General features: G+C 41.0%; 2 protein-coding genes across 2 annotated transcripts; one reads left to right on the top strand and one right to left on the bottom strand.

The window, feature by feature from the left end:
- Window positions 1-27,798: 27,798 nt before the first annotated feature.
- On the top strand, window positions 27,799-32,227 carry LSM8 (LSM8 homolog, U6 small nuclear RNA associated). Its single transcript, XM_075276294.1, has 4 exons — window positions 27,799-27,915; window positions 29,005-29,045; window positions 29,722-29,849; window positions 32,014-32,227. Exons 1-4 carry the CDS (start codon window positions 27,885-27,887, stop codon window positions 32,102-32,104), a joined length of 291 nt encoding a protein of 96 aa, XP_075132395.1. The 5' UTR covers window positions 27,799-27,884; the 3' UTR covers window positions 32,105-32,227.
- A 4,332-nt stretch (window positions 32,228-36,559) lies between these two features.
- ANKRD26 (ankyrin repeat domain containing 26) lies at window positions 36,560-95,861 on the bottom strand. Its single transcript, XM_075274294.1, has 40 exons — window positions 95,536-95,861; window positions 91,005-91,119; window positions 90,751-90,924; window positions 88,762-88,868; window positions 88,292-88,429; window positions 87,274-87,431; window positions 84,788-84,824; window positions 83,879-83,945; window positions 83,163-83,211; window positions 82,840-83,072; window positions 80,870-80,981; window positions 79,760-79,821; window positions 77,549-77,642; window positions 76,014-76,094; window positions 75,773-75,819; window positions 75,527-75,599; window positions 75,396-75,440; window positions 74,655-74,924; window positions 72,772-72,818; window positions 68,964-69,875; window positions 68,394-68,527; window positions 67,841-67,984; window positions 66,928-66,958; window positions 66,465-66,588; window positions 64,134-64,347; window positions 62,962-63,145; window positions 61,064-61,204; window positions 58,620-59,588; window positions 57,363-57,515; window positions 57,055-57,230; window positions 56,379-56,472; window positions 54,314-54,391; window positions 52,284-52,418; window positions 49,701-49,813; window positions 44,150-44,279; window positions 41,833-42,123; window positions 40,098-40,333; window positions 39,776-40,019; window positions 38,848-38,893; window positions 36,560-38,141 (listed from the first exon to the last, which is right to left on the bottom strand). Exons 1-40 carry the CDS (start codon window positions 95,739-95,741, stop codon window positions 37,993-37,995), a joined length of 6,813 nt encoding a protein of 2,270 aa, XP_075130395.1. The 5' UTR covers window positions 95,742-95,861; the 3' UTR covers window positions 36,560-37,992.
- Between the last annotated feature and the right edge of the window lie 48,318 nt (window positions 95,862-144,179).

Raw genomic sequence — 144,179 nt, 5'->3', positions numbered from 1 at the left:
GCTGCCAGCAGCAGTGACGAGAATGGACTTTATAGGAACAGGGCAAGGTATTAGTTTTATTTTTATTTTTTTTCGTTTGTGCATTTTTTCTGTGCTCAATATATTGTGGTGGCCATAATGACCAGTGGGTGCCACAGTAAGGGGGGAATCATACTGTAGGGGCTACAAGGAGACACAATACTATGTGGGGACCACAGGGAGCATGATACTGTGTCTGGACCAAGAACTGGTACAAGTTATCTGAGCCCAAGGGACTACTTTGCTGCCAGTACTCAAGTACTTCCACAGAGTATTGTACTGTGTGGAAGCACAAAGGAATATGGTTGCAAATGGGTGTGGCCAAAATGGGCATGGGCAGAAATGGAGATGTGGCTTACAATACCTAAATTGGGACAATGCGTACGCCACATATTTTTTCTTCTTTATGATCCTTTGAAAGTTCACAATGATGATTTTCAGTCCAGTGATCTGACCCTATGACAGATCAGAGCAACATATTGAAATTAAGCTTATGTGAATTCAGCCTTACATGCTAGTGACAGTATGAGGCAAGTAGCTACAAAAATACTGACTTCTGGACTATTGAGGTAATCCTACACAGAGAGCTTGACGTGATTTCATACTTTACACTGAGTGATCCTGAGGACAGCTGCACCTCATTAATCTTATTTAGAGGTGGAATGAAGAAGTCATGGAAGATATTTCAATTTGCTATAATGACTAGTGTTAATTACACTTCCTCTTAAGACGCTTTTAATCATAATAGAGGACAGAGGTCATAATATATACAACTCCACGTAACTGCTAAATAATAGATAGATCTTCAAGAAACAGGCGGAACACCAAAGAGTATGCAGTAAAAAAGTGAAGGTTTATTGCCTTATGCTGCGACGTTTTGGCTAGTGGAAAAATGCTTCCTTCAGGTGGATTCCGCCTACAAAAACGCAGTCAATCGGAGGCGGAAAATTGTGGAATTGACAAAAAACGCTAATTCCTGAAGTGGATTTTTTCCTCACCAAAAACCTCTGTGTGAATGGACCCTTTTGTGACAGCTGCTACACACACGATTGCACCTGACATACTTAAAAATTGCCAACTTACAACATCCATATAGTGTTATATAGTGGTCTTATAATTGATTGTGATTAAAGTATCATATAAAAAAAAAATTTGCATTAGGCAAAAAAAACTTTTTCTCCCATCCATTTGAAAATAATCCTTTTACAAGCAACGTTACTTCTCTATGGCACACAGTGTTTCCTGTATGAACAAACAGACAAATTCTCAATGAAATTCTATGGGGAGTCAAATCAAATCTCTAATAGACTTACATTGTGAGTTTGACCCAAACATGATGTATCAGAAGAGTGCTGCAGAGGGAGCACATAACTACATAATAAAACTATCAAGAAAGTTATCTAGTAACAGTGTACTAAACACAGGCTCATGTTCAAACAGAGTGCTGCTTTAATATCCTACTAGTATGTACTAATCAAAGCTATAGTGTATACTATATATATATATATATACCTTCAAAGACTGTATTGGCTGCTGCAATGGGTGACAGTCCAACAGTACAGGCTATAGTCCCTTATCAGTATCCTATATAAACTAGCCAACATTCAAAAATAGTGAAAAGTCTGGATACTTTATTACCAAAAAAACAATACGACATTTCAGCTCATAAGTATGAGCTGAAACGTTGCATAGTTTTTTGTTTTGTTGTTAATAAAGTACCCACACTTTTTTCACTATTTTATACTGTATATATTCTACTCATAGTATACTGTATGTATAAGAAAATCAGCAGTACTGCATACATAATAAAGCCAGGTATAAAGCATACATAGTAGTGTAGTAATATGCATGGCGCATATATAAAGTAATAACTGTAGTACAAATATATCAACAATTATGCATTGATACAGTTCCCACATAATACAAGCTCCAGTGCCATAACAATAGTAGAAATCCAGCCTCCAAAGAAGACAAAATAGTTCGCTTTAATACCAGCTGTAATGACTCAAAACATTCCCAAAGCATCTGAAAATACCAACTAAAATATGCCCATATTTCCTTCCCCTCCACCCAAGGCCTGGACCCACAGGCGCCTGCAGAATGACTTCTTTTTTATACAAGTACATATGCTAGGTTCAGTAATGGTGCCTCTCCTTGTTCGGGTTCATCAGGGGATCTGAACAATGGAGAGGTGGTAACACATGGAGTCCGACAGACCCCATTGACTGTAGTGGAGTCCATTGGGTGTCCGTCCAACGGAGAATCCTCCGCAGATGTAAATGTAGCCTTACATCTCTATAAATATAAAACAAAACCAAGACAAAAACAAGGCACTAGTAACATTATTATTCTGGGCTTCCAATAAATACATTTTTTATATTAGCCCACAAAACAGGTTTGCTTTTTATAAACCGTAAAAGACAGGTGCTTGTTAAGTTATATACTGGATGCAGATAGATACATTGTAATGTACTAAAAGTCATTCTTAATGAAGATTGTAAAACCCTTTACCCCGAGCATTCACTTAAGGTCAAGTAGTCTGCTAAACGCATTTTCATTTGATGTGTATATCAGAGATTTTATTATGCTTCTTATGCAGTAATACTGTACAATACACCCTTAGAAGAATTGCAGAAAATCACAGAGGAGTTGAGAAAATCACTTTCATGTTGGATACTGCTTCTCATTATAAACCATGCGAGAAAATACTCATCAACAAAGCAAGGAAGGTCGTGGAAAGGACAGAAGAATTCTATTGTATTTATTAAACTAAATTAGATTGCCTTTTACACTACTATCCGTTACGCGTGTCGGCTCAGAAGAGATTACTTATATATACAATACAGCTATCAGCAAGCCTCTGTTCAGACTTGGACACTGACTTGTGTGTATACGAAATCCACGAAGATCCATTTGATGGGCATATATATGGTACATCTCTGCCACGTGGCCATTTCTAGGTGACATACATGCACCACAATGTTCCTTTTGTTCCTCATTTTTCATGATCTTGCATAAAAATTGGGATGTTTTACTAATAGATCCCATTCTAGAAAAAATTGTGTTTCAGCATCCCCTTCAGTAACAGCACAGAGATCAAATAACCTGGTGGATGTTTTGGTGCATAGCCATTACAGAACTCTCAAGCTCAGTAATAATCCCTTAGGGTCCATTCACACGGAGTAACGTGCCGCGTGACCTGGCACGTATACGGCGTGTGAGATTTTGAGCGCCGTAAAAGCTCCCATTGTTTTCAATGGGAGCCTGGATCGTATACGCCGCGTTATTTTGCGGCAGTGATATTTTGCAGAGAACGTGCGCCTTTATATTCTATGGGGTCCATGTGCTTTTACTGCCCAGCGCTTGCAAATGCGTTTGGTAGTCCGTTCGGGGGGTCTCCATGCGGAGTGCATGACATATGGTTATACAAGTGCATTTTTTGTAGTAAGCGTATTTATTATAGGATTGTTTTTTTTAAGGATTAATAAAGTGTTATTATTAAATTGACTGTGTCTTGCTCTACAATGTGGGGATTTAATTGTTTGATAGTAGACGGTCATGTTATTTATTACACAACTATTTGGAATATAAAGAGTTAATTTGTGTAATTTCTTGCCTTCATAATGTGTTTGCAGAGATGGGATTGGTATCAGACGCGTAACTTGAAGTTCTTGGGCCTGTTCCTGCATAGTGTAATTTAGAATATTGGTATGTGTTATGTAGCAAAGAGACCTTTGGCGACTGCTACCTGTACATTCCCTATAGATTTGCCCCAGAAATGAGAAAGGAAATGAAAAATTTAAGCTCCCTTAGTGTAGTGAGTGTAACCCAAAAGGGTCTCCTTGGCTTATTGGCCAGGTCTTTGCCTCGATCATATTTACCTAAATAGTAATGCCAATGCTTTTGGGCCCCTTAAGGTTCCTGGGCCTTGGTGCGACTGTACCATCTGCATCTTCTCAGGTTATGCCCATGATTGGTACACAATTCCATACAGTGGTTATCCAGATACTACTACTGTTCTAATCCACATTATGGCAAGAACTACCCAACAAAGTAAAGAGAAATTACAGTACATCATTACTTTAAGACATGAAGATCAGTCAGTCTTGGGAATTTCAAAAACTTTGAAGGTATCCTCAAGCACACTCATAAAAACCATCAAACTCTATCATGAAACTGCCTTTCATGAGGACTGCCCCAGCAAATGAAGGCCAAATATTAGAATTACCAACCTTGGAAACTGAAAATAAACAGCACCTTAGGTTAACCCACATAAATGCTTCACAGAGATCAAGTACCAGACATATCTCAACATCAACTGTTCAGTGGAAACTGCAGAAATCAGACCGTTATGGTTTATTTGCTGCAAAGAAGCCACTACTGAGAAACCAGAAGAAGAAAAAAAATTGCTTGGCCCAAGAAACATAAGGAGTGGACATTGGACCAGTGGAAATAACATACTTTGGTCTCTACATGTCTGATTTCCACTGTGATCCATGGAAGAGGAGGAGGTGTGCTACATAGTTACATAGTAGATGAGGTTGGATAAAGACATTAGTCTGTCCATCAAGTCCAACCTATAACCCTACAATCCCTACAGTGCTGATGTGGGGGTATTTTCCTAGTGACACTGTTGGTGTTTTACTAAAAATTCAAGTAACACTGAACCAGCATGACTACCCCAGCATTCTGCAGCAGCATGCCATCCCATCTGGCCTGTGCTTAGTGGGGCCATCATTTGTTTTTCAACTGGACAAGGACACACCTATAGGCTATGAAAAGCTATTTTCCCATACAAAAACAAGAAGAGTTTAATCCAGCCAGTGGTGATGTGAACACCCTTGAGCTGTTCAACTGTTCCTCTCCTCTTCCTTGACTCCACAGTTGTCTGTATTGTATGTTATAGTGTCTGCCATCTGCTGGTAAAAGTAAAATACATACACATGCAGTTATATTTATATATGTAATTACACACATTTACACACACGTACATAATGACTAGAGTTCAGCGAGTACTGTTCGGATCAGCCGATCCGAACAGCACGCACGCATTGAAATCAATGCACGCAGCCGGCACGTGGCGGATTAAGCGGCCGGCTGCCGTCAAACCGGAAGCACCAGGTGCTTCCATTCATTTCAATGCGTGCGTGCTGTTCGGATCGGCTGATCCGAACAGTACTCGCTCAACTCTAATAATGACACATGCATTTAGTTACTTATACAAATTTACTAATACACTCTTACTTACATCTACTGACACACTCAACTGCAGTGACATGCAGGGTTAATGAGTTACTAACACACAGTCTGACACATAGCTTTGTACTCTGCAGCTCAGCTCCCATTGATGTCAGTGGGAGATTTGATGCAGTAAGGCTACTTGGACACTATGCAATGTATGGAGCAATCTGCTTCTGGATTGGCGCACTGTACAAGAATCAGCCCTGAACAGCTGATTTGTGTGGTGGCCAGCTGGCAGCCTATCCTAAGAATTCAGCGCACTATCGGCTTTCTACCGGTGTACCGGTATCACAAGCTTCAGAATATCATTTATACAAAATAATTTTATATTTGGCAAAAATTGTTAAACAACAAACCAAATTAAAGCCATAACTAACTAATTCCATGGTTATACATCAAGGATAGGTGTTCTTTTAAATCACTAATTATAATAACAAAACAAAGCTTACACACACACACACACACCGTATATACTCGAGTATAAGCTGAATTTTTCAGCATAGTTTTTGTGCTGAAAAAGCCCCCCTTGGCTTATACTCAAATCAGGAAAAAAAAAATATATATATATTTTTTTTTTTTTAGGTGTGTGTGTGTGTGGTGGTGGTGTGTGTGTGTGGGGGTCTATGACTAGCCACAATATCAATGTATAGAATCTCCCATAAAATTGTGCAAAAAAAAAAAAAAAAAAAGAGATTTAAAAAAAATAAAAGTTCTCAATCCCTCCTTTCCCTAGAATACATACAAAAGTAGAAAATTACTGCGAAACACATACACATTAGGTATCCATGTGTCTGACAGTGCCCGGTCTACTGAATATAGGGTATCTGCAGTGCTCCTGTTCCGTCGGGAAGGGGTTAATAGGAGCACTACAGATATGTTATATTCAGCCAGACTGAATTCCAAGTGGGGGAAAAAAAAACAGTCCTCAAGCTCAGGGAAGGGGCAGACAGACAACCAAAACACCCCCTCCCCTTCCCCAGCACCCAGCAACTACTGCACCCAAAAACTCAGACCATTTTAATTTTTGAAATTTTCCAGGAGCTGCTGCATTTCCCCCCTGTAGTGTTGTAGTGAGGATGGAGGTCTTCTGGAATAAGTCCACTATGAGATGGTTACTCTTGTAGATCAGAACACTTTATTCCATGCTCCATCATGGCTCCCTGTCTAACAACTCCTCCCCCTAAGCTCAGCTCCTCCTCCATTACTACCTCACTGTTGCTAGGCAGACAAAGCAGAATAAGTAAGCAGAACAGAACATACAGAACTTACTTATAACAACATCACATCTCTCCCCTTCTTATAAAAAAAAAATTAAAATAAAATGCAAACATTATAAATGGACAATAAATAAAAGGTCCGAACTGAAAAGAAAATTTTACTGCAGAACATAGTCCCTGAGGTGCGTTGGTGGCCTTCGACTTATCCTTGTCGGGTAGCGTTGAGACATCTCGTTATTAGAAACAGTCTGTGAATTTTCGGAGGTGTCTCTTGTAGGTGTTGCTGAACCAGTTGTACCTGGTGAAACTTCCTCATCATCTGTCTCCTCTTCACTTGCTCCTGGGTTGTAGACACGAAGCTTTTTAAAATGGGAGACATTTCGTGTCACTTGATGACCCTGGCGTTGAGCAGTAACCATGGTACCTTTGACATGTGTGACTTGAAAGGGTTCTGGATGATAAGGGGATGATAACTTGTCACTGGGTCTCAGCCTTTTAACAAGGACCCAGTCTCCCACATCCAGCTGTTTGAAGCGACAACTTCTCTTATCTGCATATCTTTTCATCCTGCCTTTGGCAAGGGAATCATTGAGGACCAATGGAGTCTGGACGTGAACTACTGGGATGTTTGGAAGCTTAATGCGCAAAGGCCTGCCGAAAAGCGCAGTCGCTGGCGGAGTTCCTGTAGTAGAGTGCGGGGTGGCTCTGTACTGTCTAAGGAATCTGTATAATTCTTGCTGCAAATCCTTGTGTTCCATGGTAGCAATCCGAAGAGTTTTGTTGATTGATTGCATGAAGCGCTCCACTTCACCATTGGCTTGAGGCCAGTAAGGAGTTATTTTCCTGTGGTTAAAACCAAGATAAGTTGCAAAAGACTGAAAATCTGCACTATTGAAAGGTGGCCCATTGTCAGTCTTCACTGTTTCAGGTATGCCATATGCAGAAAAGATTTTGTCCAGTTTTGGTATGACAGCTCTTGCAGAGGTGGTGGAAACGGGTTCAATGACTGGAAACCTAGAAAAATCATCTATGACAACCAGTAAATAGGAATGATCCGGCAAAGTGCAGAAATCAACACTCACAGCAGTCCATGGATTGTCTGGTAGAGGTGTCATTTGTACTGGTGCTCGGCTATGGTCCACCGTAGTTGCTTGGCAAGGTATGCATGTGGCAATAAGTGCCTCCACTTGTTTATCTAGTCCAGGAAACCATACTTTCTCCCTAAGTAATTGCTTTGTTTTAACTATACCTTGATGGGCCTCATGGGCCAGATCGATCACTCTACTCTGAAGTTTCTGAGGAATGACCAGGCGGTTGTCACGTAGTAGTATGTTTGAGTCAGATACAGAAAGAGAGTGTCTTGCATTAAAGAAGGCCTGCAAATATGCTGTTTGGCCCTGCGGTTGAAGACGAGTCTCAGCTAGAAAAGAGTTCCAGTTCTTAGACCGAACAGTGTCAATTACCAACTGAAGTTGGGGATCAGAATCCACCGCATGTTTAATTTCTTCGAGGGTCATTGCTCTTGGCACAGAGTGTGTAACAATGAAATTTACATGCTCCTCAGCTAAGACAGTGGCAGGCAAGTCATCTTTGGTAGACTGTGGTGAAGGGTGTCTTGAAAAATAGTCTGCAGGGTTCCCAGCTCCTGCCTCATATCTCAAGTGAAAGCGATAGTTCTGCAGGCGGAGTAGCCAGCGTTCAAGTCGTGGGGGTGGCTTTGATGAATGTTTATTGAAGATTGGAATGAGTGGTTTATGATCACTGACCACTGTGAATGGACGACCAAAGAGGTAAAGATGAAAATGAAGGCATCCCCATACAACTGCGAGAGCTTCCCTCTCAGTTTGAGAATAGCGCTGTTCCGTTTCTGTTAAAGCCTTGCTTGCATAGGAGACTGTGGAGATACTGCCAGTTTTAGACACCTGAGTTAAAATTGCACCAAGGCCTACAGGACTGGCATCCACAATAAGCTCAGTAGACTTTAGTGGGTCAAAATAGGCCATGACTGTGTCACTAGAAAGACTGGACTTTAGTGTATCAAGTGCTGATTGATGTTCAACTGTCCATGACCAAGGAGTATCCTTTTTAGTGAGTTGTCGTAGGGGTTCAGAAACAGTAGCCAGATCAGGTATAAATCGTCCACAGTATGTGACCAGACCAAGAAAACTTCGAACATCTGAGACATTTTGTGGCTGGCTAGCAGAGGTTATGGCTGCTACTTTCTCAGGGTCTGCAGAAACACCATTTTCAGAAAAAATGTAGCCAAAAAAATTCAATGACGTCTTGTTGAACTCACATTTTGATGGATTAACAGTTAAATTGCAGGTTTGCAGTCTCTGAAAAACTTGTTCTAGGTGATTGTCATGTTCCTCTTGGGTTGTGCCAAAGATAAGGATGTCATCACTAACATTGAGGACTCCAGGTATTCCTGAAAGAACCTGCCTGATAACATTCTGAAAGATTTCTGCAGCCGATGAAATGCCAAAATTCAGCCTCTTGAACCTTCTTAGACCGACATGAGTGCTAAAAGTTGTGATATATCTGGAGTCTGGATGCAATTCAAGCTGATGATAACCAGATTTTAGATCAATTTTTGAGAATACTTTTGCACCATTTAGATCTGTGAGAATATCATCAATGGTAGGCGTAATGTGCCTTTCTCTTTGAATGGCTCGATTGGCATGTCGCATGTCCACACATAACCTGATTTTACCAGGCTGCTTAGGTTTAGGCGCAACAACAATTGGTGAGACCCAGGGAGTTGGGCCCTCGACACGTTCAATAACATCATCTGTCTCCAGGTCTTGTAGCTCTTTCTCCACTAGCTTGCGGACATGGAATGGGATGCGCCTGTGAGGTTGAACTGACGGCTGGACTGACTGGTCAATGTGTAATTTCACTTGAAAGTCTTTCAGCTTTCCTATGCCTTGAAAGAGTTGAGGATATTTCTGCATAATAGTTTGGACAGAAGAGTGTGTTACACTGTTTGCCAGTTTCACTAGGCCCAGAGATACCGCACTATTGCAGCTGAGAAGAGTGTCTGCAGAACACTCCACTACATAGAAAGTGTCCGTGATGGATTTCCCATCAGCCGTTAGTAATGCCTGAAATTTGCCACATAGGGGTAATGCAGTAGCTGAACCATAAGGATATATCTTCAGGTTAGTACATTGCAAAGCAGGTTTGTTCTTTAGCTGGCTATAAGTGGCATGACTAATAACATTGACAGACGCCCCTGTGTCTACCAGTGTCTCCACCGGATTGCCATGTATTAAGATGACTTGTTTGGGATTAGACATTGCATGCACATTGTGAGACCCCTCAGTCACTGAGAATAAGCAGGTGCTGCTGGGCTCATCCGCAGGGGACACCGACTGCACTGCTTGAACTTTCTGTGGCAAGGCTTGTTTAGCAGAGAGAGAAGATTGTGATTTTGATCTGCAGACTTTTGCAAAGTGATTTTGTTTCCCACAGTTATGACAAGTTACTCCCTTTGCTGGGCATGGTTTCTGATGAGGATAAGGACCTCCACAGTTGTAGCAGGCTGCAGCCTGTGTGTGAGGCACATGTGGCTTCTGAGTGAGCTTTGCTACAGAAGATGGCTGCTCTGGTATACAGTCTGTGTTCTCTATAAGTTTAGCTTGATTCTCTGCTGCATCATGAATACGTGCAATGTCCAGTAGCTTTGCTAAAGTCATGGTGGGATCTCTGAGTGCCTGTCTCCTTAACTTAGAGGACACACAACCTTGTATGATTTGCATCAGAATTTCCTTGTCTATATCTGCAAATTCACAGTAAGCTGCAAGTTGTCTTAAGCGGACATGATATTCATCAATGGTTTCTGTTGCTGACTGTTTTGACTGTCTAAACTTGAAAATTTCAAAAGCTGCATTTATGTATGGAGAGAAATGCTTAGTTAGTGCTGCTTTGCTTAGCTCATAGTCACTGTCCTCCCCTGTATTGGACAGAGTTGTGAAGATATCATAGACTTGCTCCCCTGCATAGTGCAATAACATGGCTTTCTTTCTTGCATTGTCAGTAATGTTTATTGCTTGCAGGAATATCTCAAAGCGTTTCAGCCATTTATTCCAGCATGCTGCCAAGTTTGCTTGGGGCTGGTGCACATCAAATGCAGCAAAGGAGGGTAAGCAGGCCATGGCTGGTGCTAGGATTGCAGTCTTGTAAACAGTTTTCTGTAGCAGTGAAATACCTTTAGCTGATTATTTTTAATCCTCGTCGCCAATTGTAGTGTTGTAGTGAGGATGGAGGTCTTCTGGAATAAGTCCACTATGAGATGGTTACTCTTGTAGATCAGAACACTTTATTCCATGCTCCATCATGGCTCCCTGTCTAACAACTCCTCCCCCTAAGCTCAGCTCCTCCTCCATTACTACCTCACTGTTGCTAGGCAGACAAAGCAGAATAAGTAAGCAGAACAGAACATACAGAACTTACTTATAACAACATCACACCCCCCAGGCTTATACTCGAGTCAATAAGTTTTCCCAGTTTTTTGTGGTAAAATTAGGAGCCTCAGCTTATATTTGGGTCGGCTTATACTCGAGTATATACGGTATATATATACACACACACAACCTACTATAATGTACCAATTACATTGTACAATATTATGCTTAGTATGGGGTCTCAGTATTCAGTATTGTGATTGTAACTGGTACTACAGCTTTTTTTTCACTTCAACATATTTTGGAGGCTATTTCTGACTTCAGATCATGTAACAGCTGAGTTTCTATAGTACTTCCATGCTAAGTACAGAAAGTGCAAGCCTGACATAGTTCCTAGACTGTCTCTTGCACGAGTTCCTAGACTGGCTCTAGCACGTCTTTAGTAGGTATCACTATACTGAAATTTAGATTTTTTTGTACAATGTATACAGTAAGGGTGCATGCACACTACGTAACGCCGGGCGTGTATGAGAGCCGTACACGCCGGCGTTACAGCAGGGCTGCCGAACACTTCCCATTCACTTCAATGGGAGCGCTCGTAAACGCCGCTGTTACGAGCGCTCCCATTGAAGTGAATGGGAAGTGTTCGGCAGTCTGCTGTAATGCCGGCGTGTACGGCTCTCATACACGCCCGGCGTTACTCAGTGTGCATGCACCCTTACTCTACCATGTTGCAATTGAGAATATGTTAAAACAGTAGATGGCTCAGTCACAGTTGTACTGTCAAGCATAGAAGTCCACCAGTGAATCACTGTAGAATTGTAGAAACCTCTCAGTCCTTTATATCTACCTTTGCAGCTTTCTATGCTTAGTGACTGTCAATCCTTGCAACATGATCAGTAGGTTTCACATTTTTTATAGGGAACTTGGCACTTGACTGTTGACTTGGGAACTTGACTGTTAGGGCATAAGTAAAGGAAATGTCTCATTTATTTAATTTTATCCTAATTAAGACTTGAAGAGAGATAATTTTTTTTTTTATATTGTAGCTAGAGATGAGCAAATCGAAGCTGACAAAGTGGAATTTGATCCGAATTTCAGCAAATATTCGATTCGCATCGAATCCAGATTTCCTTGCGCTTCGTAGTAACGAATTGAGTGGCATTGGGAGCAGGTGTCAGCTGTAACTGACATCTAGCACCCTGCTCCCTAACCCAGGTCAGAGCACACCTCCGACATGCTTTGGCGAGATAGGGGGGTGCCGACAGGGTCGGTGTTAGCACCCGACATACCCAGGCAAGTGCCGGGTCCCCAAGCTCCTGAGGGGGTCCACTATGCAGTGGCATAGGGTACGGGGCCTGTGACCAGCTGGAAATGGCCGGGGCCCCAAACCATCATGATAGCGGTTGGATAAAGCCTGGTTCCCCAACCACTATACATATTGCTAATTGAGAGGGGCCTGGCAATTTCCGGGTCCCTTTTCATTAGATGCCAGGCCATGGGAGGTGATTAAAAATTAAAAAGAATACTGATACTCACACTCAACATCCACTCCAGAGCTCTTCCAGCCGGTGACTACTCCCCAGACCTCACTGCTGGGGGCTGATGTCGGAAAGAGGTTAATGTGATTCACCACAAATTAATTTGAATTGTTACGGAAAATTCAGTGAATGGGCCGAATCAAATTTTTTAAAAAATTTGCTCATCTCTGAGAGATTTATTATACATGTCATGTTTCGCAGGAAATTATGAGGGCAATTCGTATTTATTTATTTTAACTTTTTAACTTATTATTTTTATTCACTTATGCATGTGAATATGCACTCAATGAATCACTTGCATACCATGGCCTGCAATAATTTAGTTATATTGCCATTTTTCTTCCTAATAAGCTAAAAAGTAAGTTTACAATGGCTTGCCTGTGACCTTGCATAAGACTCCTGGCTGTTATGGCAACTGATAGGCTCCCGCAATCTTGTTGTGGTCACAATTGACCTTGACTTTTGATAGATTAGACACCTATGATCAGAGTTGTCCGCTGATCACAGATCCACTGTCAGTTGATGTCTACAGTATAATACAGCACATACCCACAGGCCATGGTGCTGGCCCTGCTGCTGAGCCAGTAAGATATCCTGACATCAACCATACATGTACCGTGGATGTTGAGATGTGGACAATTATGCTTCATAATTTGCGGTCCTTTGATACGGCATGGACACACAACTACAAAAACTACGGCCATATATGTGAATGTGCAATAGCGAATAAAAACTACAGTTGTGTTCAGGAGGCCTTAGTCATACATTTTTTGAAGGAATACCATAGGAACTGAATAGTGTACAATTCTAAGAAAAGCTGCTCCGGAATAATTATTTTATGAGGAATACAAGTATTTTCTAAAAGAGCCATGTCACTGGAACTGACAGTTCCTCTTAAATTCTACTTTCTAAATTACACACTAATGTATTCACTTTGCACAGTTTAATAATGTCAAAAGACATTTTTTACGGATATGCAAAATAGTTCCCACTCAAAGCACGACTCAAAGTCAAAAAGAAAAGTCAAAGCACAGTGCTCCGGCTGTGATAACAGAGACAAATATTAAAAGATCAATACACCATTTCTCTTCATAGAAAACATATCACAGTTGGAGATAGGTACACTATCACACTGTGCACAATAGGCACATTTGTACTGCTGTACAGTTTTGTATTTATAGCTTGCAACTAGTTTATTGTTTGACATCAGCTACATAATACTTGAGAACTATTTATTGGGTTTCCTACTGAAAAGACTCTGACTGAACTACAGGCTTTTATGTGTGCATAGATATTCCCAAACAATTGAAAATGCCATTTATTAAACTATGTTGATATATTTGCATTAAATACATAATAAAAGAGTATCCATAATGCTATATTTACCTATAAAAATAAGCTGAATGTGGATAAAGTATAAGAATATGAGCAATTATGACACTCCGTACTCCTACTTACCAGCATTTTTATATTCTAAAAGAGGACTTTTCATGTCCTCGGGCACATGAGGTGTTATATACCGCTAGAAAGCTGACAGCGCGCTGAATTTAGCGTACTATTGGCTTTCCTGTTATGTGCCCTGGGGGAAGAGCTATCTTCAGCGTCAGAAGGATGTTTCTGACAGTCTGTGAGGAACGCCCCTCCTGACAGTGGAGTCTATAGCACTGTACAGTCAGAGGGGGCGTTCCTTACCGCCCAGCCATGACGCTGAGCGGTGGGGATGGCCCATCCCCCCCAGTGCTAGTCTATGGACGAGTACTGTCAGCAGGCGGCGTTCTTCACTGCTCAGTGTCATCGCTGTGTCGTAAGGATCACCCCCTCTGACAGTACAGTGCTATGGGCTCTACTGTCAGGAGGGGCATTCCCCATAGGCTTTCAGAAACGCCCTTCTGAAAGTGAAGAGCTATGGTAGTGACACCGATGTCTCTTCCTCTGGGGCACATAACGGGAAAGCCTATAGTGCGCTGAATTCAGTGCACTGTCGGCTTTCTAGTGGTATATAATATTGTGTTCAGCATCTGAAGCATGTACCACAGCCTAAAAAGCTTTTCAATGAATAAACCTACACACCAGTTTCTACGCTAGAAAAACAGGTTAATATAGAACAACTTTATACTTGATTTTGGGTTGTTTATTAGAAAAGCATTCCAATATTTTCACCTAAGATGAAAAAAAAAATCTTTACAAATAAGCATTTCAGGACATTCCAATTATAACAAGTAACCTCCTATCCAACACTTTCAGCTTTGCTGGCAGCATCCCCTATTATGGAGCTATTTGGTGCTGTTATTTTCAGTGACCAATATCACTGCACTGTCAGAGAGATTACTGTCTTAGTTCAGCGTCATTGCTACGTGGGGAGGAACGTCCCACCTTCACAGTCCAAGTCTAAAGAAGTGTATGATCAGGGGTATTCCTCACCGCCTAGTGAAATGATATTAGTAGCCAAAACCAACAGGACTGATATGTCTACAAAGGGGAAAGATAGCAGCAAAGCTGAAAGTGCACTGCCGGCTTTCCTATGTTATACACTGCTCCCTACCTTAGAAAATGTAAAAGGTTCTCTTTAACATAAAACTGCATAGCAGGCCGTAGCCAAAAAGCACAGCACGGTTTTTCCCACAGCGTTTTTCACAGAAAGTCCTCTGGGGACTTTTGCTTCAATCATACCTATACAGAAACCGCTGACATTTCTTTAGGTAAAATTGACATGCTGCAATTTCCAAAAACGTGATAGTGTGTAAGCGGCCACAGGAAAATGGCCGCGGGCATGGGCTGTCAACTCTGCTCTAGAAGTTTGAAGCCAGCGCCGGAAGAAGACGCGGAGAGAGGCTGTTCCAGGCAAAGATAGAGGCGGCGCTGGAGATTTCTCTTGCAGCATTGGGGATGACCAGTGCTACGAGAGAACTCATTTGCATACAGAAGAAAACTGAGATTTCTACCGAACCGAGAAGACATCTAAAGGTAGGAGAAGAGTAGCCTTTCTTAAGGCTATTCCTATGTGTTAGGGAGAAAAAAAGGGAATCCAATGATTGGATCCCTTTAATATCTGCATGTAGGTTAGCATTATTTAGCTTCTTTCTACAAGGCATTATTCCAACAGTTCCTCATGCCTTTACTGAAGCAGTTATTATTATTATTATTGGGTATGACTAGGAGTTATGTCTGTTTTGTAAAAGCTACATTTTGATCTTATAATGGTGCAATATCTAAAAGGGGACTGCTTACAAAAGAGAACGACATAATGGTAATTAAACAAACAAACACATAATTGTTGGTTTCACCCAGAAATTACCTGTAAAAATAAATACCAAAATAAACCTAATAATTAGAATCTTAGCAGTAGAAGAACAAGCCAAGGAAAGAAACCTGAAAAGAAAAATGTGGCATTGTAACATTTTACAAAACAGCAATGCCCTTAATTGAAATATAGTGCATAGATACTAAGGAACTCGTTTCCACAGCAACGGTAACTAGGGGAGGCACTTTGTAACAGAAACACTGTAAGACACAATTTTAGATATTTGACAACTGGGCTCTGAAAGAGCAGGGACAAAACATCAGCCATGAATTTAATGAAGCTTGGGAAAGCAGGTCAAATGATGGTCGCCATGTGGCAGCACGGGAAACATCAGGAAACTAATAGGGAAACTGGTTTTACAATAGCTTTGATGGTATCGGCCATTATGAAATAGACTGCAGCGCTCCTATGCTTCCAGTATAGAACATAGTATATTCCTGTTCATGTGGAGATGGATGGAGCTTTCATTATTAAGTAGCAACATCCACACATTAGAGACAATTTCATGGTATTCTAGCTAGCTTGAAGGAATGTTCTATTTCATTGCATTTGCTCCATAGTATAATATAATATTGTTAACATTTCATAATTATTAGAATGATCAATCCTACGGTTTTCTTTGTGGGTTCTGTCGGGTTTCACAGCAGTATCCAATGTTTGGATGGGGAATATTCTTTCATGCAGTGCTATTCTTCCTATCCAAACATGTCTAAGAACAGCGTTGGACTGGCATGTCTAGGGCCCACCAGTTTAAATCATTCTTGGGGTCCACTTTCTTACATAGAAATATTAGCTGACCCCCTTTCACACATTACTAATTCTGTCCTGAGGACCTGTCTACAGCCGACTGACAGGGTCTTACCTTGAATTAGTACCCTAGTGATCCAGGTATGTAAACTAGAGATGCCAGCAGGAAGCAAGACACTGCAAAAGGATTGTTGACTGAGATCCTCCCAGTGACATTGAGAAACTGGATAGTTTGTTGAGTAATCTACCTAATTTATTACAAGACCACATATTATGTGGCTCATTATAATGCTGAATGTTGCCTATGTGTAGTACAGTGAATGTGGGCTTGTTGGCTGGCTCAGAAATCCACAACGAGGATAAAGCTTCTCCCTTATGGGCCAGTGTAGGCATAGCTATGAAGTCTGCAAACAATTTGTATCAGATACACAAACGCGTAGGTTTGCCTGTCTACATAATACACATGCAATGAAATATTAGTGAAGATTAGGGTTGAGCGATCGGGATCGGAAATGTTCGGATTCCGATCGGCGATTGAGTAAATTTCACGATTGCGATCGGAATTCCGATCCTGATCTTTTCCGGCGGGATCGAGGTCGGAGATTATTTCCCTCAATGCTTGGCTACTGGCCAATCATTGTGGGAAAAGCTATAGTATCAGATGAGGGAGTGCTATTCGAAATTCCCGTTTCGAATAGCACGCACTCAGAGGAACTAATGGAAGCGGCTGGCACGCAGATTTTGCCGGTGTCCGGCCGCTTAACCCGGCTGCGTCCATTCATTCCTATGTATTTACTGCGGCCCACCACTCTTCTGCTTTGTCCCTGTTTTACCGTATACTCAGTTCTGCTACATCTGAGATGTAGCAGAGCCAAGTATACTGCACAGCAGGGAGGAATTGACAATTCAGGGAGGAAACAGAAGAGTAGATAGTATCTATCTACTCAACTTACCTGCATATAAGTGCCGCTGCTCTCCGTTCTTCTCGCTTCTCTCCTCTCTCATGTCTTCAGAGTGTCCTGTGCGCCCCCGCCTCCCTAGACTAGTGTTAGAGATGCTGGGAGAAGGCGGGGCTTGTGGCAAGTGAGTGGAGAGTGTTGGCAGGTACTGGGAGGGGAGACATGAGTGATGCACTTATGTCTCCCCACCCACACTCTCCTAAGCCACAACAAGCTCCGCCTACTCCCATCATCTCTAACACTAGTATAGGGAGGTGGGGGCATATACGGCGCTCTGAAGGCATGTCAATGAGAGAGGACTGGACCGAGACGAATGGGGAGTGGCAGCGGCAGCAAATCTGTGCAAGTAAGCAGACACCAGGGGGGCTAAGTAGCCGGGAGATTTTTCTTTAATCACTACATAGCGTGGAATCCAAAAATTGAAACAATTTTTGGACTCCACACTGTGTAGTGAATAGGATCGTTTTTAAAATCCGATCTTCGATTATTAAAAAAAATCCCATTGACTTGCATTGGGATCGGAAGTGGGATCGGGTTCGAATGGAAAATGATCGGAAATCGGATTTTAAAAACGATCCTGAAATTTCAAGATCGGCTCAACCCTAGTGAAGATGTTATAATAGAAACATGCAACAAATTAACAGGTATAGAGACATGGCACAGTTGGTAGGAATTTTTTTTTATGACTACTCAGCACTCTTAGCGTTGGTGAGGACAAAGCTTGGAAATATCTGATATTATATAGTTGTTTCACTTTTTTTGACTATTATGTATGGGGTATTTTGTAAACATTTTTGTAATATACTTTATTAAAGGGAGTCTGTCACCAGGACCCAGCATATCGGCCCAGCTCCTCAGATAGATATGCTAGAATTACCAGAATGAAACAGATTTCTCTTGTGATCGGTGCAGAGGTATTGCTGTAATTATGCAAATTAGCTCTTTGGGACACTGAGGGCGAGGCAGTTCTTCCCTCTACCCTTGTTGAGCTCATTTGCTTATTGACAAAAACATAAATATCTTTGCAATGGGGTACCGATACGCAAGGGGAAAACACAGTTTCATTCAATTAACCCCAACATATCAATCTGTGGGGTTGGGTTAATATCCTGAGCCCTGATGGCAGACCTATTTTACTTCTTTGAAGTAGAAAACAAGCTCTAAATTTCTTCCTAGCAACACTCTATCTAGCAATGCCAAGGAGGGTATATCTATCTGAGCCTCCACTTAATATGGAGACCTGAGAGTATAATGATAGATTGTTCTGTTTTTGATATGTTCAGACAAATGAAACCTGAGCGAACCTAGCTCAGCAAATACTCTCAGTGCCGCCCTATCAGGGACTCAGCAATCTGTCACCTGAGGCGAGATACTCATCTCACCTCATGGAAGATGCAGCCCTACATCTAAGGGAAGGCTGAGGTAGTCTGAAACATACCTCCTGTCACCAGCAGCTGCTCTAACCCCCCCGCTTTCCTTTGCAATGAATTTCTATATAAATATAAATATATAAATAAGGGTTCCCTATTCTCAATTGTTCCACTCTGTACATATTAGTATTGGACAAATAAATGAAACTTGGCAGGTTGTATCTGCAAATGTCATGTTGGTTTTCATTTTGTGTATGTTGCTGCTAATTCAACAACCTGCCAAACTGGTCAAAATATAATATGAATATTGCATGTTGCAGCGTGAAAAGAGCTATGAAACACAAATATATACTGTATTGGTTACAATCAGGATTGTCAATGTAATTCTCTGACATTCTTGACAGCCCTTAAAAAAAGAATCCCTAACAAAGCTATTCAGAAGATGCTGATGGAAATAGTAGTCATGTATGTTTCTTTAAGAAACAATAGCACCATTCATAATGTTGCTTTCACAGTCAGATATATAACACTGACACTTTAAGATAAATTGAAGACAAGTTTAGAATGAAAAGCAGCTATTCTACAGTAGAAGTATTTATGTATCTCTTTGTACCTGTAATCTATATTGTGCCCCAATTATTGAGGACAGCTGCAAACATGTCAGTTCCAGCTGACAGATAAAACTGTAAAACTGTCCTAAGATGCATAAAAAAATCTTCTACTGTAATCCAATTAACCATATTTTCATAAAAACTGCTTATTTGTTAACCTCTTCCCAGGGGTGAGCCTAGTCTTTCTGCTGCCTGAGACAACCTCTAGAAAGGCAACCCCTTAAAATTAAAATACCCAACACAGCAATCTGGTTTTGTGATGAGCCCCTCCTAATTAAAAAAATTACAGCACACACTCCATTTGTAGAGCAAAAGATCCCCTTATTTGGCCCACACATAGAATGTCACCCCCTTTTCTGATCCCCACAGTGTATTACCCCTTTTTTTGGTCTCGGCATAGTATAACAGGCCCTTTATTGACCCCTATACAGAATAACATACTCTTTGCTTACCCTCCCCCCCCACACACTGTATATTACCCACTTTACTAACCTCCACAGTATATTGCCCCCTTCCCTATTGAAGAAAGTGTGCTATACAGGAAGGAGTAGCATTTTTCAATGAATATTAGATTTATGCTGTGATATGCAGTCTCAAATATGTTGGGAGGTCTCACCAACCTATACGAGACCGCATGGGCATTTGATGGTATAGACTACATACGAGGAGTTGTATGTAAAGTAATCTTTGATCGGGATATTGTTGCCTGTTAAGTTATGGCTGATGTTGGGTCCTTTGATGATATTATGAAATTGGAGACAATTAAAGGGAGTCTATCATTGTCTATATCATTTTTTAAATAAGCATATCTTTACATAGCCTTTAGAAGGGCTATTCTAGGCATATCTTTCATTCCTTGATCCTCGCAGCCTTTTTTAACTAACTCGGTTTTCTTAATATGCAAATTACTCTTGAGGGAGCACAGGAAGCCTTGAAGCACCGAAGCGTCATCAGCCGCCTCCATTTCTCACTGCCCCTTCTTTACAGACGATCTTTCCTTCAACACCTCTTCACTCAAAGAAGTCATGATTTACCGAGTTACATCCTTATAAATATATCAGTTCTATTCAGAGATTCAGTACCTTATTGAATGTCTTTCCAAGCTTACAATATCCCAATAATAATCAAAGTAAGAAGGTTGCAGAGATTTCAGTGATGTCCCTCTGAGCTGCTGGAATGGAAATTTCACGGCTTTAGATGAAAGTGAACTGGTTTTGGGTTCTATGGATGGTTATTTGCATTTTAAAAAAGAATCAGAGATATGGAAATAGAACAGTCGGAGAATCTCCTTGGGGGAAAGAAGGCCTACATTCATAAATAGTCGTACCATATTAGGGAAGAATACTCAAATTATACTTAATTATAAAGTGGTTTTCTAAAGCTGCTGTTTCAAATGAAAATTACCTACAAATTAGTACTTCATGCTATATTTATCTGCAGTCATCTGTCAGCTAGGGGCATATCTAATAGGGCTATTGCTCAGTGTATTATCCTGTTCATTCTGATCTACCAGCTTATGTTTTAGGGACGAAGTAATACGTTAAATAGCAATACTGTATATAAAGTGTCTGTATATAATGCAGAAGAACTAATACAATTGTTTCCTGTATCTTGGTTGTAGTTCTAATATATATACAGATGTAGAGATCCATTTGTGAATCAAGACATCAAGTTATATTAACAACAATGCATTAAAACTAAAGGATTTTGAGAAAAATAGTACTACTGAAATCTAAAACGAAATGCTAAAGTAAAATATACCTCTCTATGCTCTATAATGGTTAAATAAAAACATATTGTTTAAATGGGTTATGTTGGGAGCACTGGATATATATCCTTACTCTATAGATTATTAAATTCGCAGAGCCATGGTAAAAGTCTTATTTCTCTACCTCCCCTGCTGACACACTCTCTTCATCAAATGAAAAACTCATACTGTACTTCATGTAAAAGCAGTAGGAATAGAGTAGAGTCAGTAATATCACAGAATATCAGAGCTGATACCTGTGGCCAGCAAGTCAAAAAGTGGTAAGGCAGGAGGCCTATGGCTTCCTGCTCTGCCAGAAATAGAATCAGGGTTGGGGCTTGTCTTCTCCATTGTTCTGCCATCTGTTTGTAATTTTAACAACTGGATTGGCAGAACCAGCTGCAATCCACCCCTGAGTAATATGTATATCCATTGAAGGTAATGCACTGTGAAAATGTTTCACTCCTTTAACTGGTTCATGACAAATCATATCTTTTGTAAATGTGTGTTCTAGTCCTGATAATAATGCTATATACTTCCAGCGGAAAACCCTTCTAAAAAATAATAGTTTTATCATTAATAATTTTTTGCATTTATATGCAAACAAAGAAAGATTATAGATGTCTGTGTCTAGCTAGTGTGAGAAGGTGACAGGCAGAGTGCTGGAGTCACGGTATATCTCCCCCACAAGCAGTGGTGAACCTATCCTCTCTGCTGTCTGAGGCGGACGATCAAAAGACGCGCCCCCCCCCCCCCCCCCGTATTGAGGGGATCATTGTTCATCTTGTGATCGTCCGTCAAATACAATGCAGTAATACTCACAAGGGACGTCCTCCCACATTTCCCATCTCTTCCCTTTGGACTGCCATGTCCACTTCTTCCAGCTGTGACTTGAAACTGTGAACTTTTGAAACACAGACATCTTTGACTCCTCACTTCTCCACGCACCCAACCCCTATATATCCCACAGCGGCCCTTGCAGCCTATATTATGTACCACAGTGGCACAATAGACTGTGGGGCATAATAGAGGTTTAGGGGGGGCTGCTGGGGGCATAATAGAGGTTACAGGGTCCACAGTGGACCCTTCAAGCTCTATTATGCCCCACAGTTGCACACCCATGAACTATTATTATACTCAGGGGTCTTTTCAGGCCCCGAGTATAATAATTGGAGCCCCAGGGGAGGTGAGGGAATATAATAAACAGTTTTACTCACCTTGCCGGGATCCGATATTAATCGTAGCAGGCTTCGGGCCTATACGGTAATGCCCAGATGTCACGTGGTCTGAGATATTACCATATAGGCCCAAAGTCTGTGGTAGCAGTAACAGCCTGTTGCCCTACAAGCCCAAAGCCTGTGCTAGCAGTAACAGGCTATTACTACTAGCACAGGCTTTGGGCCTGTATGGTACTGCTAGCACAGGCTTTGGCCTATATGGTAATATCCCAGACCATGTGACGTCTGGGACATTACTATACAGGTCCAAAGCCTCCTACGAGCAACATCGGATCCCGGAGAGGTAATTAACACTGTTTATTATGTTCCCTCACCTCCCCTGGGGCTCCAATTATTATACTCAGGGGGGTTTTCAGACCCCCGAGTATAATAATATCAGCAGTGGGATCGCGGCCTCATCCGGACCTATTCACTACCGCCTGCCGTGGCCTATGGTACAAGGGGAAGCGGGGGCCGCAGTGAACGGTTTGGGGAGGTCGGTAAATAGGCCGCTACCTGCTGGGGATACTCCAGCAGGTAGCAGCCTATTATAAAACAAACAAACATAAATTTCTCATACTTACCGACTCTCGATGCTGATGCTGCTCCCGCTGCCGCATCGTCTTCTCCTGTCAGACGTCTGCATATCAGCGTAGGCGGCCCAATAATCTTCAGAACAAAGTTTATGAGGGTCAGGTTACTGATCTCTATGAATTCTGGGTCGCCCTTCTGCTGTTTGACATCAACAATGTGAAGAGCTTCGGTAACTTTTAGAAATAACACGCCGATCTGCGACAGATCTTTTGCTTTAAACTTAGAGTAGCTCATATTGAGTTTTCGTGTGCTAGGGTCAAACCTTGGTAGGCGATGACGTGGACATGGGATACGTAGACGTCTGAAACTGCGCAAGGAGAGCGGCAGCTCTCCTGCGCTGGTTCAAAGAAAAAAAAGTAAAAAAAGAAAAAAAACGTCCGGGCTGCCGCCCCCCTCCAGTCCGCCGCCCGAGGTGAGCGCCTCACCTCGCCTCATTAGATTTGCGGCGCTGCCCAGATTCCTGACATATGGGTGGTCCAGGGCAGATCTTGAATAAGCTGCAGCCCAGGTGTGGGTCATAGGCTCTTTACTGAGCCATAGAAGGCTACAGAGCCTGCACTTCAGGGCAGATCCTGGGAGGAGAAGAAGTGACTGAGTCTGTCTTGAAACCCTGTGAGTCTAGTGAGACGATACTGTACTACTGTTTTGGTTGATTTGTATGGCTGGTAGTAAGCTACATGTACAGTTAGTATTTTCTGTTTAGTTAGCGCTCAGATGAGCAGGTTTTGTTTTGCCTCCTTTGCCTGAAGTTAAGAATGTATTCCATTTTGCTTATGCTGTGCCTGACTTAAAGGTTTATTTATTTTGCTATTTTTTAAGTAAACCGGTTTTTGCTGCAAGAATTGTGTCCCTGTCTCTGACTGGTTGGGTCCGCATCACTGCTTCTACCAAGCTACCTTCCCCATACTAGCTTAACTGGATAATCAACTCTTGGACAGCTATAAATCCACAGCATAGTCCATAAATGTCTGACAGATGCAGGTCCCACCTCTGGCTGTCTGTTTTTGTGATGCTCATAGCAGTGAATAGAAAAATCTGTCCGCATAAATCTCCTATCATTCTTTGCCTGGATAAGGTACTCATTGGCGTTCTGTGGAGATAGGTGCATGTTCCAGAGGAGGGATCCATATCTGCCAGACATCTATAGTGCATCCTGTGGATATGCCATGAATGTCTTGTGGTTCTTTAATTTTTTTTTTTTTTATTGTGATGACAACCAATTTTTTTATTTTATGTTCAAGTTTTCCCTTAATTTAAAAGAAAGCTGGATTCTGATCATCCACTACAGACAACAGTTTTTGTTCTGACTATTGTTATGTGCTTTGTCAAGATTTGTATTTCTTACCTTCCTCAACCCAGCTACATAAATTATTATTCATTATTAAAAAGCCATTCATTTGAGTGCTCTTAAATGGAAAAGACAATGGGAAAGTTCCTATCTTCTATATTTGTATACATACTCTTATTTCCAGAAGTAATGTTGAAAACTTCAGAACAAAGTAGAGCATGGACTGAATCATTACTTCACCATTTGAAATGTACATTCATATATTTCACATGAATAAATGATGCCCTACGGACTTACTGCAAGATATTTCCTGACATGTTGCTTCGGCAAGCATTAATTGACAGAGATGAATTTTGTATTGCTTTGGTTAAGTGGCTCAGAACATCATTATCCTCTCGTCAATGTTTGTCACGCAGTGAATACTTCAAGGGAGGGCTGACACTATATGAATTCTTCTATTAACCAATTTCCTTGTTATTCTCAGGATTGTCACAGTAGTTTACATCTGTCAGAACCCAACAGTGTGACCTTATCAGGGAAGTGCATAAACTAAATAATTGAGTGCATTTAGAGGCTCAGATTGCTATCTGATTGTCCTGCAATTTCTCACATGCCAGCAATGTTACAAACCACATGTGACAAGCAAGGCCATACAGTAACTATAATGTTAGCAGGTGCAGCATTTGTTATAGGAACCTCTAGCTGAGGGAGCCTGTCTTCATTACCCAATGGCTATAGGTAAACTAACCAGGCTCCCTTAGGCTGGGTTCACACAGAGTTTTTTGGACAGGATTTTGACGCGGAATCCGAGCTACTGAGATGCCGGAACAATCACAGGCACGGTGCGAGGAACAAGTTCAGCGGTAGTCCAGCTTGAGAGCTGCTGAAACATGCGGATCATTGAGGCCAACAACACACTCATAATAAGGCTTCCCAGCGAGCTGCTGAGACACCAGAACAATCACGGGCACAGCGAGAGGAGCGAGTTCAGTGGCAGGCCAGCTTGACAGCTGCTGAAATGCTGGCCGGCGCATATATGAAAATGAGCACATGGGCGTTGATTGAGCTCTCCGAGCACCCCGTGTCATCCATGTACAACGTGTACTGCGCAGTATGCTTGTGTAGTTGACCACACCAAAATGGCCGCTAAGACACGCGCAGTCGGTTCTTCCTGGCCCGGGATTGAGAGAGCCAATTTCTAGAACAGCGCAGCATCAGAGGGCAGTGCTCGGCCCAAGTTCAGGAAAAGAGGAGGAGGGACGGAGCACAAGCATCCAAGGGGCAGTGTACATGGATGAAGCAGGGGGTGCTTGGAGAGCTCAGTCAACGTCCACAGAAGCTCATTTACATAAGAGAAAAGTGGTTTTAGAAGAAATGGCAGGGAGAATCCGAGAAGGAAAGGTAGGAGTAGAATAGCCTTTTTAAAGACTATTCCAACGTGTGTTTACTGAAAAATGAGTTTTGACAATAATAGACTCCCTTTAACTGTTGTCATGATGTCCCTCTGATATACTAAAAAGAATGAAGAAAAAGAATGAACATTATTACCAATGGGGAAAGATGTAAAATAAAGATTTAATGAGCTTTCTAGGCTTAATAGACCTGGAATGAACAGGATATATCTGTAGTCTATAGTGGAATGAACATATATTCCACAGAAACAGATGTAAGAAATCCCAAAGAATCAATTCCAAAACCAAATTCCAATATCTTGAAGATGGCAAAAATATTAAAATGCCAAACTTTATTGGTATACATTAAAATATATAACCCAGGTGGAAAAAGATAAAATAGATAATGGTATCCTCCTCGTTTATTGTAAAGATAATTCCTCACTACTCCCTGCCGATGATAGGGGATACCTGTCCTAGTAGTTTCCCTTTCATGTAAATGATACCGCAAGGAAGATGTAGGTGTAATATATATTTGAAAAAAGAGGAGCTCCAATAATGCTACTCTCTAACATGATTTATACATATAAGAAGGATAATCTGTGCTGCATGGATCCACCATCACTTTGAATGACAGGGTAGTCAGCCTAATATATTCTGCCTTCACATGCATATACAAATTGCTGCAAATGCATATGCAAATTGTGGCTGTCTATAATGAGATGACCGCCTTTCCCCGAAATGTTCCGGAATTGAAAATATAACCTAAAGGAGAACTCAGGGCTGGGCATTTTTTACATCAGCTGTAGTGGTGTCCCACTTCTGCCAATGACTGGCTGAGCAGACCTGCTGCGTCACATGCCAGGACCCATCTCAGACCAGGAAACGGATGGAGACCAGAACGGTGGACTGTAGGTGTCAGCGCTGGAGCTGAGACGGTGAGTGGATGTTTTTGTTTTCCCCCCTGGGGTCTACCCAGCCATACTGAAAAAAAAGGCCCAGCCCAGAGTTCCCTTTTAATTCTATTCATTCCAGATGCATCAAAAACAGACAAAATAATGGGCACCTCCTTCTTTGTAAAATGTTTAAATTCCGCTATACGATTCAGATATATCCTGTTCATTCCAGGTCTATCAAGCAGAGGTAAAGTATTATACATTTGTTTCTATGGAATATAAACTCATTCCACTATAGACTACTGGTATATCCTATTCATTTCAGGTCCATCTAGCACAGGAAAAGTATTATACATCAGTTTCTATGGAATATATATTCATTCCATTATACACTACATATATATCCTGTTCATTCCCAGTCTATCTGGCACAGGAAATGTATTATACATGTGTTTCTATGGAATATACGCTCATTCCACTATAGACTACTGGTATATCCTATTCATTTCAGGTCCATCTAGCACAGGAAAAGTATTATACATCAGTTTCTATGGAATATATATTCATTCCATTATACACTACATATATATCCTGTCCATTCCCAGTCTATCTGGCACAGGAAATGTATTATACATCTGTTTCTATGGAATATACGCTCATTCCACTATAGACTACTGGTATCTCCTGTTCATTCTAGGTCTATGGCACTTATAGAATTCACGAAATCTTTATTTTAAACCTGTCCCCATTGGTAATAATGTTCATTCTTTTTAGTATGTCTTAACTGTCACGCCACCCAACGTCCCTGCCCCTTTTCTCATTAAAAGTAGTTTTGGTAATTTTTTTTTATAGTTTTTTTACTTGGGGTAGGCACTTTTTATACATCTGCCCTGTTGGCTAAATTCTGGTGAAGAAATGGCAGTGCGCTCTGCATTGTTATGGGTCTGGGAATATTCTCCCTATTAGGCTATCTTTCCTGTGAGGGATGAGACCATATCTATGCTGCCTTATCTATACTCCTGACGGCAGCTTTTAGCTGACTGGAAAACACTTTTAAACGTGGCCGTAATAACGTTTCTTTTCTACTAGAATATTACTATCACATGACTATTAAGAGATCTGTCCCGCTCTCGTCAGCCATTTTACTGTAGCCGCACAGCTAATTGCTATGAAATTTCACTAGGAACATGGCGACTACAACGTCGTTCTGCTTTGTCTGGGGAAGGCGGAGTTAGCCTCGGTCGCGGAATGATGACGTTATGAAAGGCGACTCTTCATCTGGCGGATTCCTTGTATTCCCCGGCCATAACGTGAGGTTTATATCCTGAGTGATCTGCAAGATGACGTCAGCGCTAGAAAATTATATCAACCGTATCCTTTGCTAGATTACAGCCAGGGCGGCCGTACCCATGGGCTGTGTATGGGTTGTTGGGTGAGCCCAGGTGGTGCAGTATACCTTGTGTACAGGAGCAGGGGTAACATGGCATCTGCAGCAGTTTGTGTGTCTGTTTAGCTAGACACTGGTCTGCAGTTTAATAAACTTAAAGGAGGTGACATGTCTGGTGTATCTGCATATGCATCATAGATGTGAACCCTACCTCTGGAGCCTGCAGCTATCTCTATGTAGACCCCTGCCCACCCGACTCCATGTCCTATTTCTTGTGTAGCCATGGTGTCATTGAATGCTGTCTGCTATGCATGTCAGATGTGCTACCCTGTTTCCACAACTCCCATAAAAGTGAATGGGAGGCACAGAAATCTATTGGCTTCCAGGTCTATGTGGTTTTCATAACTTGGCCTCACTTGTGAACCAGACCTTAGACAGCAGAGTTCAGTGATGCCAGTAAGTCCCTAGTAATGTAACTAAAGCAGGAGTGTATCGCATCGCTCTCTTACCCTAGAATGCATATAGAAATTAACAAGAAATATATTAGGTATTCCTGCATTCAAAAACAGGACCGTGTCTCACACAGGGTGTCTCTTTTGTGAGCAAGGATACCATTTTGGGTAAAGTCTATTGCTTTGGTCATTTTTATTTATATTTTTTACTTCAAATTTTTATCAGAGGTGAAACTGCAATAAAACAGAAGTTTGGAATGTTTTTTTTTATTTATTTTTTGTTCCCGCTACAGCATTCACTGTGCTGGAAAAATATTTGTATAAGTTTGTAGAGGGGAAGTTTTTGGATACAGAGATTCATAATGTGTATGTTTTTCACAGTATTATTATTATTTTTTTTTTGTTATATATGTATTCTAGGGAAAGGGGGTGATTTGAACTTTTTAGTTTTTATAGTTTTTTTTTTTTTAACTATTTTATTAACCCTCCAGTTGGCTTGAACCTCAAATGTTTTGATTGCCTGTCCCATAGACTGCAGTACCACCATGTGGGACCCCAGCCTAAATCAGGATTTTTATTATATACTGTTCGTGCTGTAGATTGCCTTAACGGATCTTGCAGGAACGGTTGCAGTTATTACCGCTGATGGGAGGATGATCGTGGTAAGAAATATTGGAATATCTTGTTGAAATATTATTCACTTGTATTGATTGTACCTTTGCTGTAGATGCTTTAAAGGAGATGCCCAGCCAAGAATAGTAACAAAAAAAAAAAAAAAAATTCTCTCTTCACCAAGCCAATCCTTTGCACAAGAAATGCTGCTTAGTCAAATGCAGTGAACCCGATGAAGGGCAATCTGCATGGAGTTTGTATGTTCTTTCCATGTTTGCATTGTGCTTACTCTGGTTTCTTCCGATATGCCAAAAGTATGATAGGTAAATTGTCTTTATGTAAAACAAGTGACTTGGTGATGGAAATGAGCGTGTGTACAGCAGCCACTAACTCCCCTACTCCATACCTTCCTGCATTTTCAGTCTCTTGTGTATGAAAAGTGCATTGCAAATCTTTGTCATTTGTGGCTAAGGCGAGTCATTGCTGTGGCCAGGGATTGGCTGAGCAGCATTTCTTGTCTCAGAAGAGTTCGGGAAGCAGGGACTGGCATTGTTTTCAGTAATGAATACTAATTTTCAACACTTATTTATATCAAGAGTAGCCTACAGCAATCTAAATTAGATGGCTAGTTAATATGGCTACTGATTCTCTGGCTGTAGACTGTTGTGTACCTTTTTTAATACTGGCATGTTTAATGTATTTGGTTTTTTTTGTGTTTTTTCTTAGGGAACACTTAAGGGTTTTGATCAGACTATTAACCTAATTTTAGATGAGAGTCATGAACGGGTATTTAGTTCCTCACAAGGAGTAGAACAAGTAGTGCTGGGACTGTACATTGTAAGAGGAGACAATGTGTAAGTATCACACATATGGTGCAAGTATGTGAATCCCCAAAAAGGCAATACAAGTGAACACAATGCTTTATATCAATAATCTTTCCAAGGAGTGTTTTTTATTAAAATGTTTAATGTATGCTTTTCAAATAAATATCAACTACTGTAGCATTACATGTGATAGAAATATCAGGGCAAACAGCACATTATATATAGGATGAGGAAATAAAGTGGAGAACCGTACAACAGAACATCCACAACTTCTCATTGGCCAAACATTTATATTGCCCCTCACAGTAATGCACTTTTTGGGCCAAAGCCAGATGTGGATACATTAAGATGGTTACGTATAATGTCTTCTTTAGATCTACCCCTTCTGAATCCACATAGAAACCAGATAACTCCTTTAAATACACAATTTGTATTGCATTTTTAAAGAGGACCTTTCACCACTTTTGGGCATAGGCAGTGTTATATACTGCTGGAAAGCTGACAGTGCGCTGAATTCAGCGCACTGTCGGCTTTCCCGATCCGTGCCCGGTGTAAAGAGCTTACGGTGCCGGTACCATAGTGCTCTATGGTCAGAAGGGCGTTTCTGACCATTAGCCAGGAACGTCCTTCTGCCTCGCGGCGCCTATCGCGCTGTGCTGTGGAGCGGGGAGGAACGCCCCCTCCCTCTGCTCACACAGCTCGTCCATAGACGAGTATTATCAGGAGAGGGAGGAGGCGTTCCTCCCCGCTCCACAGTACAGCGCAATTGGCGCCGCGAGGCAGAAGGACGTTCCTGGCTAATGGTCAGAAACGCCCTTCTGACCATAGAGCACTACGGTACCGGCACCGTAAGCTCTGTACACCGGGCACGGATCGGGAAAGCCGACAGTGCGCTGAATTCAGCGCACTGTCGGCTTTCTGGCAGTATATAACACTGCATGTGCCCAAAAGTGGTGAAAGGTCCTCTTTAAGATCTGGGGGGGAGGAGGTCAGACACCTGGGACCCAAATCAGTGGTACAGAGTTGTTTTGATGGCCTACCTGAATCTATTAGGTTAATCTTCAAGAATCAAGTGCATCTCATTTATAGTCATTGGGATAAGAAGGGTTATAGAGAAGAGAACAGCTGTCTTAAAATATGCATGCTTCATGCCGGAGCTAGCTGCTTACAGGTCTTACTAGCAAATTGCCTCAAAAATGTACTGTAGCTGCTGTATACATGGTGGGCAATACTGTTGGAATACTGTTGTGTACAGCTCCTGGTATCTTCTGCATTGGTTTACTTGGTTCATCTTCCTGCTATGTAACTTCCACAGTAGCACCCTCTCTCCTCACTCCCGCCTCTCTCCCATACACTCTCCCTCTCTAGCTCTCCCACCAACTACTAGCCCTTCTCTACCTACTCAGCCCAACCTCTAATCCCATTATATACTTGCCTCTCTTCCTTCAAGTCTTCCTCCTGCGGGACAGCCCATCTTTCTTTTGTGATTCTGCCAGCATGCACTACTGTCCCAGCCCTGCTCTAAAGCTCTGCAGATGACGATCCACCTCTGCTGCAGTGCGCAGAGTAGTGCTGGGACTATAGAGCGTGCCAGCAGTCAGAAAAGAGTGGAGGAGCTGTCCGTCAGGAGGAAGCCTGGAAGGAAGATAGGTAAGCATGATGGAGGTGTGTGGTGGTGGTGGGGAAGTAGTAGTGATGTTCCATTCCTGGAAACGGATAGTTACTGTATAACCAGCAAATGGCCCTGGAGCAGTCAAATGACCGCCCTAAGGATATGGGTAATTATACATTTTTGATAAATTGTTATTTAGAAAGTAGGCGGGGGAAGATGTTTAGGTTAGTGTGGGGATTAATTTTTAACCCGGTCAACCCCTTTGAGTCTTTGCAGTGAAGCAAAGTAAGTAACAAACATTATTAGGTTATGCTCAGACGTGGCAGAAATCTAGAAAATCTGCAGAATGCTTAGCACTATTTTTCCCCCTTTGTATAGTGTGGATATATATATATATATATATATATATATATATATATATATATATATATATATATATATATATAATTTTCCCCTCAGAAACTTATGCATTCTTTCATTGAAAAATACAAAACTTTGTTAATACAGCTGTCCATGAATAATTATCATAGGTTCAGTAGGTAGCACAAATGCATAAGGTTATGAAATCTTTTGTCTTTGCAGGGCTGTTATTGGAGAGATTGATGAAGAGACAGACTCTGCACTGGACTTGGGGAATATCAGAGCAGAACCTCTGAACTCTGTTGTAAATTGAACAGATGTGAAGAAGCTGTACATGGATTTTTATAATGAATACTTTTGAATGAATGTGATATTCCATTTCTTTTTGTTGTGAGTGTGTTCTACCTTATTTTGTAAATTAAAATGTTTATAAGTTTTTATGTTCTGTGATATTACTTTACGCTTTTGGTCAAAAACAGAACGCCTAGTTGATTCCCAGCAATTAATATGGTGGAAAGAAAACAAATATGGCATTACCTAGTACAGTATACCCAACATCATGTGGTGGAAGAGGCCAGATGTGTCACTGCAAAATTCATTGACATAACTCTAAGTTCAAGTATTGTCATGCTGAAATATACTGCTGCTTTCTCCTGAGCAGACAATAGCTGTACACTTCCACTGGATATGCACATAGTGAATGAAATTTGGAACCTTGTGCTGATAAGAATGGTATAGAGAGTGAAAGGTACACGGAAAGATTACCGTATATACTCGAGTATAAGCCGACCCCCCCTACCCTAATTTTACCACAAAAAACTGGGAAAACGTATTGACTCGAGCATAAGCCTAGGGGGGAAATGCAGCAGCTACTGGAAAATTTCAAAAGTCAAAATGGTCGGAGTTTTTGGGTGCAGTAGGTGCTGGGGAAGGGGAGGGGGTGTTTTGGTTGTCTGTCTGCCCCTTCCCTGAGCTTGAGGGCACTTTCAGACACATGGATACCTAATGTGTTTGTGTTTCACAGTCATTTTCTACTTTTGTATGTATTCTAGGGAAAGGAGTGATTTAGAACTTTTATTTTTTCATTTTTTTTAAAGCTTTTTTTTCCCCACTATTTTATGGGAGACTCTATACATTGATATTGCAGCTGGTCATAGACCCCCCCCCCCCCTTTAAAATTATTATTTTTTTTTTTGCTGACTCGAGCATGAGCCAAGGGGGGCTTTTTCAGTACAAAAAATGTGCTGAAAAATTTGGCTTATACTCGAATATATATAATTCATTTGGGTTATGTGTGATTGTCTAGGATAAATGAATATTTCAAGCATAAGCCCCCACCTTACTTTCTAAATTAGTTAATTTCAGTTTTACTATAATATATGTAGGTTATGTGACTTACATATATTCCTTTTTTTTTTTTTTTTGCCTTTCTGCTGATGTTCTGGGGTATTGGTCTAATGGATATCTGCACCCTGGAATTTCAGTGGAAAGAAGCCTTCCCCTCAGACCCATTATACTTACCTGTTCCTCCTGTGGATATCCAGATCCTGACATATTATCGCTGGAAGGCTGCCCCCTCATTGCATGCGCAAGCACCTCCTCTATGTGTAGCACCATATAACAGGACTGTGCATGCACAATCCAGATTGTACTCTGTGGGGGCTAATGTAGAGCATTATACTGTTTATGTATGCATGCAGAGTGAGAGTGAGTCAGCTCTGAGTGAAGGCATCATGGGAGCTGCAGGAAGATGCCAATGTAAACAAAAAATGTTTGTGAACAACATGCCAGATAATGCAGTAGCAGTGACTGATGAATACTAAATATACCTAAGAAATTACAGGCTTGTATCAGACTTCTGGGAAAGTTGAATAGCCTAGTATGTTGGGCTGCGTTAAGTGACTGCTATAAATAAATCCCACTCACTGCTACATAGCTGTGCCATATTATGTCCAAAGAGCTTTTCAATGCAATGTGGACTGCAGGATTAATAAGTATAGAATAGTAATAGTAATATACTATAAAATGAACTCCCCTTATTGCTTCAAAATCATGCCAGAGTTTGCTGGATTTGCCTTTCAGGCTTCTTGGAAAGCTAGTTAAGTAAAATAATGCTGTAATGGGGACTGCTGAGTATTAAATATAGTAAATTCCCCTCCCTGCTCTAATCATTTCTTAATTTGACAGATATGCTACTCGGCTTTCCTAGGATCTTGAAAGTCTTATCTGCTAGTGCTGTAATTTGGACTGCTGAAACAAAATTTCTGTATAAAACCCCTTTCTCAGTTATGGTACATCTAGCTTGTTGTTTGCACAAAGTAGATGTTCATGCTTCAGTAGCCTCAGAAAGACACTGCTTTCTAATTCAAGGATACCGTGAGTTGGGCTGTGTGCCGCAACTTTTTCTTTTTGACTTCTGTTCAGCAACCATCTTGAGGTATCTACATACATTTCACCACCACAGATGCAACACTGGTTGTGTCCTGGTTGTCTCCTGTGCCTACATTTCCCAGACTTTCCTGTGACATGTACAAACTGAGGCGAGGTCAGCACACTAATCTTCCCCGACACACTGTAGCCCCTATACATTCTGAGGTAGCGCTGAATATATTTGCACTTTTGGTTTAACCTGTGTGCAGAAGATGTGCTGACAGTGCAGGGAGAGGAAAACATGATTTTATTATGCTCCTGTCTGTTCAGATAACACCATGCAACATGGACTTGAGTTCATATCCTTCCCCCAATATTATCAGAAACAAACTTGAATACATCAATAACAAATTAAACCTCAGTGCTGACTGCAGCACCAATGTTGTTTAAAGGAGCCTTCACACGGAGTTACACTTTGTGCATTTTGTCCATTTTACACGTGTAAAATGTAGTAAGCCATTGAGCTCAATGGCTTACGCGCGTATTTTTGCGGGCTCAAAAATACGCACGTAAGCCATTGAACTCAATGGCTTACTACATTTTACACGTGTATTTTTAATATTACTATTTCAGCAGAAAATTCAAAATCTGCAACAAAAAAAACTAACAATTTTGGGAGGGTTGACGGAGAGCTTGTTTGCTTAAAAAAAAACTTACCTGAAGACACCCGCAGACCCCATAAACTGTAATGGAGTCAGTTTACGCCATGTAGGACCCCGGCCTTAGAAGATTAACGTGAATTCATTGGCAAATTTCTATAAAGGACTCAACAACGGCAAGAGATTTATATAAATATTTATTTATTTGGTGAGATGTTTACAGGAGTTTTCTTTTGTAGTAACTAAAAATAGAATAATTTGACATAAAACAGTCTTTTATAAAGAAAATACAGAAAGATTGCCCTAGTGAATATATACAGTAAGTAAACATCCTGCTACCAGAAGTAGCAGAGCTACACTAAAAGGGTTCATTGGATAGATCCTAAAGATTAAACATGCTTTCAAGAAAATAACAATTCACTGAAGAGTTATGACATTGACCTACATATTATAGTAGAAATGTGCATGTCCACCTCATGAGCTGAGTGCTGGGTAACAGACTTACTCAGACCCTTCCCTATACTCAAGTATATTTACTACTTCTGGTCTATGCAATGAATAATGGTGGGACAACCATTGCAAACCCTTATTAAGCAGAGAGAGCAAAGAAATAAGACTGCCCAGTGGATTTGTAGTGACACTAAACTGAGTGTTGTCAAAGAAATACAAAAAGCTCTTCAAAATGGACTCCTGTAACATTGTAGTCTGATAACACATCTAGCTCATCTTGGGCTGTTATTTTACTTCTTCACACTGTAAGATGCTAAAGGAATTTTATTGTAGAACTCCTTTAAGAAAAACAAAAGAGATTGTGTAAAATCTAAAAAAATAAATGTCCTGCATTTTTCTCCAAGAAACAACACCTCCTTTGCAACTTAGCCCCATTCATTTGTAAATCATAATCATTTTTATAATATAGATTATACCAACATTTTAACTCCACAGGATAGGTGATAATTGCCTGATTTGTAGGGGTCCTGTGACCCCTGTTATAATGGAGTGGCAGGTTGAGCATGGACCCTCACTGATCAGGCAGGTTACATGTGGGTAGGTGAAAAGTTGAAATCTTGGCACAATCCTTTAAATAAATGACTTATGACTATTCTAAAAATTAAAATAAGGACATTGTCTGGGAAAAAAAATTGTATTTTTTTTTTCTTTTTTAAAAAAACAAGCTAGTTGAGGTGGAAAAAAAAAAAAAAAGTGTCATGTGTCCCTGGTACTCTGGTGTCCTCTTAGTGTGGTCCGGTCTTCCTGCTCCAGTGTCTTTTATTTTATTATTATTATTATTATATATAGATAGATAGATAGATAGATAGATAGATAGATATAGATTGAGAGCCCCATAGGGCTTACAGTGTACACTTTTCCCTATCAGTATGTCTTTGGAGTATGGGAGGAAATCCATGCAAACACAGGGAGAACATACAAACTCCTTGCAGATGTTTTGTCCTTGGCAGGATTCAAACCCACGACTCCAGCGCTGCAAGGCTGCAGTTCTAACCACTGAGCCACGGTATTGCCTCTCCAGTGTCTTCTTGAAGTGAAATTCCTGGCTGGCTGTGATGCCCCAGATCCCTTTTGCTGAATGGCCTCAGTGGTCATATGACTGCTGAGAAGTTAAGCGTCTTTTGCTGAGGCAGCTGTTTGACCCCTCAGCAGTCACATGCAGTTGGCACTGGAGTACCGTGGAAAGTTATGATTTTTTTTTTTCACCTCCCTTGACCTATTTTTTTTTAAAAATAGCACTTTTGCTCAGATAACCCCTTCAAATATTATTATTGGTCATTTAAGGACCATCCATAACACGTTTGGCAGCTGATATATTCGCCATGTACCAGTAACCATTAGTAGTATCAGGATTCACATTAAGAGCATATTTGAGTAAACTAAAATAAATTGAGGCAGTCTAGAAATGTGTTCTGGTCAAGAGAGGTACTTAAAATGTCTCTTGTCCCATCTTACGGTAATATAGTGAGGAAATAGTTTGTACCTTATTATTTTCAGCAGCATTGTAAAAATCTTTAAAAAAATACATTCTGAAACTTTCTTGGCACTAACACTTTAAGTAAATACTGTCAACAAAGTGAATAAAAATAATATGAAAGGGAATGGCGTACCTGGAATTCATAATACATATAACAAATGTGGACGGCTGAATTATAAAATAAGCAACATACACAGCACTATGTTACATAAAAACAATCAAATGTAGTGGTCATAGACACAGGAATGATACAGAAAATAAATAAATTAAAAACAAAACAAAACAAAAAAAACCCCAGAATATTGTCTTATAATAAGTGCAAAATGCAAGACACCGGTGAAACCGGAAAACTGTTTCAAGAAAAGGATTACGTTAATTTCACAATGAATATCTTAAAGGGGTAATCCTATTTTATCTGATGTCTGGTTCAAAATGGCTCATAAACCAATGATAGTGCTACGTAGGGACCTTTACTAGGAACAGAAACGTACCGTACCTCTGTGGCCACAGGCCAATAAAGGAATGCAAAGATAGTAATCTGTTTATGGATAATCAAATCAACTTGGAAGTGCAAAGGGGGCGGGACTGGACGTACAAGATATGTTTACAGACAACTGTGATGCAGAATTACTGTAGGCTGAATACGTCAAATATAGCTAAAGAGAGACATTGTGCATTTCATAAAGACAGCCACAGTATTTGCAACTGTCTGGAGGCAAATCTGGCTCACCACTGCACTTGCAGGTTGATTTACATATCCATATAAAGGGGATTATCTCTGCATTGTATCATTGTTTTGTGGCCATAGAGGTGTTTCTGCTCCTATTAGGAACCCACTACACGGCACAATTATTGGTTGGAAAAGTATTTTGGAACTGTCTGACTCCCTTTAAACATTAATAATATCTCCTCAAGATATCCCACAAGTGTCTTGTAGATGTAGGTCCCACATCCAACCACAATCCTGCAGTTGCTGGGAATCGAGGACATGTGGCAGTTACAAAAACAGGAAGCAAGTAAGCATGCAGGGCTGTTTCACAGCAGCTAAACCTGACCTCTGTTTTTGAAACAGACACCCCCTTCCATAGGAGAGACATCTATAAGACATTTATGGCATATCTACAGGATATACCATCAATGCATGAGATGGGAAAACCCCTTTAACCATTTCAAGTAAACGTCAGTTTAAATCATGTAGTTTTTCTTCAAAACCTCTAGATATTGCTGTGTTGCTCTTGAAACTGGATCTTGGTCGGTGTTCAGGTTTCTAAGGGAACCAGCTATTGAGCCAACAGGGGAGATTCTGGTACATCCAGCTTCCAGCTCAGCGTTAGCTAAAAATAAAGAAACAGAACAATGAGGAATGTTATATTGTATACAATATAGCTGTAGCAGGGAGCCTAAAATCTTCACCTGCAGCTTTTTAGTACATCATATGATAAAAAGCAAGCCTATTTTTATAATATACGGGTGGACAGACGTGATGGGTGGACAGACGTGATGGGTGGACAGACGTGATGGGTGGACAGACAGGTGGAAGTTCCATGCTGGGGCTACAACAGTAGGTAGCAGAAGCCTCAGTTTTGAATGCATCGATCTATATGCTGCAACACATTATGGCCACACATTACACAATGAACTACTTTCCCATTTCCCAGAACTAGTGACAACACGGGCGCACCCGAACTGTTCTACACTGCCCCAAATAATTACATAATGCCCAAAAAAATATTCTTATGTTCTACAGTGTAGTGCCTATATACCAATGTACATTAGGCCAAATAACACCCACATACAAATGCTAAAACTGTCATGTTTAGCACATAAAAATGCTAAGAAAAAAAGCACATAAAAAGACAATATGAATTTTCTGTCACATAACAGTAATCATAAAATAATCATATTGAAAGCTCACAATAGTATTTTCCTACAGCAGTTCCCATACTAATACATAAAAAAGGCTCAGGATCCACATGTGGTGACCTGTACAAGGTTATATCACAACAGGAGCACATTACGTCAGATGTTATTGTCACATACCTTGATCTAGTTCTTTAGCAATATTTTTTTCGAGCTCCTGCTGCATCTGAAACAGTTTCAAATTCAATATATTAGCCAAAACATTAAAAACAAGCTGATCAGCCAGGCAAATGAGGGTTATACAAAGAAGGATGTTCTCCAAGTAAAAGGTGCCCATAGCGGTCAGCCAAATGCTCCTTCAACTGCCAACTATTCCTTCCCCCTATACACTCCTGGACATAGAAAATGCAACTGTAAGGGTCAGTTTACACGGAGGAATTTGTTGCGGATTTGGGGGTGGATTCCTCCCCTGAATCCGGAACAGATTCCTCCCGAATCTGCCTCTCATTGTTTTCAATGGGAAGTAGAGATCGCAGCAAGACTTGGAAAAGAGAAGCATCCTTCTCAATCTTGCAGCGGATTCCACGGCTCAAGACTCCTTTTTGATTCGGCCCATTCATCCGGGCCTAATCAGGAGCAGGATGCCGCAACGGAATGCTGATGCCCTGCACTACCTGCATCAAGTACTCAAGTCTGGTTTAGGGCACATTCACATAAATAATAATAAATGATGATGTTGGTCAGTGTGTTGGCTGGATTTACTGACATACACTTTATGCTGGGAGAGGAACTCCTAGAAGTACAGTTATCTATGCTGCTTGGAGTCCTTGCCTCCCAATGACATACTGTTCCATAATGATTTCACACTCTGTTGTGTTAATGCAACCTAAGGATTTTCCAGGATGAGGATCTTGCTGGCTGCTGTTAGGATAGGCTATGAATTTCAGATCAGTGGAGTCTGAGTCTTGCCATCCACCCAATCAACCATTTGCTGTGTGCTGCAAGCAGTTGGGCGAGTGATGTGAAGTTTTCACTGCCTACAGTCAAGAGTTGGATATTCTTTTGATTTAGTTACTGTTAAAAGAAAGAACATGGAAGTACAACTGACCTTGGTAAAGTAAGACTCCACTTGATTTGCAGCCAGAGTATTCCCAACTGTATTAAGCAAGCCTCCACTAAGTCCTAAACTCCTGTTGAATGGCAGGCTGCTGCTGAGACGTGCCAGATGACTCGTGTCTACTACAGGACTGGCACCCATGCTTCCATTTAGAAAAGTACTTGCAATTAATGACTTGTTCCTCTGCCTCTCATTAAGAAGTTTGCTGTTGGTTTCTGCAAGTCTTTCATTAGCTCTGTGAACAGAAAGATGCAACATGTTTGATGCAGATAGTCCATACAAGTTCCACTGCATCTGCACAGATACTACTTACCTTTCTAGTTTTGATGTCAAAGATTTTCTCGCCTTCTGCTCTTCAGCATATAACTCTTTCAATCGGTATAACTCCTGCTTAGTGGAGTCCTTATCACTCATGTTTTCTTGTTGGGCGCCTTTAAGCCTTTGGAGTTCAGACTCTAAGTCTTGAATTCGATGCTCCATCTGACCCCTGACGGAAGCATCATTTTCAGCTCTCATTTGTTCTAGCTTGTCCTGTGAAGCTGCATGTGCCTATAAAGAAAGAAAATAGTACTCTGAAACAGTAAGATACAGCCTGTGGTGGAACTCTTCGGTGGCCTTAACGTTCTACAGTCATTTGACATGCGTGGAATTTGTGGAAAACAGCCATCTGTAAGATGTTCATGCCAAGCTAGGACAGTGAGCACAGAGCTACTAGAAGGTTTGGCAGAGTCTGATTAACTTTTGCTCTCTGTGCACCAACTGCTTCATTTGCATAAGACTTTAAGACTGAGGCCCCACATTGTGGAAAGGCAGCCTACTTTGTTGCAGATTTGCTGCGTTTTATTTTCAGACACAGTCAAGAATGGCTATAGGAAATTCTTATACTTCTCCCTTTTGCTTAATCCATTCTTGTCATTGGCTAAAAAAAAGACAAAATCTGTAACAAAAAAGCTCAGTTTCTGCAACAAATCTACAAAAGTAGCTTACATAAAAAAGGTATGTTGTTTAATTGCTGTAATGTACTGTATAACATGGTGGTGACAAATGAAAATACTTTAAAGAGGACCTTTCACCACTTTTGGGCACATGCAGTGTTATATACTGCTGGAAAGCTGACAGTGCGCTGAATCAGTGCACTGTCGGCTTTCCCGATCTGTGCCCGGTGTAAAGAGCTTACGGTGCCGGTACCGTAGTGCTCTATGGTCAGAAGGGCGTTTCTGACCATTAGCCAGAGACGTCCTTCTGCCTAGCAGCGCCTATCGCGCTGTGCTGTGGAGCGGTGAGGAACGCCCCCTCCCTCTGCTCACACAGCTCGTCCATAGACGAGCATTATCAGGAGCGGGAGGGGGGAGTTCCTCCCCGCTCCACAGCACAGCGTGATTGGCGCCGCGAGGCAGAAGGACGTCTCTGGCTAACTGTCAGAAACGCCCTTCTGACCATAGAGCACTACGGTACCGGCACCGTAAGCTCTTTACACCGGGCACAGATCGGGAAAGCCGACAGTGCGCTGAATTCAGCGCACTGTCGGCTTTCCAGCAGTATATAACACTGCATGTGCCCAAAAGTGGTGAAAGGTCCTCTTTAAAGAGGACCTTTCATGTTCTCCTCAATCGCTAGAAAGCAGACAGTGCGCTGAATTCATGTGCCCCAGTGCTGGAGATTTCAGTGCCATTAATTTCGGCACTGATATCTCCCCACTGTCAGAAAGGTATTCCTAATAGCTCAGTGTCATCACTGGGCTGTAAGGAACACCCTCCTCCCGACTGTACTCCTATTATAACCTTGCACTGTCAGAGGTGGCGTTCCTCACAGCTCAGTATCAGCTCTGTTTTAATATTAGCTGTACCTAGTAAACAATGAAAGGGACAAAGCTCCTTTCAACAGCTGATTGTGAAGGTGCTGAGAGTTGGACCCTCACTGATAACTAAGGAGAGGACCTCAAGTTTAAGTGATACACCATATATCTCTACATAACATAAATGTGCTTTGTTACAAATATCTCACTGAATATATAACATATGATCCAAAAATAGCAAGAAAATTCATACCTGTAGAAAAAGATTGACCTCCTCCAGTTGCTGTCGTAATTCTTGTCTGCCCCTCTCATCTACTTCTTTTTTATACATGTCTAGATAATTTTGACCCATCTTGCTTGAATCAATCAATCTTTTGAGTTCAGCCAGTTCGTCCTCTAGTTGTCTTTTGCCTCTTTCTAACCTCTCAATATTCTTGTATAATTTCTTGTTTGTGGACACTTCTTCTTGCATGTTACGGTTTATAGATTCTAATTCCATATATCTGTGGGATTCTTTTTCCATTTGTGAAGACAGTTCTTCAATCTGTGTTGTTCAGAGAATTTGGAAGACTGAAGTCAGACAAGCAAGAAACTTTATACTATTCTTTATATTTCATTTTCAACACATGAAAGAGGACCTTTCACCTCCAGGGGCACATGTGGTTTTATATACCACTAGAAAGCAGACAGTGCGCTGAATTCAGCGCACTATTGGATTTCACAATCTGTGCCTCTGGTGAAGAGTCAGTCAGGAAAGCCCTTCCTCACAGTATCGTCTATTGCACTGTACTGCGAGAGCAGTGAGGAACTCCCCCCTCCCCTCTTGATAGTACTCATCCATAGTCCAGTACTGGGGGAGCATTCCTTACCGCTCAGCGTCATCGCTGGGTGGTAAGCAATGGCCCTTCTCACAGTACAGCGCAATAGATGCTAGTGTTAGGAAGGGCATTCCTGACTGACTGTCAGAAACGCCCTTTTGGCAATGAAGAGCTACAGTATCGACACCGATAGCTCTTCACCGGGGACACAGAACATGAAAGCCGATAGTGCGCTGAATTCAGTGAACTGTCGACTTTCTAGCAGTGTATTACACCACATGTGCCGCAAGAGGTGAAAGGTCTTCTTTTAACTGTACTGCATGTCTGGCAAAGAAACAACAAAGAAGGCATAAAAACATAAAAAGAACTAAAAAAAATAAAAAAAAGCTGCTTAAAAGGGTAATGTGAAAACAGCATGAATGTCTGTGGAGATGCTGATGTACAATTCTACAGACCACCAAGCTGTAAACTCAAATGCTTTTCAGGTCCTCGATCCACAAAATAGCTAGAAGTTTCTGCACTGCAAATATATCAGATGTAAACACCTTGTCATATTTCCTGTATCCAGATAAAACTAAATACTATACATAACTAGGAGAACTTATCAAGTACAAAGGTAGTATTTTCAGCAGAAAAATAAGTTAGTTAAAGTCACAGTGAGCAGAGCTGGCATTAGGGGTGTGCGACCTGTACTTATCATATGTTTACATTTGTGTTGGAGGCTCCATTACTCAAATTTGGTCTTTGAAACGGACTCAAGGAGGGAAACCCAATGCACCCATATATAATCAATGGGATGACCTGTTTTCTGAGGCTATTGCCTAACTCCTTATTTATTAAAAAGATTCACAATGTAGTATAAATGTTTGGTTTAGTATGTTGGGTAGCGGAGCTCTCGGCAAAAAAAGGATGCATACGGATGTAAAAAATGTGATCTGAATAGAGCCTACGATGGTTAGAGGAAATCTTTAAACTGCTGAAATTTTTTTTACTTATTTATATTTGGAAAAATATTTAACTTTTAATTGTTTACCAATTTAATCTCATAGGAAAAGCCTTCAACATAGTCCTGCTCTCAGCCAAGAAGTGGGTACAGCTGTACTCAGGTGATATTACACATCTGCATTTTTACTCGCATTAACCCCCATGCATTTTTATATACCACACACTTGTATTACATTTTTGATCAGTGTTAGGGTGCCTTCACTCCATGTATTCTGTCCACACTCCGTGTATTCTGTCCATTGTAAAAATACACGTGTAAAATGGACAGAATACACGGAGCGTGGACCGAATACACAGAGCGTAAACTCCGTGTGAAGGCACCCTTAGTCATTTTCATTTCTGTACAAAAAAAAAAACAGCACACACATTAACATGTATAAACATAGCATGTAAACTACTACATGGGCTGCTTTTACTCATGTTGATGCAAGCTCTGTTAGAGCCTGCAAAAAGAAAAATGGTGGAATAATACCATATAAATAGCCAGTCTTCATGTACTACAGTAGACTTCATGTACTACACAAATACACACCAGCATATTCTGAAGTCATCTGAAATAACAGGGACGTGCTAAACACATACAACCCTATCTATCTTACATGCAAGGGCGAAGCATTTCCAACTCTCCTGCTTCTTAACACAAAGCTTTCCTGGCTGCCATGTCATCACCTCTATCCACAGAATGTAATATTGCAATTTTTCATCTTTAATTTTTTTTTTTTTTTTTTTTTTTTTTTTATGACTAACCTTTTCTTTCATTTTCAGAACTTCACTATCTGTTTCATAGTTTCTGGATCCTTCTCTCAAAGTACTTCTTTGTTCGGTCCCTTCATAGTCTTTGAGCTTCTTTTTGGCAGTTTTTAAAAGTTTTTTTAGGCTGCTCAAAATAATAGAAGAAAGTTATGGTGTTCATAAATAATCTCCAACATATTACAGCATAATGGATGGCATTTTAACAATTCTCATTTACATATTGTGGAATAAAAAGCAAAATGTATGTTGCGGATTTTCACTGCATATTTCAACCTTTGCAAGGCACAAAGTGAAACCTGCTCCAAAATCCACAGCTAAATCTGCATGCAAAATGAACATGTAAAATATTCATAGTAAACTACACGTTTCCTCTGCTCCAATTTCCATTCCACGTGGATATATTCTTACAGTATGGCAAAATGAATGGCAGTAGGTAAAGCCATGAGAGTGGCCCGTTCAGTTGCCTAAAGTTGTTTACAGGCAACTAGACCAGCACTTGTAACCAGTGGCGTAACTAAAGTCTTGTGGGCCCCGATGCAATCTTTTGTCCGGGGCCCCCTACCTCATCCCTACAGTGATTCTCAATACTGATGGCTGTGCTTATTGGCCCCCTAAGGCTCCTGGACCCCAGTGTTACTGCACCTTCAGAACCCCCTCAATTTATCTCCTGCTTGTAACTGGAGATATACTTTAAAATGTAGAGGAGAAAATGTTTGCTATTAGGGTCCAACATTTGCTTCATAAGATCTGACATCATACATTAAAAAACATAAAAGGGTATATTCCATCTAAAAGTGTGATAGATGCAGGCTCCACTTTGAAAAGCAAAGTCCCCTGACATAAATGTGTCACATTGGAATACTCCTTTAATGTAGAAATTATTAACCAAATTTCTAGTTAATAACACCAGGAGATGACAAAAAGTGTCACTGTCAAATGTAGCATTTCACTGTATATCAAATGACACATAAGATTTTTTTCTTTTTTTATCAGTGTGGCGATCTTGCAGTGCCCTCTTCTGCCTATGGCTGCTGCTTCCTAAACAATGGCCCAAACTTATCGCCGTAATTTACTAACAAGCAGCAGGAGTGAGGGAAATTATTATTTTTTTAAATGGAAGATCACCACTTTATCCAGACCAGGTTTTCATTTCTCACAGGCCCCATGCTGACGTCTGAGTGGGATTCCGGTAATAGGCCGAGTTTGCAGGGGAATACAGTAGAGTTGACACTCCGAGTGACATCCAAATGCATTCTGTGATGTATACACGTCCATGGTGGCTTCTGATCTGTTGCAGGGATGATTATAGAGCAGGTCTAATCCTTTTCCGTGTCATCAGAACAGATCGGAAGGCCCCATAAATGTATCACGGAATGCACTCAGAGTGTCATCCAACTCCATTCTGCTGCAAAATCATCATCACATCAGAAGCATCCTCGGTTGTGTGCATGGGGGTCTTACTGTATACCTTATGTATATTGGCTTTCTCTTTGAAAGGACCACTCATCTAGAAGACTATCTGAAAGGGAGGCAATCTGCAATAGGTTTTAGAGTATTCGGTAACAAAGCAATAAAATTTGTTTCTTTATAGTTTTAAAGAGGACTGTCACGGGATGGTTAGAGTCTATACTATAGGCAATGTGTAATATATATTTCATGTGGAATGTATTCTCTAACCTGTTGTATACATCAATGTGTAGTTGGCTGATTGGGGTCTAGTGTGTTAGCACATTGTATGCAAATACCTCTAACTAGTGAGGACCAGTGAGGACAATGGGTGGAGATAATCTGCTCAGTGTCTCCAAGAAGATGTTGGACTGTGCATTGTCCACAGGAGACAGGGAGTCTGCTCTCCTTGTTATAGGTGAGGGGGGAAGGATCTGTGACTCAGCCCTCCCCACCCACAGATATAGGTGTAACAGTCTTAGTATATAGTTGTAGCTTGCAGTTAGTATGTGTTAGCCGGCCTGTGCACAGCTCTGTAGAGAGCCAGGATTTAGTTACAGGACCAAGGAGCCAAAGCTATCATTGGATTGTGACTTCTGTGGACTTATTGTTGTTACGGTTGATGTGACCGCCACCGGCTACTAACTTTGTGGATTACAATAAATTGCTGTTGTCTCCCGACCTCTTGCGTCCGTGTTGATTCAAAAGACCATCCGGAGGAAGACGTATACCTCAGCTCTGTGACAACTGGTTGGCAGCGGTGGGATCAACAGCGGACAGCGAGATGGACTACAGCAGCTCAGCGATTAATGGAGCCACAACCTCAGAATACAGGAACTGGACTATGGCAAGTCTACAAGTAAGGGCCCGGGAACTGAACCTGAGTTACCAGGGAAGAACGAAAGAGCAACTGATCGAGGCACTGGAGGAGATGACCCTGCAAAGCGACCATGAGGAGGGCTGCCCCCAGGAGACTGGAGAGATACGGGAGTGGCAGGTACAGACCCAAAAGAGCAGATGGGTTGTTTTGTATGAGGAGGAGTTGGCAGTGCTGGGGCTAGGAGCAACTGCAGAGCAAAGGAGTAGAGCATTACAGAGGGCTCAGGAAACGGAGAAGGAGGAACAGAGAATGGCGCATGAAAAGGAAAGAATGGCGCATGAAATGCGAATGGCTGAGATAACTACGCGGAATTATAATCAAACGTCGACCCCCAGCCCAACAGTGAGAGAACCACCATATGTCTCCCATAAACACTTCAAGACCTTTGATGAAGCGGCTGGGGATGTTGATGGATATTTTCAGGACTTCGAACACCAGTGCCACCTGATGGAAGTCCCAGAGAAGGATTGGGTCCGGTATCTGGTGGGGCACCTACGAGATGGGGCTGCGGAAGCTCTCAGAGCCATGGACCCTAGTGATCAGCGGGACTATGAGGCCATTAAAAGAGCGGTGCAGAAGTATTATGCAGTCACTCCAGAGACCTACCGAGTTCAGTTCCGCTCTTTGTCTTACAATGGGGGAAGCTCCTTCCACATGTTCGCCCACAAGTTGAAGCAAGCATGCAAGCGCTGGCTAGAAGGAGAGGAGGCTGTCACAGTCGATAAGGTCCTCCAAGTCATACTTAAGGAACAGTTCTTTTCCCAGTGCCCCGCTGAGATCCGTGAGTGGGTGCTGGAAAGGAACCCAGCCACAGTTGAGCAAGCTGCTTCCCTTGCAGATGAGGGCCTGACCATCAAGCCGCAGTGGAAGAGGTTGTTTGCAGAGGAGCGGAAAACTACCACAGTCCGCCAGACACCCTTCAGCCAGCCACCCACCTTTCGTGCCCGGCCTCAGGATTACAATTCCCCCTCTACCCCTGCCCCAGCCCATCGGCCTCCAGCTATGAACAACCCTGTCCCTAGACAACGACCTACTGGAAGAATGCTAGAGCGCAGATGTTTTGGGTGCGGGCGGCCTGGACATTTGCAAGCTAGTTGCCCTGTTAACATGGGGGCACGGGCCACCGTGGCATCCCGGCCTATTCACTACCTGGGAACCACCCCTAGGACAGAAAGTTTGGCCCCATTTCCAGGTGACTCCATGAATGACCCATCTGTTCCACCTCCAGGGGTCTATGGGATTCAGCCTTCCGCCACACATCCCGCAAACCTTCAGCGGAAGCACTTGCAGGAGGTCCTACTGGATGGCCGAACAGTTGTTGGATTCCGGGACTCGGGAGCTTTCCTAACGGTAGCGGACCCCCGAGTGGTTCGACCCGAGGCCCTAGAGGAGGGCCCTGGCCTTTCTATCGAGTTGGCAGGAGGTACTCGGAAACGTATTCCTAAAGCTACCGTGGAACTCGACTATGGTTATGGACCAAAACGATGCACAATTGGTGTGATGAGCGGGCTGCCGGCCGATGTTCTGTTAGGCAACGATGTTGGAAATCTACAGTGCCACTTTGTGGGAGCAGTGACCCGAAGCCAAGCTCAGAGAGACGCCAACATGGATCCACCAGATTTTCTGCCAGATGCCAGCCCTTCAACCCTACAACTTTACCATTCAGTACCGCCGAGGGAACCAACACCAGAACGCAGATGGGTTATCCCGGCAGGAGGACATATGAGCTATAGAGACTGTTGTGCATTCCCCAATTTACCTGTGTAGGCCAATTGTGTCATGCACATGTTTTGAGAGGGGGAGGGGTTGTCACGGGATGGTTAGAGTCTATACTATAGGCAATGTGTAATATATATTTCATGTGGAATGTATTCTCTAACCTGTTGTATACATCAATGTGTAGTTGGCTGATTGGGGTCTAGTGTGTTAGCACATTGTATGCAAATACCTCTAACTAGTGAGGACCAGTGAGGACAATGGGTGGAGATAATCTGCTCAGTGTCTCCAAGAAGATGTTGGACTGTGCATTGTCCACAGGAGACAGGGAGTCTGCTCTCCTTGTTATAGGTGAGGGGGGAAGGATCTGTGACTCAGCCCTCCCCACCCACAGATATAGGTGTAACAGTCTTAGTATATAGTTGTAGCTTGCAGTTAGTATGTGTTAGCCGGCCTGTGCACAGCTCTGTAGAGAGCCAGGATTTAGTTACAGGACCAAGGAGCCAAAGCTATCATTGGATTGTGACTTCTGTGGACTTATTGTTGTTACGGTTGATGTGACCGCCACCGGCTACTAACTTTGTGGATTACAATAAATTGCTGTTGTCTCCCGACCTCTTGCGTCCGTGTTGATTCAAAAGACCATCCGGAGGAAGACGTATACCTCAGCTCTGTGACAAGGACCTTTCATGGATTTGGGCACATGTGGTGTTATACACTGCTGGAAAGCTGACAGTGCTCTGAATTCAGCGCACTGTCGGCTTTCCTGATTTGTGCCCCGGGTGAAGAGCTATCGGTGCCAGTACCGTCAGAAGGGCATTCCTGACAGTCTGTCAGGAACGTCTTTCTGCATAGCAGCACCTATAGCGCTGTACAGTGAGAGCAAGGTGGAACGCCCCTCTCTATCCTCACAGCACTCGTCCAAAGATGAGTAATATCAGGAGGGGAAGAGGTGTTCCTCCCCACTCACACAACACAGCGCTATAGGCGCTGCTGTGCAGAAGGACGTTCCTGACAGACTGTCAGGAACGCCCTTCTGACTGTGAAGAGCTACGGTACAGGCACCGATAGCTCTTCACCCGTGGCACAAATCGGGAAAGCCGACAGTGCGCTGAATTCGGCTTTCCAGCGGTGTATAACACCGCATGTGCCCAAACCAATGAAAGGTCCTCTTTAAGCTTTATCTTGTCTATACTAATGTTTTACCATTTTGAGTGCACTCTGTTTTGTTTGTTCACACACAGTACTGCACTTTTTACGAATGTTTAGACTTAAATCAGATATATTCAATGGGATTGAAATGGCTGATAAAAAAATAGCTCTGATGTGGTGGCATGGTAACATGGTGACCATGCTAGTCTCTGGGGCTTGGTTTGTTGATATGCAGTCATCTAATTTTAATTGAGTATTCCCTAGCAAGCTCAGCTATTCTATAGCCTATTCATTTGGATATTAGAAAACATATCTTTATAAATATAAAACAAAAGAATAAAATATGCATACCCAGTCACTTCTTGTTGCAATTTATTACTCCTCTTCATTTCTTGATCAAATCTTTCTTCTATTGACTTCTTTTGATCTGCCAATTTCTTTAGTTTCTTTTTCTCAACTGCAATCTTAGTGAGATATAACTATAAATGGCTAAACTTTAAAAATCATTGCAATGACACAAGAATGAACTACAAGTAGATATGAAGGACAAATCTCTATTAAGTAAAACATTTACGCCAAGGCCTAGGTAGCGAACCACAGCCAAAGCCCTTCGAAGAAAAAACAAGGCAGAAATGCATTACATTTTTTCCTCGAATCTCTTTTTCCTTTCTGCTTCAATTATAGCTATATGGAAAACGCCAGCATTTCCGTAGGTATAATTGAGATGTTGCGATTTACAAAAACTCAACAGTTTTTGAAGTTGCAGCATTTACGCTGTGGATATTTTTCTACAATGTGTGGATTAGATTAACCAGAATCCCATCCACTTTGCAGGTGCTATGAAACGTTGAGGCAAAATCGTAGCATTTATGCTACGTGGGACCTTAGCCTTAAAAGAATTTGTGCACCTTAAAAGATCTATTCAAAACTCAGCATTTATGACTATATCAATAGGATATGCCAAAAATGCAGAGATGGAAATATCCCTTTAAAACACTCTTTAAGAAGTAAGGAAGACATGTCCGAAAATGTGGGTGTCGCTGAAAAAGACCCAGAGATGTGTTCATTAGCTGTGAAGAAATACACTAAACCCCTTAACGCTAAATCACGTACCTGTACGTCAGGGAATGTGGTTAGTTCCCGCATTCCCACGTACCTGTACGTGATTGAGATTGCACGGGCTCAGAAGCAGAGCCCGTGCGATCTCCACGGGAGGCCGGCTGTATCTGACAGCCAGGCTTCCCCTGTAGCAGCAGGGACGGTGATTGCACCGACCCCCGCTGTTTAACCCTTAAGGTGCCATGATCCATAGTGATCATGGCACCCTAGGGGTTTGGCCGGGCTATAAATCATGCTGCCGGCAGCATCAGGAGTATGTGTTAGCTGTAATTTACAGCTACACGCTGCTCCTTAATCCCTCCCCCCATCGGAGCGAGCTCCGATGGGGGGGAGGGTTAACCCCTTGGATGCCAGGACGAGTGGAAGCTAGTCTATGCATCTGCATAGCTAGCTTCCTCTATAGACTGCAATACACGTGTATTGCAAGTCTATAGTTAGTATAGAACCAGTGATCCTCTCTGATCGCAGGTTCTAGTGTGCTTACAGCACAAATGTAAAAAAGTTTTTTTAAAAAAAATAATAATAAAGTGTGTAAAACAAACAAACAAAACAAACAGTTACATTTCTTGTAAATCTGGAAAATCGCTGTTACACTTGTAAGCCTTGTAACGTTCAAAATAAATTAAAATACAATCAAAAGATGATGCCGATATAAAGCAGAGATATGGGAGATAATATTTATTAATGTATTTGGGTGGTATGACTATCTGCCTGAAAAGCAGAGAATATCACATTTTGAAAATTGCAATTTTTTCCAAATTTCCATCAAATTTCCTATTTTTTTAATAAGTAAATACAAAAATATTGATTAGTGTTTACCACTAACATGAAGTATAATGTGTTACGAGAAAACATTCTCAAAATCACTTGTGTAAGTTAAAGCGTCTCAAAGTTATTGCCATTTAAAGTGACACATGTCAATTTTGAAAAAACAGGCCTGGTCCTTAACATACTTTTGGGCTGTGTCCTTAAGGGGTTAAAGGGGTTGTCCCATCACAAGGATCCTATCTATACTGCTTGTTAATGTGGATGTAAGACTTTTCCTAAATACACTGCTTCAGCAAAACTGCTTTGTTTGGCCACTATATTACTTTATTCAATTTTTTGTGGCCACAGCCCTGACCTAGCTGCTCCTGAGTCAAGTGATGTATCTGCCTGCTCTGAGGGGGGAGGGAGGAGGGGCTAAGTGCAGGAAGCGAGCCTGTGTATCTAGCTAATCCTGTGTCTACACCATGTGACCTAGGTCCTGCACTCAGATAGAGGAGCTGCTTTCATTTCTTCTGTTCTCCCAGTTATCAGGCTAGCTAATTCAATTGTGTTCATTATGGCAGAGACAGGCAGTCTCTGTATGTAACACAGAATGGAGTTGCTGCTGCCTGTACTTCATAGTCCAATGTGGGTGGGCGGAGCTACACACTAATTTGGGGGCGGAGCTAAACGGCAGGTTGCCTGTGAAACCCCGCCCACCAAATGATGCAAGAAACCAGGAAGAAAGAAGATTTTACAAGAGTGAAGACTGCTGAGTATGTGAGGTGGGAATACCCCTTTAATGTATAACTGGTAGGTTTGTGACCTTTTACCACAGCTAAACCCCAAAGTAAACAAGTAAACTTGATGTATGCTTTTTGGTTGTGGCTGGTGCTTTTTTCACAACCGCCGCATACCTTGTAACCTTGTATTTACAAAGACATTTTTGCTATATTTTATTTCATCTAGTGGAAAATCTGATCAAACACTAAATTGTCATGAGTTTAGAAATACAATCAATTTGTTAAGGAAAAAAAACAAAAAAACAAACAAAAAAAAACCCCTTACCTGGTCTGATAAGTTAGCACTTAATCCTTCAAGCTCTGCCAAGCGGACACCTATTTGGGATCTTGATTTCAGCTCTGCCTCCCAAAGGTTGTGGGAGTCTTGTGCATTTTGAGACAAAGTGGATTGTTTATGCACCTGGAACATAAAACATACTGAATTTAGATTTTGGGAAGCATTACACTTAGATATTCTGTGTAGGCCATTATCAGAATAGTTCTCTCATATTACAGGGCAGCGTTCACTGATATTACTGTTGCAGTCACCTTACTAAACAAAAATTTTTCACGAAAGGATACTTAAAAGTTACGCTATGTTGACACTACCATTCGGCTTTCCGTTCTTCGGGTCCAATTCGGGACCCGGAAAACAGAAAGCTAACCTGCTGTAAAAGCAGTCACCCGCGGACCCCATAGACTATATTGGAGTCTGCAGAGTTTCTGCCCGAAAAAGGCAGAGTGAAAACTTTTTGCAGTACTTCTCGCCACATTTTCTAAGCAGGTTTCAGGAACAGAATTCAAGCGCTGGTGTAAACCCAGCCTTATCATTCAATATTGCAATTTATCTTTTAAGTAAGCATTTAAGTTAGCTATGATCAAGAAAAGAAAAAATTGCCACTCAAATATAAAGAATTTACAGAATTGATTCCCTTTAATTTGATCCTGCTGATACTGGCAGAAATAAAATATGCCTATGTAATTTTCCATAAGCTTTACATTTGAAATAAACTAGAATAAAATGTGCGTGTTTGTTAACACGATAGACCAAATTTCACATGATCTATCTATAAACCTGGGCCTTGAAGTGATATGCCATTGACTCTCCCATTACGAGTAATTATAAAGTAACAGTCACAACTTCTCTCTATGACCTGTCAAAAATTTGCTGAAATGATAACCACACTTTAAAGGAAAAGGGGACCAAAGGTCCGTTGAGGGAGAACCGCGCACACTGGTATGTTTAAGAAGATGGTAAACCAGGGTCCAATCACATAGGGTTTATTGGGTAGTTAAAAATACAGCATATAGCATATGCTATGCAGCTATATGCTGTATTTTTAACTACCCAATAAACCCTATGTGATTGGACCCTGGTTTACCATCTTCTTAAACATACCAGTGTGCGCGGTTCTCCCTCAACGGACCTTTGGTCCCCTTTTCCTCTTCAGTATTTCCCCCGGTTCTCCGGTGACGGATTGAACTGCTGCTACTCTCACCCTAATACGATTTCAAGTGTTGTGACTGTTCACAACCTCATAAGGTGAGAGGCCATCTGGTCCACGTTAATACTTACCCTGTTTTTAATCATTTGTGTACTCTCAAATACTACACTTAGTGCGCTCGGTGTCTTTGTTTTGTTTTATATTAACCACACTTTAAAGGGATTCTACCACTAAAACACATTTTTTTCTAGTTAACACGTCGGAATAGCCTTTAGAAAGGCTATTCGTCTCCTACCTTTAGAAGTGCTCTCCGCCGCGCCGTTCGTTCAAAATACCGGTTTGTACCGGTATTTTGTACCGGTAAATACCGGTATAGTGCCCGCACTATGGCTGGGACCGCAATTTCGCGCATGCGCAGTACGTTCGGCAATCTTCGCCGAACAGAGCGTACTGCGCAGGCGTGCGACAGGACGCTGAAGAAGCAAGGGGAGGATACGCAAGACCATAGAGGCGGCACTGCGGTCGGTTTTTGAGCTGCAATGGGGACGCCCCCATCGCTGCTCCTGCGATGGGGGACGCCCCCATCGCTGCGAGAGAACTCATTAGCATACCGGTACAAACCGGTATTTTGAACGAACGGCGCGGCGGAGAGCACTTCTAAAGGTAGGAGACGAATAGCCTTTCTAAAGGCTATTCCGACATGTTAACTAGAAAAAAATGTGTTTTAGTGGGAGAATCCCTTTAAGTAAAACATAAATTAAGACGTAGACACTTTATTTTAAACAGACTCATCAAAATGCAAGAGAAAGGAAAATGTATGAAAAAATACGCGAAAAAAAAAAAAAAGTTGACAGAATAAATCCCAACCTACCTGCTGGTTTAACTTCTCTTCTAAACCAATTTTAGTTGACTGCAAATTTGTAATCATATCCTCCAGCCGATTGCGCATCTATAAGATTGAGTAAATTATCTGAATCATGTATACAAATGTCAACATATAAGCATAGTGGAACTATTTTGGTCGCAAAATAAAGTCATAGTCATACTTTGTCTTGACTTACAGATGGCTATTCCTTTGTTAGCTGGTTTAAAGGGGAATTCTTATTATTTTTAAGTTATCCCTATCCACAGGATAGTTGCTGATCATTGGGGGTAGGATCATTGAGACCCAGGTGTCCTGTTTGACTGTCTAAATGGAGCAGAACGTCAAGGATCTGCACTCGTGTTCCAGTCATTCTTTATGGGACTGCCAAAGATGAGTGTTGTATCCAGATATCCCTAGAAGTTAGAGATGAGTGAGTAGTACTCGATCGAGTAGGTATTCAATCGAATACTACGGTATTCAAAATACTCGTACTCGATCGAGTACCACTCGCTGTTCGAATGTAAAAGTTCAATGCAGAACCAGCATTGATTGGCCCGAATGCTATACAGTCGGCCAATCAACGCTGGTTCTTCTCCTACCTTTAGAAGTCTTCTCCGTGCAGCTTCTCCGCGGCATCTTCTGGCTCTTCATTCACTCTGCCAGGCATCGGGCCTGGGCAGAGCCGACTGCGCATGTCCGCTTGTAGTGCAGGCATGCGCAGTCGGCTCTGCCCAGGCCCGATGCCTGGCAGAGTGAATGAAGAGCCGGAAGATGCCGCGGGGACGAAGCACGGAGAAGACTGCTCGGAGGATCCAGCCCTACCCTTACTCATGGACTTGGTAAGTATAATTTGATTGAATGTTGCCTACCCCTGAAACGAGCATTTTCCCCCCATAGACTATAATAGGGTTCGATATTCGATTCGAGTAGTCGAATATTGAGGGGCTACTTGAAACGAATATCGAACCTCGAACATTTTACTGTTCACTCATCTCTACTAGAAGTCTTATAGCAGTAAAATAAACAGCAGCATGGTGCATGTACAACGGCCACTTAATTTATTTGAGCATGTAAGGAACCTTCATTCTCTTGATCTTCTGGATAAAGGATAACTTGAAACAACTGAAATTCCTCTTTAAGTATTTAATTATATAATATACTAGCAGGAGGACCCGGCTTCGCAAGGGTATATTTCAATTTTTGTTACTGTAGTGCGCCCATAAGAATTGCCCTGTTTTGCACTATTTTATTTTGTATGTTGTTTGTGTGTGTTCATAAGAGTCATGTGATCATGTGTATCTCAGTTTGGATATAAGTGAAAAACCTGTGATTGGTTGTTATGGATATCTGGAGTAAAGCTGTGTGAATGTGACTTTGTGTAATAGTCTCATCTACAGTGCCCTGCCCCTTTAAAGCTGACCTACATCAGTGAAAAAAAATGGCTGGGTTGTTATGGAAACATGTAATAAAGCCCTGATGTATGATACTGTGTGCTGAGCTGTGTATCTAATCCTCAGACATGTGATACTGTGCGCTGAGCTGTGTATCTAATCCTCAGACGTGTGATACTGTGTACTGAGCTGTGTATCCAATCCTCTGATGTGTGATACTGTGCGCTGAACGGTGTATCCAATCCTCCGATGTGTGATACTATGTGCTAAGCTGTGTATCTAATCTTCTGATGGTTGGATATCAGTGTTGGATACACCTAGGGTAATGCTGTGTACATGTGGAGAGACTGTGTATATGGCAGTTGGAATAAGAGTGAAAGACTTGCAGGTTTGTATTGGCTAATGCAGGTCATTGTTTTGGGAACACTGTATCTCAGGAATGGTAAGTCCGAGAGAGTTGAGTCCCGGTCTAAAACCTTCTCAGACACCTAATGTATCTGTGTGCCAAATTTTGCGAAGATCGGTCCAGTCGTTTGGTTGCGCATAGAGGACAGACAAACAGAAATTCATTTTTATATATAAGAGAGGTTATATGTGATGTAACCAAATATATTGATCCTATAAAAGCAAGTCTTTTGGAGATGGTTTTGTTTATAATATTTCAGATATGGAAAACATACGGAAACTGATTCATGTAGCTCTTTCTGAAGACTTTCAATCTGCCCTGCTTGCTGTTTTGCCGTTGCCTCAATTTTGGCATTTTCAATTTCAAGTCTGAAACAAAAAAAAAACAAAAAAAAAAACCACACATTTACTAACGCAATAATAGTAAAAAAAACCTAAACAATAGACTTTCTATGGCCTGGCAAAGGAACCCAGTCATGATTTACTTATGGGGGTCAGATTATGTGCATATAGTGTCCCTGTCCGATAACCTGGCTACAATAAAGTAATAATGAATGAATTTCTTCATTCATAGTCGTATGTCTTGGCAACCGATCAAGACAAAACTGTCATGACTAGGATGGCTGAAGAAAATCTTTAAGCTTCAAAGAAATGTTTTAGTTATCAAAAAATGGTTTACTTTTAATTGTCTACAAATTTACATATAGCGTATTTATGGGAAACCTCTTTGGGCTATTACCCCATGTTGTGGAAAAGCTTCTTTTTTATTGCAATTTTTTATTTATTTTTTTTAAGTTAAGAGGGGATTGAAAAGGAATACGAAACACAAATAAGACATTTAAACGTTTCCTGTGTTATATCCAATTTTGGCTTGGGCTCAAAATACTGCAGCAAAATCTGCAACACAAAAGCGGCTTTTCAGCAACATGGAGCATAAAGCCTTCAACTTACTTTTGGACGTGCTCTTCAAGCTGTTTAATCGCCTTATCAGTTCCATTGGCTGCAGTAGAAAATTCTTGAACTTTCTGATTTGCAGCGATCACTTCTCTATCTTTATCATCTAAAGCATTCTTCAGCTGATGGTTACATCTTTCTGACTGAACAAACTGGTCCTCGAGATCTTGCAGCTGAAAAAAAAAAAAAAAGTATAGAAACATGAAATTGTAGTAACCCCCCCCCCAAAAAACAAAAAAACAAAAAACAACCAAACAAACAAAACAGTTATTACAATTATTAAATTGTAAAACCACTTCCCATACCTTATTTCTGAACTTTTCAAGTTCTCTTTGTAGTTGTTGCTTCTCCTCTTCGAGGTCATTCCGATAACGTGTTATTACTTCAAGAGAGGCCTCAGACATAGACAACTTCTTCAAAGCATCAGCAAGCTCCTGCTGAAGCTGTCTTATAGTGCTCTAAAAGGAAACATTCGCTTGTGAAGGGATTCATCAGTAGCAGCAGGAAATGTATTTGTAATATTCAGGACATGCGGGCCAATTATTAGTACATCATAATTTAAATCACCATGGCGTGAAGAGAACTTGTCATGTTGTCAAGTCTGAGAACATGAATCAAGTTTCATATACTTTATATGTCTGATGTGTTTTGGAAATACTAATTTTTCCTACAACTCTGAGACAAAGGATCTTAAAACCAAGATGGAGCTTGATTCTTATTTGGCACATCCAGTAACAGAATTCCACAGACTGGAGCAAGGAGGTGTCTGGCTGGACATTGAAGTTTGGAGCCAATGGGAGATGGACAGCAGCTCAGGAATGCCAAAGGGGGCAGTAACCCCTCCTTTCTTTGTCTCTAAAGTGTGTGTACTTTTCAATAAAGAGTCAGTAATGCTGAGGTGGGCGAAGAGCATGGCTGGTTTGATACGGAACTCTGTGTCTGTCTCATTATTAGCGATTTGTGCACAAACATGCTCATTTAATTTGGACTGACTGATTGATCCAGGATATAGACGATTACGTCTATAACAATGTCAAACACGTTGTACTATATCTGGATATGTTATAGAATAGGAGGTGCTCAGCAGATAACACGGCTTATAATTTATTGATGTAGATGTGATTGTTTCCACAGGTGCCAATCCTAATGCATCCCAAACAGATGAGTATTTCCATTATCCCTACCATTTCACCTATATTGCATTTACCACTCTATGGTGCACTGTGTCTTATTTTACAGTCACCAATTAGGACCACCTTTGGTACTGCTACGCTCAGACTGAGCAGGAATTTAAGTGATTATATTGAATATATTCCAAATTTTTTTTAGATCAGCCTGCTTAGCTCCTCTTGGTCCATCACATTGTCTTTATAGACCAAACTGTTTGTTTTACTTTGAATTGATCTTTTTTTCTTTTGTTTTACAGAAACAATACCACTTTTATCAGTACGCTATATCAAGAATTGCATACTAGCACACCTCATTGATAAAAATGATGCTGTTCAGAAAAACAGACATTAATCTCTTAATACCGTACATTTTACAAATGAAGTGACTCTTACCTCACGATCCACTTTTTCAGTTTCAAGTTTATAAAGTTGTTCCCTTAGCTCATTCGATTTTGTAATTAAATCCTTATTCCTCTCTTCGACTATGTGAACTTGTCTTTCTGTGTCAGCCCGTAGCTTACTGAATATGTCAGTAAACCGGTCCTGGACATCACTAACAGCCTTTTCTTTGATGATTCCCTTATTCTGCACATCTTCCAGCTGCTGACGCAGTTGCATGTTCTCACTAGTAATCTGGGCCAGTCTCTCCTGCATTGACTCTTGTTTCACAGAGCTTTTGTTATTATGGTCTTTTTCCACCTGGAGGGCTTGTTCAAGGTCTTTAATTTTGGACTGGGCTTGTGTCAAGTCCCTTTGTGCGTTATCTAAAAGGAGGGTTTTGTCTTGTACAGATAAACCTGTTCTATGAAGTTCATTTTCCAATCCATTTAACTTTGATTCTGCTCTGCTAAGCTGTTGGGACAAGTGGTTATGGCTTTCACGCAGGTTGGACAACTCATGATTTAATTTGTCTTTAGAACGCAACCATTCGTCACGCTCTCTTTGTAGTGTGCGCTCAGTGTCAGTTTTTAAAGCTTGACTTCTTTCCAGATCCTGTATAGTAGAGTTCAGGCGAGAACGAACTGCCTCCAATTCAGTTTCTAGCCTTTCTTTGCTTTGCTTCTCATGCTCGATTTTGGAGCACATCATGGCTGTCTCAGTCTTCAGGGCATTGAGCTGTCCATTGTACTGAATCACAGTTTGGGTTAATGTTTCCTCGTTCATTTTTAGATCTTTTCTTAGATCTTCAATTTTTTCTTTTAACATTTCATTCTCATCCACATATCTGCTCTCCTCTTCCTGATAATGAGAACGCATATTTTCCATTTCTACTTTAAGAGTTTTTGCTTCTTCTTGTAATGTTATGTTTCTTATAGCTAAATCTTTCTCCTTCTCATTTGTTTCAGAAGACTGGTTGAGCATCTGCTGACAAAAGAAAATTACAAATTTGTCACTTTTCTTTAATGACAAAATGCAGTCAGAAAAATGACACTTGTGCAAGTGAATTTTTTTGTATTTCATTTCTGACTTATGTCTAACATGTAGTAGTTTACATATAAGACATGTACTGTATAACTTGGAGTCCATTGAGGGTGGGTTCACACCTGTGCACGTTGTCCAGTTTGTATAATCCGGAGGGTTTCCGTCTTCTGCCCCGTGAAACTGGACAGGAGACGGAAACCTGACACTCAGCTTTCAAACCCATTTACTTGAATGGGTTTGCAAAGGTGACCGCCCATGTGCGCCTTCTGCCTGTCCACGGGGAAATCGTTTTCTTTCTAATTGGACACAAAGTCCTGCATGTCTGACTTTGTGTCCAGCAAAAAAAAAACAAAACGGTTTCCCTGCGGACAGGCAGAAGATGCACACAGGCGGTCACCTTTGCAAATCCATTCAAGTGAATGGGTTTGAAAGCTGAGCGTCAGGTTTCCGTCTCCTGTCCAGTTTCCCTGGCAGAAGACGGAAACCGGACGGATTACACAAACTGGATGACAAGCGCAGGTGTGAACCCGCCCTTATTTGTCGTTTGTGCATAATATGACAAAGAGAACTCCCTTTTCAAAGGAAGTATAATGAAATATTGTAAATCAAAAATATAGGCCCAAAGCCTTGACACCCGATAATTATAAAGCCATGTAACTCACAGAGGACATGTGTTGTATGTTCATAAAAAGGCATCATCTAACAGAATACTACACATATTTCTGCAAATTTAGATAGCAAAAAAGCAACAACATGGATGTGTACTATTAGGGTAGGTTCACATGGCGTAATTTGCTGTGAATTTGGGGGTGAATTTTACACCCAAATCTGAGGTATATTCTGCCCGGAATCATTGCTTTCAATGGGACGCAGAGATTGCAGCAGGACGCGGAAAAAAAGAAGTGTTTCTGCTTGATATTGCCGCGGATTCCATGGATGATTCAACCACATGTTCCGCGGCTTGGGACTTCCTGCTGATTAGGCCCATTCATCCGGGCCTAATCAGCAGTGGGAAACTGTGAAGGGATGCTGATGCACTGCATCAGCATCCCATTGCGGCTAGACCGCATGGGTGAAAGTGCTAGTGGCAGAAAATGAAGAGGAATTACTCTTCATTTTCCAGTGTGGACATAGCCTTAAAGGCACATCCCCTGGGAGCTACTTGTCAGCACAAACAAATAATAATTAAGAACAAATATTTAATAACACCATTGTGGTAAGGAACACAAGAATTCAAACAATAAGCATATCACGTTTTAAAGGTTTTTTTTAACCATTACAGAAAATCCCTTGAAATAAAAGAAATCTGTCAGTTTCTATAATGGAGTTATCCTAAATGTTGTTGCTGTTACGGATATTGGAGAAACGTTTGTCTAATTTATCTGAACTAATGCATTATCAAGCTACCAGATTACCTCTTCATGTTTAGTTTTGAGTTTTTTTGCTTCTTCCTCCTCATTCTTTTTCTTTAAGTTATTTAAAGCACTTTCATTGAGTACTCTAGCATTGAGTTCTTGGGTGTATAACCGTTGTGCGTCATTCCGTTCTTCTTCAACCTTTAAAATAAAAACAATACATCAAGTAGCTATCTGAGGTACGGTTCACATCTGAGCTGAGCTCACCATCATTTGTGTTTGCTTGGGGACTTGAATGACAGAAAACCCAGCCGTCAAAGCAGCTGTTACCATAGACTGTAATGGGGTCTGCCGTTTTTATACTGAAACTGGCGGAGAGAAAAGTCTTCCGTACAAGACTTTTCTCTCCACCAATTTCTGGTGTTTTCTGCACTATTTCCGTCCTCTTCATTACTTCCGTAACCTTTTACAAGACACATGATTACACATGAATTAGATACACCCTCTGCAATGGTGTAACTACCAGGTAGCAGCTGCCACAGGGCCCAGGACATTAAGGGGCCCGGCGATAGCTGCTACTGCTGCGGGTTTTTCTTTTTTTTTTTTTTTTTTTTCTTTTTACAGGCGGTTACCAGCTGGAGTAACTCATTTACTTACCTCTCCGGGCAGGCTTTGGGCCTACTAGTGTGACGATCCTGACGCCAGATGACCGAGGCCTGTGTCCATATGCGTCATGACGCAGGCCCGGGTCACATGATGTTCCATATGTCATTGAAGATAGCCGACATCAGCGGGGAGTGCAGCAGAGCCAGGGATACTTAAGTAACAGTGTTTTTTAGGTTTACATCCTCCCCTTGGGTTTCCAATTATTATACTCTGGGGTCTGAAAAGACCCCAGAGTATAATAATTGTTCATGGGTGTGCACAATGGGTCATAATACTGTGTGTGCAGGGGCCACTATGGGGCATCACACTGTGTGTGCAGGGGCCACTAAGGGGCATCACACTGTGCGTGCAGGGGCCACTATGAGGCATCACACTGTGTGTACAGGGGCCACTCTGGGGCATCACTGTGTGTGCAGGGGCCACTAAGGGGCATCACACTGTGTGTGCAGGGGCCACTCTGGGGCATCACACTGTGTGTACAGGGGCCACTCTGGGGCATCATACTATGTGTGCAGGGGCCACTCTGGGGCATCATACTGTGTGTGCAGGGGCTACTATGGGGCACAATCATGAGGAGGGGGGAAGGGGGTTGGTCGGGGTCTGCACCAAAATTTGTACCAGCCTGTAGCTGGCAAATATTTCAGTGATCATTAACACTAGTAAATTGGCACAAATAGTCATAAATATGGTAGTAGCCCCACGCCATGTGAAGATCGTGCAAAAGTGGAAAAGGTCACAAATTTTTGTGCCAACTTTTAGGACTTTTTCAAGTTTTGTATCCCAGAAAAGTGGCATATAAGGCATGATACATCTCCTCAATGCGTTGCACAGCAACTACCAAGGTTCACAAAATTGATCTATTCTACTAAAGTGTTATAGGCTAAGAGAAAATTTTTTATGAGGAAAGGGAAGGGGGCCACAAAAGCAGCATAAACTGATATTTGGATGTACATTTTTGGAATAAATATGGAATAAAATAACAGAAAATATATCACAACTATAGCCTTTTCTGCTATCAAAATGGAAAGAAAACCAATGGTCTAATTTGATATTTTCCAGCAACACACAAAATTTCCAAATAATAAAAGTCTCAAAAAATGGTTATTAAAAAAAAAACACTGGAGGAAATTTATCAGGTTTGGAGTGAAATGTGCCTAATTTATTAAGAGGCACATGCTCTTCATGTGCCAGAACTGAAGCGTAAATTTCGGTCATGGATATCTTCAGAAACATCCCCATTATTTTGCTTAAAAGTTAAAGATCACATAAACAAAACTGTTTAGTATATATACCTGTTTCATATTGTTTTTCAGGCTTCTCATTTCAAGCTCTAAATTCCTTAACGTCAATTCAAGATGTTGCTTTTCCTCCATCTCTTTGCAACACTGATCCTCTTTTTTTCTTAGTTGTTCTTTACTCTTATCAAACAGCATTTCTGCACTTTTCCGTTTTTCCTCCTCTTGTTTGAGAGTAAGTCTATCTCAAAATCAAGATATGTTAACTTTAGCACATACATTGTAGCACAAAGCATATGAAGAACTCCATGAAAAAAATTAAGTTATCTGGCCCTTTATAAAGGTATATGATGTAAATTGTAGTAAAGGTAATCTCCTTACAGGTGGCAGTATGTGAGAGTTATTCACTCCCTACTGGTCCTCAGCTGAGTCATGTGACCAGTAATAAGACTCTCCACCTTATACAGATGGACAGGAAATCAGTTTTCTTTTTCATTTCTATGAAAGCCTCAAAGTCAGTGTCAAAGATATGAAGAGGACAGATAACCCTACATAAGACACTATGCCACTTGTAGGGTCAGATAACCTTTACTACAGTTTACATCATGTACCTTTCTAACAGTCTGGAGAATAACAATTTACATGGGACTACTTTAATTACGTACAGCAAATAAACCCTTCATAAATCAAGGCTGGACAAAACGAGATCATAAAGAGGATGTCAGCCCTGCACTTGGGCCAAATGAATGGGAGTTATATGGGGTCACTGACCGTATCAAGCTTGATTTTTCATTAGATATAAACCAGAAACCAGGTAGAGACCATCTAGTGGTGGTCATACAATAACTAAGTTGTGGCCTCCACTTTCATTGGTCTTTGTTAGCGGAGACAAATACAAGAATCTATATATACTGTAGCAACTGGCATCTAATGGTGCACTATGGGAACTTGAAGGATGTGGTAGTGGTCTTACTGTTACTGCTGGTTAAGGAAAAGAGGGTTTGTGACCCATCTGTGATCATTAATAGAAGTGATGACTGCTATGATTAGTGAAAAGGAGAAAAGTGCCTGTTGTATCTACTGGAGAAGATGGGGACCTGCCCATGTATCTTTCTAGACTTCTGAAAAACAGACAATGTCCAAAGGTCCTGCTCATCGAAGTTAGGAACCTAAAGCAAGATAATTCTAAAGAATAAGTCAAAGATGATGGAGAAAAACAATATTCTAACCTTAAATTGTTGAGGTCACTTTCCCATTCTACTTTGTGATGTTCTAACAAACACCTCAGTTCTCTATTTTCTTCCATGATCTGTTGCACTTCTTTTCGTTCTCTTCGCAGTTTCTTTACTTCACGAGAAAGAAGTGCATGTCGTCCCTTTTCTTTTTCTATTAATCGTTCATACTCATGTATAATATTTTGGATTTTCAAGCACTTCAATGAATCTTAAAAAAAATAAATAAATAAATAAAATAAGAAGTACATACTTGGTTCATCCAAGGACTATAAGAATGTAATGACTGACAATGTTAAGAAATGAAAGCTGCACTTTGATTGGTTGCTACTGGTACAGCAGAATATACTTAATGTTAATGTAGCACTGAATATCCTTTGTAGCACTGATTTGCAATGTTCTTTTTGCCCTAATTGTAGCTAATTTAGGAACGGATTAAAGTAGAAATAAACTTTTAAACAATTTTCTGATATCGTCATTAAGAAATGTTGTAAAATACTTTACGGAGAAATTTTGACTCCTTTCAAGCATTCATTTATACTTTCCCTTGCTTCTCTATTAAGAACTGCACCCTGCTTCTCATGATGTACAGTGTATGGGCTTGTGTGTAATGCAGGGAAAATAAGGCCCTATTCACATGATGGAATTTGCCGCTGATTTTGGGGTGGATTCTTCCCCAAAATCAGCAGCAGATTTCCCCTTGATTCTGCCTCTCATTGTTTTCAATCAGTGGCAGAGATCACAGGACACAGAAAAAACGAAAAATGTCTCCTGCTCAATGTCACTGTGAAGTCCATGGCTTGAGACTCATTCATCTGGGCCTAATCAGCATTGGAAGGCTGTAGTGAAATGTCGCCTCAAATTCTTCTCCATTTTCTGATGTATAAACAAGGCCTAAGGGTGAGGGCAGGGATTTACTGCAAAACGTTATATCTTGGGCTTTATATAATGTAGAAATGTGCCTCTTGTTCATATGTCATTAAGTTCTACCTGTTTTGTTTCCATAGATATCACTGGTTTAAAATACAGCCAGGACTGTAAGCATCTACAGCTGCATATAAATATTCTATTCTGACTGTGCTTTCAACCAGTGTTATAATGCCAGAGATATAACTATATGGCGTGATCTTCCTCACCCTTACTTTACTTGAGTTACATACACAAGCCCATACACCGTACAAAGTGAAAAGCAGGGACAGCTCTCAGAGAAACAAGGGAAAGAATAAAGAAATGCACAATTTCACAGAAAGAAAACTAAAATTAGTTGATAAGGTATATTACAAAATATGACAAATACTGCCAGAACTGTTATGTCAGTCCAGGTAGCTGCAACGGGGCTAAGGAATAGCAGTAGGAAATCTCGCCCTGCACTACTCCCACTAGCTATCCCGGTCCCTGCCTCACGGGTGTGGGTCGGCTGTACTCAGGCTAAGCCTGACCCCGACAGCTCCTCTCTCACTGATACCGTAGGCCTAGAGGGAAGTGGGAGAAGGAATGCCCTATAAGATCTCTAGGGACTGGAGACTAAAGGGGGTCACCCCTAACGAACAAGTGAAGCTGCTACTGACAGGGACTGACAAGGGTGTGCGCTGACTTACAACACAAGCAGCACACAGGAAAAATGTGGGAAAGGATTCCCCCAAACCAATATGGGAAGGAACCTTACACTAGGAAACAAACACAGGGAAACTGAGTAGAAATCAAAGGATAAGGCAATTCACTCACACAGTCAATTATACACAGAGGGAGGATTGGTGAACACAGAGGGGAAAACTCACACACCAACTAGTTCATCCAAACCTCCCAAAAACCAACCATGGAACTTCCTCTATCCAAGATAACCACCTACTCCTCCTGCTAAGGCCTAGCTCTGTAAAGGCGACACTCAGCACAGAACCATGGGAGGCATGGGTTTAAATACAGAGTAGAGACCACTCCTCCCAGGTGCAAATGGAAGGACAGACTAATCAACCAGGAGATAAAGCTGCCTACCAGCCGTGCGCGCATGCAAGTCAGAAGGTGTGCACCAATACTCACGACAGGACAACCCTGCAGCGCCAGGATGCCACCCCAGACACTGCGCAGCCAAAAACTCCCCAGGTAAGAAAAATAGAAAGCAATGAACCTAAATACTCCTAACAAGAACATCAAAACAGGTCTGAAAATTTAGTTACACTTTAAGACTAATAAGAATGATGTTCTCACACATACAGTATACGACATAACATAGAGACGTATTTTCACCTACATATTAGTCTGGTTAAGAGACCATGATGCATATAACGTGACGGATGTAAATTTATTATAACTTTAGAATTTTTCTATTACCTTGGCCTTCAAGGTTGAGTTGTTTGATCAGTAACCTGGCATTCATGGAAGCTGAAGTAGGCAATTCAGAATCTTCAGTGGCAGTGTCAGAGGACTGAGAATAATCCGCTACATCTTCACTCATCTGTTGAGGCCAAACAATTCATTTTGTTACAAATAAATACATGTTCTGTATATTCCTGTATGGAGTATTTCACATTACAATAAAAGGCCACTAGTGAAGATTTAATCTCAAGATATACTCAAGTTACTAAATATTATTTTCAGGAATGAATGGCAGCAACCAGTATGTCACTTATGACAACCCTCAAAGAGCTTGTTATCTATCCCAGACGACAGACTGGAAAAATGAGAAATTTGCTGCTATGCAACAAGTACACAATGAAGATGTTTTTTCCTGTTACACTGCACTCTATTGTATATTAATTCTGTCATAAAACTATCGTTAAAAATATGCATTTACCTTTTGTTTATCTGTGCGCTTACCCAATGACCTGAAAGAAATAAAACAATTAAAACAAACCTTCTGAGAGATAGCATTATATTTAAGCTTTTATCTATCTCTCCTACCTAAACGTAAAATAAAATAAACAAAACAAAATACAGCCTTAAGCAGGGTTCACACTAGCGTCGGTGTCTGATGCTAATGTGTGCGCAAAATCTCGCGCGGACATTAGCATTGGACACTAGCTGTGTCCGTTACATTTTGCATTATTTTAAATGGGATATTTTGCAGTTTCCTTTACGGTCTGTGTCTGTCCTTAAGTGTCCGTTTACAAAGATGTCCGATTTCGGACATCGGACATCTTTGTAGCTGTCCGTTTAAAAAATCGGACATCTTTGTAAACGGACACTTAAAGAGGACCTTTCATCAGACCGGGCACATGCAGTTTTATATACTGCTGGAAAGCTGGAAGAAGACGCGGTGAAGACCTCGTTCCAGAAGAAGATGGAGGCAATGCTGGAGAGTTCTCTCGCAGCATTGGGGACGCTCCCAGTGCTGTTTGAGCGCTGGGGCCCGCCCCCAGTGCTGCGAGAGAACTCATTTACATACCGACAAAAAACGGAATTTAAAGCGAACGGCAGCACGGAGAAGACAAGGAAAGGTAGGAGACAAATAGCCTTTAAGACTATTCCGACGTGTTAGTTAGAAAAAAAAAAAAGTGTGTTTGAAAGATAGGATCCCTTTAAAGGAAACCATGGCTGGACAGGTTCCAGACCATTGAAAGTTCCTGCATTTATGGCTGTACTCATTGGCAACTTATTACAACAAAACACAAAACCTGTTTCTATATGCAAAAATGTTTAATGTTTGTGGGGAAACCCCACTTAATTTTGTTCCTTCCATGCAGTCTTATAAGAATATTATACTTTACCTCCCATCCCCCTCCTGTGATATTTCACTTAGGCTACTGTCATCAAATACATCAAGTGTGCTGCCATTCGCTAAACGCTTTTCTTTATTAGAAGATGCTTTGTCATCAGTTTGACTGTACATAGACTTTTCCACTTCATTACTCCTAAAAGGAAATAATAAGCTTAGCATATTGGTTACAGAACAACAGACACCAAAGTTATTTTAATTAGTTTATTGTCAAGAAGGCGGTGTCATGCAGGAGCAAACAAGGGGTGTGATTCTGAGCTCTGACACTGGCTACCTCTGATTGGAGCTCTGCCTCACACCCCCTACCTGACACCGCCCTTCTGACATTACAGAGCTTAAATAGCACATCAGACACCAAAACTAACTAATTGTTGCTCAGGAATGGTGAGAGCTAAAGAGAAAATTCCAACTGTGCTGGAATCAGTGGAGTATTGTCTATTAACAGGCACTAAGAACTAGAATTGGTGGAGGTTATAGCAAAAATTTGAATACAGTGCATTGACCCCTCTTATAGTAGCAATGTAGTAACATTAAAATGTATTTACCCTTTAAGAAAGTTAGCTTTCGATTTTGCTTTCAGCTGAATATTAGGCTCAACCTGCCGATCAGGCTTGTCACCATCTGTTAACTTCTCAGATTGCATCTGTTGATTTACATTAGGTGTTTTTTCTCTATCGACCTACACAAAGAGAAGTAAACAGTAAGTTTTATGGTATAAAACAAAAATGCACAGAAAGCGAACAGATGAAGGATCATGAAGGACATAAAGCAAATCGCATGGCAATGGATTTCAACATTTATGAGATTAATGAAAATGATCACACAACAGAAGCCTCCTATATAAAAGGCGAAAATATATATATGAATTATGAGCAGAGCGCAGCACACAATGAAGATGGAAAAGTACCAAAGAACACACCACAGCAAAAGGACAGAGTAATGAAAGTCCTTTTTATAGGATTAATGACAGATATTTTGGAGGTAAGATGGCACCCAAAGTTTACAATGCAGGCTCCAATGAAACCTTCTTCTACAGGAGAAGAGAAACAAACATTAAAGTTCATTTACTGTTCAGAGAGAAGCAGAGACAAAGTCTGAAGACTGCAAACCTCTACCTCTTTCTGTAGTTGTTCTCTCTCTCTTGTCAAATTCAGGAATACCATTTGTAGCATTCCTACCTCGTTCTTAAATCTTTTCATCTCTTGATCCAGTTGCCTGTCTAGATTCTTGCTAGGATCTTCATACACAAAGTCTTTAGAGACATCTTCACCTTCCAGATTATTGTGCTGATGCTGACTATCAGTTTTAGATTGGTTCCGTATACTTTCATGCTTCCTGAACGACTGCTTTTGTTCCACATGCATATCTCCTAATGTTTCTGAGCTTGGATTTGAGATATTTTTCATTACATTTTCAGGAGATAATGACACTTTATTTACAAAATGCTTCTGCATTGATGGATTAGAATCACTAAACGTATATGAAGGGTCATTGTTGTCAACTACAGGAAAGGGCTCATTTTTAGCAGTGTAGTGCTCTTGAGAATCTCTCCCGGTCTGTTGCTGGATTAAATAATTGTTTCCACAACCTTTGCTGCCCTCACTAAGAGCCAATGGAGAAGTTACTGTGACTCTAGAGTTTTCATGCTCAGCCGCTAATGGAAGTTTTTCAGAGGATGAAGCATGCTCTTGGTGTGCAAAGTGACTGCCTTCACCATCTAGTCCAGATGAACTCCATTCCTGGCTTTTATTGGTCTTTGAATTATTTTTCTTATTACCCATTTCCCCAAACCTTTGTTTCAGTTCGGCAGTAATATCTTTAAAATGAGATTTTACATCCTTTTTCTCACTGTCAACCCAAAGTTGTTCATATTTTTCCTCCCAATCATCAGATTCAGACGAAGACTCCTGACTGTCAAGCGTTTTTGCTAAAGTTCGACTTTCAAACTGCTGTTGTGAGATCACTTCATTAGTATCATTAACCATACCATCTTTTCTGAGGCTCAACTTCATTACCATATGCTCAGTCTCCATTTCACATAAAAATACAAAACAAATTTAGGTAGGACATGCAAAGGTTACAAAACACAAACTAACAATGCAGGCAACAAGAAGTGTGAAACTAATGGATGAAAACAAATTCCAAATAAATGGATATAACAGTACTGCAAAATAACTATCTTTGTTATCCAAGAATAAATGCTTTCTACATGCTCAACTGGTAGTCCAAACACGTCCTTTACTATATGTATCATATGATCATTTTTATTGCATTGCTAAAACACATTCCTTGTGTGCAAATAGCCCACGGGTTGTTATATGGTGACACTTTAAGGGTTTTATTTTAACAAAAAAAATGTATTACCAAGGTTTTGACATTTACAATGAAAACTACCATTGCAGTGCTCCAATAGTATCAAACCAAACTGGTGAAGTTTATAGAAGTGTGTGTGTGTGTGTGTGTGTGTGTGTGTGTGTGTGAACAGACCAAAAGTTTGGACACACCTTCTCATTCAAAGAGTTTTCTGTGTTTACATGACTATGAAAATTGTAGATTTACACTGAAGGTATCAAAACTATGAATTACCACATGTGGAATTATATACTTAACAAAAAAGTGTGAAACAACTGAAAATATGTCTTATATTCTAGGTTCTTCAAAGTAGCCACCATTTGCTTTGATTACTGCTTTGCACACTCTTGGCATTCTCTTGATGAGCTTCAAGAGGTAGTCACCGGAAATGGTTTTCACTTCACAGGTGTGCCCTGTCAGGCTTAATAAGTGAGATTTCTTGCCTTATAAATGGGGTTGGGACCATCAGTTGTGTTGTGCAGAAGTCAGGTGGATACACAGCTGATAGTCCTACTGAATAGACTGCAAAAGCAGCTAAGTAAAGAAAAATGAGTGGCCATCATTACTTTAAGAAATGAAGGTCAGTCAGTCCGAAAAATTGGAAAACTTTGAGTGTCCCCAAGTGCAGTTGCAAAAACCATCAAGCGCTACAAAGAAACTGGCTCACATGATGACCGCCCCAGGAAAGGAAGACCAAGAGTCACCTCTGCTGCGGAGGATAAGTTCATCCGAGTCACCAGCCTCAGAAATCGCAGGTTAACAGCAGCTCAAATTAGAGACCAGGTCAATGCCACACAGAGTTCCAGCAGCAGGCACATCTCTACAACTGTTAAGAGGAGACTGTGCCTCAGGCCTTCATGGTAAAATAGCTGCTAGAAAACCACTAAGGACAGGCAACAAGCAGAAGAGACTTGTTTGGGCTATAGAACACAAGGAACGGAAATTAGACCAGTGGAAATCTGTGCTTTGGTCTGAAGAGTCCAAATTTGAGATCTTCGGTTCCAACCACTGTGTCTTTGTGCGATGCAGAAAAGGTGAACGGATGGACTCTACATTCCTGATTCCCACCGTGAAGCATGGAGGAGGAGGTGTGATGGTGTGGGGGTGCTTTGCTGGTGACACTGTTGGGGATTTATTCAAAATTGAAGGTATACTGAACCAGCATGGCTACCACAGCATCTTGCAGCAGCATGCTATTCCATCCGGTTTGCGTTTAGTTGGACCATCATTTATTTTTCAACAGGACAATGACCCCAAACACACCTCCAGGCTGTGTAAGGGCTATTTGATCAAGAAGAAGAGTGATGGGGTGCTATGCCATATGACCTGGCCTCCGCAGTCACCAGACCTGAACCCAATCGAGATGGTTTGGGGTGAGCTAGACCACAGAGTGAAGGCAAAAGGGCCAACAAGTGCTAAGCCTCTCTGGGAACTCCTTCAAGACTGTTGGAAGACCATTTCAGGTGACTACCTCTGGAAACTCATCAAGAGAATGCCAAGAGTGTGCAAAGCAGTAATCAAAGCAAAAGGTGGCTACTTTGAAGAACCTAGAATATAAGACATATTTTCAGTTGTTTCACACTTTTTTAAGTATATAATTCCACATGTGGTAATTCATAGTTTTGATGCCTTCAGTGTGAATCTACAATTTTCATAGTCATGAAAACACAGAAAACTTTTTGAATGAGAAAGTGTGTCCAAACTTTTGGTCTGTACTGCATACATATGTCCTGCTCCAGCAATGAGTGACTTTTTGACAGTGATACTTTAAAGCGCTACAAGTAAAGACTGAACTCAAGTAAAGATTGGCTCCAGCACTCTTTCCCATAAAAGCTTTAGTTTTATTAAAACATCATTGTAAAAGTTACAGTGCCAGTAGTAAAAACATACCGCAGAGACACAACATTGCTGTGCTTGCAATATGTTTGGAATTTGTCACCCTTGATAAAGAACTGTAACAAGTTGAAAATGCGTCGCAAGCACAACAATGACGAGTTTCCCTTCTCTACATTATGGCTGCTGGCATTATAACTTTTAGATTGAAGATTTAATAAAGCTACAAGTTTTATGGGAAAGAGATTCCCATAAACCAGAGATTCAAACCTGTATACTTTGCCTCGCATCTAGCTGAAAAGTACATTTGGTTGGAGCAAATTTGCATTTGTCAATCAGTTATTTACAGTCAAGCTGCAGGGCTGAGCACAACTCACAATCCCCTTCTGAATATCCTATTCAATTAATTTGGTAGACATTATATAACGCTTCTAAATTCTGACTCTGGGAGCTCAGGACCTTTAGGAGCATCTTATAGGTGGTTCTTCTCTAAGGAGCCCCTGTTTAATCAATCATTGCTGCATGTTAAGATGTACAAACATAGTGTACAAATTAATAATTGGTCTTAAAACTAAATTTATTAAGTGAGGAGTGATTTTTAATACTGGCACAATTGTCTCCAATTTTACTTTGTCTTTTACTGGCGAAAAATACGTCATTTATACCAAATACGAGCCAATATGCTTTGATTTAGCTATAAAACAATTTTAAAATAAAAAAATAAAAAACACAACTTACTAAAGTGTTATTCACGTCATTGGTCATTTGATTTCCATTTGAAAACCCTGTCATAAAAGCAAAAAAATTAGTTGAAGATACTTGCCATAAAGAAAGGTAAAAAACATTACATAGCTCTCCCTTTTCTTGTTCATAGCTGTATCATGTGCATGTGACCAGCAATGAGACTTAAACTGATACAACCACTCATGTAACAAGGAAATCTTTCCTCCATTCACTAGTATGACAGCCTCAATGTGAGTCTCATAGTAAAGAATGTAGAAACTGATTTCCTGTCCACACAGGTGATGCTGTGTCAATTGAAGAGTTTTATTGGTGGTCACATGACACGGCGGTGAACCAGAAGAGGGGATAACTTACAATGTCAGCCACCATTAACAAGGCTACCATCACTACAATGTACATCACATGCTTTTTAACAGGACAGGAATAAAACCTTTTGTGGGAGTTCCACTTTAATTTCCATCCAATATTTATATATAATTTCAATATGGAGGATCTTTCTTTTCTCTCTTTGGCATTAAGTGTCAAAAGATCTGCCAGTGCCAGAGATTGAAGAAGAGCTCTGCTTAAAAGAGGTGGTTACTGGATATTACAGCTAAACACTGCTTATTTGACAGGTCTAAACTTCAGGACCAGATCATTATTAAACTACTGAATGATGGCTTATACGACGACTCTTATGACTATTTTTACATTTCCATTGGATTGTGATCAATGCAAGAGGGCCTATATGACATGTGGTGCACAGATGGTTATTTAGTATGCAAGCCCTCACTTTGACTTCATTTATGTAAAAAGACCCCAACAGTTCTGAAAAGTGCAAGTGGAATGGCTTTACACCTTTGGTGACTTAGGGTGCATTCACATGACAGTTTCAGCCAGGAAACACAGTCCTAGTGTTGTCCGGATTTACCGGCCTGCGCCTTATTCTGGGAGAGGGGCTCCTAGCAGTATAGTTATTTATGCTGCTAGGAGTCACTACCACACAGTGATATACTGTCTTGTACTATTATCTCAACAGAACAGTATCACTGGGATACAGGGACTCCTAGCAGAATACATATCTTTACTGCTAGGAGTCCTTCCGGCATAAGGTGCACGATGAATCCAGTCAACACATGGACCGGTGGCTAATAGCTGCAACTCACTCATGTGAATGAAGTTTTAATAAAGAAAATGAAGACGATTGTTTTACAGTGAGTGATAGTCACTACCTTTCTACTTCTAGTGAGCTACTGATCGATAGGGTAAAATGTGATATTCTTTATTAAGAAGCCCACCACAGCAAAAGTGTTTCTATTACACATTTTGGGCTGAGTTGCCCTCAATCTCAGTCATTTATCCCCTAAAGAATATTACATTTTGGTCTGCCAAGTGCTGGACCTCGTATTCTTGTTACGTTTTCTACAGGATTCCACAGGATCAAAGCATGGTGAGGGACAAGCCTGGATCATGATCAAATCTAAGATTTCTGACAGTGTACAGAAGGCACTTAAGTAGACACCTACTCTAAAAAAGAACAACAGCTGCAAGGTGTGAAGCCCAGCATTATAAACGCTAATGTAAAATTCAAGACCAACACCAACCACAGTAAAATCTGTATTATGTTCCAGATTAAACACTTTGCTGTCTTGTCCTGTTGTCAACTCCCTCCAGCCTCAGTATTATCAGTCTCATTCTGATGGGTCTGGGCATATATCGGTTTCACGATTTGGATTAAACTCAGAATATTGTTACATTGAAATGCTGAATTAATGGAATTAATTATATTAAATCACTCAGCCTAACGTTACACCAACAGTTACTTTTACAAAAACTGATCAATTCGACATCCAATCTCAGCAGACTCTATAAACATAAAATCAAATTAATCCTCTTACCAGTTTTGGCATTCTGGTGCTGCTGCGACATATCTTTGAGGATGCTTTGTGAATTATTTTGGTTTGCTTGCAAATGATCTTCACTTTCGTCTTCAGGTACGGAATGTAGAAACATTGGATGCGAGGTAGCGTTTTCTTTTGATGTAACTTTATCGCTACCTTTCTGTGAAGATGTGGTTTCATGCAGTTTATGATGGGGAGAATTCACATTTTGTGATGTGTGTGTTGTACATTTAAAGGAATTGCTGGTTGAGTCCCAGTCTGAAGCATCTAAACAGAGTAGAAAATAACAGTACTGAACTATAGGGTAATACAACATAGAATTGTATTTTTTTTTAAATTTATACACAAGTAGCATGTATTGTAAGTAGATACTCTAATGTAACAATATCAACCAACATATTCTGCACTACTATAGAAAAGGGAGGAAAGAAAAGAAAAGAAAAGAAAAGAAAAGAAAGAAAGAAAGAAAGAAAGAAAGAAAGAAAGAAAGAAAGAAAGAAAGAAAGAAAGAAAGAAAGAAAGAAAGAAAGAAAGAAAGAAAGGAAAAGAAAAGGTAGGAGCAAGAATGTAATATTTAACAGTCTAAATGAAATAGGATGTGTCTGACAGATGAAACACACACACTTTAATGTCACGCTGGTTACTGCAAAACCATTCACTGCCACTGCACAACGGATGGAGCTGACTCATCTCTGGACAGTGGGTACCGATGTGCATATAAAATTAACTATATATTACCTTCAATGTCATCTGCATCATCCAGCCCCAAATCTGCCATTAGATCTAAAAATAATAAAAAGTAATTATGTGTATTGAATCAGATTTAGCTAACTGTACAACCAATCTTAAGTTATGTGAATTTGGACTACCTGGTTTATTTTTTTCAGAAGTTGACTGAAAAAAATTAGAAGTGGAGCTTTTATTGGTTTGTAAAAACAGATCCTGGACAAGAGAAAAAAAAAAAAAAAAAAAAAAAGCACGATGAAATTTGTAGTTTACCAATAACAGTAGATCAGACAGTTCTACGTTGAAGTATTTACAAACATGAGCATATAGCAAGTGAAAATAACACACAACTGACTTATTACTATATATCTGTTGTCGATAACTGATACCTTTTTTATATCCACTGCTTTCACAGCTGTACTGTGGTCAGAAGCCTCTGTAAAGAACACAAAAACAATTAAATCATTTCATCTACCTAGTAAAATTAAAAACAAATGCAAAAACATTTGCCACAGGAAAAAAAAAAAAAAAGATTTGAAAATAAGCAAATGAAGGAAGTTAGTAACGCAGAAATCCAGAATCTGTTATTGCTGAAATACGTCTTATGGTTTTGTGCAAAGCTTATCATACCCCTTTGCCTAAAGTGCCAGCCCTCATCTGGAATGTTACAACTTCTGGATTGTTTTGGAAAAGATGGGCAATAGTACATCTCTAGTAAAGGAATAAAATGGACAGCTCAAAAAAATGCCTATTACGACAGCCCATATAGGAGTTCAAGATACTGCTTTGATAAATGCAGTCATAACTAATAATTTTAAATAAAATAATATTTTTATTACATTTTATTTATAACCACAGTTACAAATGTGAACATTGAAGCCTGGAACCATTTTACATATTACAAGTTACTGTTGGTATCAGACTACTGCCAGTAACTTGTAGGGCGACTTCTACACTTTCCAAAGATGTCTTTCTTATTATGTATTGAAGCTCCGCTTTCATGAAAATTAGTGTTATATTCTTATGTAAATTAACTGAAAAGAACTTCTGCTGGGGCTTTACTCTTCGCTCTCGATAATTGCCCCCTAACTGCTACCCAACTCCATTGCTTCAATGACATCTCCCACTTTGTCTGCAGGTCAGGGCGGTTACCTGGAGTGGACAGAGAAGCCCTGGTAGAAGAAATGCCACTTAAATGCCCTTTTCAGCTAATTTACATAAGAATAAAATCCTGATTTTCATGAAAATGGCATGCAGAATAGGAGAGGCATCTTTAGAAAGTGTAAAAGTCACCCTACAAGTACCTTGGTATTAGTCTGATACCACTTTCCTGCTTGATAGATTCCTTTAATTATTAGCAATGTTGATACATAGAGGCACATTTACTATTATAGTTCCGAGTCATAAAACTCAGCTATATGCCAAAATTCTAATACTCACGCTTGTCTTGTAAAACTGGACATATTTATGAAGCTATCTAATTACAAATATAGCACATTTCACAGCCATAATTTAGACCAATGTGTCTTGATTGTAATTGTATCAAAAATCTAGACAAGCAAATAGGAAATTAGATGTTGCAAAATTAGACTATGTAAATGTGTCCCATTAGGTTATAGCGCTCCAAGAACACACACTTTAAAGACATGTAATACCATTCACTGCCACTACACAACGTATGAGTCTCTTTATGAAACACCACAGCCCCTTCAAATAGTTGATCAATGGGGGTGATGATTTTTACACTGATGACCTATCCTAAAGATCCTGGAAAATCTCTTGAAAGAGGACCTCTCATGCCCTGGAGATGGGTGGTATCACATACTGTCAGAAAGCTGCTGAATTCAGCACACTGTCAGCTTTGCCAGTATGTGCCCGGATGCGGTAGATATCAGTGTGGTTAGTTTTGGCACTGACATCTCTCCACTGTCAGAAGGGGGCATTCCTAGGTGATGACACTAGGCTGTAAGGCCCACTCTTCTGACATTGTAGAGATATTGGTGCCAAGACTAACGGAACCAATATAATACCACCCATCTTTGAGGACATGAAAGGTCCTCTTGAAGTTGCTTTTAGTTTACCTTACACACACATGTAAAATAAATACTGCACACTGTATTAGGCTAAAATACATTTATAATGAAATGTAAAATATATATCATTACCTTCATTTGATTCTTCAGAAATGCACTGCATATGGGCCTGAGCAGAAGGTGGAACTACATCACTGACAGATTGCTTCCGCGGGCTCTCTGAAGACTATTAAAAGTAAAATAAAATTTAAAAAAGTATGAAAAGAAACATAAAATAAAGAAAATATGCAAGTTATATTTTGTCATTTTAACATGCAATCTTTTGCATTGATAGAGAAACTGTAAAAATATAAGGGCAGATTAATGAAAACAGTGTTGCCCATAGTAATAAATCACATCACTACTTTAATTTGCTATTGAACAATGAAATCTTTGAGCAATTTAGACAGTTTTCATACATCTGTCCCACTATATTTTAACTTGCCAGATTCAATAGAAATTAAACCATTAAAGATGGTTTCTCTTGAACTTATTTGGTTTTATTTGCCCTTTTCCAAACTATTTTAGGTTTTTTGTGTTCTTCTTGGCAACAGACTAAAAGTATACTGTAATTTAGTATGTGTAATAATAAAAAGTAGTCTGTGTGTAAGTGTCACGGAGACTGAGCACATGAAATTTCTAGTTTCTAGTGTTCCTTTGTATCAGAATAGATGTAGACATGTTGACATGTCCATGAGTGACCTCCATTGAAAAACACTACACGTGGGAAATTAGGACACGCACAGTGTGTGGCTACTGTTAAATGTGTTGCATCACACGACACTCCATCAATGGCCATGTTTAGCATGACAGTGTTGTGCAGGTAGTGGAGAACACTTTACAAACTTGGGGGAAGAGCTTTATGGTAAACTCACATGGCGTCTTTTGGAGAGCATTTTGAGATAGTTTTTTCAGGCGCAAGACCTCCAAAAACACCCTGTGGAAACTATAGCAAAAAGCTGAGGCTGTCTGAGGTTTCTTACACAGTTGTTCACATTGATTAGACTCAAACAATGATGCTATTCAGTATGAGGCCATGCACCAAGGTTTCAGCAGTGACTCTGACACAGAAACTGCAGCAAGATTGGGCCTGACACTTCATGACACTTCTCTTTCACGGCACTGAAAAAAAGAAGTGTCCATCACTGACTCAGAGTGAGAACAAATTCCTGCATTGAGCATATTGTGGTGGAAAGCTGAAGCAGAGCGTCTGCTTTCTGCCACAGCTTTGCTTGCTGATGAGACAAAGCTATGGGGCTAATAAGACTAGATTCCACAGCAAGACCAAGCAGATTCTTTTTTCAGCAACCTGAAAAATAGAGGCCATTGCTGTCTCAGAATCCACCTGTGTGAACATACCTTTATAAAACTACAAATTGGTGTCTAACTGTTTGAAACATATTATTAAAAGGGAGACTGTCAGCAGGAACATTGGCAGACCGATGAACAGTACTTTGTAGGACTGCTCCTACACGTTTCAAAGATGCCTTTCTTATTCTGCATTGCAGCTCCATTTTCAAGAAAATCAGGATTTCATTCTGATGCAAATTAGCTAAAAAGGATTTTAGGAGCGCTTCTTCTCTTGTTGGGGAGTCGCTCTCAAGCTCTAGATAACCACCCCTAGCTGCAGACAAAGAGTGACAAAGTGGCAGATGTCACTCAAGTAATGGCAGGGGGAGTAGGAGAGCTGGACAGCAGATGGGGGCAGTTATCTAGAGCAGTGACCTAAAGACCAGCAGAAAAAGAAGCGTCCCTTAAGCCCTTTTCCTCTATGTATAAAATCCTGATTTTCATGAAAATGGAACTACAATGCAGAATAAGAAAGGCATCTTTGGAAGGTATTGAGAGAGCCCTACAAGGTATTGCCATTAGCTTGATACCAATTTTCCTTCTGACAGACTCCCATTAAGTGGTATAAAGTATTTGGGAAAATAAACAGAAAAAGCCCAAATCAGTAAATTCAGTACAAACTGTACCTTGGACATACCAGAAGGAGAAGCTAAAAAAGGAAAACATATTTTCTATATAATTCTACTATAACGTTGGAAAAAAAATATCTGGACAATCAATCAAACCCCTTTAATTAACAGATTAAATTCTGTCTAGAACAAGAACCTGCGTTTGTTAATTGTATTAGATGAGAAGCTGCTATACCATTTAGCTCTTATTTGTACTAAGTAACACTGTATAAAGTGGTGGATATGTTCAGATCGCACACAGAGAGTTTTAAAATAATCCAAGGCAATATACAAGCAGTAAATAAACATAAAATTGGGGAGAATTATGTAACCACTGCAATCCTACCTCGGAATCCCAAGGTGATTCGACATCATCATCTTCAAAGCCTAGTTCTGTCATTAATGCAACTATAGACATAAAAATATATGTATCAGAACTGTTCTGGTTTCCCACAAGGGGCACATTGAATGTAGTTTTTCTGAATTGTTCATCAAATATAACAGCTGATTCAAACCAATGTTGTTGGATAAGTGCAGGGTTTGGTAGAATGGACGACAATTGTAAGTACCAACACATGTTAGACTTGGTGCACATACTCCCAACATGGAATTATGTCTAAACACTTCTCACTAAATCTACCAGTGAATCTAAACCTTGCCTTTAACACCAGCCTCTGGTCCGAGACTGGGACACCAACATGCAAAATAACAAAGGAGACCTCTAGGAATAAACTGTAACAATGAAGAAAATTTTAGGCAGGGCTCAGCAAGAAAGTGTGTGAAATTCTATGGTATAGCTAAAGTAAAATTGGCATATGTTAAACCAAGGATTTACAGCAGATGTGCAATAGAGGTCACATCTAGAATATGTAAAATTCATGGCAACATCTGAAACAAATCTACAGGAGATTAAAACATATAACATGTTCTGAAATCAGCAAAAATAGTTTTCCTCAGTAATGTATGCATGAATAGGCTGTTCTGAACCACATTCACTTGCTTTGTGTTGTATTTGCCACTGTGTTGTTTTTGTGGGAATACCAATAACAAGAGATTTTCTTATTGATAATGGAAATCTTTAGTTCTCTAGAACTGAATACAAAATCCATCTCTTTTGCAGCAAAGAGATGATACCAAATAAAAAAAAAAATGCTACAGGCTTAAAAGTCCAGCAGAGTGCTGCATCTGTATATAATGTGAGCATTTTAACCTGCTTGATGAAGATCTAGAAGATGTGCCATGCAGGAGACGCTTTTACCAATTGCCAAATGTTCCCTACCATTCCAGCTGCACCCCCTGCAACTGCAGTTGTTATGCCCTGTTCCTTAAGGACTGTACTGAATGCTCAAGCATGAGCTTTGTTACACACAACCCCCCACCTATGGTAGCATGTCCACAGGGTAAAATATTTGTGTCTGAGTCAGGTCTCCGTATGAGCACAGTATGCAATACAAACCCTTTCTGCCAACGCCATCTACACTAGGTTGTACTTTTTCTGGCTGAGCAGTCTCTGTCCTGTCCGACTGTTTAGCACTTTCATCAACTTCATCACCAGAAAAAGAGTCATCCTAAAAAAAGAGAAAAAGCAGTTGATAATAATTAAAAAAAAAAAAATCCTACAAGCTGAAAAACTGTATGTAGGATTATTCAACTGAAAATTTAGAACAACATATACATATCTGGTTTTAGCCGTATAATTTGTATATATTTTGTATATTTGTACTACAAATGTAAAGTATTTTAAATTCAGTAAAAGCCTTTGAAGGGGTTTTCTGAACCTAAAACGATTTTCATACTCATAACCTATCCACAGAAGGACCCTACACAGATCAGTTGTTAAAGTAGCTTGTGGGTGTCAGAAGGTTCTGCAATGGATGGGCGGCACAAGCAGCATCCCTCATATTCAAGTAATAGGATCGGTAATGCACATAGGCAACTTCCAGCACCCAGAAGATACTACAGCAGCTGCTCTGTTCAGGTGTCCGTCCCTCACAGATCACAAAACGTGACCCGATGACCTGAGGATGATCTATGCTGCAGAGATGAAACATCGAGCTGCAAAACCCCTTTAATAACAAGCCAGCCAAAACTGAGAAATCAAATATGGAAGCTAGTAAACTTTTCTTCAAAAAAAAGGGAGAAAACAATATAGATGTCAAGTGTCTATGCAATTTTTATAAAAACTAGATTTTACAATGATATAGCTAAAGCACACAAACTAGATCACAAAGGACAGAAGCGAGACTAGCACAACACATTCACTAAAGATAAAAAAAATCTAACCTATGGAAAGAACACACTACATCTCTAGAGCATTGTCTACGGGCACAGCCATTTACTCACATGCTTTCTGATTACACTTGTATTTCTGCCTTTCACACCTGCTGTATTGTTCACTCTAACAGTGGAATCTAACTGTTCAATTACATCACTGGTGTATTGAGAAATGTTACTTTGTGTTTGGTCAGGAATGTCTTCACAGTTTGTTAGATTGCCAATAGCAATACATGGCAGGTCACACTTGTTTCTTGCAGAACATTCTTCTACGGTATGGGTAAAAGTAACCTGTTTATTGGTTTGTATATTTGATTTAAAGCAGCTTTTTAAAGGGGCCACTTCGCTTTCCATTGGGGAAGTTCTGTTTTCATTATCATCATCTTCAAGTAGCCCCAATATTAGTGACACAGGAACCTCATTAGCCTCTGGACAAGCTTCAGCATCTTCACTGTCCTTAACAGAATTTTCTACATAATTTTGATGGCCACTGGGTAGTGCAGAATTATATAAGCTTTGTTGCTTTTCCGTCTTAATTTCTTTATCATTTGACTTCGGAACATCAACAGCTGCATTTTGTTTTTCAGGTTTCAAACAGGTTTCCCCAGCTTCAACATCACTTTTATCACATTCTTTTTCTAAACTATCACTATGACTTTCTGATATGCCATCCTTATGTTCTTCCAACTGCTCTTCTTCGTCTTCTTCATCCTCTTCAACTTTGCAGTCATCTTCATCCCCTTCCTCACAATCTTTAGATTCTTCTTCATCTTCCTCATCATCCTCACACTCTTCGTCATCATTCTGCACTACTTCATCCTCACCTTCTTCATCTTCACCCTCTTCATCCTCACCCTCTTCATTATCATTCTGCATCTCTTCATCCTCACCCTCTTCATCATCACTCTGCATGACGTCATCCTCACCCTCTTCATCATCATTCTGCATCTTTTCATCCTCACATTCTTCACCACCATTCTGCATCTGTTTTATTTGCTTCCTAGTACAGTCGTTATTCCCCCCTGAGTTTGAATTTTTCCTCTCCGATTTGCCATTTCCTGATGAATTTCAAGAGTCCACAAGCAGGCAGAAAAAAAGCAAAATAACATAAATTAATAAAAGCAATAAGTGAGTTGTTGATAAACATTTTACCTTAGTTACTCCGAGCAGGGAGGCAGAAGCCAGCTGGGAAGGTTTTGCAATAGAGCCAGGTTTAATGCACACAGGTTGAGGAAAGGAGTAGGCTTGGGGGAAAGGCTTAGGAGGGGGCTGAATGTCTGCACCTTCATCTTCACTATCATGAACAGAGTCTTCTTCACTATCTGATTTACTTTCCAGTGTTAACCCTTTAGGCTGTACTGAGGTAAAACTACCCTTCTCAATAACTACATCAAAAGAAACAAACACAAGTCAGTTTTTCACTACAAGTCACAAGTCCACTTGACAATGGTCTTTATAATTTACTATATACTTACTATTCTTCTTTGTATGCAGGAGTTGTGTCAAACTTGGTTTTGTGGTCTTCTGCAAGAAAAAAAAAACAAACAAAAACAAAGAAACAAAATAATATAATATATATCATAAAATGTATTCAATATATAAGGCGTGTGTAGAATATTATAGTGACAAACCCTGAAATAAAATAAACATTCTAGCCACAGCCTTTCAATGTCTCTCCATATTGCCATCTCGCTGTACAGTTCGCTTAACATATTAACCACTTACAACCTGAACACACACCCTTAGTGTTTAGGTTTCCTATAATTTTTCTATAAATAGTAATTAATGAATTTTGGAATCTTCACCCAGGACCAGATCAAAACTCAACAGACATGGGATTAGAGGGATTGAAGATTCAAGAAAAAACAGCCTACAAGTGATGAAATCTAAGGGACATCCCTGGTTTCTGCCAAATGGAGCTAATTAAGAGAATATCAGGAGTGTGACCCAAGCTATTGCCAACACAAGATGTGGCTAAATATTTTTGAAACTTTTGAATGATCACCTATTTTTGGTCAGTGCACAATTTTATTTGTATTATTTTTTTTAGACCCAAAGATTTTACTATTGTTCTAAGTAGATGTATCCAAAATTTTGACTTGAGAGAGAGCTTGGGTGCTGTATTTATATTAGCTATTTTTTTTATACACAAAACGTTGTACACACTATTCTTTGTGGATTGACATTTTACCTTCGGACTGAAATCTAAGTCATCTTCATCAGAAGTAGGCCAAGAATCAGCTTCTTCAGAGGGATGGCTAAGAAAAAAAAAAAACAACAACTTTCAGAAAATATTGTTCTGGGAACTTTACTGCTTAGGGCTCGTTCACATCTGTGCCCGATCTCAGTTTGTCAGGTTTCCGTCTTCTGCAGACAGAAGACAGTACCCCGACAGAGACAGTGTTCGGCCATGAGCCGGAAACTGTGTTTTAAAACTGACTGCAGGTTTCCGTCTCCTGCCCAGTTTTGGGCAAGAAATGGAAACCTGCATAACGGAGGCTGGGGCGCAGATGTGAACCCGGTCTAACCCAAATATTTATTTCACGGTATGTACTATTACACAGCATATATAAAATCCTTCATAATCAAGATCAATATTTCAGGTACCAATTGAACTTTCTTGATATGGGTCAACAGAAAAATAATAAAAAAGAAGAATGTAAATTTCACTAGCACCAGTCTGTATAACTGATTTACCCAGTAATAAAAGTCAGAGATGTCAGCTAGGAGCTTGAAGGTCAATTTTGTTAATTCTGGATAGGTTTACCTGCACATAGGTTAAAGAACAAGAAATAAGACTCATGCACAACTAGCATTTGAGCCAAGAAGTAGCATAAAGTGGCTCTTCTCTCTAAAGTAAAAAGCATTCAGCTGATCGACTTATACGTGTGTATATATCTGCTTCCTGCACACCTAGCTGAACCCGGTGTGCAGCCATCTAAGGAAGGCAACGGCTGCAAGTGAGGTAGTTGACCACCACTAAAATAATTTCTGGAAGTCTGTGTGCTGAGTGTAATAATCCCAATATGATAATGTTGTGTGCTCGATGAAGCAAATAGATATAAAAACAAACAAAAAACAGACATATAAAGATTCTTACCTAGATTCAGATTCAGCTTGAGAAAGGTCATCAGCTCCTATATAAGAGCCACAATTCAGTTTCAAAGTTATGAGAAGTTTAAGTCATCAATACATATGCTGCTTATTACATACATACTGAATGAAATTAAATGAATCTCATAGGCAACTTCCACATATAAGTATTTGTAAACAAAGACTAAAAGTGAAGCCTACATAGAAGAATTACAATGAAAATGCTTGCACCTCCAGCCACAGGTAAAAGGACCTTCGACTTTAATAAGATACTTGAAATCCAGATGAGACAAGACACCAGCAAGACTTGCTTACATGTTTCAGATTTACAGCAAACCCCTTCTTCATAGGATCGTAATTATTAGCTATCGCCTACAATAAGTATGGAATACTGATCGCATTAACAAGCGGTGGGCAATGAAAGCACACGGACCCCCATTATAATTATAATGGGGTCCGTGTGTTTTTTTGCGTGGTGTCTGCACAAGTCATGCGGAGAGGAAAGTAGTTCCTGACTGTTCTCTCTAAATGTTCCGTGCTTTCGCATTATGTGCCCTGGGGCAAAAGATATCGGTGCAGTTACTGATACATCTTCACTGTCAGAAGGGCACTCCTGACAGTCTAGCTGGGCTGCGAGGAACACCCCTCATGACATTACTGTCCATGTCTCTGTACTGTCAGAGGGGGAATTCCTTACCGCCCATCCATGACACTAATCTGTGAGGAAAGTCCACTCCTCCCCCTTCCCCGACAGTACTCATCCATAGACTAGTACTGGGGGACATTTCTCATAGCTCTAGTTATCCCAGACAACCCCTCTAAAGAGATTTCCCATTACTTGGGTGGCATCTTTTTCAAGTTAAGCAATCCTAGAGATCAACTAATTCTTGTTAGTGCAAATTATCTACCCATCAGCAATTAGTTGTTATCACCAGGGAAAACAGTTGCTGGCACTGCAGGGGTGATGTAATGTTACAAAGATTTGATACAATACATTGACCTGTAACGTTTGATAAATCAGGAGCTCTTGTTTGTGGACAGGATGCTGAACACTAAATACACCTCTAAGACTTGAATCTACAACCCTTTTCATAATCCCGATCGCTAGGAGTTCCTAGGATTGGACACTCATAGGTCGTGCATGGATTTGCTAGCCTAGGGATAGGTCATTAAAACTTTTCTTTACCTAGAAAACATCTGTGCTGAATATATTTTTAATATACATTATAATAAGAGGCATAGTATAGTAACATCCTATAGTCTTTTAATGCTATGGAGCCCATTATTAAAACTCTGCACAGAGTCAAACTAAGTTGAATCTGCACAAAACAATTAGAGTTTGTCTTTGCATGCAAGGTACTGAACATGGGAACTATGCTAAGCAACTAGTTAATAAAAATAAAAAAACAAGGAGACACAGCTTAATGTCAATCAGGATCTGGGTAATAAGAGTTAATGCGCTCACTAGCATAACCTTATAATCTCCTAAACCTAAATCTTAGCACATGTTCATCATAGTCACTTCACATTAAAAGTAGATACAGAAAATTCTCTAATTAAAGTGAAGTAACTAAATGTACATGGGGCTGCCTCTAAATACTTGCCCTTACTACTATGAACTGCACTTTAGTTTGGTGCTGTTTGTTCTCCGGAGCACTGCTTTCCCTTTTATACATATCGTCATGTCAGGTTTTTATGTTTAAACAGTTTTTATTAAATTTTTCAAATATAACGGACAGACAAAAAACAAAGTGAACAAACGGATGACATAATGCACAAAGGTCTCGCATCATGTCAGGTTTTTCACTGTGAAATAAAAAATAAAAAAAAAACAAATTGCCACACTAGTTAGTGCAAACACTAATTTAGCTTTATGTTTCAGTGCATATTCACACAACTGAGCTGATTGTCAGCTATGTGTTTCATGGATCAGTGTGGGGTCCATTTTTATCATGGACCCATTCATCTTAATGGCCAAAAAAAAGTCAGACAAGTTAAAAAAGCAGAGTAAATCCTTTTTTTTTCCATATATACCACATGGCTGAGAAATTCAGTAGTTTAAGTAAAGTTAGGCCAGGTTCACGCACGGTTTGGGCTCTATCTTCAGGGTATATCCCAAGAAATTGTCACAAGATATAAGTGTAACAGGTATTTAGATGGCTAATAACTAGATGTATGCTCTAGTAGAAAAATGTAGCCATAACCACTGTGAATCAAGAAATTAACCATAAAAGACTATTAAACCTATAGCATACAAGTATGAAAGGAGTGTTTCCATTTCATTCTTTCATGGGATGAATGGGAATTATGGAAACAGCATAGCGTAGCATGCTATGCTGTTTCTTTAACGCAGGTTTATGGAAACAGCAATATGTGGACATACTGTTTATTCACTTGCTTTTAACCAGTTCTAGGGTTGGTAAGCAAATAATGACCAATTTGAAAGCTCATAAATATAACACTGATAAACGAAATTACGTAAAATCTCCTTGCCTTCTTTATCCATAGCTGGACTCCCTAGTGTAAATTTGCCATCCATGGCGTTCTTAGGACTGCCAAACATTGATGTTGCCTTCTTTTTACTAGGTGCACCATATGGAGAAGAATTCTGCTTCGTCTTTGAGCCATATTCAAAAATTAATTGTGAACATCTACAAGAGAGAAAACAAGATGGCAAACAAAAAACAAAATAAATCTAAAAGGGTCAGTGAAACTCAACACAATAGCAGCCATATAGAAAATTGCGCTAAAGTTGCACTGAAATGGTATACAAATACATTTGTATATACTAGTAGGGCTGGGAAATTATGACCTAAATCATTTTACTTCGATTACGATTGATACCTATTATTTAGGTCTTGCCCCTTTTACAATAAAAGTATGTGTTTGGCGAACTTTGCGAGATTCGCCTTGCGAGGTTAGCCTGGTGTTTTCTTTGGGACAGAACACAGCCGACCCGGAATTGCTATTATTCTCCAGACTCTCTTTAGACCCTGGAGTAGAATAGCAGTTTTGGTTTGGATGTATTCGGTCCAAACTAAACTGCAGCCGGAACCTCGCAAATATTGTAATAACTGACGTGAACAAAATCACATCAGTTACCCGGGTTGAGGTTCGGTTTCTATTATTTTTTTGATTAATCACCCAGCCCTATATAGTATAAAAATAAAAAAAAATCAAGTACATTTTTCATAAACTACTGATTTATGGGTACTTAATAATATACACATTTGGCAACTATAACAATCCATTCAATAATTAAACCAAATTATTTAGCATAATTTGTGAACCTCAACAGAAAAATATATATATAAAAAAAAAATTACATCATGGATGTGAATCCAACTAAGGTTAAAATTTATAAATGTATCCCCCCCCTTCCCTTCTCCCTCTATTGGTATATTCCCACATGTGTGTTAATGAAAAATTTCAAGAAAACTTTTAATGATGAAAATTTATAATTAAAAAAAAAAAAAAAACACCCATAAAACGCAAAAGATAGAAAACTTACGCATGATGGCCGTCATTAATCGCATAATCATCAGCAGTCCAACCAGTCAGATCTTTTATGGAACCATCAGCATTGTTTTGGAGTAGGTACTTCACTAAACTAATGTGACCATTGCTTGCTGCAATCATTAAAGATGTCCTGTAATAAAAATGTTACTGTACTGAGTATACCTAGCAATTGTTAGACAACAAATCAGAGTTACCGAGGGTATAGTCTTTGGATATATCTTTTCCATATGCCCCGATAAAAAGTGGCCACATGATCACAAGCCCTCTGTACTGGCCGGAGCTTCAGCTAAGATCAGCTCTCACTTTGGAGGAGCCCTTGAGAAAACAGCAAACTTTTTTCAATGGCACTGTGTAATTCTTCACTTCTACTGCAGAAATCACTTTGGAGAATTGGGGCAGCAGTGACATTTCCCCATTGTACCAATGGAAACGTTGGTAGGTATGAAGGGTAGGGAGATTTACCTTCCATTGCTGTCCCTTGAATTTATATCAGCTCCCTCTCTGATTAAAAGCTCAACCATTTCTTGATGATTTTCAGTAACAGCAAGAATTAGTGGTGTACAGCCATCCTAAAAGAAAGGACAAAGATTTACAAGGGCACTCTCAACATACACAACCATAGTAAAGACAATGGGATATTTATCAAATCCAGTGCAAATAAAAGACTGGTGTTGGTAAAAGTGATCTACTGGATCGCCTCATATTGGAATATCATGGATTCCATGTTCTTATACAGCATTACAACCTCCTGTTTCAAATTACTTTTACCTTCTACAGCCATTGAGGATGAGTAATGTAGAAAAACATAACAAAAAGTAGCTCTCAGAGAAGCCAACCTTGTGAAGAGATTATGTTAATTCCTGTATTGACCCAACAGGAGAGTGGAAGATGTTACACAGAGGAAAAAATGAATTTTGTTTGTTTTTTTATGTAAATTGGAAGAGCCATATGACATAAGTATGTGTTTCAATGCAAAGCATAGACGTCTCTGGCAACTCTTTACTTGCACAGTGTAAGGATTACATGTGGATTTTCCCATGTGGAATTCAATGCAGAAAAACCGCACCATAAACCATCATAATTAAAAAGTCAACAAGAAATCCTATTTCGCATGTACACAATGTAGATTTTAAAATCCACAGCATGTCAATGTATTTATTTTATCTGGCGTATATATTAAGAAAATGGCATGGACATGTATTAAAATCCCCATTAAAATCCAGCCAGTGGAGGCAGATTTTCTGTGTACAATTATGGGCTTTTACATGTAGATTTTCTGCAATTTAGTCCTGATCATTTTCATGTACCCTAAAGAGGTTGTCCTACAAGGGACATTCATCATCTTTAGGTGGGAAATGTCTAATCATTGTGGTTGCAACTTCCTGGAAGCCCCATGGACCACCATAATGGGGATCTCAAGCTCACTGTCTATTCCTCACTACACAACTGCAGCGAGTAGAAGTTTGAATGGAGCAGAGGTTGAGTATGGCTGGTGCGGCTCCATTCCATCTCTATGGGATCTACAAAAAGCAGAGTTAATCAATCTTGGCTTTTTCCCATCATCCCTATAGACATTGTTTATATCAGGCTAGCTTAGTATCGCATATGTATGAGGAAAAAAAGAGTGCAAAAAGGATGTGCTCCTTTGTAGAACGACAGAACTATATCCTAGATCCTGGACCCTCGATCTTTCCTCTAGAGCTTTGGGTATCCACGCTTCTAAATATGAGGAGGAATTCACAGTCTTACAGGCAGACTTGTCTGAATAAGCCTCGCAATCACCTGGATAACCGGCTGTCAATGGAGACTGTAGCCGTACACAATGCACAAAACCAGTGGAATCTGAGAATATCCACAATAAAACCAGGGGGCACACTCCTCACAATTAAAGACTGGAACTGTATGGTACAAGTACTTTGGATTTTAGTAGAAACGCATTTTGGGATTTTTTTTTAGCGTTTTTGGAAAACGTGCCCCTTCATCAGATCTATGAAGGGGTACACTCTCTACTCACATTGGAAGGGATGCTTTTTCCAGAACGCTAACAAAACCCCAAAATTCATTTCTAATAAAAATCCAAAGTGCTTGTACCATACGATTCCAGTCTTTAATTGTGAAGAGTGCACCCCTTGGTTTTATTGTGGAATTTCTCATTCCACTGGTTTTGCACAGGCTAGCTTATTATGTTGCATTTCTTTTTAGTTATTATAGACAATTTGTGACCATCACTATCCTCAGCAGTAAAATTAAAGTAGACTGCCAACTTGTATTCCAAAATAGCATTTCAAAGACAGGTGTCTCAGGGCGGAAATCTATTCGGGAAACACATAAACCTACAGAATTTTTTGTAAATCCAACTAAACCCTATAATGTAAAACCTAATTTGCAAGCAACAATTTTAATATTTCATGAGCTCAATGTTTGAGATATCAAATACAACACATTGCTCACCTTATTTATTGCATTGATGTTGGCACCGTGTTCAAGCAGCTGAACTGCTATGGGCATTGATGGTATGAGAGCAGCAAGATGAAGTGCGGCGTTTTCATTGACATCTACAACATTAGGATCGGCTTCATGTTCTAACAAAGTGGTTGCACACGGTTCATGTTGACACTGTATAGCCTGATAACAGATAAGAACCTTAAAACATTTCCAGTTGTCTTAATAGAAGGTGCACCATATGCCTTCAGATAAACCCATACCTTCATTAGTGGAGACCGATTAGCGTTGTCACAGACATTTAGTTTTGCCTTGTTTTCTGCTAAGAGTTTCACCACATCAAGATGTCCATTTGCACAAGCAAGATGCAAAGGTGTCCTAAATTAATCAGAATAGAATATTTACTGTGGACACTTAAAAAAGAAAACTAGCAGCTACGATGTAATATCATCCAACTTAAGAATATAACATAATCACACCAAATGTACAACTACCCTGTGAGTTACATGAAACACTGAAGATATTACATCACGCAGGAATAATAAGAAAGGATTGTCATAATAATAAGAATTGCCGTACAGACCACACAGGATGACGCACCCTTCTGTGTTGTATATGTATATTTGTGTACTTTTATGAACTTTCAATAAAGAAGTATGATATTTTTCATATTTTTCCTGTGTGTTGTAATATATTCAGTGGTACAGAAATAAGGAGTCAAGCACTGGCTAGGTGATACATATTTCATTGCTGGAGACCCTACTTCTGTGACAGGTCACCAGGAGGTCTGTGCCCTGTTCTGTCTGTTTTTACCAGGATGCGGAAGAGCACGAAGATTAAAATTCTGTGAATATCTAATCCATAGGGTTACAGAAGAGGAAATGTTGGATATGGATTACTTTCTACTGTACAATGCAGCCTGAATCTTATATACAATGACATAAATAGGCTACTAACACATTCTATCACTAATATAACAGACTAAAGACGTTTCTATGCCTCTAGCTGGTGTTCTCCTGGGCCAGTCCTGAAACCATTGTAGTTTATGGAAGCATAAGACATATTCAGGTAATTGTTCAGAAGATGTATACCAATGCAGATCACTGAAAGACAATCAGGGTGAAGGGTTCTTATGTCAGAGTGGTGCTCCTGACACGCATATGGTTTCTATAACAACCGTGTTACACGGCTCTGCAAACCAGAAACAAGACACAAGCAGCAGCTGATGTATCTGGAGCATATGAAGTAGGATATGTCTTGTCTGGATGCAGACACAAAATAAATGTCATATAAAAAATATGTGCTATATGGGCAGTCCTATTGTTGCAGATTTTCCTTGCTTGACTTTTAATGCACTGAGGGCAGGCAGGAGGGGGTTGTTGGATGGACAATCCCTATATGTAGGGAGCGGGATGTGATCAGTTATTATTGCCAGGGAAAGTAGACACCAAGTGTCCATTCTACATCTATTCCTTCATTACGCTGCACCACTGTACAGCCATTATTTTTTCTTCTAAATAGGCACAAGTGATATAACAAAATAAAATATGGATACTCACTGATCGCCATGCTTCCTCAGTACCGATGCTGCCAGGGTCCCCACTTGTCTTTTCCTCCTATGTCCCACTCCCACCACTGGCTGAAGCACTGACTCACTGCTTACTGGATAAGAATACATTCTCAGACAATTCCTCAGTGGCTATGAAGTAAAGGCCATTGGGGATCCAGGCAGCATTGAAACTGGACAAGAATATCCATTATTTATTTTCTCATACCACCCTGAACCTATTTAAACCAAAAAAATACCATATGAGCAATCCTTTCAGACTTGTCATGTCATAATAATATGTAGCAGTTAACTAGTCAGTTAGCTAGGTGCAAAGTGAAGAGGAATTTGTGGTGGCCACCAGCTAAAACAGGGGTAGGGAACCTTTGGCTCTCCAGCTGCTGTGAAACTACAACTCCCAACATGCTCCATTCACTTCCATGGGAGTTCCAAGAACAGCAGAGCAAGTATGCATGCTGGGAGTTGTAGTTTTACAACAGCTGGAGAGCCGTACGTTCCCTACCCCTGAGCTAAAAGATTCTTCTCCACTTTCCGCAACTGTGCATCCCATGGCAGGGAGCCAAATCAGCCAATCTAAATGCCCTTAGACACAATCCTGGAAAAATAGACGCATCTATCACTGCTTCCCATTGAGAAGAATGGAAGGCAGATACAAAATCAGCTCCAAATTCATCTGTGTGAACATACCTTTAGGCCTCATGTGCACTACCATATGTGCAGGATGAGTCTCTCCCAATTGGAGGGTCAATGCGCTGTTCTACGGATTACAGGACAGGCTCTATCCTGCTCTGTGGCACTAGAACATTGACTTCAATGGCGGAGAGATGACACTCAGATGTGCTTTCTGCTGCAAAATTGGTCCCCCTTGGTGTGCACACTCAGTTGTGTACATTTCAGTACTTGTGAGTGCTTTATAGTTCAGTCTCAGCATCTGTGTCCACACCATCTTTATAGGTAAAGTCTGTAAAAAATAAACATTCTGCCCTAATGGCTGGGCTCAGGGACAACTCAGGCCTTTTAACATCTTAGATGCTGTGTTCAATAGGGACCATGACTTGTAAGTAATCTAATGCAGCGAGAAGCTCTACCTGTCAGCCCTTCAGTACTCTTAGTATAGCAGTAGATATATCATGGTAATGCCATATCTAGGATGCTGCCAAAGGCTATATGAAAAAGAAAAAAAATAAAATAAAACCCATGCCAAACAGATAAATAAAATACCCCCTCAATGTAAATTAAAATTTATTTTAGTTTGTAAAAAGAGTGAACCATAAAAATACATATACAATTTATTATAGTAAAAACCTGTCCAATAATGAATGTATATTACTGATAGCACACAGTGAATGTCATGGAAAGAACATCATATTTACTATTTTTAGATGTTTCTGCCATTCAGACAATAAAATTCTCTGCAATACAAAGTGGTGTCAATATAAACTACAATGTCAACTAAAAAAAAATAGATTGGGTGACACAAGAATGATGATATTTTCTATAAATTGAAGATGAAATACTGCTAGATCTATCACCTGGTAGATACCAACCATGCCAGATGAAACCCACTGACCACATTTGTTAGATTTCTCATACAGTGTCCATTTTTTCATGATTTTTGAAGGAATCTGTAAAACGTGTTCAGCATGGTGTATAGTACACTGGAATGTGAACGTGTCAAATAAGACAATCTACTTTTGGACTAGACAGGCAAGGGCAGATAAACCAGCATCTTAAACAATGGACAAAAGTTTGGAAGTGGTTACCAAGGTGATGTATACAATGAAGATGCAGAAAAACTGTGCACTGTGAGGAGGATGTTAGTAGTGACACCTTGTAGCCATATTGTGACAGGATAACAAAGTAATTGGATTTCAATATACTTATTAGATAGGCCTAACCTAATTCCTACACCACAAAGGCAAAGAGAGATGATGATGTTACTGTTGGAAAAGGAATCCTGGTGTTGGGCTAAACAAGTTTGGGGACAGGGATTGTGGGTGCAGTCATTGTACAATGTAGAGAAGTTCAGCAGCTTTGTACATTATCGGTAGGACATTTGTTACTTCCTCTGTGGCACATAGCTGGCATAGATGGGCGTACATGTGGTGCATGTTTTATTCTAAAGACACAACACTTAACTCTTTTTAGACAAGCTTGCCACTTTTTATGAAAGTGAACAATTATTTGCATGCTATGCTATAAAGGTAAAAGAACTGAGACTGTGTTCACACCTTCTGTTTTATTCGCAATTCTTTTTGTAAATGTTATAAAATTTTCTTCAAGGTCCCATGCACACGAACATGAAAAATTGACATGTAACGGATGTTTTCTTAACATCTGTTATATGTCTGTTTTCAGGACAAAAGTGGTCAAAGGGGACAGACGTCTGTTTCTTTTACATACCGTTTTCACAGATAGGTGGACCGGTACAAGTCAATGGGTCCGGTTTTAATGTACGTCAAAACGGATCTGTAACCATTTGATGGCTGATAAAAACGGATGAATGGGTTGTGTTAAAAAAAAAACCCCAACAAAACAGACCAATGAAGTTTGGTTACTTAAAAACCGAAGTCAAACTGATGCAGAACAGACCTTAAAGCCGACAGACAGAAAAACACATTCAGCATTTAATCTGACCAAGCATGACTGCTGTGGAGAACACATACGGTTCTTTGTAAACAGGGAACGGTGGGTGACAAGTCTGCGAACTCTGAGGTTGTTTTTGTTTTTTGGAAATTAGGCTGAGTACACGTGACTTCTACGATGAAAACCGTATACAGCACTCTACAGACTTCTACTTGGAGGAAGAAAATATAACCTCTTTAAAAACAGTTACAATTATGAGGCGCTTATGAGGACAGAATTGACTTCTCCAAATGTCCAAAAACCTAAAGACCTGTAAATGTGCGTAGAGGTTTCTACATTTTTAGTCATCATATAGATATCATCATATATACAGATCTAGATGACAACACATCTGAAGTCCCAGTGACTTATGCCATTCATCTTGCAGTCATATAAAAAGATCAACAGCACAATCATCAATAAAAGCATCAAAAACTCACCCCACAAATCTATCTGACCCTCATTCTGGCAACCTATTTGTGAACGTACTTGAGGTAGTAGGTAGCACTGATAGGGTATGCTGAAACTTGTGGTTCTTGCACTGTTATACAGCATGCATTGTGTGTGCTGGGCTATAGGCTGCTGCCTGACAGCTTGTTTACCTGTTCTCCTTGTCCACCTGATTGATGTCCTGCTTGAGCAGCAGCTGCCTGATCTTGGCCACATCTCCAGAGGAAGCAGCTCGATGGAACTTGCTCAGGTCTTTCTCCTTCAGCTCATAGCCCGCAGACAGTACGCTGCCAGTGTCCGAGGTGCTGGACGAGGGACCGCTCTTCTTCTTCCTACCGAACCCGAATAGCTTCTTCATCTCCCCGTTTAGTTGGACAATCTAGTGGGTGGAGAGGTGCAGGTAGAAGGACAGGACACTGATGTGCTTGATAGCACGCACTCACACGTAGCTAAGTACACAAGAAAGATCCATACGGAGAGCCCGATAACATCCCATGAACTCTACCGTTCCCAACCTGGGGCATACAGTCCAACAACCAGTTGCTAAGTCCCACCCTTCCCGTCTCACGGTTACTATAGACAAAAACCAATGAGGAGCAGTTTGGGAGAACCGATGCAGCGTGTAGTCAGAGCTCCGCCCATTCAGCGTGACCGGTTTGGAAGGCACTTGACTTCCTCAGTGTCCAGAGCGCAAACCAATTGAATAAACAAAAAATATGTGAAAAATATAAACTATAAAACTCAAAACGTTATTTGATAAATATTAAAACTGGACACAACAAGATGTCTCTGTGAATGAGACACAGACAGATAATCCAGTTATCCACGTGCTAGAAATATATTGTCACTAGAGACAGAGATCATCATCTAAGTCTGTATAAGCATGGGATCAAAAGATTCAGCTAAACCGCAAAACGGAAATGTTTAATAACTAATAACGGTATAGCGCATAATGAAACACTAGCAGCGTAATAGTGTATAAATGTAGAAGGCGCCCTTCACAGCCAGTCATAACATTACTACATAATGATACATCATGGAGTTCAATAGATCTCACTGGGCTACAGCTACATATACTCTCACACTAGTGGAGAATATACCCACACACTCACTACATAGAGGAGGGGATCTGGATCTGCAACTGCTAAATAGCAGAGTGGACTTAGTCAGCTGCACAAACGAAAAGCCTGCAACACCCTGCCCCCACCAACTAACCTCTCAACGCGAGAAGTCACTGCACCAGATTCATCAGAAGAGTATACATGACCAGACAGGGAGTATACAAAAAAAATAACGCAGTTAGAACCGCAGTTCCTGATGGTGTGCACCGGTACTTAAAGTGTTAAGTGTTCACCACGACCTATTTACATCCAGGAGCAACTTACTACTACCCAGTCTCACTGTACAGCAGCAGTGGTGTGTCAGTGACTCCGCCCATGCCTGCCTCATTGGAGGATGAGAACGAGGCTGCAACTAAGCAACTTCCGGAAGGTACTGGACACAGACGAGCAGCCGTTCACATGCCGGAAACAATAACAAAAGGCAGTGACGTCAGCAAACCCGCCCTCTCTGCTGCTATAGGTTCATGGGGCTGGATAGTAACCTTAGTAACAGACGCTCTGTCAGTACAGAAAGACTCTGCTAAACCATGCAGCCATGTCTGACACTCCAGGGAGAGGAGCATTGTTATAGTCACCGGCCCAACTATGAGCCAATTCATGATAGTAAAAATAGCTTACATAATACAGAAAATCCACAGCTTGTGAACGTGTGGCAGACAGATGACACTGCAAACACATGAAATGCATTCATCAACCCCAAAACCCTCTATGTAATGAGAGCGTCACCTTATTTATAGAATACAATGTCACAAAATGATATTGGGAAATAAAAATAAAAAAAGATGTCACTTCAAAAATCTATCTGAGAAACTCCAAACTATAACAGGATAGATGTACAACTACTGTCAGAGGGAAAACAAAAACAAGCCAAAAGACAGAACAAAAATGATGATACAAAGTAAAGACAACAAGAATCCAACTAAGGTGGAAATCCAGGCATACAATTGGTTTAGGATTTTTTGACCCTAGAGACATTTTTGAGTGTCTAAAGCGGAACATTTGCTGGCACTATTAGGCTGGGTTCACACTGGGATTTTTGGACTGGATTTTGATGCGGAATCCACCTCAGAATCCAGTCCAAAAAAACGCCTCCCATTGACTTCAATGGGAGCCGTTCACTTCCTTTTTCCGTGAATAGAAGCGGCCTGCCCTTTATTGCCGCGGATTCTGCGACGGAATCCGCTGCAGAGTCCACGGCACGACACTCCCTCCTGACTAGGCCCATTCATTTGGGCCTAATCCGGAGCAGAATGCCGTGACTGGACGCCGATACGGCTAGCATTTTTTTGGACCGTTTTCTGAGGTGGCCATGTGAGCCCAGCCTTAGGGGGTGGCTTTGGGTGAGGAGACTGCACTGCAATGCTGTTGTCAGGGTTGTGGATGGTTAAAGTTATAATAAGGAATTGTGAGGTAGAATGGGAGGGAGACATGTAAAGCGGCATGGTACAGAGCAGGAGGCCCTGAGGAGATTGACATATAGTTTGTGGGTAAAGATTCAGTAGAACTTTTGTTTTCTTTGTTGGTGACTAGAGATGAGTGAACAGTAAAATATTTGATATTCGTTCCGAATAGCCGCTCAATATTCAACTATTCGAACGAATATCGAACCCCAATATAGTCTATAGGAGAAAATGCTTCGCTACAGGGGATCCCACCATTCAACTCAGGAGGGTCACCAAATCCACTATCACACCTCAGGAAATGATGCCAACACCCTGGAAAGCAACTGGGACAGCAGGGGAAGCATGTCTGGGAGCATCAAGTACCTTTATTATGTCGGGATCCCCTGTCAGCTTGCGATATGCCGGAGCTGACTTTTTCCCATAGGAATGCATTGACCAACGTTGATTGGCCAGTGTACTACGTTTGGCCAATCAACACTGGTTCTGCCTGAGGAGGCGGAGTCTAAAATCGGTCCACAGCAGTTTCCATTCTGGCCCGATTTTAGACTCCGCCTCCTCCGGCAGAACCAGAGTTGATTGGCCGAATACTGTACACTGGCCAATCAACGCTGGTCAATGCATTCCTATGGCGAGATAAAGCAGAGCTAGCCGTGCGGTTAGCTCGGCTACTCCAGACACTGGAGATGAAGCAAAGCTCAGCTCTGCTACACCCAACCATCCCTCCAGCTACTCCTCCTGTCACATACACAGCTCTGCACTACTGCCAACCATCCCTTCAACTACTCCTCCTGTCACACACACAGCTCTGCACTACTGCCAACCATCCCTCCAGCTACTCCTCCTGTCACCCACATCTCTGGTGTAACAGAGCTCAGCACACACTCAGCTCTGCTACATCTCTACACTCTGTTGTAGAGATGTAGTAGAGCTGAGTGTGCGCTGAGCTTTGCTACACACGAGATGTGTGTGACAGGAGGAGTAGATGGAGAGATGGTTGGGAGTAGTGCAGAGCTGCTACACCAGAGATGTAGCAGAGCTGGCCGATGTTAGCAGTCCGATGCAGCAGAGCTGAGTGTGTTAGTCTGCTGCATCAGACTGCTACATCTGCCAGCTCTGCTACATCAGGCCGTGCGCTCAGCTCAACTCTGGAGTAGTTGAGCTGAGTGTGCAGTATCGGATAATGCACACTCAGCTCAACTACACTCTGCAGACGATACTGTACTCTCAGCTCAACTACTCCGGAGTTGAGCTGAGCGCATGGCCTGATGGAGCAGAGCTGGTAGATGCCAGCTCTCCTACATTGGGCCGTGCGCTCAGCTCAACTACTCTGGAGTAGTTGAGCTGAGTGTGCAGTATCAGATTAACCCCCTTCCCCCCACCGGTGTCCGCTTACCTGCAGCTCCCTGTTCTTCTTGGTCCAGTCCGGTCCTCTGTCCGGTCTTCAGAGCGCCCTGCCCCCTCTCCCCCGACTAGTATTATAGAGAAGGAGGGGCTTAGGAGAGTGTGGGCGGGTACTGGGCGGGGAGACGTCTCCCCGCCCAGTACCCGCCCACACTCTCCTAAGCCCCGCCTTCTCTATAATATTAGTCAGGGAGAGGGGGTGGGGCTTAGGAGAGTGTGGGCAGGTACTGAGAGGGGAGACGTGAGTGATGCACTCACGTCTCCCCGCCCACACTCTCCAGCCGCACTAAGCCCCGTCTACTCCCTGCATCTCTACAATACTAGTCTAGGGAGGCGGGGCGCAGGTCGCTCTGAAGAGGACAGAGGACCCTGCCTCCCTAGACTAGTATTGTAGAGATGCAGGGAGTAGGCGGGGCTTAGTGAGGCTGGAGAGTGTGGGCAGGGAGACGTGAGTGCATCACTCATGTCTCCCCTTCCAGTACCCGCCCACACTCTCCTAAGCCCCGCCTTCTCCATAATACTAGTCTCGGGAGGCGGGGCAGGGCGCTCTGAAGACATGTGGACAAAGGATCGGACCAAGAAGAGCTGGCAGCTGCAGCTATGTAGGTAAGTGGACAATGGTGATGGTGGTGGGGGGTTAATCACTACACAGCGTGGGGTCCAACAATTTTTGGACTACATACTGTGTAGTGAATAGGATCGTTTTTAAAATCCAATCTCCGAATGATCGGAAATTGGATTTTAAAAATGATCCTGAAATGTCAAGATTGGCTCAACCCTAAGTGCTGGCGATGTAGCAGTGTCCAATGTAGCAGAGCTGGACCTGCTACACACTCAGCGCTGCTGCATCGGATTGCTACATCAGTAGAGCTGAGTGTGTAGAAGGTTCAGCTCTGCTTCATCTAGGCATAGGAATGCATTGATCAGCTTTGATTGGCCAAATGCCGTACTTCTGTATGGCATTCGGTCAATCAACGCTGGTCAATGCATTCCTATGGGAAAAGTCAGCTCATGCATATCGCAAGCTGACAGGGATCCCGACGAGATGGAGCCCCAAAGAGTTGTGTGAGTAACATTTCCCCCTAAATAAAGGTAATCCCTAGCTAACCCTGCCTGTAGATCGGTCCCTGTCCCACAGTCACATACTTCACAGTCCCAAATTAGTCGAATGGTAAATCCACCATTCGTCTAAATTGGAGGTTATCTGCTTCCGGCCGCCAATTACTTTTTCCGATTCTGTTTCACTGCCTACGTTGTCGTAGTTCCTGTCCCACCTACCCTGCGCCGTTATTGGTGCAAAAAACGCACCAGGGAAAGTGGGAGGGGATACGAATTTTTACTGCGTTTGCGGCCTTGTATTCGATTGTAATCGAATATCCCGAACGGCCTGATATTTGATCGAATCTGTATTCGATCGAACGGTGTTCGCTCATCTCTATTGGTGACCAGACTGTTTTGGGGCTTAAAGACTTATTCTGGTTACAGAAAGTTACCCCCTGTCCTAATGAGAGATGGAACTTGCCAGTGGGGTCCAGCTTTTGGGACTTCAACAAATAAGGAGAGCAGAGGAGGCAGTACTGCTCTATACATTGAAATAGGACTGCTGGGGATAATGGATCTATGTGTGGTGGTTGTATGGCCATAACTGGAGTGGCGCAGGCGGGCCCAGGTCTTGTCATCGGTGTGGGTTATCAGGATAACACTTTAATGGCCAGGCTATTTTTCACATGCTAGGAGATATAACTTATTTCTTTCTTGTGATGTAGTTTTATGAGGGCTTGTTTTTTGCGGGCCAAGTTGCAATACGATTACATTGCCACCAAGTTTTTAATTTGTTGAGGACTTTTTATCTGTTTGGGTGAAATGCTGAGGTTATATTGAAGCCATTTTGGGATAGATAACATTTTTTATGTTTGCCCTTTATATCATTTAATAGTTATTTTTTAATGGCATTAGCCATATGGGAGAGCAGCAGTTAGGGGTACAGCATGTGTGGGCAAATAGGCCCAATTATAAAATATATAATAAAATCTGCTGGAAATGAGTAATAAACCCTGTGTGCCTTTCTTTAATTTAATAATACTCCTTTTATTAAAGGGGCTCTATCATTTAAAAATCATCATTTTAGATATTGATATTCCTGAATAACCTTTACAAAGGGTATTCAGGTGCTGCTACTAGATTTTGAAAAAACCTCCCCCTTTTTTTACATATTGGTAAAACTGATATGCAAATTAACCTCTCCGTGCACCCAGGGCGTTCCCTAAGCTATTGAGCACCCCCCTGCGTGATACCTTTGTAACACCCCCTCCTTTGCTTGTGCTCCGTGATGCCCTCCTCCTCTGTAGCTGTAACTGCCTCCATTGTTTGTAGTCTCGATCCTGCGCTTTGAAATCTCGGGCATGCGCAATAACGCTCCATCCTCAGTGCTACTGCGCATGCCCAAGCACCATTTTCTTGTGGAGGGAGCTCAGTTCCCCTGAGAACTACACAAGCATGCTGTGCATGCGAAGTACGGTCAGGCAGTTCTCCACACGAAAATGACACTCGGGCATACACAGTAGTGCTCAGAATGGAGCGTTACTGAGCATGCCCGAGATTTCAAAGCACATGATGGAGAATACAGACAATAGAGGTGGTCTTACTTACACCGTACAGGACAGCAGGTTGGAGTCACTAGACGGTGGCTACCTGCTGTCCTCTGTATAGAAGGGCGTAGTTTTTTCCTGCAAAATTATTCCACTAGCCCCTGATGAACCATGTTGTAATGGAGGGGTGAATTGTAATTACTTTGATATAGTTCCATACAGTGTGACTGTTATCATGGAGGGTAGACATCTGATACCTCAGCGCACTGTGATATGTCTCAAGAGAATATAGCTCTGAAATTCCTCCTCCTCCTCTAATAATATGCAGTATTGCATTTAATTATTGTTTGGCCTTAAATAGGGTACACCACACCCAGTACCTTTTGCTTTCACATTGTTTTTATAGGTATAGCAATGTGAGCGCTATTTTTATGTAGTATTCCTGCATTGTGTTAATTTCTTCACTTAATGATTGCATCCCTAAATGAATGTTATAAGACAGGTGGCAGTGTATCTACATTTTTAGTAACAAATGGGAAATAGAAGGATGTAGTGACCATACAGTTCTAGGGTAGGGAAAGGGATTATACATATGAGCTCCTACCTTAGCTGGTGGTCCACACTCTAAGGTCCCACCATTCTAGCGCAGATTAGCCACTCTGATCGGGTTTTATTGTTTTTTGTTTACGCTACGGGCTACATACCCTGAATAAATTTGGGATAATAGAATAGGACTACGCATAGTATATCAAGTCATGTGACCCCCCGCTTTCAGTAGGCAACTGGGTTACATACGTGTGTTTGATAGTCACACAGGACACAATGATAAAATAACTAAATATGACTAATGATATAAACAGATTTTTACTATAACTGCCTTACACTAGGTTCACACTAGTGTTCGGGTCCACATGGAGACAAGAAAGAGGGAGATCCTTTCTGCTTAAAAAGTGGTTACCAGCAGAAACTAAAAAATGGGGTTCGCCATAATTCCACCAGTTTTATACTGAAACTGGTGGAGAGAAAAGTCTTCCTTGCAGTTCTTTTCTCTCTGCCGATTTTAATTGGATTCTGCAGTGAATTCTCCTATGGAGAATACAACTATGGTGTAAACCCAGCCTTACTGTGTATGCATTTACACAACTGTCTGTCTCTAGGGGATTTGTAACATGGCTGCCTCTCTCCTGGTGATGATGTAATATTGTTAATGAAGTTAAATGGAAAAATTAACCAGAGGAGACACAGAATGAATAATGTAATATCTTCTCCATAGCTATGATGAGGTGATTCTGTGGTAATACTGTACAGTGATGGCCAAAAGTTATGAGAATGATACAAATATTAATTTTTACAAAGTCTACTGCTTCAGTTGTTCTAATGGCATATACTCCAGAATGTTATAATAAGTGATCAGCTTAACAGCAATTACTTGCAAAGTCAATATTTTCCTAGAAAATAAACTTTATCCCCCAAAACACATTTCAACATCACTGCAGACCAGCTAACATCGTTTCAGTGATTGCTCCATTAACACAGGTGTGGGTGTTGATGAGGACAGGGCTGGAGATCAATCTGTCATGATTAAGTAAGAATGACACTTCTGGACACTTTAAAAGGAAGCTGGTGCTTGGCATCATTGTTTACCTTCTGTTAACCATGGTTATCTCTACAGAAACACGTGCAGTCATCATTGCACTGCACAAAATGGCCTAACAGGGAAGAGTATCGCAGCTAGAAAGATTGCACCTCAGTCTCAATCTATCGCATCATCAAGAACTTCAAGGAGAGAGGTTCCATTGTTGGCAAAAAGGCTCCAGGGCGCCCAAGAAAGACCAGCAAGCGCCAGGACCGTCTCTTAAAAGTGTTTCAGCTGCGGGATCGGGCTACCAGCAGTGCAGAGCTTACTCAGGAATGGCAGCAGGCAGGTGTGAGTGCATCTGCACGCACTGTGAGGCGGAGACACTTGGAGCAAGGCCTGGTCTCAAGGTGGACAGCAAAGAAGCCACTTCTCTCCAGAAAAAAACATCAGGGACAGACTGATATTCTGCAAAAGGTACAGGGAGTGGACTGCTGAGGACTGGGGTAAAGTCATTTTCTCTGATGAATCCCCTTTTCGATTGTTTGGGACATCTGGAAAACAGCTTATTCGGAGAAGACGAGGTGAGCACTACCACCAGTCTTGTCTCATGCCAACTGTAAAGCATCCTGAAACCATTCATGTGTGGGGTTGCTTCTCAGCCAAGGGAATCGGCTCTCTCACAGTCTTTCCTTAAAAGCACAGCCATGAATAAGGAATGGTACCAGAATGTCCTCCAAGATCAACTTCTCCCAACCGTCCAAGAGCAGTTTGGCGATCTACAATGCCTTTTCCAGCATGATGGAGCACCTTGCCATAAAGCAAAGGTGATAACTAAATGGCTCAGGGAACAAAACATAGAGATTTTGGGTCCATGGCCTGGAAACTCCCCAGATCTTAATCCTATTGAGAACTTGTGGTCAATCATCAAGAGACGGGTGGACAAACAAAAACCTACAAATTCTGACAAAATGCAAGCATTGATTGTGCAAGAATGGACTGCTATCAGTCAGGATTTGGTCCAGAAGTTGATTGAGAGCATGCCAGGGAGAATTGCAGAGGTCATGAAGAAGAAGAAGGGTCAACACTGCAAATATTGACTTGCTGCATTAACTCATTCTGTCAATATAAGCTTTTGTTACTCATAATATAATTGAAATTATATCTCTGTATGTGATAAAAACATCTGACAAACACTCATAAAAAACAGAGGGCAGCAGATCATGTGAAAATATAATATTTGTGTCATTCTCAAAACTATTGGCCATGACTGTATGTATTCTGCTCAGAATACTATTTACATATCTATTGTAGAATGTACTAAATACAACGGATGACATTACTGACACCATATTTAGTAACAAGAGAAAAAGAAAAATACGGCACTGAGCCGACCCTAGTGTAGTAAATTCAGCACAAGTATGAGTAAAGGTAAACAAATGGAAAGCAGCTCACCTTAGGGGATTGTGTAGGACACCATATTTAGTAAGTGTCAGTTTTGCTATGGATGCATTTCAGAAGACCAAAATAATACCACTAGCCTTCGTGTCTACAGAGATAGAGCCATTTGAAATGTTTGCCATTATCCCTGGATATATCCTGTCCGGGGTAAACTGTAATGCACTTTGCTCAAACCCTGGGCAGGATTTGCCCAAAATTGTGGGGTGTTAAAGGTATATTGACATTCACTAAAAGGTTAAATCTCTGCTCTTTCTATGCTTAGACGTAAACTGGACAGTCCTAATCAATGGTTTACAGCCTTCCCTTTATGCACATTTGCCAACTTGCCAACAAAATTGTGGGACATTTTCACTACAACACCACCTGGAAACCTCTTTTCTGCCTATGAACACAGAGTACTCACTTGTATGTTTTATTTTATACAAAATCTCTCTTTAATGTTAGCCATTCCCCACCCTGTACATTTTCAGGGACTATTGGCAACTATGTCCATCATCCTGACAGTACTGGCGTCCACCATCAGGGCACCAGGAACTGCGGTTATCACTGCAATCTTTATCGCTTAGGCCTGTCATATGCTATCACTCTCCTGATGATATTTATGAAATGCGTCGAGAGCTAAGGCTATTTGTAGCGAGACCCAACAAATTTATCATTGGGGTCTCTGTAGCTACTCCAATATCTATGCCTAACCTGTGAGAGATAAGGCTGTGTGTAGCGAGCCCCAGCAAATGAACTATTGGGGTCTCTGAAGCTACTCTAATATTTGTACCTAACTAGTAATGTTAGCTTTATTCCTGCAAAAGTGAAGGAGTATATTTTGATTAAGGGGAGATACTTTCTGAGCGGCTAATATATACTGGCTTTGTTCACTCACCTATATACATTAATAGGGAACTATTCAGACTTACTGACTAGAGAAAGAGAGAAGTTTAAAAAGGGTGACCTGGCGCCCGTCTGGTGGAAATAGTAGACTCCAGTCAGGAGCCCACCGGGCCAATTGCAGCTCTTACCCGGACACCGTCCCACACAGTGGGTGGTGAGAAAATGGAAAGGATATATAGAAAAACCGGGAACTGGCAGAGCGCTAAAGGCAGCAAAATCCGTAATAGAATTGAAAAATAAAAATGACGATATGCAAGATTAAGATGAATTGGTTCTGTTTTATTGCTCCAAGGACATGAACAACAGCTTAAAACGGCTACGCGTTTCGACACCGGGCGGGTGTCTTCTTCAGGCCAAGCAGGAAGTGTCCAGCAACAGCCTTAGAACCAAGTCCTAATTGTTGCCCAAGTATCTAGGGGCTTAGATATCCAAATCCACTTTATCACATTCAACTTAAAGGGGTATTCCCACCTCACATACTCAGCAGTCTTCACTCTTGTAAAATCTTCTTTCTTCCTGGTTGCTTGCATCATTTGGTGGGCGGGGTTTCACAGGCAAACTGCCGTTTAGCCCCGCCCCCAAATTCACGTGTAGCTCCGCCCACCCACATTGGACTATGAAGTACAGGCAGCAGCAACTCCATTCTGTGTTACATACAGAGACTACCTGTCTCTGCCATAATGAACACAATTGAATTAGCTAGCCTGATAACTGGGAGAACAGAAGAAATGAAAGCAGCTCCTCTATCTGAGTGCAGGACCTAGGTCACATGGTGTGGACACAGGATTAGCTAGAAACACAGGCTCGCTCCCTGCACTTAGCCCCTCCTCCCTCCCCCCTGAGAGCAGCAGAAACATCACTTGACTCAGGAGCAGCTAGGTCAGGGCTGTGGCCACAAAAAATTGAATAAAGTAAGATAGTGGACAAACAAAGAAGTTTTGCTGAAGCAATGTATTTAGGAAAAGTCTTACATCCACATTAACCAGCAGTATAGATAGGATCCTTGTGATGGGACAACCCCTTTAAGGGGAGATTCTTTCTGAGCGGCTAATATATACTGCTTTTGTTTACTCACCTACCGTATTTTTCGGACTATAAGACGCACTGGACTATAAAGGAGGAAAATAGGGAAAAAAATTTTGAAGCAAAAACTGGTAAAATATTTAATATATGGGAGTTGTAGTTTTGCAACAGCTGCAAGGCCACATTGACAGGTGACCCTGCAGCTGTACGGGGACGCATAGAGCGTTTTTTTTGCGGGGCCAGCTGTAATTTTTAGTTATACCATTTTGGGGGATATCTATTGCTTAGATCACCTTGTATTGAAAAAAAAACAGGAGGTGATTTAGAACTTTTATTTATTTCATATTTTTAAAGCTTTTTTTTTTTACTATTTTATTCCCCCCCGGGGGCTTGAACCTGCGGTCACTTGATCGCAAGTCCCATAGACGGCAATACAGTTGTACAACTGTATTGCCGTCTATGGGACATTCTGTCTATTAGTATTACGGCGGCTGGTCATAGAGACCAGCCGCAATACTAATATAGCCGTGACAGGCCGGGGAGCCTCATTAGGCTCCCGGCTGTCACCCGAACAGGTCGGCTCCTGCGATATCGCCGCGCAGGAGCCGGCCTGCAACTTTACAGGTACGGGGCCGGTGGGGACCGGCCCCGGGGGAGAAGGGGCCACGGATACTGACCCGGCATCCGCTGTACTAGAGAGGCGGATGCCGGGGAGGGATAGACGCCGGGGCCTGAGACATCGCTACGATCCTCTGCCCTGCATGAAGCCAGCGGCGGGGGCACGGAGGAGCCCCTGCCGCTGCTGGCTTCATGCATGGCAGAGGAACGCAGCGATGTCTCAGGCCCCGGCACCTGTAATGGCGTCTATCACTTGCCGGCTTCCGCCTCTCTATTACAGCGGATGCCAGGCGCCACCTTCAGACTATAAGACGCACCCTTCTTTTCCCCCAAAATTTTGGGGAAAAAAAGTGCGTCTTATAGTCCGAAAAATAGGGTATATACATTAAAGGGGTATTCCCACTTCACATACTCAGCAGTCTTCACTCTTGTAAAATCTTCTTTCTTCCTGGTTTCTTGCATCATTTGGTGGGCGGGGTTTCACAGGCAACCTGCCGTTTAGCTCCGCCCCCAAATTCGAGTGTAGCTCCGCCCACCCAGATTGGACTATGAAGTACAGGCAGCAGCAACTCCATTCTGTGTTACATACAGAGACTGCCTGTCTCTGCCATAATGAACACAATTGAATTAGCTAGCCTGATAACTGGGAGAACAGAAGAAATGAAAGCAGCTCCTCTCCTCTATCTGAGTGCAGGACCTAGGTCATATGGTGTAGACACAGGATTAGCTAGATACACAGGCTCGCTCCCGTGCACTTAGCCCCTCCTCCCTCCCCCCTGAGAGCAGCAGATACATCATTTGACTCAGGAGCAGCTAGGTCAGGGCTGTGGCCACAAAAAAATGAATAAAGTAAGATAGTGGACAAACAAAGCAGTTTTGCTGAAGCAGTGTATTTAGGAAAAGTCTTACATCCACATTAACCAGCAGTATAGATAGGATCCTTGTGATGGGACAACCCCTTTAATAGGGGACTATTCAGTATTTGCTGACTAGAGGAGACAGACTCTTGCATGTCAGTTAACCCCTGAGGGTGTGGTCAATACTTATCCCCCGAGTATGTTTGTTCGACCTGTGGAAAGTCCATGTTGTGAGGTTATTCATCAGAACAAGCTTGGTCTTAGGGAGTTACATTTGGCAAGAGTTTATAACCTGTGTGGCTATGTAGCGAACCCAAGAACAAATTCTCAATTGTGACACAGAGTTTAGAGCCCTTACCATTGTGTCAATTCAGAATTTGGGAGGCAGTGTCATTTTGGCAGGCCCCTTCACACGGAGTTTACGCTCCATGTATTCTGCATACCTCCCAACCGTCCCGATTTCCGCGGGACAGTCACGATTTGGGTGACATGTCCCGCGGTCCCGGTTGGAGGGAGGTATGTCCCGATTTCAACTCAGATCTGCGTCCAGAGGACGCAGATCTGAGTTGAACACATATGCGGCTGAAGCAAGGAGCTGACACAGGTCAGCTCCTCGCTTCTCCCCTGCGCGCCTCTCTCGCTGACACATGCGGCTGGAGGAAGGAGCTGACACAGGCTTGGCTTGTAGACGCGATGTGTCACATGACATATCACGTGTCACATCGCGTCTACAAGCCAGGAGCCTCCGGCAGCGGCGAAGCGAGGAGCTGACACAGGTCAGCTCCTCGCTTCAGCCGCATATGTGTCAGCGAGAGAGACACGCAGCGGCGAAGCGAGGAGCTGACCTGTGTCAGCGCCTTCCTTCAGCGGCATGTGTCAGCGAGAGAGGTGCGCAGAGAGCGGAGGAGAAGGTAAGTTTAATGTGGAGGTGGAACGTGAATCTGGGGGCAGTTGAAGGAGAGGACGGCATGACACTGGGGGCAGAGATGGAGAGGACGGCATGACACTGGGGGCAGAGATGTGGGGACATGAATCTGGGGGCAGAGATGGAGGGGGGACATGAATCTGGGGCAGAGATGGGGGACATGAATCTGGGGGCAGAGATGGAGGGACATGAATCTGGGGGCAGAGATGGGGGACATGAATCTGGGGCAGAGATGGGGGGACATGAATCTGAGGGCAGAGATGGGGGGACATGAATCTGGGGGCAGAGATGGGGGGAGATGAATCTGGGGGCAGAGATGGGGGGACATGAATCTGGGAGCAGAGATGGAGGGGGACATGAATCTGGGGGCAGAGATGGAGGGGGCACATGAATCTGGGGGGACATGAATCTGGGGGCAGAGATGGAGGGACATTAATCTGGGGGCAGAGATGGAGGGACATTAATCTGGGGGCAGAGATGTGGGGACATGAATCTGGGGGGCAGAGATGGAAGGGGGACATGAAACTGGGGGCAGATGAAGGGTGTATATGAAACTGGGGGAGAGATAGAGGGGGGACATATAATTTACGGGTGACTGTAGGAGGATTATACTGTGTGTGGGCACATGAAAAATTAACGAGTGGGCGGAGTCAAAACAAAAGTGGGCGGGGCTAAGTCTGCACGCCGCACATTTTGTCCCTCTTTCGGTTCTTCAAAAGTTGGGAGGTATGATTCTGTACATTTTACACGTGTAAAAATACGCGCGCACAAAAAGACGTGTAAGGGAGCATTCACACGGAGTTACGTGCCGTGAGATTTGGCACGTAGACGCCGCGTGACCCTTTGCGTGCCGTACACGCTCCCATTGAGTTCAATGGGAGCGGGGAGCGTATGCGCCGCGCTAGTTTGCGGCCGTGCATTTATTCACGGCCGCAAACTAGCGCGGCGCATACGCTCCCCGCTCCCATTGAACTCAATGGGAGCGTGTACAGCACGCAAAGGGTCACGCGGCGTCTACGTGCCAAATCTCGCGGCACGTAACTCCGTGTGAATGCTCCCTAAAATGTACAGAATACACTGAGCGCATACAGAATACACGGGCGTAAACTCCATGTGAAGGCTCCCTTAAATGTTTAAAGTTGTTAAGCTATTGTCAGTAACAGAACATGTATAGTACTCTACTTTTTTAATACGGTAGGCAGCCCTTAGGATCAAATGTTAACATTCTGTATAAGTTTTGGTTATTTACTTGCACTTTAGCTTTGTTTTGCCTGGGAGAAGCTGCCCGGGCGTTTGACATCTTCAGCAGTGGAGCCTTTTATTTGCATATAAGGTTTGTGTTCTCACTGGGAGCAGCTTGTATCTCTGTTACATACTCTGTAATTATTACTGTAGACAGATTCCTACAGCTCTGAAAATGAAGGGGGATTGCAAAGGTATTAATGTTTGCAGTCTGCAAAGCGTTCTTTATAAGTTCAAGGAACAACTTCTATTTTTCCACAGTTTTCTATAAAATAAAAGGTCTGCTTTAGTATTTGTTATTAATTATTATTAATTAATATAACAGTTTGTATGTATAACTATAATGAAGCACATGTAAAATAAATAGGAAGTCCTAATCTTACAACACCCAAAATATTACTGACTTCTGGTCCTATGCAAAGAGATAGTCAGCCTGCTTTATAACAGAATTAGAGAAAATTTAATTAGGGGACCAGTGTATAACTTCATGACCGCATTCAGGAACAGGCTTAGTATCTGAATAATACATCCAAGAAATATATTCCATTAACATTGTGTTGATTGTTTGTAATCCAGGAGTGGCTTTAACATAGAATAGAAAATATAAAGGAAGCGCTCACATTTCTCTTATCTGCTCAATCCACTACTAGCTATGGAGCATAAACACAGAAAAATCTGCAACAGAAAATGCAGCTTTTCTGCAACATGGGGCCTCATCCATAGAGTTATTCCCATCTTGACAAATTGCTTTAGACATAATAATAACTGGCTGCAAGTCCCAACCACCAGGTTGAATGGGAACTAAAGAAATCGGGTAACACAGTGTCACATACAGTAGTCATACTGTTTACATAGCTTCTTTGTGGCAACATAGAGCAGCCCCCTCTCCTGTTTCCATATGTTGCGTTCTGGTGGTTGGGACTTCCAACTAGTTATTCCCGGGGTTTCATCAAGATCAGAATAGTCCTGTAACCTCTTCCTGACAGTCGTAATAGTATTGTGTATGTCAAGTATTAAAATATGATGGGCGCTGAGTAGCTGGCAAAGCTACTGCTGTATTGTTACATTGTTACATATTATATTATTATACTGATCACAGGAATTAAAGGCCATGGTACCTCAGTCAAAGATGACCGAGGCACCATTTTTCTGGCGGCACCCATTTTTGATAGAATTGCCAGCACCTGGAATAGATCCAAGACTGCTGTGCCATTGACATGACAACTGGGAGTCTATTGAAGATTCCCAGGCTTATCTGGCATTCATTTGTATGACAGGCTGCTTTATGCCCTTTGCATCTCTGTACACAGAAATATAAAAAAGTTACAGGTGTTGGAATATGGCAACTGTAATAAAATATTTTTTTTTGCAAAGTTTTGCATTTTTGTTAAGGGGTTAAAATGTAAATAAAGTTATATAAATTTGGTATCTCTAGAATTGTTCCAAAACATAGAATACAGGTGGCATGTTATTTTGGCTGCACAGTGAACGCCGTAAAAACGAAGCCCGTAATAATAATAATACATTTTATTTCTATAGCACCAACATATTCCGCAGCACTGTACAATTTGTAGGGTTCAAACACAGACAGATAGATACATTACAAAGAAAGTCATTTCACACAATGGGACTGAGGGCCCTGCTCGCAAGAGCTTACAATCTATGAGGTAGAAGGGGCGACACAAGAGGTAGTAGGGGCGGCTTTGCTTAACCCCATCCTGCTGATGGTATTTTTGATTTTCGTTTTTGACTCTCTTCTTTCTAAACCCCATAACTTTTTTTTATTTCTCCGCTCCCAGAGCCATATGAGGTCTTAATGTTTGCGGGACAAATTTTTCTTCATGATGCTACCATTAATTATTCTGTATAATGTACTGGGAAGCTGGAAAAAAATTCTGAATGGGGTGAATTTGAAGAAAAAATGTATTTCTGCAACTTTGTTACGGGCTTCGGTTTTACGGCGTTCTCTGTGCAGCCTAAGTGACATGTCCCCTCTATTCTGTGTTTCGGTACAATTCCAGGGATACCAAATTTATATGGTTTTATTTACATTTTAACCCCTTAAAAAAATTCCAAAACTGTGTTAAAAAATTTTTTTTCTAAAAGTCGCCATATTCTGACAGCCATAACTTTTTTATACGTCTGTGTACGGGGATGCATAGGGCGTCTTTTTTTGCAGGGCCACGTGTACTTTTTAGTTCTACCATTTACGGGAAATGCTTTTGCTTTGATCACTTTTTATTCAAATTTTTATCATAATTAAAACAGTGAAAAAACGGCGGTTTAGCATTTTTGACTTTTACCGTACAGGAAAAATATTTTTATAAATTTGTAGAGCGAGCGATTTCGGACACATGGATACCTAACATGAATGTGTTTCATAGTATTTAACTACTTTTATATGTGTTTTAGGGAAAGGGGAGTGATTTGAATTTTTAATACTTTAAAAAAAAATGTATATATATATATATATATATATATATATATATATATATATATATATATATATTTGCATTTATTAGACCCCCTAGGGGTCTTGAGCCCCAGGGGGTCTGATCACTAATGCAATGCATTGCAATGCTAATGCATTGCAAAAATTCATCATTTCTTTTGCAGGCTGCATAGACCAACCTGCAAAAGGAAATGACTGCAGACATGGAAACGTGACGTCGGCCCTGGAGCTTTCTCCAGGCACCTGCGATCACCAGCAAAATGGCCGCACCCATGCGCCACCGGGAAAATGGCGCCTCCGGTGCCTTTGACCACGTCGCCAGAGGGGTTAATGCCTCCGATCGGTCTGGGGACCGATCGGAGGCATTACCGTTGGTTGACTACTGTGTAACACAGTAGACACCCGGCGGCTATGGTGGCCGCCCGACTCCCGGGTGGTTGCCATAGTTAAACACCCGACATGCGCTGTACTAGTATGGCGGATGTCGAGAAAGGGTTAAACAGAAGTGTTCCACGAACTTCCTAGTACTAGTTGTTCTGCAGTTATCCCAAATTCAACCAGATATTACTAAACTGTGCAAATCAAAGCAGCCTCATTCTACACATTACAATGAAGACATTAAGTTTTTTAAGATATAGGATCTGTGTTTTCAGGATTTTTGTTTTTCATTATATGTAGTTAAGTTTCTTATTTTTTAACTGTGACCGAAAAAGAAAAATTTTTGAATAAAGTTAATAGAAAATGTAATATATCATTTCAATTCATTAGAAATCCCCCCCATCGTTAATATCACTTGTTATATTTGGCACCTATGTAGGTTTTAGGTAAAATATGTTAAGTGCTCCCTACAGAATTTCTGTCCTGAATAGTGCTCTGCGACTCAAAAAGTTTGGGCAATGCTGCATTAGAGTGTCCGGAAGTCAAGAAGATCTGTAAATTTAAACATTTTAACATACATTAAACTGACCTAGAACCCTTTCTTGTTAGCATATAACACTGCAGTCGAACTGCCTTTGAACTCTGGAACACAATGTTCAGCCTTAAGGTGAATGAAGCCAAAGAACACCATAGAGCACTCATTTTTTTATCCTAGATTTAGAAATTTGAATTTACACATGTATATTGCATATCATAAGGGAATCACTTGAGTTCGGCTTTAATTACCTTTCTTACTTTTTTTTTAAATATATATACAGAATAGTTGTTATCCAGCTGTACTATAACTCACAGCAGTAGAGATGAGTGAACACTGTTCGATCGAATACATATTCGATCGAATATCAGGCTGTTCGAGGTGTTCGATTCCAATCGAACACCACGAGGCAAACGCAGTAAAAATTTGTATCCCCTCCCACCTTCCATTGCGCGTTTTTTGCACCAATAACTGCGCAGGGGAGGTGGGACAGGAACTACGACAACGGAGGCAGTTAAAAAAATTGAAAAAACCCATTGGCTGCCGAAATCAGGTGATCTCCAATTTAGACGAATGGTGGATTTAAAGAGGACCTTTCATCAGATCGGGCACATGCAGTTCTATATACTGCTGGAAAGCTGACAGTGCACTGAATTCAGCGCACTGTCGGCTTTCCCGATCTGTGCCCGATGTAAAGCGCTATCGGTCCCGGGACCGTAGCGCTTTAGTGTCAGAAGGGCGTTTCTGACAGTTAGCCAGGAACGTCCTTCTGCCCCGCAGCGCCTATCGCGCTGTAGAGTGTGAGCGGGGAGGAACGCCCCCTCCCTCTGCTCACACAGCTCGCCCATAGACGAGTATTATCAGGAGGGGAGGGGGCGTTCCTCCCCGCTCCACAGTATAGCGCGATAGGCGCTGCTGGGCAGAAGGACGTTCCTGGCTAAGTGTCAGAAACGCCCTTCTGACTGTAAAGCGCTACGGTACCAGGACCGATAGCGCTTTACCCAGGGCACAGATCGGGAAAGCCGACAGTGCGCTGAATTCAGCGCACTGTCAGCTTTCCTGCAGTACATAACACTGCATGTGCCCGATCTGATGAAAGGTCCTCTTTAACATTCGATTAATTTGGGACTGTGAACTATGTGACTGTGAGACAGGGACAGATGTACTGGCAGGGTTAGCTAAGGATTACCTTTATTTAGGGGGGAATGTTACTCACCCAGCTCTTTGGGGCTCTATCTGGTCGGGATCCCTGTCAGCTTGCGATATGCGCGAGCTGACTTTTTCCCATAGGAAAGAATTGACCAGCGTTGATTGGCCAGTGTACAGCATTCGGCCAATCAACGCTGGTTCTGCTGGAAGAGGCGGAGTCTAAGATCCGTCTACAGCAGTTTCCATTGTGGTCCGATCTCAGATGTAGCAGTGCTGACACAGTACTGTACATTGGAGATGAAGCAGAGCTGGGCATGCACTCTGCTTGGCTGCATCTGCCAGCTCTGCTACATCAGGCTGTGCGCTCAGCTCAACTACTCCGGAGTAGTTGAGCTGAGTATGTAGTATCGTCTGCAGAGTGTAGTTGAGCTGAGTGTGCGGTATCGTCTGCAGAGTGTAGTTGAGCTGAGTGTGCAGTATCGGACAGTGTGCGGCAGTGTGCACACTGTCTGATACTGCACACTCAGCATTACACAGGCCAATCAACGCTGGTCAATGCATTCCTATGGGAAAAAGTCAGCTCCGGCATATTGCAAGCTGACAGGGATCCCAACATAATAAAGGTACTAGATGCCCCCAGACATGCTTCCCCTGCTGTCCCAGTTGCATTCCAGGGTGTTGGCATCATTTCCTGGGGTGTGATAGTGGACTTGGTGACTCTCTTGAGTTGAATGGTGGGATCCCTGTAGCGAAGCATTTTCTCCCATAATGGGGTTCGATATTCGTTCGAATAGTCAAATATTGAGCGGCTATTTGAAACGAATATCGAACATTTTACTTTTCGCTCATCTCTACACAGCAGTGTAGATCTCTTATGGACTCTTCAGTGGCTGTATAAGATGGTGGTATGGTGCCTTTCTCCACTCCAGATAATATAAAGCCTATGCCTGTGGCTGACAGTAACTAGCGCATCATACTATTAGTTTAAAAGATGGAGTGCAGGGGATTTCTGAGCTTCTACATATGGTAGGCAGTAATAATTTATAAGAAGCCATTTGGGAGCCAAAAGAATCGTCTGTTTTTAGTGAGCTGATCCAAATGATCCAGAACACTAAAAAGAGCCTAAGGTCCCATTGCTATAGCACACTCACTGACTGAACTAATGGTCCCTGGACCACTTACCCAGTGGCCGGTGATTGACCAGGGATGTTTCAAGTCCTCAAATTCAGTGGGGTAGCCAAACACGGTGGAAGTGTTCAAACACTAATTATATGGGAAGCTTCTGAACAATACAGTAAAAGGGGAAACACACATATATACAACTTGATAAAATACATATATACATATCACAGTGGGATCAACACAATGAAATAAAAGGAAACTATTAAAGCAGTGTCCACTGTGATGCTGCACACAGGTCTTTGTTATGTGAGTGAGCAAAAAATGAAGCATGTAAATTATTATGCTGCTGACTGCTGTTGCTCTGATACTGATATTGAATATAAAGGGGTTTTTCAGGGAACTCTGTTACTTATTGCCTGGATTGTCTATGTGCTGAACCTCACGTTCCGATGGAGGGTTACATGATCAGACCCAGCTTCTGGCACCCTCTTCACTGCTTACCGTATTCATTGGTATTATGTGTATATGGAAGCTTTTTTTCCTATTACAATGATGAAGACTGCCAACTCCAATATACACATAATACTATTGATGATATTGGACACGGGGAAGAGAATGAGGGAGCCGATGTTGGATCCAATTTTATGACCTGGTGTTGGAATCAGCCAAGAAACCACAAGTTCAACATTCACATTTTAAATCACCTTTCTGTGTCTCCTAGGCTGAACTCTAAAGAGAATATAATGTGACATGCACACTGCAGTTTTGGGTCATGGGGCTGCCTAGCTAGTGGCACAGCCACAAGAATCCCCAGAGGTTCAGGTCAGATCTACCAATGTGATTGGTGCTATCTCACATGAAATATTTAGGTGAGGTTGGCTGTGGCAGAGGGTCAGAATCCAGAGACCTACAATAGTAGTATAGGAATGGGCAAAAAAGACAGTCACTTTGACCTTTACCTAATTGTATTGGATCAAATACAGCATCTTACATCACCCGGCCCCAGTTAAGGATCCCTTAGAATGTTGTGTGAACAAGTCCTAAGGTAGCGTTTCCTAAACAGCATTCTGCAACTATTTAAAGAGGACCTTTCACCATATCTGGGCACAGGCAGTGTTATATACTGCCAGAAAGCTGACAGTGCGCTGAATTCAGCGCACTGTCGGCTTTCTCGATCTGTGCCCGGTGTAAAGCGCTATCGGTCCCGGTACCGTAGCGCTTTACAGTCAGAAGGACGTTTCTGACCATTAGCCAGAGATGTCCTTCTGCCTCGCGGCGCCTATCGCGCTGTGCTGTGGAGCGGGGAGGAACGCCCCCTCCCTCTCCTGATAATAGTCGTCTATGGACGAGCTGTGTGAGCAGAGGGAGGGGGCGTTCCTCCCCGCTCCACAGCACAGCGCGATTGGCGCCGCGAGGCAGAAGGACGTTCCTGGCTAACAGTCAGAAACGCCCTTCTGACCATAGAAGAGCTACGGTACCGGACCGTAAGCTCTTCACACCGGGCACAGATCAGGAAAGCCGACAGTGCGCTGAATTCAGTGCACTGTCAGCTTTCTGGCAGTATATAACACTGCATGTGCCTGGATATGGTGAAAGGTCCTCTTTAAGATTTAAAACTAAATTGTAATGCATTTTTCAGCCTGTTGGTGTCAGTCTTGCACCATATATTTGCACGTTGAAGTCTTCAGCGGCATATTACTGAAACATAGCATGATCTGAAGTCACCTTAAGTCCCCTGTGCACAATGTACAGACATTAAATTCTGTTCTCTTTGAGGAAAGCATTCATTGTGCATGTAGGCTGGTTCACAGTGCCACCCAAATGCTGTAAGTGCTTTATATTGTAGCAAGAACAAACAATATCCGGCACAGCTGATAAACATATTTGTATGTCAGCTGTTTCTAAGTATTCTTCCCTTTCTAAATAATAGGACATTTAACTGAGAGATGTGCGTGGATATAACACATTTCTGACATATTTATATTTTGTTTTCTCATAGTAATTTGAACAAATTTTGTTATCTGATGTTTATTCACACATAGCAGATAGGTGACAAAAATTCTCGCAACAAGAAGTCCATTGCATAAATCTCAGTAATTTTTTTTTTTATTATTTAATTTGGTAGCATCTGATTTCTGCAAACCCCATTCAAATGAATAAATGAAATTTACCTTATGAAATTTGTATTTCCTGGAGTCTGGAGGCAGTACACACACTTGGGATATTATTCCTCTAGATACAATTAGAAGAGACAGATTAACAAGCAATAGTCATTAATTAATCAATTAAGGCCCTCCTATAAGAGGAACCCCACCCTACCCAACATCAGTATGGTACCCAAGCAATAAGCAACAAATAGGGTGGGCGTGCTGTACTGCCTCCGGACTCCAGGAAATGCAAATTTCATAAAGTAAATTTCATTTTTCCTGTTCGTCCGTCGGCAGTACACACACTTGGGAACTTACAAAGCAATATTCCTTGGGTGGGAAAATTTGTTGCTTCCCTAAATACTACCTGACCGAAGGGGGAACCCCTCAGAGACCATTATGTCCCATCTGCATGGTTTAGATAGACGTAGTAATGGATGACCATATTGTTATTTTGCATATTCTGGTACAAGAGCCGACGGCCAAACTCTGCCTTGATGTAGAATGGCTGGAGCAGAGAGCGCCCCCACAGATTCCAGTGGGGGTTGTTCTGAGAGGTCATAACAGATTCTAACACAGACTTTGATATATCTTGCTTACAGCGATCTGCTGGTTTTTCAGCCTTCAAATCTGCCAAAAAAAAAGAATTAAAACGAGAACACGGATTCTGATTCCCAACTGTTGAGAAAAAAACCCTCGTACATTAAGACTGGATGGATCTTACATTCAAAATTTATTTTTTTATTTTTTTGCTAAGACCTGAACCCCTGGTAAGGTTATTTCCTGATTGTCATCAAAACTTCTGCAAATTCTAGTGATGTTCTCGTGGTCACAGCGTTATCTGACTTGTAGATCTGGGTCTCTAGACGAGAGAACTTGACATTCACTAATCCTCTGCTAACATAGCTACAGCTACCGCAAGATTTTTAAGAGGATATCCTTCAAGCTTGCCTGAAGAATGGCTCACATGGGGAACCCTTATGTCTTTCAGGACCAATGATCAGCCGCATTCTGGGACTGGCTTATCTACTTCCGACACTCTATTTATGATTGTGTTTCCAGTCGTCTCATGAGTTTCTTTAAGGTAGACTATAGTTGTGCATAGATGGTTGTGACATGGACCTTGAGCTTTATCTTCCAGATCTTCTCGTAGTAGCTGAAGGACAGATGGAATTAGACCAGGCCAAACCCTTTCCTGAAATCCTGCGAGGCTTCATTGTTCTTGCACATGTGCAGAATGTTTTGCCAGAATCAAAGATGGTGCAGGCTTCACATGAGGTAAGCATTTCCAGGTTTCCACTGAGCTTGCTCACTGGGCAATCTCGTCCAGCGGAATCAACTACCTTAGCAGGATTCTGTGGGAAAATCGGCTAAGCTGAATCGCTACATAATGAAGTAGCCATGTCCTCCTCCAGAAGCAACTGTATTACACAGGCTTCCTGGGGATGTGCCAGCCATATCCTTGCCAGCTCCCCCTGGCTGGACTTTTATCCTCAGAGCAGGGGAGCTTCAAAGGGGTAGATGAAAACCTATTGATAAAACAAAAGAGAAAGTAGGAAAGAGAGCACTACCTCTTCTAAAGTTTCAAGAGAAATAAAAAAATACTGATGTTGGGTAGGGTGGGGTTCCTCTTATAGGAGGGCCTTAATTGATTAATTAATGACTATTGCTTGTTAACCTGTCTCTTCTAATTGTATCTAAGGGAATAATATCCCAAGTGTGTATACTGCTGACGGACGAACAGGAAAGGAGGGTTATGGGAATTTCGACAACAAATCTGTTATGTGTAAATATACCCTAAAGTGTACATATATATGTTCCTATTTGTTAATGCTATCCCAATTTGTTGAGTTAAAATAGGGTCTTTAGTTTTCCATATATATGTGTTTTATCCCTTTTAATATATATATATATATATATATATATATATATATATATATTGTAAATGCGGGACCTTCAGAGAAGGTAAGTTGCTAGGTCAATCAGACGGAGGCAAGGATATCAGCTCTCAGTTGTAGTCAGTTTATTGGAGGCAGTTCACACAGTCCACAGAATGTAAATCAAAAACAGCTTTCTTCAGCAAAAGGATAACACAAAGGAGCTTTCTTCAGCAGGGTACAAAAATGAAACAACAAAACAGTCCTTACTTCAGGATGTAAAGAAGGTAAGTCCTCAGGCTTTCCTCACCCACACACAAGGTGAATTTTAAGGTTTTATCCTCCAGACACACACACAGGGCAGTGTGTACAACAGGTTTCTCCTCCAAGAGACGACCACACCCCACTTCCCATGGGCAACCTCAGTGCTTTAATAGCTGATCCTTGGGTCACCTACCAAACCGGGACTGGAGTATAGGCCTGGGTCTACAACTACTCCTAAATCCTGGACCCATACTCCAGGCAGTCACCATGTAGACACCAACCACCTCAGTGGAAGATACCTGCCATCTACCACTTTTCCATCTGTCTGTTTACTATATATATATATATATATATATATATATATATATATATATATGTTTTTCAATTGATAATTTCTTTTATAACCCCCAAGCTTTTCCATATTTGTATTCATTTGAGCCATTCCCTTAGCGGTGCTTACTCGACAGGTACCTCTCCAAAGTTTACCATGGGTGTCCTGCTGCGTTTGCATCACTTCCATACAACTTCTTACAATTCGTCACATAGGAAAGATCATACAGTTAGGGCCAGAAATATTTGGACAGTGACACAATTTTCGCGAGTTGGGCTCTACATGCCACCACATTGGTTTTGAAATGAAACCTCTACAACAGAATTCAAGTGCAGATTGTAACGTTTAATTTGAAGGGTTGAACAAAAATATCTGATAGAAAATGTAGGAATTGTACACATTTCTTTACAAACACTCCACATTTTAGGAGCTCAAAAGTAATTGGACAAATAAACATAACACAAACAAAATATTTTTATTTTCAATATTTTGTTGCGAATCCTTTGGAGGCAATCACTGCCTTAAGCCTGGAACCCATGGACATCACCAAACGCTGGGTTTCCTCCTTCTTAATGCTTTGCCAGGCCTTTACAGCCGCAGCCTTCAGGTCTTGCTTGTTTGTGGGTCTTTCCGCCTTAAGTCTGGATTTGAGCAAGTGAAATGCATGCTCAATTGGGTTAAGATCTGGTGATTGACTTGGCCATTGCAGAATGTTCCACTTTTTTGCACTCATGAACTCCTGGGTAGCTTTGGCTGTATGCTTGGGGTCATTGTCCATCTGTACTATGAAGCGCCGTCTGATCAACTTGGCAGCATTTGGCTGAATCTGGGCTGAAAGTATATACCGGTACACTTCAGAATTCATCCGGCTACTCTTGTCTGCTGTTATGTCATTAATAAACACAAGTGACCCAGTGCCATTGAAAGCCATGCATGCCCATGCCATCACGTTGCCTCCACCATGTTTTACAGAGGATGTGGTGTGCCTTGGATCATGTGCCGTTCCCTTTCTTCTCCAAACTTTTTTCTTCCCATCATTCTGGTACAGGTTGATCTTTGTCTCATCTGTCCATAGAATACTTTTCCAGAACTGAGCTGGCTTCTTGAGGTGTTTTTCAGCAAATTTAACTCTGGCCTGTCTATTTTTGGAATTGATGAATGGTTTGCATCTAGATGTGAACCCTTTGTATTTACTTTCATGGAGTCTTCTCTTTACTGTTGACTTAGAGACAGATACACCTACTTCACTGATAGTGTTCTGGACTTCAGTTGATGTTGTGAACGGGTTCTTCTTGACCAAAGAAAGTATGCGGCGATCATCCACCACTGTTGTCATCCGTGGACGCCCAGGCCTTTTTGAGTTCCCAAGCTCACCAGTCAATTCCTTTTTTCTTAGAATGTACCCGACTGTTGATTTTGCTACTCCAAGCATGTCTGCTATCTCTCTGATGGATTTTTTCATTTTTTTCAGCCTCAGGATGTTCTGCTTCACCTCAATTGAGAGTTCCTTTGACCGCATGTTGTCTGGTCACAGCAACAGCTTCCAAATGCAAAACCACACACCTGGAATCAACCCCAGACCTTTTAACTACTTCATTGATTACAGGTTTACGAGGGAGACGCCTTCAGAGTTAATTGCAGCCCTTAGAGTCCATTGTCCAATTACTTTTGGTCCCTTGAAAAAGAGGAGGCTATGCATTACAGAGCTATGATTCCTAAACCCTTTCTCCGATTTGGATGTGGAAACTCTCATATTGCAGCTGGGAGTGTGCACTTTCAGCCCATATTATATATATAATTGTATTTCTGAACATGTTTTAGTAAACAGCTAAAATAACAAAACTTGTGTCACTGTCCAAATATTTCTGGCCCTAACTGTATTTGCTTTGCTCTTTTCTTTCTGTTGGGACACATGCACATTGTGGTGTACTATTCTTTCCATTTCCAATGTGCAGGTGCCTCCAAGACCTATGGTGCAATGCACTGTGCCCAATGTACAGGTGCCTATTAAAGATCCACGGTACATATGCAGTCCGTTTTGATTTTTTTTCTGATCTGGCAGTGCATGCATGGTGCCTTCTGGTGCAGCAAGTAGGCTGCTGTTTGTCTCAGGTTTCTACAGAAATCTCAAAGCCTTTTTTACACAAGAACTTAGTGTCTTATATTAAAATATGAGCTTGGATTTTGTCTGTTTTTTTTTTTTAATATGTATATATGTTATCACCTTTCTGTTTTTAAATATATTAGCCTGTCTGTAACTAACCCCACCCATTGAAGGGGGCAGTATTCCCACTCTTTTTTTTTGTACAAATATGTGTTTGACATGTGGTTATGAGAATACAGTACACCTTTGCCTGTAAACTTGAAAAAGGGGTTGTGCTCTGAAACACCATGCATGTTGCAGTCCTTAAAGGGATTCTATCATTGGTTCTAGTGATTTTTAACTAAGCATATATTTGCTTAGCCTTTAGAAAGACTATTCCAAACATGCCTTTTGTTTAGTAATCCTCTCAGCTGTTTTAGAATTAGCCTGCTTTTACTGATATGCTAATTAACCAGCATTGAGCACCGGAAGTTCACTGAGCACTGTTTACACACATCACACAGTGCTCAGTGAACTTCCGGTGCTTAGTTAAAAATCGCTAGAGCCAATGATAGAGTCCCTTTAATAAACAGTCCTTTTATGTGGACAAGAGTTGGCTTTGTCTTTTTCTGATATTCCCCTGTACCATATTGAACATTGGCATCACGATGTCCAGATCCTGATACCCAGTTAATTATTCTGTTTACCGTCTTGACTATTTGTCTCAGCATCCTACTTGTTCTGGGTATCCAAAACTATCAATGGTGAGAGTCTATCTTATGTTTTTCCCATCAACTACTGTATTTCCATGGATTCAATCTATTTCAATTCAATCTTTTCTTTTTTTTTTTTTTTTTTAAATAGCCACGTTATTTGTGGAAGAAAGAATCCTTCACTCACGTCAGAAGTTGAGTAAAAGTGAACTTTCCCTTCACCCTGTAAAACTTCATATGTGAATAATAATCTTAGTTTTTGTTTTGTGCCCAGTGCCCATACATTGATCACCAAAGGGATTGCTTTACATTAGCCAGTGTGAGATAAGCTTTTACTAGTGCTTTTACACCTTAAAAATGTCCTTGACTAAGTGATCTTTGGAATGTTTCATCGACATGAACAATATGCAAAAAATGAATCATATCTCTCAGCAAGACCTGCACGCAGAGAAGCAAGTGGTAATGCTTTTCAATTATACTTGTTTAAATAAGACAGTAGACCGTGAAGTTGTTAGATGAGCTGTATGACGATAGGTGAGATCTTACCCAATATGAGCTAACACGAAGAAAGAAAATCACAATCGCCCGAAAAGAGGGGTAACACATGTGCAGAAGCTCATACAGGTGAGTAGCTATGGAAATACCTGAACAGGAATCAGTTTGATCATACTGTATGCTTTTCTCTGAGTATGAGGATACCAAATCTATTTATTCTTATGTGTAAATAAAAATGATTTAATCTACCATTTACTGCATTTCAGCACTCAATATGCTATGAGGTGGAAAGTCCTGGATTGGAGCAGATAGTGACCCCCTGACAGGCGAAGCTATAATATTAGGTGCTGAAACTAACATTACTGCTTGCTCAGGAATGGTTGTGGCTGGAGGAGCTACAATGGTGCAGCACCTATTGCAGGATACAAGGAGTTGAATTTGATAGAGGTGATATAAGGTCCCCATTAAAAATTGTGTTAACTATATTTCTTATTTTTTGAAACTATTTTATATAATATAAAGCTAAACTTTACTTATTTATCCATTTTTATTAGTTCCTTTAGGAAATTATGAGTTTTAAACATTTAGGGCTCATTCACACAAGGCAAGAGAGGGCGCATTTTGGCGCTGAATCCACGTCAGAATCCGCCCCCTCACAATAGAGGTCAATGTAGACCGCTAGCTTACGTTTTTCTGTGAGCGGGAACATACCGCATGAAAAAGAAGCGAACAGCCCTTTCTTCAGGCGGATTCCGCGTCTGATTCAGTCCCGGCATCCGCCTCGCAGCAGCACCCTCCGGACTAGGCTCATTCATTTGGGCCTACTCCGGAATGGGAAGCTGCAATTGTCAGAAGCCGCGGCAGGCGCATTTTGGTCCTATTCTGACGCAGCTTACCGCGTCACAATCAGGACCAAAATCCGAAATTCTGCACCCCGTGTGAACTAGCCCTTAAAGTGTACATCCAGCTATAAATAGCTTTGTACTAATAAATAGAACAGGTGAATATAAGAAACATTGTAATATATTTCATTAATGAAATATCTTTCCTTCTCCACTTTACAGGCTGAGTTACTTTCTACCTCCTTGTCTGATAATGAATGTGATGGCATGAAATGACACCAGTAGGGGGCTTCAGTTTAGCTTTTTGCTAAAGACATCCCTGGTTTCCACTTATTGCCTTTAGCACAACCTTCCAATTTTATCTATCAAGCTACAACAGGAGTCCAGAAGAATAGTTTTAGTTGCATGCATCATGGTGCATTCTTTATTTTTTTTAATGTAGATTGTGAGCCCCACATAGAGCTCACAATGTACATTTCCCCTATCAGTATGTCATTTGGAATATGGGATGGAAATCCATGCAAACACTGGGAGAACTTACAAACTCCTTGCAGATGGTTTTTTTATGCCCTTGGTGAGATTTGAACACCAGGACTCCAGCGCTGCAAGGCTGCAGTGCTAACCACTGAGCCACCGTGTGGCCCCCATGGTGTATTATTGAGAGCTACAACTATCATTTGATTTTTCTAAAAAAGAATACTGTAGAATATAGAGTATTAATTCACCAATACAGAGAGGTCATTGATCTTGCTATCATTTAATTTATGTACTTTGAAATGGTACCAGCACTTTTCTCTTTAGTGTCTCTTTGGTAATTTAAAACCAGAGAAAGTAATATTTTTGTTACTTCAGCAAATCTTATCTTTTAAAAGAAATGTATTATTTCCTGCTGATGATACTTAGATATCATTTGTCAGCTGAGCAATCAACTAAATTTACTGTCCCTTAGTTGCCTCAATACATTTCTTCAGCTATAATGTACCTGTCAGAGAAGATGGTGGTGAGAGGTGAAAGGTCAACGCTATCAGATACAAGAATTCTTGGTTTCAGGAAACAAAGAGTAGCTTATACTAAGAAGCAAAAACATATCAGTACTTAATTTTTTCTTTCCATACTGAATCTTCCATGTTTTCTCTGAAGCCACCACCACCATGTTTTGTTAAAAAAAAAAAAAATCAAAAAGAGCCCTAAGTCAGAGGATCACTGTTCAGAAAATATCAGGTTCTGAGTAGAGATATTGAGAAGGTATTGACTGGCTGGATGGGGGGAGGGACTGATTCTCATTACAAAGACCCAGGTGTGTATTGGAAACACAGTGGCAATGCTTCATATGGAAAAGTATGCAACTTAGCTCTCTCCTGGAAGGAAGAAAACAGTCTGAAGAAGAAAACAGGTGACTTTAACTTTAGAATACTACTTCCCAATATGGGTCCTAATGAAGGTTTTTACACTTATAGCACACTGACCCACACCACGGTTGTCTCCAAGGGGCCTTAGTGGTTGCAATGAGAAGTTTCTCTACTTTTCCTTTGCACTAATTTTGCTGCTGTACAGCCCCTTCATAATCTTTATAAACTGAGGTGCTTTGTGCATCTTTACTGGATTGGATTGAAAAAATTGCAGGAAATGTCATAAAAATTATGCAACAACAGGAACACAGCAAAGTTCTATGGAAAATGCCCTAGAACTGTTATCTCCATTGAAATAAGGTATTTATGAGAACAGGTTTACTATAAATCTGGTAGCTCATAGATGTTCTGATGTTTGTAGACAATATCTTTCATTTCACTACTGATCGCAAGTCACTATGATTCTGATGAGTGCAAAGATGTTTTTGAACTCTAACTTCCGCACCCTGCACGCATCTTCTATGGCGACACAAATTCATTCAGACTGCAGATGAGGACTCCCAAATTACTAAAGTCTGGTTCACATCTGCATTCGGTAATCTGTTCGGGGAGTCTGCATGGGGACATAGACTATAATGGGATCCGTGTGCTTTCTGTGCGGTGTCCACACGGAACATGCGGACAGAAAAGTACTTCATAATCTACTTTCCTGTCCGCATGACTCTCGTGCGGACACTGCACAGAAAGCACACGGATCCCATTATAGTCTATAGGGACCTTGTGCTTTAACTGCTCACCACTTGCCAATGCGTTCGGTATTCTGTTCGGAGGGGATCCCCATGTGGACTGCCCGAACAGATTACCAAACACAGATGTGAACCGTGCCTTAGACTCTAACCAGATGTCTAATATTGGTATGAATACGGTACTAAACAGTGAATATTAGAGGAGGGATTAATACTGATAGGGGTTGAGCATATATACAGAATGGTGGTATGAATGCTGCATTCTATGCCATGAAAACAGGGCTCGCCTATAACTATGTAAGCAAAGGATTTATAGGGTTATGGAATCTCGAAGGATGAGTGTATTGCATTTAAAATCGTTAACTTCAGGGATTTCTGCGATTCGAATATTGCTCCGGAGAGTCAATACACTGATCAGTCTATATGAGTTTAAATGTACTCCAAAAAATGATTAGTATGGGTGTTGATTTCCATATGGGGCTGTTTTGTTATCTATATGCCTATGGAAAGGAACTGATATCCACCTAGCTGTATATTTATACCTTGGCACGTTTAATATCTATAGAGTATTGTGCACAGGAAAATGTGTGGAGCTCAGTATTGCACATAACTTGGATCTACGACTGGGATAGTAGACTGACTATGAAAAAATGCTGCTGCGCACACTAGACTGCAGGGAGTGCAATAATGTATTTCAAAGCCAAAAAAGTAGGTGTTACAGTTGTTATCCCATCGACATAAGAAAATCAGCATATGTAGAGAGCAATAGAGCAATGATTCTTAACGTTTCGGTCATAGGACCTTCCTCAGAAATGATCTCAAAGAGGGTAGCCGGCCGATATGAGTTGTCCAAGGCATGCCGATTTTCTTATGTCCATGGCACAACGACTGTAACACCTATTTTTTGGCTTTGTAAATAAATTATTGCACTCCCTGCAGTCTAGTGTGTGAAACAGCATTTTTTCATAGTTGCTGTGGGGTTGAAGGACCGTTTTCTGCCAGCACCACGCTATTTCATTATTGAGTGTGTGGTACCGTTGCATTTTGCATACCATGGGATAGTAGACTGAAGGAGGAGGAATGAATACATATGGCTAAGGGAACTGGTTTTCTGTGCTTTTTCACTCTTTGAGATACTGTTTTTACTTATCTCAGCCTTGAGATTCACGTTAATACAAGTTTATGGGAGAGGTGAAATTGGCGACAAGCAATAGGGATTGGTCAGCACTGAACACGTGTGTTATCACTTTATATATATGTTTTCTTTTTTAATGGAAATTTCAATAAAGATTTGGATTTTATCAGAATATTTAATTGGCATAAAAAATACTTGTGTACAATTTGTGTACAGACTGTTGTACGGTGTACAGACCGTTGTGTAACTATCTGACCAGACGCCGGCATCAATTCAGAACTCAGACTAGACCCCAGATCAAACTTCATATATTTAACCTCCTTGCTTCTAGGTTCCTCTTTGTATTGTATCTGCCTGAATATTTTCTAAATCAATATTTGAGCAAATAGTTTTACTTTGACAAGGAACAGCAAATTGTCATTTTGATAGAAAGTAAAGTTAAAGGTTCCCAAAGCAAAGTTTAAGTTCTGTTGAACAACTGAAAAATCTAGCAAAAATGAATGGTCTCATGTGCAAGCAATATGAAATCAATGTAGAAAATAATGGAGAAGACATATACTATAAACTTAAGTAAAATATCCTTTAAACAGTAACAACCTGGCCTATAGTTTCATATTATTGAAGTATTACAATGAACCACAGCACACCTTTTATAAAGATCTTATTTAGCACCTTCCCGAAACATGAAGTAGTAGTACTTCATGGTTTCAGAGGGGGGGTAACCATATGAAGAGGGCTAAGGAGTTATTGGGTGCCAACTGTGTCATACAGCAAGTGCTATGGTTGATGAGAGCACCAATTGTGGTAACCAATTAGATGCTATGGTTAAGTTACAACCATATTGGATAAGAAAAAATGTCTTTGTACCGTGTTAGCCAGTGGATATGAAATGAAAGACATTTTTTGAGAGAAGTCCTCAGTAGATGATACCTTTTTTTAATGGCTAACTTAAAAAATTTTTTTGATGACATATCAAGCTTTCGAGACTACTCTGTATATATATGCCTAACTTCAGAAATTGTGTTATACCATCCTGATGAAGAAAACCATATTGGAGTGAATCTACAAGCTTGTCACTGGATATCTTGCATTACATTCTGTTAGAGGCAGTGTTTAATGCAAGTGCAGTATATATACAACATACTGCAATACAGTCATCAAACTTCCTAGGGCACGGGTGTCAAATCGAGGGCCACATCATCATTATGGATGCCTTCAAAGGCCTGTTTGTAATTGTAAGACTGTATAAAATTTATAATCTATAAATTTAGAGTACTGAAATCTAGTGGTAGGATGCAGTTACAGATTTTTTTGAAGGAGGCTATGGAGCTTGATATTGTGACTTTTAGGGCTAGTTCACACGGGGACATGGAGGAGGATTTGGACAGCGGAATCCACATCATAATCCTCCTCCATACAATGTAAGGGCTAGTTCACACGGGGACATGGACGCTGATTTTGACAGCGGATTTCGCGGCCAAATCAGCGTCCATACAATGTATCCCTATGTGAACTACTCGCTTTTTTTTTTCTGCTAGCTCGCTAGCAGAAAAAGAAGCGACATGACCTATCTTTCGGGCGGAAGCCGCTCGCGATGAGCCGCGGCTTCCGCCCAACCGCAGCGCCCTCCATGTCGGCTCATTCATTTGAGCCGACAGCGGAGGTGAAAGCCGCGACCGCTATGGTCGCGGCGGGAGCAGTTCACATAGTGTGGACATTGTATGGATGCTGATTTGGCCGCAAAATCTGCTGTCAAAATCAGCGTCCATGTCCCCGTGTGAACTAGCCCTTATTCTATGTAGACTGCTAGCTTTTTTTTTCTGCTAGCAGGGAAAAAGAAGTGACATGACCTTTCTTCAGGTGCTTTCCGCCTGAAGAAAGCAATAGAAGTGAATGGGAGGCGAAAACTGCACAATTTTTTTCTGCGCATTTTTTTGCAAAAATAAGTGATGCTTTTTTTTTTGCAAAAAAAGTGCGGAAAAAAACGCGACGCGGTTTTTTCAGCCCATTCACTTTACAGGAGGGGAAAACAGCTTGGCTTTTTTTTAAAGCTGTTTTTACAAAAAAAAAGCTCCAAAAAAGCTTGGCAAGGTCCAAAAAAAGCTTCCTAATTAGGAAGCTTTTTTTTCTCGTGCCAAAATAAGCCACCACGTTATTTACGTGTGAACTAATTATAGTATTTTTATGGATTGTATGTATAAACTGAGGTGCAGAATGTAAACTTACACAAGATGTATTATGCACTAAATATGAGTGTCCCAGCAGGCTTTTCATGGTATATGTACCTTTTTTCATGGTTTCTGAAAAAGTAGTTCAAATTGTTCCACCAGAGATGTTATGGCACTCCACTTGGTCAGAAAAACACTAAGATGTCCTTTAGGACCAGCTTAGATAATAGCCAGCCCCTTCCACTGCTTTAGGATTGAGCTTCCCACCATGAAGGGTGAAAATTGGGGTTTGGGTAGAGCTGTCTGAGCTGTGCCACTGCCTGTGAGTTACAGAAAAGAACAGTGATGAGGTGTGTGCCCAGGGGTGCACCGCTAATGAGGCAAGGTAGGCGGTCACCTCAGGCGCTACATTCGGAGGGATGGCAATTTTACTATATATATATATATATATATATATATATATATATATATATATATATATATTTTTTTTTTTTTTAATAAACTAACCCAAGACAGGCCACTGTGAAAACAAAACTGAGCGGACCTTTCCTGGGCTATCTTAGACCTCTGAGTCTCAGCACAGGTGTGCGATGCCATGACATCTTCACACTTGCTGCGCTGAGACTCAGATATCTTATTGCTGGGTGAATGAACAGGAGGCAGCAGCTCCATCTCCATCAAGGGATCACAGGTAGGTGAGTAAGAATACTTTTTTTTTTTTTTTTTTTAATAGCCCACTACCTGCTGGAGTATCCCCAGCAGGTAGCGGTTTATTTTCTTACCTCCCCAGTCCTGCTCATGGCCGCCCCCCACTTCCTCTTCTGCTATAAGACGCAGAACAGAGGAGCAGGAGTGGCTTTGAGCAGGCCCAGGCCCGCTAACGCCAACAACTACCCCTCTTTTCAGTCCCCTAAGTATAATAATCAGAGACTAAGGGGAGGTGAAGAAACATAAAAAAACAATGTTACTCACCTCTTCTGGATATGGTCCACATGACGTCTGGGACATTACTGTAAAGGTCCAAAGCCTGTGCTAGGAGTAACACTGGATCCAGGAGAGGTGAGTTAGTACAAGTGTTTATTATGTTTCTTCACCTCCCCTGAGCCTCAAATTATTATACTCTGGGGTCTGAAAAACCCCCAGAGTATAATAATAGTTCATGGGTGGGATACTATGGGGCAAAATAGAGTTTAGGTGGGCCACTGTGGGGCATAATAGAGATTGCAGGGACCACTCTGGTCCCATAGCATCCACTGCAACCTCTATTATGCCCCATAGTGGCCCACCCAACCTCTATTATGCCCACAGTGTCCCTTGCAACCTTTAGTATACTCCACAACAGCCCCTGAAACCTCTCAATTGCCTCACAGCAGCCCCTGCAACCTTTATCATGCCCCACAGCTTCCCTTGCAACCTCTATAATGCCACATAGCAGACCCTGCAATCTCTATTATGCCCCACAGCAGCCCCTGCAATCTCTATTATGCCCCACAGTGGCCCCTCCAACCTCTATTATGCTGTATAGTGTCACTTGAAACATCTATTATGCCCCACAGCAGCTACTGCAACCTCTATTATGCCTCACAGTCTATTGTATTACTGTGGGGAATAATAGAGGTTGCAGGTGCTGCTGTGGGGCATAATAGAGAATGCAGGGGCCTCAGTGGGGCATAATTCCACGTGGGTCGGGTGTGTGGACACGTGAGGAGTCAAAGATGTCTGTGTTGTAAACGTTACAAAGACAAGTCACAGCTGGAAGAAGTGGTCATGGTGGTCCATAGGGAAGAGACAGGAAATGTGAGCGATGAGTCAGACGTCTCCTGTAAGTCATAAAATGTTGCTGCACTGTATTCACTGTAATGTTACCACTATCACCCCAACCCCCCTTCCCCCGGGTTTCAGTCCAGGGGAGGGGGGGTGTCTTTCGATAGTCGGACTTAGGCAGTACGGAGGCTAGGTTCAACAATGTGTGTGCCGGATCTCAGAATCTAAGATGGCACCCTTTGATTTGCTGGTGACAACCCCTCTGCGTCCAGACCTTGTGAGCCACATAAAATGATGTGAGAGGACAGATTTGGCCCAAGGGCCTTCAGTTTGACATGCGCCTTAGGGGAGCTAACAAATAAATGTAAAATAAAGTTAAAAGTTTATATAAAACATTAAAAAAAAAAATCAAATCGTCCTCCCTTCCCTACCTCAAATATAAACAAAAACCTCAAAAATATAAAGTATCCCCATGTCCGAAAATGCCCAAATTATCAATACATAAACGTATTGATCTAATACTCGAAACACCATAAACAGAAAAAAAAACAGTAAATTGCCATTTTGTCACTTTTCCCTCCCAAAAGAACTGATAAAAAAAATTGCATGTATCCTATAATTGTACCAATACACATCAGCCTGTATATTCCATGTGGTCTCAGAATTGAGACGCTCCCCTCATTTTCAGTGAAGATTAAATGGTGCACAAAAAGTGAGAGAAAATTTGCAGGATATCTCACATTCCTTTAATAGAATTATTAATCAATCTTGACTGTAAAAAAATATTGGGGGTTCTAGAAGGACAGATTGTGCAAACTTGGGATACGATACCACTTTCTACACCTGCAGAACTGGCCAAATTATAGCAACAATTACAATAAGAATATAACATTTTGCAATCTGATATTCAGAATAATTTATCTATGAAGTATCCACGTTATCTTCAGGATCACCTTAGTAATTGGGTTTACAATTGGAGACAGCTATCGACTAATGCCTTGGGTAACTCCAGCTACTTAAGCTCAGTTAACAGCAGCATCTGATAATGAGTGGATGTGTTAGAGAAAGGTGAGCATGAATCAGGCAGGGATTCCAATAGGATACAGCAATCCTCAAGCTAGGGGAAAGATCCAGGGAAGATGGGCACGGATGGTGGTGAACAAAGTGATTTGAAGGTAATCTTTCTGACATGTAACTTACTAATGATCAATGATCTCTATGATATCCCTGAGACTAACCTTTTGTCCTGCGGCTCATTTTGACAGCTTTGTAGCGTTAAAAGATGTATTTCTCTTTGCACAGAAATTGCCATTGAAAAAGTGTTTTTTACTAAAGATAGTATATCATACTTATTCAGAGTCCAGAAGAATTGGAGGAACTCCAAGTATTAGAAGAATTAGAAGAATTGTTTTTGGAGCAATAGGGAAAACAGGTCCGTACCGTGAGGCACTGACCTGGAGCTTCCAGAAATCCGTGGCCAAGGAGAGTCCCCGACATCCCAGCAACCTCTGACCTAGATTGGATACGGCTGGGTGAAAGTCCAGGAACGTGGGAAGAACAGATAGGAAAACTTTCCCTAACAGATTCCCTGACTGAACCTGCCTAACCTCAGAGTAACGTCCTTACAAGGACGCCCCTCACTGAAACCTAAAATAGGTTCCCTATAGTTACCCTAACAGTGGGCTGAGATGTACTAAATGAAACAAACCAAGTATTACTAGTAGTGGCAGATAACAGAGAACAATAGCTGTTAAGCGAAGTCAGGCAAAACTAGAGGTAGATATTGGTGAGCAATAGAATACAAAAAAATAAACAAGGAAACTAAACAGGCAGGGAACAGGAAGGATATGGGAAAACAAAGCCTAAGGGCTGTAGCAAGTGTACAGATAAAGTTATATAGAACCTGGTAGTTGCAGACAAGTCTGAATACTATAGCAGGCACATGAACTTGGGGGAGGGGACCTAAATAGGAGCAGAGATACAAACCCCACCCTTCACAGATAGAAGTGACTGGCCAGAAGTCTGCCAGTCAAACAGGCACCAAGGAGACAACTTAACCCCTTAATGTACTAAACACTGCCAGTGGAGTCTCTGACATGCCTCTGGGGCATGCGCCGCATAGCAGGAAGGTGGCAGTGTCCCCGAATCCTGACACGTACATTTCCTTCTTTCTCAAAGAAAAATTCTACCACACTCCCAATCTTGACTTTGAGTCCTTACATAGTAATATAGCTATAGAGGCTGGTTTCTGACTAGATATATTAAGGAATATCTATATAATGGAATATAATTTTGTGGCCCTCCTTCAGAGTCGTCTTGGCTCACTGGGGTATCGGTGAATTCCCCAGTAGGCCCCATGCCTTTACAGGGCCCAACCAGATTCCCAATATTTTTTATTTAATAGGCAGTGGAGGTCTGTTAATGGCCAAAAGTAACTTACCTATCAACGCAATCTTCCTCTTCAACCTCCAGGGGGCCCCCGTGCGCCACACATCAAGTCTTTAAAGAATGCCTGTCTGATGGAGGCAGGGAGAGGCTTGAACAGTTTAAGGGTCCATTCACACGGAGTAAACGTGCGCTCATTTTGGCAAAATAAACGTGTAAAGAATACACGTGTAAAAATATGACTCCCATCGACTTCAATGACATTTTTTTACACGTGTAAAATAACATGTCAAAATACACATCAAAATACATATGTAAAATGTCATTGAAGTCAATGGGAGTCATATTTTTACACGTGTATTCTTTACACGTGTATTTTGCCAAAATGAGCGGGCGTTTACTCTGTGTGACTGGACCCTAAAAGAAAAAAAAAGTTTTCCTGTCTCCTTTGCTGCTGAGATCATCTAGATGTGTGAAGCATGAGTCGGCTTCTCCGGTGATCAGGACCAGTCCTCACCTCAGCCCAACTGCTCTGGTAGTCAATAAAGTTTAGACAAATGCTTCTATCACCAGTAGAGACTTCATACTCATGGTGGACATGGCTAAAAAATGAAGTCATGTGCACAATGGACAGCACATGATCAGGACCAGTAACATGGACTGTATTGCTCACACAATTCTGCAAAAGGTTATGTACAATTTTATGTTGGCTTAGCACATTTTTTTGTCTATCTGTACAAAAGAATGGCATGGGGTCAGAGAGACATTGTTCCCCACTCAGTGGCAATGGTTACATATCACTCAAAATCGAGAGGATCTAATCTTAGTATCCATTTTCTCATGGAAATCTGTACACAGTGGTAACGTTGCTGTAACACGTCCTGTATTTATTTTGCAGGTTTTGTTATATGGTCAGAGTGCCTAACAAATACAGACCAATAATTTACACAACCTATTTAGAATATATTATATCTGACTTCACATGCACTGGCTGCTTACTAAACAATCTTATTATTTCAGTACACCATGTTACTGTCTGTACTGGCAAAATGGAATGCCAGAAAGCTTTGGATATCTGTCATAAACGCATTTCACAAAACAAACAAGTGAGGAGGAAACAGACTGGAGAGCATCCATGATTTTATGGGATGCAGCTGTACAAAATTATATAGCATTGTGTAATTATAATAAAAATAATCTACATTTTAATTGAAGTTGGACAGCCACCTTTCACATAATTCAGTTCTTTATTTGTATAAAAATAATGTCAAATGTTTAGAGATCACAAATGTTATTAGAGTGAAGATGGTATATCAGAAACAACTCAACAAGTCAGCATTGTCTTTGGTAAGCTTAACCCCATAAGACCCAAGACAGCTTTGGCTTGGAGGATCAAGACAATGTTTTCCTTTTGCCCCTTGACATTAGATCAGCCATAACTCCTCGACTTTTTATTTTGAAGGCTATGTTATGGTGGCTTTTCTTTTGGGGGAGATGTGTCATATAATTTTAGGTAAATATAATTTAATTTTGATGATCATTTCAGCTTGGGTAATGCCGTTACTGCTAAAATTAGTTCAGGGCATAACTTTATTGTACTGGTCAAGAATTTAGGATCTAAAGTATGTACATTTTTCGTATTTTTTGGTTTCTGTGATGAAATTAAATTAATTGATGTTTTATAGGCTAAGGCCCCATGTAGTAAGTCACAGCAAACAAAGTGTGGAAAAGACTGGCAGGAGTGCATTGCATTTTATTTCTGCAGCGTTTTTCAGAGAAAGTCTACAGAGTTTTCCTCTGCAGACTTTCTGCCCTATTATACCTATACAGAAAATACCAGTGTCTCCGTAGGTATAACTGACATGCTGCGATTTCCAAAAATGAAAGTGTTTTTAAAACACATCTTTTCCACTGCAGATTTTTTTTTGCAATGTATAGATGGGATTAGCCAAAATCCTATCCACTTCATAGGTAGTGTAAAAAACAGCATTGTTTCCTTAATGTGTTTATTATGTGTATTTGTGTTTTGTTGTGGTGTGATTTTTTTTTTAAATAATTTAAATACTTTTATATATAAAAAGGAAAATTATTTACACATCTGCATGTCATGCTCTCACCCAGTATGTCTGTCACTACGAATCACATCTCTGCTGCTCACAGGATGCCACTTGTTTCAATTCTTTCCTATACACGCTGCTCTGCTATTCTGCAACCTGGCACATTTATACTCTTCTGTCAGTCAATCACACTCTACTACTGCAATTGTCCTCGGTTTCATCTTACCTGTTCTGTGCTTGGTAGCTCTGCAACTGTGTGTTATTTCCGGTGTTAATTAAAATGTTCTCAAGACATACTACTTAAAGGGACCCTATCATTCAATCACATTTTTTTCTCATTAACACATCGGAATAGCCTTAAGAAAGGCTATTCTTCTCTTACTTTTCGTTGTCTTCTCCGCGCTGCCGTTCCGTAGGAATCACGTTTTTGTCGGTATGTAAATGAGTTCTCTCACAGCACTGGGGGCGGGCCCCAGCGCTCAAACAGCAGAAAGACAACGAAAGGTAGGAGAAGAATAGCCTTTCTTAAGGCTATTCCGATGTGTTAAGAGAAAAAAATGTGATTGAATGATAGGATCCCTTTAAGGATCCCTCCCTATTACTATAGGGATAGGTTTCCAAACCTCCATAGAGCGCAAAAGTGTTTCTCCTATTCCGTTCCTGTTGACTTGGCTTGGCTTGTTCCTGTACTCATGCTTCTGTTTGGTACCTGCCCTAACCTTACGCTTATTCCTCATTCTTGACTGACAATTTATTCTGGTGTCCCGTCCAATTTACAAATCCACCAAGTAGAAAGATCACACTGGTAATAACAACCAGCTGCAAATGAGGATCTCCAAACCTAAATTAGTCTCATAGCATATAAGATTACAGCAAAAGGCTTATCTATTATTCAACTATAAGCAAATTTGAAAACTATGAAGAAAGACACCGAAGGAGGTCAATGTCTTGAGTCTGGGAGGATTATCATCCTTTAAATGCTTCTCCATTTTGTATTTTAATGTCTCATAAAAATGAAAGAAATGTCCAAGAAGAATTTTCTTGAGGTCACTGTACTTTTTGTAAAATGGGCATACAGGGGGCAGAGTGATGACATACAAGGGGAAATAATGGCATACAGGGAACAGAGTGGTGGTATACCCAGAGAACAGTGATGGCATACCCAGGTAGCAGGGTAATGGCATTCAGGTGGCAGAGTGATGTCATATTAGGGGACAAAGTTTTCTAGAGCCCATAGCAGTTTTTCTTACAACGGAATAATTGTTTATTTAATATAATATAAACTAAGTACATGGCTGGAGAAGGCAGGACATGGCACAACCATCATCATCCTGCCCCCATCAACACAACTGACAAGACACAAACAGATCTTAATAGACTCCATTGACTATATCCATTATGGTGTTTGTCATTTTAAATAATTAAAAAGCAAGCAGGACTTTTTTCTCTAAGTTTTGACAGCATCTGAATGCAGATGTGAACATAGTCTAACAGAAGGTATTGTTAAATATTGTTAAATAACATAATCCGATTAATAAATTACCTCTCTTTGCTTCAAAATAAATTCATGTAGCAATCAGCACTGAGGATATCACAAGGCACACAGCATCAAAGATAACACATTTGGCACATTTTTTACTGTCCTTGTCAGGTCAACATTACTAAGAAATGTTTATGGACTTGATCCTATTTAAACATTTGCACATCTGTGCACTATTTGTTTTCCCTTTGAGAAAGCATACATTGTACTATGGATAAACTGGCCTTGCGAGGACAAACCCTTGCACTAGCACTAGCACATCACAGGTTGGACACCTAAGGGTGCATTCATACGGAGGAAAATGGTGAGGAATTTAGTGTGGAATTTCAGCACTGAAAAAAAAGCCTCCCATTGACTTCAATGGGTTCCTTTTTAGCCGATAAAGGAACCCATTGAAGTCAATGGGAGGCTTTTTTCAGGGATGAAATTCCACACCAAATTCAGTGCCATTTTCCTCCATGTGAATGCACCCTTAAACCATCAACAATCTGATGTTAACACTGGGGGAAACTGTAGCTTTTCCTGAATACGTGTGGTATTATATGGTCCTTTTTCTAAAGAATGGATGATTATGTAATACCTGGTAGCTGGCATAAGCGGCTCTTACAGCTGCTCTCCACTCTGGATAATACTTGGAGAGGGTCGTAGGTGGGGCCTCTTGTCTATGACATTCTTATGCTAATAGGGCATATGGACCGGGGTTGGCCCAGTTGGGAAAATCCTGAAAGTTTCCATTTTTGGTCAGTTATATCTAGAGATGGGCAAACTGCTCCATAACGAGCCACATTCATCCCAAATGTTCCAAATTGTTTGGTTTTTATCAAAACTTATGAAATGACAAATAGTCTCGGACTAATAAAAATGGCCACCACCACGTTTGGAAATATAGAGGAGTGTGACATTGTAGCGACACCTGACAGCCGCTCAGCCAATAGACAGTGATAGGTGAACACCTTAGGGCAGGCTCACATCTGCGCCTGTGCGCGCTTTAAGCAATCCTCCTGGGTTTCTGTCTTATGCCCCAAGAAACTGGACAGGGGATGGAAACCCGGCAGTCAGTTTTCAAACCCATTCAACTGAATGGGTTTGCTAAGTAAGCGCCCGTAAGTGTTTTGTATCTGTTCACGGTGAAACTTTTTATTTTTCTTAACCAGACACAAAGTTGGACATGCAGGACTTTGTGTCCGGTTAAAAAAAAACCTGGTTTCACCACGGACAGCTGTGAACCTGCCCTTACAGTGCTGCAGTCATTTGGATATACAAAGGCATCTATGATCTGTCTCACTGTATCATACAGAGCACAGTACTGCAAAAGCAATAGGAATTCAAGCAATAGTTAGAGGATAAATTAGAGTAATAGTTAGAGGATAAGGAGATAACTTAGCCAGAATCAAGCAATGACACAGGCAAATTAAAGGGAGTCTATCACTGCCCCCGGTTACTTTAAACCGCTCCAATAGTGTAGGAGATGCTGTTATATAAAATAGAATAAATATAGAATAAAAACTATACCTTTCTTAAGTTTTAGAGCTCCAGGGATGTGTAGAAAAAGCACTTTTATTCTTTATTCAAATAAGAATCTTGGAGAACAGGGGGAGTTTTCTTCTATTACTGAGCACTGCTGCAAGCACCTCTTCTCCGAATAAAATGGTAATTTTAGGTGCATTTTAATGTTAAAATGAGTAAAAGCGAGTGGTAGGCCAGTGTAATATTAAACTTGGAGTTTGACATACAGTGTTGGCCAAAAGTATTGGTACCCCTGCAATTCTGTCAGATAATACTCATTCTCTTCCAGAAAATGATTGCAATCACAAATTCTTTGGTATTATTATCTTCATTTAATTTGTCTTCCATGGAAAGCCAAATAATTCCACACCAAACATAAAAAAGGGGTGGACAAAAGTATTGGCACTGTTTGAAAAATCATGTGATGCTTCTCTAATTTGTGTAATTAACAGCACCTGTTACTTACCAGAGGCACCTAACAGGTGGTGGCAATAACTAAATCACACTTACAGCCAGTTGAAATGGATTAAAGTTGACTCAACCTCTGTCCTGTGTCCTTGTGCGTACCACATTGAGCAAGGAGAAAAGAAAGAAGATCAAAGAACTGTCTGAGGACTTGAAAAGCAAAATTGTGAGGAAGCATGAGCAATCTGAAGGCTACAAGTCCATCTCCAAAGACCTGAATGTTCCTGTGTCTACCGTGCGCAGTGTCATCAAGAAGTTTAAAGCCCATGGCACTGTGGCTAACCTCCCTAGATGTGGACGAAAAAGAAAAATTGACGAGAGATTTCAACGCAAGATTGTGCAGATGGTGGATAAAGAACCTTGACTAACATCCAAACAAGTTCAAGCTGCCCTGCAGTCCGAGGGTACAACAGTGTCAACCCGTACTATCTGTCTGAATGAAAAGGGACTGTATGATAGGATACCCAGGAAGACCCCACTTCTTACCCAGAGACATAAAAAAGCCAGGCTGGAGTTTTCCAAAACTTACCTGAGAAAGCCAAAAACTTTTTGGAAGAATGTTCTCTGGTCAGATGAGACAAAAGTAGAGCTTTTTGGGAAAAGGCATCAACATAGAGTTTACAGGAAAAAAAAAAAAAGATGCCTTCAAAGAGAAGAATACGGTCCCTACAGTCAAACATGTCAGAGGTTCTCTGATGTTTTGGGGTTGCTTTGCTGCCTCTGGCACTGGACTGCTTGACCGTGTGCATGGCATTATGAATTCTGAAGACTACCAACAAATTTTGCAGCATAATGTGGCGCACAGTGTGAGAAAGCTGGGTCTCCCTCAGAGGTCATGGGTCTTCCAGAAGGACAATGACCCAAAACACACTTCAAAAAGCACTAGAAAATGGTTTGAGAGAAAGCACTGGAGACTTCTAAAGTGGCCAGCAATGAGTCCAGACCTGAATCCCATGGAACACCTGTGGAGAGATCTCAAAATGGCAGTTTGGAGAAGGTGCCCTTCACATCTCAGGGACCTGGAGCAGTTTGTCAAAGAAGAATGGTCTAAAATTCCAGCAGAGCATTGTAAGAAATTCATTGATGGTTACCAGAAGCGGTTGTTCGCAGTTATTTTGTCTAAAGGTTGTGCTACCAAGTATTAGGCTGAGGGGGCCAATACTTTTGTCCGGCCCATTTTTGGAGTTTTGTGTAAAATGATCAATGCTTTGACTTTTTTTTTCATTCTCTTTTGTGTTTTTTCATTGCAAGCAAAATAAATGAAGATATTAATACCAAAAAGTTTGTGCTTGCAATCATTTTCTGGAAGAAAATGAGTATTATCTGACAGAATTGCAGGGGTGCCAATACTTTTGGCCAACACTGTAACTTTGGCTGCATTTGCTTTAGAGAGTTATAAATGGGATAGATAGTTTCTTAGGAGCCCTAAAGTGTTCTACACTATATTTAAAGCCAATTTATGTTGTGGTTTGTTCCCAACTTGTTCCTACGAAATGAATCTTGGCCTGAGGCATACAAACCCGAAATTAAACAAATCTTGAGAAGTTGGCTTTTGTAGTGCAGATTTAATTTGTTTGTTTTTTGGGTGCCATGTCACATTTGAAGAGACCCTAAAATGGCTCTTATACAATAGGGTCACTTCTTGCAATTTGCAATTAATTGGCACCACTACAAAAACAAAATGGCATCCAAAAACTAGTCCCTCTAAAGCTATATTCCAAAAACTAAAAAGCACAATGCTGTTCCCTTCTGAGCCTGCTATGTGCCCAGACAGCAGTTTACGTCGCCATATAAAACTTCTTTGTACTTAGGGCAACCTGGCTTATCCCATTCACACATTGCAGAAAAGTATCTGCTGTGCAAATGCTGTAATTTCAAAAATGGTTGCGTTTTTGTAAATTGCAGCATGTCAATTATACCTATGGAAATGCTGGCATTTTCCATATAGATAGAATAAGTATTTTCATAATGTGTTATGATCCTTTATTTTTTAAGATAGGGTGGCCTAATTCTTGGTGATCATCAGATTTAGCGTACATTGTGGATCCGTGGAGTCAAGCCAATTTATAAATGGATAAATGTGAAATGAATTGCTCAAAAGTAAAAAAAAAGCAATGAGACACTTGCGACAACCGTTATATACAAATACCACTTCTTCATTTAGGATCCAGACACACTCAAACATGAAACACCAAGGTGCTCAGTCACATAAGTCTCTAATATATTTGCTCCATACAAGTGAATAGCAAAGGCACTACTCACCGCTGTGTAGCAATACAGACATCTATGGTGGGACACTGACCTACAAGACAATGGCAACACAACAATGAAATGCATTGTTGCAAGTGGGACTTATATTAGATACCAGCAACTATAGGTCAGGTAGATCAAAATGTTTCTCCCAAATGGAATCTAATACTATTTGATCTGAAAATAATGTCCCAAGAGTCCATGACATTTAAAGGTATTCTTTTCCGATATATGCATTTTATATTTTATTTTTGTTTCCATTTATAGTCTGCTCTGATTCATTTACCTGAGTCATTTAGAACACTTATAAATAAAATACATTTCCAAATTTCAAGCACACTAATATATTTATATTGCAGCCAACTGGTCTATACAAATTCAGACACAAGGTAGATGAATGAGTGGACAACACTATAATAGTTGTTTACCTCAAATTTAATTTGGGTTCTTTCCCTTGTGTCTAATTGCCATTAAAAGCAGTAGGCAGTAGTACATATAATGAGATGCTTGAAAATATCTCCTCCGAGCGTTGCTACAGATACTAATATTTATTGAATCCCACTTCACGGTTTCGAATACTGCCTTCAGCTCCATGACAACAGAGTGAAAGTTTTACTCAGCTGTAATCCCTGTTGAGTGGAATAATGAATAAATTATTGCTCTAAGCAGAAATGAAAATAGAGATCTTAAAAAAGCATCATCTTTGTTGATAGTATTAATATTGAAATTTCTATAACTCCCCCCAGCTTGTGCAATTGTACCGATAAAGCTGACATGCCAGATTCCGATGTCTGATTTATTGAATACATGTTCCCCGAAACTGTTTGCGCTACATTGTACAGTATATGACCTGGAAAACCTTTTATATGTGTAATTTAATGTTATGTGCTATACTTGAAATCCACTAGTGTAAAAATTACATTTCTTTGTAGAACAATAGGAGGCAAAGGAGACTTTTAGAAAATGTATATTATTAAGGATCCACATGAGTATACCTGAAGTGCCATTTGAAGCCTTGGGAAATGTGTTTTCAGAAAAATGGCTTAACAAGATGACAGACAATCATTCTTTGGAAAATGTAGACTAATTAGACATTGCTTCTTGTCATACTCAGCAACGTTTTTCAGCAAGAATAATTTCAAGACTGGAATATTGTCATTTTATAGTCTGCCTACAGATGGAACCTCCGAAAATAATATTCAAGCTGTTTAAGAATGCTGAAGTTAACATAACCATGGCTATGCTAGAGCAGATATGATTTGGTTATGCAATATTTCTATTATATCTAATGAAATCTTTGTTTAAATATTAGCTTTATTATATATATGTAAACATATATATATATATATATATATATATATATATATATATATATTTATATTTACATAACATCCCAGAAATCGAAATGCAACAGAGGCCAAAGGGACATAGCTATGCAACTCTATAACTCTATGGACATATTTCACATGTATATTGGGAGCTTTTTTGGTGTACTACACAATATAGATACAGTGTTGGCCAAAAGTATTGGCACCCCTGCAGTTCTGTCAGATAATACTCGTTTTCTTCCAGAAAATTATTGCAAGCACAAACTCTTTGGTATTAATATTTTCATTTATTTTGCTTGCAATGAAAAAACACATTGATCATTTTACACAAAACTCCAAAAATGGGCCGGACAAAAGTATTGGCCCCCTCAGCCTGATACTTGGTAACACAACCTTCAGACAAAATAACTGCGAACAACCGCTTCCAGTAACCATCAATGAGTTTCTTACAATGCTCTGATGGAATTTTAGACCATTCTTCTTTGACAAACTGCTCCAGGTCCCTGAGATTTGAAGGGTGCCTTCTCCAAACTGCCATTTTGAGATCTCTCCACAGGTGTTCTATGGGATTCAGGTCTGGACTCATTGCTGGCCACTTTAGAAGTCTCCAGTGCT

This window comes from Leptodactylus fuscus, chromosome 5 (genome assembly GCF_031893055.1).
Source record: "Leptodactylus fuscus isolate aLepFus1 chromosome 5, aLepFus1.hap2, whole genome shotgun sequence".
Classification (NCBI taxonomy): Eukaryota; Metazoa; Chordata; class Amphibia; order Anura; family Leptodactylidae; genus Leptodactylus; species Leptodactylus fuscus.
Note: the sequence above shows the minus strand (reverse complement) of the source record. Positions and strands in the feature narration are given on the sequence as shown.

Excerpts from the sequence above, each read along its gene's own strand:
- LSM8 (XM_075276294.1), top strand. The coding sequence starts at position 27,885 with ATGACGTCAGCGCTAGAAAATTATATCAACC. Across the intron at positions 27,916-29,004 it reads GCTAGAAAATTATATCAACC|GAACGGTTGCAGTTATTACC; the intron begins GTATCCTTTGCT and ends CGGATCTTGCAG. Across the intron at positions 29,046-29,721 it reads CTGATGGGAGGATGATCGTG|GGAACACTTAAGGGTTTTGA; the intron begins GTAAGAAATATT and ends GTTTTTTCTTAG.
- ANKRD26 (XM_075274294.1), bottom strand. The coding sequence starts at position 95,741 with ATGAAGAAGCTATTCGGGTTCGGTAGGAAGAAGAAGAGCGGTCCCTCG. Across the intron at positions 68,528-68,963 it reads GAGAACAACTACAGAAAGAG|GTCGATAGAGAAAAAACACC; the intron begins GTAGAGGTTTGC and ends CTCTTTGTGTAG. Across the intron at positions 66,589-66,927 it reads AGCGCACAGATAAACAAAAG|ATGAGTGAAGATGTAGCGGA; the intron begins GTAAATGCATAT and ends TGGCCTCAACAG.